The sequence below is a fragment of the Oncorhynchus mykiss genome, chromosome 5 (assembly GCF_013265735.2).
Source record: "Oncorhynchus mykiss isolate Arlee chromosome 5, USDA_OmykA_1.1, whole genome shotgun sequence".
Lineage (NCBI taxonomy): Eukaryota > Metazoa > Chordata > Actinopteri > Salmoniformes > Salmonidae > Oncorhynchus > Oncorhynchus mykiss.
In genome coordinates, this window is record NC_048569.1 from 43366188 (window position 1) to 43476410 (window position 110223).

Sequence of the window (110223 nt, forward strand, 5' to 3'; positions counted from 1 at the left end):
TAAGTTCACATAGAAATTAGTGCATTAGCAAAGTATTTCAAGAAAATGGAAAACATATCAAGCATGTATTTTTAAATTCCACAAGTATTACCAGATTGACTTTTGTACAGATAATTATTAGACTGAAGTTACAAATGCTGGTAAACACTCAAATACGTTTTAGTTTAAATGCATTAACAACAGTAGTGCAATGGGCCTTTACTAGCCCTGTATTAGAAGACAAATATAGACCTCTTCAGTGCAGGCATATTTTTTTCCCCTGCACCCCCAAACTACTGCATTATCCTGCATGTAAGAAGTCGTAGAGCTTCCCCTGATAGTGGATGTTTAAGGGAAACCAGATCCGTGTTATCTGCAGCCACCACCCATTGCATGCAGGTATCATATGTGCTGCAAACGAGATCGAGTTGCACCTACTGAGTGAGTTCGATTAAACTGAACCGCGGTGCACCGGTCTATGGCCTGTGGCATAACGGCCAAAAGCAGTGAGGGAGGAGCGACACCTGGAGTGCCCTTCTCAAATCGAAGAGTTTTCTGCGCCACTCGGTCATGTTGTCAACAAGGCAGCATGGTGCATTTTATTGTTCAGAAACATGCACCACTTTTCCATAAAATACACTGAACAAAAATATAAACCCAACATGTAAAGTGTTGGTCCCATGTTTCATGAGCTAAAATAAAATGATCCCAGAAAATGTCCATACACATAAAAATAATATTGTTATTGTGCACAAATTTGCATACATCCCTGTTAGTGAGCATTTCTCCTTTGCCAAGATAATCCATCCACCTAACAGGTGTGACATATCAAGAAGCTGATTAAACAGCATGATCATTACACAGGTAAACCTTTTGCTGGGGACAATACAAGGCCACTTTAAAATGTGCAGTTTTGTCACACAGGACAATGCCACAGATGTCTTAAGTTTTGAGGGAGCGTGCAATTGGCATGCTGACTGCAGAAATGTCCACCAGAGCTGTTGCCAGAGAATTGAATGTTCCTTTCTCTACCATAAGCCGCCTGCAACGTTGTTTTAGAGAGTTTGGCAGTACATCCACATGGCCTTACAACTACAGACCACGTGTAACTATGGCTTAAGCCCGGGAGGAAGCCCAGGTCCAAAACGAATGCAATCACTTTTCACCCAGCGCAAACTCCTCCCACCGGAGTAACACGGGCCAAATAATTGAATCCCCTCAATGTTTAGAGGTTGGCTCCGCTAGCCTTCACTCTGATTGGAGAAACTGGCTCCTAGACAGAGGGGGACCTTGAGTTACCGCGGACTGGCTGTAATGGGGGGCCTGGCCCCGGGCACTCAACCGTCAGAATTAGCTAATTGTTATACAATATAGCTAGGTAGCTAATTAAAGACGGTGGCAGTCTGGTTAAGGTAGGCTTGTAATGGGGTTCTCTCCCCGCAAGTTTGCATGTGATTTTATACCTACGCGAATGCAGCACGGTTGCAGTAAAATTGGAACTTCAGCAGCGCGAGCTAGCCCAGCCCCCGCTAGCTGGCTAGCGAACGAGAATTTGCTAGCGGATCGGGGCTTCAGTCCGTAAGTAGCGACATCGAATTATAATGGTATGTTGTATGTTAGTTAGCGACTCTAACGATGTGGGTTATCTAGCGAGTTGCCAAACTGGCATGGAATTTGTGCTGCACTGTCATACCGCGCGAGCCACCGCTATCAGCCGTAGACGGTGTGCTAAACTAGCAAGCTAACATTAGCTACACTATAGTAACCCCTGTGTTTTGAGAGGCTAGTAAGACCACTGCAATTTGCTTGACGCAAGCTCTATCCTTTAGACCAGGGTTATTCCTCTCTTGTCCTACGAGGTTCGGAGCCTGATGGTTTTCTGTTCTATCTGCTAATGAATTGCGCCCACCTGATGTGTGGGTGGGGGGAAATAAGCAATGAAACTGGCTTCGATGTCCAGAGTTTAATATGAGGTCTTTTAGATTATGCTTTCAACCCATAGAATCCAGCGTGTGTTACGTTTAGCAGCAGCATTGCTATTTTCATTTGGTATCTAGGCAGCTGCTAATTCGGGGATTGCGTGGATCTATATTTAGACACAAAGACCGATGGAGTCATGCTTTGTCTGCACAAATACATTTGATAAGCTCTGACTGCATGGCACATTACTGTGCATTGAGATGCGGCTTATTTTATGTACACTGTCATTGACTGCATGCATGAATTACACTTTTTTTTTAATGATGTGCCTTGAGTAGCAGACTGGGACAAGAATTCGGCCCTGACATTTTATCCACATCACTGTGCGCGCTGCCAACTCAAGCCCCATACACACCCTACTTAGACACAGACATTAGTGCTGACACAACATCGGCACTACAGTGCCGCGTTTCTCAACCATTTCGGTACCAGTGACTGGCGAGACGTGGTCCTCGTTTTCATTCAACCAGCTCATGTTTAAAAGAAATGTAAACACACCACTAGAGATACAGTTTAGCGCTGTGACTGTAACTCTGTTCTGGCCATTTTGTTTGTCACCCTGGTGTGTTGTCTGTCTCATCACACACTGCTTTTTCTTGTTCTCAGTCTCAGGGTATTGTTAACTGGTAATAGGCGGCGTTTGGCAGATAAAATAAATAGAAAAACCGCAAAATAAAATTGGCGCCGGCCAATTGTCCAGGAGAAGAAACAATTCCATAGCAAAATAATGCTTTTTAGCCTATTCATTGATGGAAATACATTTGACTGGTAATGCTTATCGGTCTATGGGTAATTTGCATAATTTAGTGGAATTATATTGTTGTGTGTGTGTGCATATACAGTATATTCATTATGTATCTTATTTATCACATGCGTACAGAGCCTTTAAGCGAAAAATCTGCATCAGCATCCCAAACAGCGAATGCATAAGCAACAAAAGGCAGGCTTCATCAGCGCGTCACACACCACTTTGCAATGAGCTGGAGGCAGTATGCATTTTGAAAACATATACTTAATTGTTTGAAACTTGAACATTTTACTACATATTATGAGGCATGTCTTACCTTGCTTCAAAGTAGCCTAGCCAAAATCAGACCATATCCATGGAGGCACTTATTTTATTAAAACTTTCTTTCATTGTCCAGTAGCCAAAGGCACAATCCTAGTCATATAGCAACCCATGCTAGTTTTTGTATATTAGACCTCCCCACTTTCTAAATGTCTTAACAGATATTTTCATCTCTGTCAACATAAAACCGCTCGCAAGTGCGGTGCGCTTTTAACAAATGTGTTTTCCTGCTGCGTTTATAATGTGAAGAAATGAGTTCCAACATTTTCAGCTTAAAGTTTTGATCTGTTGCATCAGACTCATTATTTTTATTTTTGTTGTATATTGTCTATGCCCACTGGTTGAATGAATTTGGGATCTATCGTCCCACAGCTGTCCCAACGTCTGTTTGGAATAGTCTAGTTCTTTCGCGATAAACTGACCAATATAATAGGTAAACTTGTCTAATATGGTGGAAAGTAGATTGACATAGGCTAGTGATTTTGCTGTTGGTTACTCTTGTTGGCTGGGGAAAAAGTAAATGTGGACAGTTATTCAAAAATCTTAAAAGTTGGCATCAGAATTTGGTAAGAAGTACCACACATCGTTGCATCCTCGACTTGCATGTTCATATGAATAACCATAATCTAAATGTGGTTTCTATCATTATGAGCACAGTGGGTGGATACCTTAATCAGTTTATGCACCCAATGCATTTCTCAAATGTCCAGTGAATTAAAATGCTGCAGGTCAAATGTCTGGCTCCATATTTAATTAACGGCCTGTCTGCTTAAGCCTTATCGACATGAAAGGAAATTAGCAAAAATGTTCACCTTCCTATTCATCATCTCCAGCACCTCCCCAACATAAAAAAAGGATAGAGGAAGAAGTGTTTCGGGTGACATCAGCCAAATACCAGACAATTAGTAGGCAATGCCTACTCATCATTGGTTAAAATCACATGATACACGCTGATGTCATTGGGAAACGTATCTTCCTCTCTCCTTTTTACTACAAAACATAGAGATGTTGGGGATGTGCTGGAGATGATGAATATGAAGTAGGAAAACGTTGACATTTCTCTCCCTAGATTTCTAACTCAAAATATAATACCCACTGCTATAGTAGCCATGTTTTCATCCTGCAGTACATTTAATGTCCTAAACTAAACGTTGCAGTTGTAGGCTACTACCAATTAGACCTATAGCCCTATGTAGGGCTGGGCGATATGGCCTTAAAATCTTATCTACATGTTTTTGGGGGCGATTAACTTTCTGTCTACATTGTTGCACAAGTAAAGGACAATACACTGCATTTCAAACAGTCGGGAATAATCCAATTATAAATCAGGGGTTGTCAAATTACAGCTAGGTTAAATATAAGCCTTCAAACGTAAAACCCACTAATTATTTATCTTATAAAAACATTGTTTAACCTGCTTTTTTTGCAATAATTACTGACTTGGCTTTCAAGTCTGTCTATGAAAATGCGCTTTTTGTTACAAATGTAACCAGAACCATGCACATCCACGACTAATAACCAACTTTTTGTAGCAAGGCATTATAGAAAATTTAGCACAAGTCTCATAAGCAGTTGGCTTGTGCTTGAAAAATTGTTTATCGATTAGCAAAACAGAGAAATTGCTCAAAAATCTAAACACGCCCAAGGATCACCGGCCATGCCGTCTTTTTCAATATTTATTTTTTTCTCAATTTTCACCAGCCCACCCAACTAAAGATACACAGCTATCAGGATATTGCTTTGATATATGTTGCAGGTTTAATCACACCTCATAACATTGAGAAAAGTATCTGTGTCAAGTCTAAAGGGGAGGAGTATTGGCCATACCTTAAATAATCCATGCCCAGTTTTATAACGGTCACATCATTTCCTAATCTAACCAATCGCGGAAGGAATTTATAACCAAATCACAGCATCACACTAAACCAGCACCAATTTAGATGCTGTAATGATACCAGTGATACCCTTATCCAATCAGTGCGCAGCAGCAGTATACCGGTAGCTGTATTCCAATCACAGCTTTAGCCGGTACAGTATCGTCACTGCTGCTCAGCATTGAACAGTGCTCTGGCTAATGTAAATCCAAGGCTCTGATGCATCACTGACCCTGCAAGGCTGCTCGCTAGGCTACCTCCCTCCCTCCCATGATGTAGTACAGGACTGGAGCTAGAGAGCTGTTCCTGTCTGTACTTCTAAGATCCTTCTAGGCTGCTCAGCTTGCTACAATATCTGGCTAGGCTAACCTCCCTTCTTCTCGGCTGTTGTGCTAGTGGAGCAGGACTGGGGTTATAGGTCAATGGGCTGGAGCTGTGTCTACAGACTCTGTAGGGCAGTGTCTCAAGCAGGACACTGTCTGTATCCTGTAAATCTCTGCTAGCTCAAGGCTGCCTGTAGGGGTCAAGTGGGTTTGAGTCAGGCTCAGTACGGTGGACCGACGCTGGGGGTAAATTTGACCTCGTTTGACTGGTGCGGCCTGGATGCGTTTCAAGCTGCAGTCAGGGAAGTGGAAAGGACAGTCTTTATGCTTTAAACAGGTGGCCTGGCCTACTTTCTGTACTGTAATACAGACTAACTCCTGTTATTCATCAAACAGTTGTATTTCATGCTTGTCTCTCTTGGTCTTAGGTATCAGCTTAACCCTCAAACTGAAATGAACACAGGCTATGATGAATCCTCTGAGGTAAGAACTTCTGCGTCATAATTATGTCAGACAGCCAAGTCCCTTAATGAATGACAGTGCAGGGCTACTGTAGTATTTATTGGTCTGTAAAGATGTCATAAGCTAATAATAGCTGCTGACATACAGTTGAAGTCGGAAGTTTACATACACTTAGGTTGGAGTCCATTAACTTGTTTTTCAACCACTCCACAAATGTCTTAACAAACTATATTTTTGCTTATCGGTTAGGACATCTACATTGTGCATGACACAAGCAATTTTTCCAACAATTGTTTACAGACAGATTATTTCACTTATATATCACTTATATCACACTGTATCACATTTCCAGCTGGTTAGGTGTTTACATACACTAAGTTGACTGTGCCTTTAAACTACTTGGAAAATTCCAGAAAATTAAGTGTTTGCTTTAGAAGCTTCTGGTTTGCTAATTGACATCATTCGAGTCAATTGGAGGTGTACCTGTGGATGTATTTCAAGGGCCTACCTTCAAACTCAGTGCATCATGGGAAAATCAAAATAAATCAGCCAAGACCTCAGGGTGAAAAAATGTAGACCTCCACAAGTCTGGTTCATCCTTGGGAGCAATTTCCAAACGCCTGAAGGTACCACGTTCATCTGTACAATAGTACGTAAGTATAAACACCATGGGACCATGCAGCCGTCAGACCACTCAGGAAGGAGATGCATTCTGTCTCCTAGAGATGAACGTACTTTGGTGCGAAATGTGCAAATCAATCCCAGAACAACAGCAAAGGACCTTGTGAAGATGCTGGAGGAAACGGGTACAAAAGTATCTATATCCTCAGTAAAAGGAGTCCCATATCGACATAACCTGAAAAGCCGCTCAGCAAGGAAGAAGCCACTGCTCCAAAACAGCCATAAAAAAAGCCGAACTACGGTTTGCAACTGCACATGGGGACAAAGATTGTACTTTTTGTAAAAATGTCCTCTGGTCTGATGAAACAAAAATTGAACGGGTCGGCCATAATGACCATTGTTATGTTTGGAGGAAAAAGGATGAGGCTTGTAAGTCGAAGAACACCATCCCAACCGTGAAGCACGGGGGTGGCAGCATCATCTTGTGGGGGTGCTTTGCAGCAGGAGGGACTGGTGCACTTCACAAAATAGATGGCATCATGGAGCAGGAAAATGATGTGAATATATTGTAGCAACATCTCAAGACATCAGTCAGGAAGTTCAAGTTTGGTCGCAAATGGGTCTTACAAATGGGCAATAACCCCAAGCATACTTCCAAAGTTGTGGCAAAATGTCTTAAGGACAACTAAGTCGAGGTATTTGAGTGGCCATCACAAAGCCCTGACCTTAATCCTAAAGATAATTTTTGGCTAGAACAGAAAAAGTGTGTGCGAGCAAGGAGGCCTACAAAGCTGACTCAGTTACAGCAGCTCTGTCAGGAGGAATGGGCCAAAATTCACCCAACTTATTGTGGAAGCTTGTGGAAGGTTAGACCAAAGGTTAGACCAAAGTTAAACAATTTAAAGGCAATGCTAACAATCAATTAGTATTTGGATGTGAACTTCTGACCCCCTGGGAATGTGATGAAAGAAATTAAAGCTGAAATAAATAATTCTCTCTACTTTTATTCTAACATTTCACATTCTTAAAATAAAGTGGTGAGCCTAACTAACTAGGATTAAATGTCAGGAATTGTGAAAAACTGAGTTTAAATGTATTTGGCTAAGGTGTATGTAAAATTCCAACTTCAACTGTACATGCTGAGAAACCTGCTCTAAATTATGGTTAAGGTTTCTTAGCATTGTGTTGTCCGACCCCAAATCTCTACTTACATTTTAGCTGCATTTACAGATGCTTCTTGAATATGTCTTTTGGCAAGTCTCAACATACAGTATTCACATGTGCAGTCAATATATCATGTCTAAAACATTGAATTAACATTTGCCTTTCTTAGAGAAGACTGCAAGTCACTGCCAGTCAGACAAAAGGGGATCAGCAACGAAACGGCTCACCATTCCTTCCCTTCCTTCCTGGAAGAAACACCACACTGTCACCCTAAAGAGCAAATGGAAAAATGAAATCTGTATATTTTAGTTTCATATTTTTTTGTTAACATGTCTAACTTTTTTTGGTGTGTAGGGGTATAGATGAGATCATGATGACTCTGAAGTTTCATACCTTCTCTCGCTTATCTGTGATTTATTAACATGTTTGATATACAGTAGCCTGTAAGGGACTCTAAGCCTTGACGATATGTTTTGTACTTCGGGAAGGAGAGGAAAAGACTCAGGAATGTAGTAATAACACCGATACCTGGCCCACTTGAGCAGAGTCTCCTACATCTGAGACCTAGCCTGGTCCCGAGATCTGTTTGTGCTGTCTTCCGTGACATCGGCAAGATGGCACAAACCGATTTGGAACCAGGCGAGCAGAGGCCCAACATCTGCGTTTTCAAACTCTACCGGTGGCCCCTTTTTTGGGGGGGCTGAGTACAGTAACTGACAGGCAGCAGCATGTCATCCACTCTTCCACAGAACACAGTTGAAACAGCTGCTGGATCCTCCATGCATGTTTTAACACTCATTCAGTTCTATCTGCTCTGTTCACCTCACACACTCATCAGCATTGATCTCTGCTTAACACCGTGTGTAGTTAGGCCTAGACTTATATCCTTGTCTGTACAAACACACTTAAAAAATCTAATCAAATGTTTATTTGTGACATGCTTCATGAACTACAGGTGTAGACTAACAGTGACATTCTTTAAGAGTCTTTTTCGAACAATTCAGAGTTTAAATCTTGAACGGGAGTGGTTCCACCTCGACGCATAACCATTCAAACATTGGGTTCGGTATTTTACCTCAGATAGTCCTAATCCTTCAGCTCTTTAGGTGATTCACACCCTTCAGCTCTCAAAAATCCTCTGCTCATTCTCAAAACTCAAATATTTACATACTCTAAAGTATTTACTGAGGCTAAGAGTCCCCCCTTTTCCATTTTAGATTACTAAATGCTTGGTAGTTCATTCTTTTTTGTTTTGAAATGTTTTATTTTTATGTAGTATTTTAAGTTTTGAATGTTTACGTTGCAAACTAGTATAAAACCACGTGTAGACACAGTCATGTACGCTGTGATGTATAGAAGTAGCTATAGTAGAAATGCATTGTTTCCTTGTGGTAAGTGAGTGAGATGCTGCCACGGAACTGAGACACTGATGATTGGTGCTATTTTGGACTTTAATCTGCTCCTTGGAAAGGTAGCTGAGATGGGTTTTATTTTTTACTTTCATGTTCTGATTAAGGAAGGGGTTGGTTCTTTGACGTCTGGTTGTTGTAACTCGGTCTGGATTGGCTTTGTTTTTTCCCTTGTCGTTTTCTGTGCGGCTTTCTCATTGGACTTAAGGAAAATATCAACTTCTTTCATGGTAATGTTTTACTAAAGGGGGGGGGGGGATTTAGGTGAGAATATTTATGAGGATACACCATGTTGATCGGAGCAATCACAAAACTGCAATCGTTAACACTAGTTACCCTTTAAAACTGAGATGTGCAATCAAAGGGATACGTTGTATCCAGTAGTACCCAGCACAAGTCACTTTTTTAGAAAATGTTTACGTTTTTTGTTTATGTTCTGATTGACAGACAATCTTGAAACCAAGAGTGCATTTTTTCCCCTAACGTGTTTGTTTAACAGATCTCCTAAGCGATTTTGCACACTTGTGAGTAATGAAATTGTCACATATAGAAGACGCCACAGAATGTTAATGTCAGATATCCTCTTCAAGTTGGTTAGCATAAGTAAACACTGAAACGTAAAGGTTATTTTTAGAAAATGGCACTTGAGAGAACTTGATAGTTAAATTATAAAACGAAAGAACACACTTTAATGTGTGTCAAGGCCCAGCCTGTTGGGGTTTGGGTTCAGGGTTTCAACTTTTCTTCACCAGCTTGATATGACTAAATGCTATAGTGAGTCATGTGTGATTATATAATGTTAGTTAACATGAGTCTGGAATCACATGATGCATATAATCTTGTTTTTGAAAACCATTTTCAGGGCACACATGTATCATAAAGTGATCTCCTTTTTAAAAATGTATATATTTTTCATTGTCTTTGAATTATTTAGTAAATGAATTGTTGACTGAACCTTTTTATTAAACAACTAAATCCCCAAAGTTTTTTAATTTTAGCAACAACAAAAATTGACAACTAGGGTTAAGGGCCTTGCTCAAGGGCACATTGACAGATTTTTATCCTAGTTGTCTCGGGGATTCAAACCAGCAACCTTTCAGTTACTGGCCCAATGCGCTTAACCACTAGGCTATCTGCCACCCTAGCTAGAGATTTAAAACATCAAAGTTATGTCAGTATTTGCAGTTTTGTTTTTGCTTCCCTTTTTTATATTGTTAAATATTCTAATTAATATAATAATAACCAACTTGAAAGCCCACTTTACTTGTCTTTTGTCTTCCATTCTCCCTCGATATTGGGACCTATTGAACCAGCATGTTCTGGTCTTGTTAATTGCGTGCTCTCTTTTCGTCATTGTGGTTTTTGTTTTGTGAGAAAAAATATATATATCCTCTTGCAATTCTTTCCTCATAGACTACTTAATATGAATGCTGTTTTGTACATAGCAAACTGAATAGCGTAGGCAGGATGTGTTGCGTGAGATATTCAGTATTTACCACTACGGTTGAAAAAAAAAAATATATATATATACAGTATGCCAAATTTGGGAAAATGATTATAACGATGCGCTTAACTTACAGTATCCCATGTACTTTACTTTGGCAATTTTAGAAGTAGTGCAATAAATATGCAAGCTTGTAATTTTGTGTTTTATCTGTTGATGTGTGTGTGGCGTCTTCTTTCCAGTGCTATAGGAAACTTGTGCAATTGTGCTTTGTTAGAGTCTTGGAATACAGTTTCAAAAAGTCATGTGATTTTTTTTTTTTCAAGTTGAGGTTTTTAACCATTAGTGGCAGAGAGCCAAGTATCCAGAGAGCAGATCCAAAGTGTGGTTGTACAGTTCCTATGGCTTCCAAGCGGATATTCCTTACAACGTAGTTACGCCACGGCAAAATCATTAGTCACGGCAAATAAATATGTAACTTGGAAAAATATTTCTGCCGAAGCACTCTTTGAAGATGCTAGAGCAGTCCACATTTTTTTCCCCCTCTGAAAACAAAACGAGTAACAAAGTACCACAGTTGTATTTTTTTTTTAATTCAGCGGGAACCCCATTTCCCCCATATTTTTTTCCCGCCAATTCTCACGAGCCCGTCCCAAATCTAATGACACAATCTTTAAACTCTGTAAATGTAGATTTTTTTTTTTTTTTTACATAAATAAACTAATGAATTGAATGTTAAGAAATATATTGGTTTATTTAAGAAAATAAAGCCATACATTTACTCAATAGAATAGTATTGTTTTAGATTAACTTTCTCAAATGTTTTGTCCCCTATAAATAACCTGTACTCTTTTTTTGGGTACAAAAATGTATTTGGCGACCCCACTGCAGACCCCAGTAGATGTCGCGACCCCAACTTTGATTACCACTGGAATAGTTCACCTATTTACATAGCTTGTTGTGTGTTCTGTGGGAGTGAACTATTCCTGTTGTGGAGCATTCAAGTGTGTCATGGGGAGGGAAACATGCATTATGACAAGCAGTTGTATTTGCCCTTTGTTAGAGGGGGAATCCCAACTTTCCACAACCTACTTTATTTATTTCTCAACTCCTAAAATATGTGCGAACAGCACCATTTTAAACCCAGAGTTTTTAGCAGCACAATAATACTTTTTTTTTACCTAGGCAAGTCAGTTAAGAACAAATTCTTATTTTCAATGACTGCCTAGGAACAGTGGGCCTGTTCAGGGGCAGAACGACCGCGGGGGTTTGAACTTGCAACCTTCCGTTTACTAGTCCAACGCTCTAACCACTAGGCTACCCTGCCCAAACTTCAGCAGTAACCGATCTAGGCTACTTGTTTCTGTCTGTCCATCAATGTCACGTTACTGCTCCACAATTCGCCATGAGGGGGGAGGGGCTAAATGTAACATGGGTCAGTTGTAGGTAACTTGGGGTAAAACGGCAATATTTGGGGAGAGACTTAAAAAATGATGGGGGGGGGGGGGGGATGTTGACATTAAGTGATTTCTGTGAGAAGTACAGGCAGTCTTACCCTGTTTGGTGAGTTACCCTAACGGGTAGGCCTACATTATATTCACTGTTTATATGCAATTTTTTGGGAATGTAAAATTCATCAATAGGATAATAAATAATTAAAATAACATTTGGGATCTGACTAATGATTAGCCCAATAGGCAACCCCATGCTTCAGACTATTAATTTGCACTTTCCTGCATCAGTTGGGCTACAAGTGATGTTTATTGCTAGTACCTGATAATCATTTTGGGGTATAATGTTCTTAAGTTGCCAGAACCGAGCTTCTCAGTCCTACATAAAAATGATCTGACCCCCAAAACAAGGGGGTGGGAACACCCTTTCAACCCCCCCCCCCCCCCCCCCCCCCCCCCGCTACAGTACACATTTTTCCAGAGGAGAAACTGCGTTGTTGGATGAACATCTACCCCCCAAAAATACTTTTTCACCAACACAGGCAAACACTAAGCTCTATGACATTTTAAAGTACAGTAGCTGTCCTTAAACGGCAAACACAGCCGGGGATGATTACTATCATGGATAAATCAAAGAATATTGCAGATTTGTGCATGATGGAAAGCAGTGTTTAATTTACCCACAGAAGAACACCACATCCCTCTTTAATTCAATACTGAGGTCAGTTTTACCCACTGAGATGCCGTAGAAATGCCTTATTAGCCGTTCTCAGAGATTCAGGTTCATCTCTATGGAGTTTCATTCTGGGAAAGTGGAAATGCAGTCAAGGGGAATCTGAATCAAACTAAGATTTGGTGAACGATGGCATTTTAACTGAAGAGGCATGTGATCTTAAGATTGAGAAACTTCCCTCTATGTTCTTGTGTGTATTGTTGTGTAACTGGTGTGTGAGTTTTGTGGGCGTAGAAACGGTCTTCCCACTGCAGGATTTGGGCTGTTGGGTTCATGCATGCAAAGCCCATTATTCCCTGACATCTGTGTGGCAGGAGGCTCTGGTCAGACAGAGCTGAGCCACTACTGAGTCCTGGCTCCCTGGTGCTGTCTGTCTTTGTTTCGGTGACCAGCTCATTCTAATCTCATCAGCAGCTCCACCTTCCAAACACCACTTTTCATTCATTTTAATTTTCATTCCCTCTTCCTCACTTTCCCTCCTCCTTATTCTCTCTCTCTCCATCTCTCCCCCTCTTGTCTTCGCCTCCTCTTTCTCGCCATGCCTCCCCCTCTATCTACCCCGCTCTCTTTTCCTCTCCGCCCCCCCCCCCCCCCCCCCCCCCCCACCCCGTCTCTTTTTTTTCTCTTTCTTTCGCAAAACAATACCAAGGATTCCAAGTTTGCATTACATTTTGTCTATCAGACGATTGTGTATTAATAACATTCAATTTATAGTTGTATGTATTTGACCTCTTTTCTTTGTAATTACTGTAGTCTCAGTCTGTGTGGCGCCTTCCAAGCCCGTCTTTAAATCATATTCTGGCATTGGAGCGGTGAACGGGTGAAGGCTAAAGCACTGTTGTGTACTGTACTCCTTAGCTAAACAGCAGCATGGGAAATTATGGTCCACTTGGAGTCTGGGACCAGCTCTTTCATAGAATCCTTTCATTAGCTAGCTACCCGAGACCCAGAACGTTTAAGCCTTCCTAAGGAAAAACATGCATTCCAGACACACACACACACACACACAGACTCAGGGGGAAAAGGACATGTCTATTTCCTAACCTACAGTATCACATCAATGATCCATGACCTTTCAGCTTTTTAATGGAATTATAGGCTTCTGTTTCCTTTAATGGGTTTCAGTGCTATGCATCACAGTGTATGAGTGTCTATGGCAACACACGATCTCAGTCACTTACTGTTATTCAATACAAAAAGGACAGGATCAGGAAATACCTCAGAAGCAGGCTGTAGAACTGCCATGAAACCAAATATGATTTATCTTGTTAAATCCCTCTATTTGAATTTGAAGTTGTACAAAGACATTGCTCAGGCGAGTATGCAGTATTTTTGGCTAAGATGGTTGACCGTATTACACTTCAGGAGTGACACAAGATGACTTCAGAAGATACCGATCTGTCCGGCTACTTGCTTCTGGCTGTCCATCAATGTCAATTACTGTATGTGTAGCGGACATGAATCGTTCATGGTCTCGTGATGGGTAGCCCCGCCTGCGACTTCGAAGTCGGTGTCGACCCTCAGCCCATTAGGGAAATTCCTCTTGGTCTAATGGTCAAGACATTGGTTTCGCCCATGGTAGACCCGGGTTCATATCCTGGCCCTTACGTATGCATTTCCATTGGCTTGGAGTGGACCTGTCTGTTAGTTGGACCTATAGTATCTGTTGCGATAGGTGACGATGATTACATGCTCCTGCAGCAACAAGATGTCTGTGCACTGACGACACAACAACCTCTAGTGCTAAAGGTTTATATGTGCCTGAAGATTTCGTCAAAGGGGACCCTGCCCTCTCATGATAAGCTCTGGATTTGTTTAGGCATCTGATATGGAAGAGACCTTGAGGGGTTTTGGTTGGCTGTCAGTTCAAATCCAATTTTATTTGTCAAATGCGGCGAAATACAAGAGGTGCAGACCTTACCGTGAAATGCTTACTTACAATGCAGTTCAAGAAATAGAGTTAAGAAAATATTTACTAAATAAACTAAAGTAACAAGAAAATTACACAACGATAAAGAGTATATACAGGTGGTACTGGTACAATGTGCAACAGCGAGTAGCAGCAGGGTTAAAAACAATGACCCCCCTCCCCCAGATGTAAATTGTCCGGGTGGCAATTTGATTAATTGTTCAGCAGTCTTATGGCTTAGGGGTAGAAGCAGTTAATGAGTGTTTTGGTCATAGATTTGGCGCTCTGGTACTGCTTGCTGTGCAGTAATAGAGAGAACAGTCTGTGACTTGGGTGGCTGGAGTCTTTGGCAATTTCTTGGACCGTCCTCTGACACTGCCTAGTATATAAGTCCTGGATGTCAGGAAGCTTGGCCCCAGTGATATACTGGGCTGTAAGCACTACCCTTTGTAGCGCCATGCGGTCAGATGCCGAGCTGTTGCCATACCAGGCGGTGAGGCAACCAGTCAGAATGATCTCGATGGTGGAGCTGTATAACTTTTTGAGGATCTGGGGACCCATGATAAATCTTTTCAGTCTCCTGAGGGTGAATAGGTGTCATGCCCGCAACTGTCTTGGTGTGTTTGGACCATGATGGTTTGTTGGTGATGTGGACACCAAGGAACTTGAAACTCTCAACCCACTCGACTTCAGCCCCGTTGATGTTCTTATAGTCCATGATCAGCTCCTTTGTCTTGCTCACATTGAGGGAGAGGCTGTTGTCCTGGCACCACACTGCCAGGTCTCTGACCTCCTCCCTATAGGCTGTCTCATCGTTGTCGGTGATCAGGCCTACCACTATTGTCCCATCAGCTAACTTAAGGGTGGTGTTGGAGGTGTGCTTGGCCACGCAGTCGCGGGTGAACAGGGAGTACAGGAGGGGACTAAGCACGCACCTCTGAGGGGCCCCAGTGTTGAGGATCAGCGTGACAGACAGTGGCGACCCGTTATTCAGGACAGGTGGGGCAGAGCCCACAGGGGCTTGCCTGTTTTGCATGTTATTTTGGCATTAATCCGTGTCACATTCGTTTGCAAACAATGTCAAAAAAATATATATATAGATCATTAAGTTAATAAAGCCGCATACAAACATGGTCTCTTTGTTTTCTTGAGTAAGGCAGCTCCAAAATGCAGATGTTTCAGCCTAGCTCAGTGCTTTCTGCGGTGGTGGTGCAAGCCAGCAGAAAATACGGAGCGTTGCGTCGTGATTGGCTCAGTGTTCTGTCACTCATGGGCAGGGTAAATTCTACCCCCTTGGGTGCTGCAAGAGTTACATTAGAAGTGCACATCCAAGAAGGCTCAAGGTCATTGGCCATAGATTAAATGACGTTGAAAACCACATATGTACAGTATATTTGATTTGGACTGATCATGTCAACATAATATTTTCAAAATCTTAGCTAGCAGTCATCATCATGAATCAAGTCGACAATCTACTGGCAAATCCTTTTTAATCCTTGTCATATGAAGAGGAAATATAGAAGAGAACTTATCGGTGCTCATCAGCCATTGGGCATAAACATTACACAAGTTGGAAATCGCAAATTCAACAATGAGGGGTTTGGAAGGAATCAGTGATCGTGGCTAACTGCAAGCATCGCAAAGCAATCACTAGCCTGCTATTGTGAGGTCCCAAATCTGGGGTTAAGGGGCCCTTTTCCAGGTTTAAAATAATCAACATTCAACGTTAGCCATGCTCTCAATAAAGCATGATTTGTGCCCCGCTCAAAACAACTTAACTCGGAACTGCGAAAACTTGACTTCCCAGTTGTCTTGAACTCACTCACTGAAGTCGGGAATAAACAAGCTGACTGGGGAAAATACATTTTGAACGGTCATCAAACCCGAAATTGTAAATCCGGTCTCTTTCTAGAGCTATGACCTGAAGATCAATGACGTCATCATGATTCAACCTTGTTTTTTCCGAGTTCCCAGTTGTTTTGAAAACACCATGAAATCCAGAGAATTCCAGACTTTGATGACACAATTTGCCCTCAAAGGACCACCTTCCTGTTCAAGTGAGTACAGCACAACAAGGTGAGTCCAAAAATGTATTGTATGCTGCTGCATAAATGATGTAATATGCCAGGGAGATATGTGTACTGTAGCTAAGAAAGTAATACTAAGTGTATGTTGTAAGATGTTAGTAGCCCATTTGCCTCACCCTAATAATTTGGTCTATTTACCCCTCTTAATTTTGCCTACTAATCTGACTTGGTGGTGTACTTGTAGCCTATAACCTGTTTTAGAGAAATGTAGTAATTGAAAATTGTGAGAGCTTTCATTGTCTGCTTATATGCCCCCTTTATTTATCCTATGGTTCTGACTTGGTGTATTGCCTCTTATCCGCTTGTCGTCCACTTATGCCATAGTTCGTACATTTCAATTGTCAGCAGAAACCACATTTGTTTAAGCAAGTCAGCCACATCAGCTATGTTTTTTTTAAAAGGCAGTAAATGAGGCTGAAAGAACTGTTTCGCTGCCAAACAAGACTCCGCTGATAACCAGGTGTAGCAGTGGTAATATGTTGGGACAGCTTTATGTAGTTCCTAACAGTTTGAGGGCAACGTTTGTCACCGGTATAGTGCAATTAATGTATTGTTTAGTGTTGTGTAGTGACTTTGCAGGCCTGCACCACCAAGATTTACATGCTAAAATCGCCACTGGTGACAGATGTGTTGTTGCCTACCCTTAACACCTGGAAGTCCAGGATCCAGTTGCAGAGGGAGGTGTTTAGCCCTAGTTGGTAGGGTGTCTACTGTAACACTTTGCGTACACTGCTGCTTTTATTTATGTAATGTAGTAATTACTGTTACTGTACTAGATCTCCCATCAAAATGTATCATTTAAAATATAAAGGTGAAGTTGTATGTCCATTGAAGTTACATAAATTAGGCCTGACTAGGCCTCCTGAGTGGCACAGCGGTCTAAGGCACTGCATTGCGGTGCTGAGGCATCACTACAGCCTCGGATTTGATCCCAGCCTGTGTCACAGCCGCCGGCCGTGACCGGGAGAACCATGAGGCAGCACACAATTGCTCCAGGGTCATCCGGGTTCGGTGAGGGTTTGGCCGACAGGAATGTCCTTGTCTCATTGTGTTCTAGCGACCTCTTGTGGCGGGCCGGGTGCCTGCAAGCTGACTATGGTCATCAGTTGGACAGTGTTTCCTCTGACATGTTGGTGCGGCTGGCTTCCGGGTTAAGTGAGCAGTGTGTCAAGAAGCAGTGCGGCTTGGCAGGGTTGTGTTTAGGAGGACACATGGCTCTCGACCTTCACCTCTCCCGAGTCCATAGGGGAGTTGCAGCGACTGTAACTAGACAAGACTGTAACTACCAATTGGATACCACAAAATTCCGGGGAAAAAGATCATCCTTGAGATTTCTACAACTTGATTGAAATCCACCTGTTGTAAATTCAATTGATTGGACATGATTTGGAAAGGCACACACCTGTCTATATAAGTTCCCACAGTTGACAGTGCATGTCAAAGTAAAAACCAAGCCATGAGGTCGAAGGAGTTGTCCGTAGAGACAGGATTGTGTTGATGCACAGATTTGGGGAAGGTTACCAATCAAATTCTGCAGCTTTGAAGGTCCCCAAGAGCACAGTGGCCTCCATTATTCTTAAATGGAAGAAGTTTGGAACCACCAAGGCTCTTCCTGGAGCTGGCTGCCCGGCCAAACTAAGCTATCGGGGGAGAAGGGCCTTGGGCAGGGAGGTGACCAAAAACCCAATGGTCACTCTAACAGAGCTTCAGACTTCCTCTGTGGAGATGGTTGTCCTTCCGGAAGGCTCTCCCATCTCTGCAGCACTCCACCAATCAGGCCTTTATGGTAGAGTGGCCAGACGGAAGACACTCCTCAGTAAAAGGCACATAACAGGCCACTTGGAGTTTGCCAAAAGACACCTAAAGGACTCTCAGAAACAAGATTCTCTGGTTTGATGAAACCAAGACTCTTTGGCCTGAATGCCAAGCCTCACATCTGGAGGAAACTTGGCACCATCCCTACGGTGAAGCATGGTGGTGGCAGCATCCTGCTGTAGGGATGTTTTTCAGCGGCAGGGACTGGGAGACTAGTCAAGATCAAGGGAAAGATTAACGGAGCAAAGTATATAGAGAAATCTTTGATAAAAATCTGCTCCAGAGCGCCCAGGACCTCAAACTGGGGCTAAGGTTCACCTTACAACAGGACAATGACCATAAGCACACAGCCAAAACAATGTAGGTGTGGCCTGGATAGATAGGTCTATCATAAATTAGAAAGAAGTCTCAAGTTATATTAATCGTATGTACGGGATACACATGGTATACACACCATCCAACGAAATGTTTACTTGCAGGTTCCTTCTCGACAATGCAACAACAATAAGAACAAGGTAAAGGGCCCAGAATGAAATAAACATTTTAGCATAAGTATAATACAGGAAGGGGGGCAAGTATTTTAAATTGTGCAGTATTTAGCAATCATAATAAGAGTCCGGTAGCAACAGTTGTGATGTGTGTGTAGCATGAATGTATATACTGTCTGTGTGGGGTGTGTGTGTGTGTGCGTGCGCACTAGCGAGTGAGTGCATGTGTGCTAAGATGCAGGTGGTCAGTTCAAGTGTTCAGCAGTCTAATGGCTTGTAGATAGAAACGGTCTCTGAGCCTGTTAGTATCAGACCTCATGCTCCGATACCATCTGCACGACGGTAAGGGAGTGAACAGCTCGTGGCTGTGGTGTGTGTGTGTGGGGGGGGGGGTTCTTGATGATGCTGTGGGCCTTCCTGGGGCACCGTTTTGAGTAGTGGGAGCACGGTCCCAGTGATGTACTGGTCCATCTTCACCACTCGCTGGAGGGCCTTGTGGTCGTGGAAGTAGCAATTCCCGTATCAGGCCGTAATGCAACCGATCAGGACTCTCTCAATGGTGCAGCAGTAGTGTTTGGAGTGTACCGGAGTGGCATGCCAAATTTCTTCAGACGCCTTTGGATGTAGAGACACTGTCGTGCCCTCTTGACAATAATGACGGTGTTGTTGGTCCATGTCAAGTCCTCGTGATGTGGACACAGGAACTTTAAAACTGCTCTGTCAATCAAATGTATTTACAAAGCCCTTTTTACATCAGCAGATGTCACAAAGTGCTTGTACAGAAACCCAGCCTAAAACCCCAAACAGCAAGCAATGCAGACATAGAAGAACGGTGGTGATTATAAGAGTACATGGCCATTTAAGGCTAGATCGTTCTTCAAGATGTTCATAGATGACCAGCCGGGTCAAATAATAATCACAGTGGTTGTAGAGGGTGCAACAGGTCAGGAGTAAATGTCAGAGGATAAACCATCCACAGAGACAAACTGTTATCTTTCCGACAGATGAGATCTAAATCAGGCAATAGCTGTGTAGACCAATTAGGGTTTCCAATCTCTCCAAAAGAATGTGGTGATTTGATGGTGTCAAAGCGGCACTAAGGTCTAGGAGGACGGCTGCAGAGCCTTGGTCTGACGCCACTAAAAGGTCATTTTACCATCTTCACGAGTACAGTCTCTGTACTATGATGGAGTCTAAAACCAGACAGGAGCGTTCCGTATACATTTATTTGTTTTCAGGAAGGCAGTGAGTTGCTGAGAAACGGCTTTTTTGATATATGCCGTTTTTTTTAAAGGTTTGTCTTTTTCAGTAGAGGCTTTATTACTGCCACTTTTAATGAGTTTGCTACACATGCGGAGTATAGGGAGCCTTTCATTATGTTCAACATAGGAGGGCCAAACACAGGAAGTAGCTCTTTCAGTAGTTTAGTTGGAATAGGGTCCAGTAGGCTGCTGACTCTCTACTGCAGTCCCATTGATGTGGATCGCGGCATGTTCCCTCCTCTGCTTCCTGAAGTCAACAATCCTTTGTTTAGCTGAATTTGAGGGAGAGGATGTTGTCCTGGCAATACAATGCCAGTTCACTTAACTCCTCACTATAGGCTGACTCACCGTTGTTGGTTATCAGGCCTGCAACCGTGGTTTCGTTCAGCAAACATGACGATGGTGTTGGTGTCGTGCAAAGCCACACAAACGTGGGTTAACGGGGAGTACAGCAGAGGGCTGAGGACACATCCCCGGGGGGCCCCTGTTTTTGTGTGTGAGTCAGTGTGGAGGAGGTGTTGTTGCCAATCTTCACAGCTTGTGGTCTGCCTGGTAAGGAAGTCCAGGATTTAGTTGTGGAGGGTGGTGTCCAGACCCAGGGCTCTGAGAGTGATGTCAAGCTTGGAGGGAACGATATTGTTGAATGCTGAGCTGTAGTCATTGAAAAGCGTTCTCATCTCTGTGAATAGCGATGGAAATGGCATCTTCTGTGGATCTGTTAGAGCTGTAGGCAAATTAGATGGGGTCCAGTGTGCCTGGCATGCTGGCCTTGATGAGGGCCATGACCAGCCTCTCGAAGCACTTTCTTGGGCTCACGGACGATGGTGGTCTCCTTGAATCAGATGGGGACTACAGACTGGGATGGGGACAGGTTGAAATTGTCTGAGAAGACGCCCGCCAGCTGGTCAACTTACACTTAGAGGACACGGCCAGGGATGTCATCTGGGCAGGCGGCTTTGAGCATTCAATCTTTTGAGAGTTTTCCTAATGGATGGATGATTCATGGGTGAATGAATCTTTGAACATCTTCCAATCAGTATTCTCAAAACAATCCTGCAGCATTGAATCTGCATTGAAGAGAAGCGGGACGTTACCACTTCCTGTTTATAGCAAGTCGAGTGCTATTGCTACAGGCTGTTGTCCTCTGGGAGCAAAGGATGTTTGCAGGGCATTAGACATGGATATAATTCAAATGTAATTGGTTGGTTGAAGAATTTTGGTATGCTATGATGATGATGGAGGAAGAAGAAATGAATACACACATGATCTGTATTCTCAAAAAGAATGTGTACATTAGTCAAAAGGCTAAACAAAAAAAAGGTGTCTCAAGTAAACATAAACCGCCTCGCCTAACTTATGACACCTTCACAAGTACAGTTACTCTCGTTTCATGCTCGGCGTAGTATAATCTTCTACTACCTGGTCCTGTTCATATCCTTTCCTTGAAAGAGGTGAATGAGTGCATTTGGTTCGGCTTGCCGGTATGGTGACGTAACACGTTTCAAATCGTTACTGGCTCCAGTGCAGATGTGAGGAGATAACACGAGTCAGAGGAATGGAGTGGCAGGGTATATCAGGTAAGTGGAAATTAATCTAATGGAAGCTGTGTGAGGCTACACATCAGACCATAGAAGGGAAGGCAGGGAGGCTATATCAGATCACTGAAGTCTATGAATGGAAGAATGCTGGCAGAATTATATCATGATTCCCAGGACAAAGTCTTGAGTCATTCAGTTGAGTTGAAGTCGGTATACAACCGGAGCTCAGACGCCTTGCCATTCATCACGCAGCCGTCAACACACTTGGTGACAAATCAAATCGCTGAGCAGTTGCTCGCTGTAACAATTAGTAGCTGTTGTTGCTGTTTGGCCTATTTCATATGGGTGTGTATAGAATTATTGGCCGTATTCGTTAATGACCTCTAAAAGTCTAAGCCTTTGGGGGGGTGCATACCAAACCGTTGGGACGCTACTGAGGTTTTCATGAGAAGACAAATTGTCTCATGGTCTGACAAACACCGCTGTAGCTCGGCCACCTTCCACCGCAGATGCGAATAGTTGATATACACTGTAGGCGGATGTGGTGGACTGAGACGCAGCCCATTCAAGATATCTAGCTTAAACTGATGGATTTTGATGGGGTGTTTGTTACTTGCGTGGGTGCATCTAGAGACTCTTAAGGATTAATTGACCATCATAATAACACGTTTTTAAGTAGCTATCCCTTTTCATTTCTCTTTTTCATAGACAAACCTGTTTTCAAACTATTGACGTAGATTAGATTAGGGACTGCTTCTCCATCCAACAGTAGTGTGGTAGAAGGCGTCCCCGTAGGAATATACTGTAGCACAGGGGTCGGCAATAGGCAGGTCAGATTCAACACAAGTTGAGTAATTAAAATAAATAAATAATGGGGGGGGGGGGTTGTAAAATCACCAGGAATGCACTGCTGAATCTAGCTGCCTACCCCTGCTGCAGCAGCTGCTAAACTACTGAATCTAGCTGCCTACCCCTGCTGTAGCAGCTGCTAAACTACTGAATCTAGCTGCCTACCCCTGATGTAGCAGCTGCTAAACTACTGAATCTAGCTGCCTACCCCTGCTGTAGCAGCTGCTAAACTACTGAATCTAGCTGCCTACCCCTGCTGTAGCAGCTGCTAAACTACTGAATCTAGCTGCCTAACCCTGCTGTAGCAGCTGCTAAACTACTGAATATAGCTGCCTAACCCTGCTGTAGCAGCTGCTAAACTACTGAATCCAGCTGCCTACCCCTGCTGTAGCAGCTGCTAAACAACTACTTCTTCACCTCTGCCTTTCTATCTTGTCATTCCAGCCAGGCAGAGTGAGTCATCCCAGACGCTATCACCACAGAGAACCAGGTTAGGAAGTAATGACTCAGCAATACTATGAGGAAGTTTGCAAGTATGCGCTTAAAAAATAATAAAGAACCAAACCGCACACTATTGGGATAGGTGAACAAAGACATGGCAGTCAGCCTTTTCTTGACCTATCAGGTCACACTAAGTGACCTTCTGAAAAGCGTAGAAGGAAAAAGCAAGAAACAGATGCAGTCCATTACCAACGCGTTATCATGTTACACAGGATCATCTTGCTCTCGAGTTTTAGTCTTCAAGTAGTCTTACAACAGTCAACCATTCCAGAGCAAATCCTGGTCATATAGCTCCCTCTGGCGGTGACAGGTTAACCATAGAAACGATCCAAAATCAAACCAAACCAGAGTCAGTAGCGGATGGCCCAAGTAGAAAAGGTAGATTGGAGCTCACGGACCACCCCTCCAGAGCATTTGACAATAGCAGGAAACACACAAAATGATATTTGAGACATATTGAATGTATTTATTGAAAAGGACTGAAATTCCAGTTTAACAACTGTACAGTGTAGCTACACAGTTCTAAGTGACACTTTTTTTTAAACCTTAAAACAGCAGAGATATGCAAAACAGTTATTCAGTACTCATGAGCAAAACAAAATGGGGTCCAGGATCAAAGGTTCCTACAGTCGAGAATAGTTACAGTCAACACACCTGACTTGACAATACAATAACCCAGTCTGCATCTGAAATGGCACCCTATCCCCTATAGTAAATCATTGTTTTACCAGGGCCCATAAGGGTCTGGTCAAAAGTAGTGCACTATATCTGGAATAGGGTGCCATTTCAGACGCACACTCAGTGTCCATATGGAGCTCAACATGTATGAGTGAAACACTGTTTTAATACTGTGTTGTATAATAATAACGCAAACCAAATCGAAGGCAAATGCATAGGAGACCATGATTGATCTGTCGGACCTCACTGTGCAGTGTTCGCTACGCAATTCATAGTCTCATCCTCAGCCTTCATGTGAGCATTGGACTGAAATCAATGTGCTTTAAGAAAAACATCTGAAATTCTGTTTTATTGTAGAACTCTTATCAGTGTTAAAATAACTGAAAAAATGTGTTTTTAATTCTAAACACTTATCCGAGTTTAAAATAACTGAAAAGGTTTTTGCCGCTTAATTATCAGCTGTTGTTGCTACGTGCATGAACAGGTGACCATGACTTGCTCTAGACACAGACCAACTGTGATACAGTATATTCCCCCCCCCCCCCACTCAGGAGTAGCCAGATCTGTTTGTGCTGTATGGCCTATGGTAGTTGTGGAGTTGGCTATACAGCACAAACAGATCTGAGACCAGGCTTACTCAACAGGGACTTAAGCTGGAAATGCGCTCGTATAAATGATGTGAAGATACTGTACAGGGTTCCCAGTGTGGTGTATTCCAAAAGACAGCAGCATACTGGCACATAGACCAGTGACATTTTTGCCCATGCATTATCTAACACATAACGTTACCGTACATAGACACACACAGGATTATTTCAAGGTGGGGCTTGTCACTGGTGCACTGTACTCCACACAGCTCCCTCCATTGTATTTCACAAGTAATTTTTTTCTTTCAAGAAATCAGGGTGGTCTTGACGTTTTGTGTCGGTGGGAGATTGTGGCATTGTTTCTGCGGTGGGGGTTGTGTTTTGGTCAGGTCACGTCTCCACCTTGGTCCTGGGAGAGTGGACAGTCTTCACCACCTTAGCGCTGCTCTTCACATCATGCTCTATGATCTCTGAGAGCAGGGTGTCTTTGGATCCGTGCTTCTTCTGGAAAACGCACAACAAACACACCGATTATCAGTGCTGGGAGATGAATCAACTGCCTGGGGGGATCTGGTAATAACATATAGTATTGTACTTTAGACATGTAGCGCTGTCATTCAAAGGAAAGAAAGCGATCCACTATGCGCTTGCAAAGTATAACTTTTATTCATTTCTAAAACAAAATCCTGCCTCACAGCCTTTGTCAGAGGTAGTACGTGTGGCACTGACCTGAGCGGGGGTGGAGCTGGAACCTGGGATGTCTGCTGTTCGTGTCACAGGTAATGGGGGCACAAGATCTGTCCGGGCGCTGTGGAGTGGGTAGAGGGATGTGTTAGATCTTTGGAAGACATAAACAGGATCAAACTTGAATCACACGATACAGTGCCTATTATTTATAATGCGTACCGTCACTCCCACTATTGTGTCTAAAGGTGCTGAACAATACAGGAAAGAACCAGCAGCACAATAAATAAACTAGGGTCGAGCCCGAGATTCAATTCGAGGCGCGTTGCGGCACCCTAGACATTTTTGAAAAGGTCACTTCCAATTGGACAGTCATTTGCAGCGTTTACCGCGAATGTGACCTCCACGAACGTCGGCAATTGCCTTTCAAAGGCGCATTATAGGCAGCCCTCAATAACGCGCTTCGGATTGAATCCCACCCGAGATGCATTTCTAAGTAAGACTCTGCACAGTGAAAAACCATACGATCTGGCCTGAGACCAGTTTAGACTCACTTGACCTCCGAGAGCACGGATCGCTCCCCTTCGGAGCACTGGGAGCGCCGGTACTGACGGAAGCTCCGGGGAGAATGAGAGTGCCGGATTTTTATTGGGTCTCCTTGGGTTCTGGAAGGAACGGGATGAACATAAAATCATTCCCTACATCTCATGTGTTGGACAGTAGGCCTACCTACCTCTTATTCAGCCTTAGGGATATAAGGCCTCTCTCTACTGAATCCATCAACTTCAGAGGCGGTGAGATAGGGGTCTGTCTGGAGCACAATGCATCTCTACAGGGTGGACGACGATGAAGCAACGATTCAATAATTCAGACATGAGCCGAGCTTTGGATCTCTTCTTTTCTTATCCAAGTGCAGATCAAGACACCCTACCCCCAACATATCGACTCCGCGTGATCAATTCTGTGATTTGTCCGTTAGGCCATTTTTTCTATCTAATGAGGAAGGGAAGCGCAGTTACTCACTCCACTTTCTTGTAGGGGATCTCCTTCAGCTGATCCTCTGTGAGGTCTGGCGCTGGGTCCACCAGCTCCTTCCTAGAGGGACGAGACCACCAAGGGCACGTTATATCTCTCTTCCCATAACCCTAGAGACAATGCTGTGTCCACAGCCTTTTTGAAGGCTGTGCAAGTACACCTTTTTTTTTCAATAGTATACACTTTATATAAATAGTTAATGAATGCTTAGTCAAGTTATTACAGTGTCACACGTTTCACTTTCCATAACGCACGATGAAAAGGCCCGTTGCTAAAAGACCACTGTTCAATCTCATAACTGGAGTCATGGGACTTACTGGATGTGTTTCCACAGTTGTTCCTTAGCCTGCACGTCTGGACTCCGCCTGGAGGACGTCACAGAATTACAGGGGTTAACAGTTGAAGGGTTATTTATAAAGAGGGACCATCTGACAGGGAGGTTGTATTGAAATGAATGGACATTATTCTCTGTGTCTTGGAATTGAGGAGGTACCCAATAATGTTGTATCTAAGCGCTTAAATAATTTCCCCAGGTCGGGTCTGAGGTGGGGGTCTCTGGAGCAGGGAGGACAGGGAAGGAGGGTTTGTGTGTGTGTGCTTTAAAAAAAAAATAAAAAAAAATATATATATATATATATATATATATATTTTAGGTTTATTTAACTAGGCAAGTCAGTTAAGAGCAAATTCTTATTTTCAATGACGGCCTAGGAATGGTGGGTTAAAAACAACAGATTTTTACCTTGTCAGCTCGGGGATTCGATCTTGCAACCTTTCGGTTACTAGTCCAGCGCTCTAACCACTAGGCTACCCTGCCGCCCCGTGTGTGTCTGTGTGTGCTTGCGTGTGTGGTGTAGTCTGCGGAACTTACGATCGAGAGCGGTGTCGTGAGCGGCGGTGGTTTGGGTCGTTCTGAGACCTCTCCTTCTGACGGCGGAGCACAGCTTCCCACTGAGGACCAGAGTCCACCATCTCATTCTCTTGACGAGACCTGGAAGATCAATTATAATACAATCATAATCAATACCAGTTATATGAGTTATTATACAGTAGAACCAATACAAAACAAGCATATCTACACGATAGACCTGAAGATGCACTAAAACCTCATTCCATCTGCACGGCAAACAGAGATGACAGTACGGCTGCAACTTGCAACTACTATGACACATGATCCATCTAACACTACCCTCGGGGACCTCGCCAACCGATACATGACATACATCCCCATTTTCACTGTCACAACAGGTTTCCATGAAATATACTCTTTCATTTTCTTCCTAGTTTGTTTTGCTGCGTCACGCGCTCAGATATTTAGACGGTCTGAGGTGTGTCATATGACCCGGCTAGGGGGCCCATTGTGGGCCTACAAAATGATATAGCTGTTCAATAAGATATGGTATCATTCAGACAACAATAGCAGCCTGATAATATGCTTTATCTCTTCCATTTACAACGTCCACGACAGACACGGGCTTAGGAAAATAGTTGTACATGGTGGAATTGCTCCCAAGACAACATACGAGGGTGAAGTAGTAGTAGTTTACTATAGAGCTTTGCATATGTCACTGCTTCCTACAAGTAGACATTACATCACTCACCGGTTCCTCTTTTTACGATGATCCCGGGTGGAGTTCTCAGACTCGCTGCCACTACTGGTGTTGCCGCGGGAACGTGACCTGCAGATGGGAGGGGTGAATAAAACGGGGTTCAAAGGTTGACGAGGAGAGAGAGAGAGAGAATGAGACGGAATGTTGTTTGTGCGTGACCTTTTCAGGGAGAGAGGACAAAAGTGCACGGGAGAGGGGGACGAGTGAGAGGGGTTGACGCTTACTTTTACAGGAATGACTCCCGGACTAATGTAACTACTGACAAACGGGAACCACACAATGAGTAAACCGTTGTCTGTGTACAACTGGGATGGTGGACATCAAAATACAGCACGTCAACGACCACATGGGCCGTTCACTGGGTTTCCACTCATCGAGTCAATGTGTACGTAAAGATGTGGCCCTTTTTTTTTAGTTGAAGACAGGACAGAGGTTGAGAATTTTAAGAATGTACTATTTAGATCTGTACGTTAACTCTACCTTCTCCTCTGCTGTTTGCTCTGCTGCTGGGAAGCTGTTGGATCACTGGCCTGGCCATTCCTGAGGGACCAGATCACAGAAGTGTCACGATCATGTTATATTATTGTCACGGTCATGTTTTTACTAAAGGACATCGGAGGAATGTCACTTGTCATGTTACAAAATACTATTAAAAGGGAGGTTTTATGAGTTTAAAATGTTTTAACAATCATAAACATTCAGAGAGCATCTATCCAACCATGCTTTATGCTAATCATCAGTATCCATTTTATTCAAAGAGACGACTCCATCGCAACCTCGGGGCAATCTGATTCACTGTTTCTACCCAGAAACTCTGCATCTCTGCCGCACAACAGACAGACCAGACTAACCTTTATGAATCATCATATTACATTTGATTTGATTACTACAATTGCCTAGTACAAACATACAACTATGCCCTTTCAGTAGCTTCCATACAGTATTGTCCCATTTACAAGGCCATTTAAGCAATGTCTTCACAATCTTTTTTTGTAATGAACTGCTCGTATAGGAACGATTTTAAGAGCTACAGCAAGGTTAAAATGTTACGTTATACACATACACACAATATTGTGCATAACGCAATCGGACAGTTCCACATGACACCACTAGAAGGCAACATTACCCCATAGTTGTAGCAAAGATTTTTATAACTAACCCAAGACGGACTACAGTCTGTCATTTCCAATGGGAACAAATGAGTCAGTGGGCAGAGCCAAGCACAAGCTAGCAAGATCCTATTGGCGCGTTCTAGCAAATATTTGCATGTTTCAGTTCGGGAACACCAACTCTGTGCACTGCACGTGTGCAACACCTAAATTCGCCGTTGCACTCCTTCTAAACAACACAATTTTTTTCAAACTTTACCCTATAGTTTTAAGAACAGAAAACTGTATTCAGATCAAATGCTTCATCAATGAGAATTTGCAGAATGTCGGCCAAAATCAATCTCGTTCCATCTTCTCCCACTGCTAGCCACTAGGCTTCCTCTCACTACCATATTTGGTAGTGAGTGGGAACGCCAAACGGATGCTTCACATTTATACAGCAGATTAAATATCTGTCTACATCTATGAATGTACTTGTCAACAGGGAAATGACTGAAGGAGCAACAGCAGTGGATGTATTCTCCCCTCCTGTCACTACCGGAGGTACACTTTCTACCTGCAACAGGCACACCTACCTGGACACACCTAGTAAGGCTTTTGGTAGCCCATATAACTGTCAGTTACTTTGGTTGACAGGTGAAATGTTCTTGGCTAGAAACAGACGCTTCACAAGTCCTCAACTGGCAGCTTCATTAAATAGTACCCGCAAAACACCAATCTCAACGTCAACAGTGAAGAAGCGACTCCGGGATGCTGGCCTTCTAGGCAGAGATGCAAAGAAAAAGCCATATCTCAGACTGGCCAATAAAAATAAAAGATTAAGATGGGCAAATAACATAGATACTGGACAGAGGAAGATTGAAAAAAAAAGTGTTATGGACAGACAAATCTAAGTTTGAGGTGTTCGGATCACAAAGAAGATTCGTGAGACGCAGAAAAAAATAAAAAGATGCTGGAGGAGTGCTTGACGGCATCTGTCAATCATAGTGGAGTTAATGTGATGGTCTGGGGGTGCTTTGGTGGTGGTAAAGTGGGAGATTTGTACAGGGTAAAGGGGATCTTAAAGAAGGAAGGCTATCACTCCATTTTGCAACGCCATGCCATACCCTGTGGACGATGCTTAATTGGAGCCAATTTCCTCCTACAACAGGACAATGACCCAAAGCACAGCTCCAAACTATGCAAGAACTATTTAGGGAAGAAGCAGTCAGCTGGTATTCTGTCTATAATGGAGTGGCCAGCACAGTCACCGGATCTCAACCCTATTGATCTGTTGTGGGAGCAGCTCGACCGTAAGACGTGCCCATCAAGCCAAAGCAATTTGTGGGAGGTGCTGCAGGAAGCATGGGGTGAAATCTCTTCAGATTACCTCAACAAATTGACAACTAGAATGCCAAAGGTCTGCAAGGCTATAATTGTTGCAAATGGAGGATTCTTTGACGAAAGCAAAGTTTAAATTTGACAATTATTATTTCAATTAAAAATCGTTATTTATAAACTTGTCAATGTCTTGACTGTATTTCCTATTCCTTTGCAACTCCATTTCATGTATGCTTTCATGGAAAACAAGGACATTTCTAAGTGACCCCAAACTTTTGAATGGTAGTGTATATTAAAAAAAAAAAAAAAAAAAGATAATATAATAATAATATTGAATTTGACCTTTACTATAGCCCATAGAAACACATTGAATAGGCGCAGTCGTCTAAAGCACTGCATCGCTGTGCCACTAGAGATTCGGGGTTCGAGTCCAGCCTCTGTCGCAGCCGGCCGTGACCGGGAGACTCGTGGGGCGGCGCACCATTGGCCCAGCGTCGTCCGAGTTAGGGGAGGGTTTGGCCGGCAGGGATATTCTTGTCCAATCACGCTCAAGCTACTCCTCTGGTAGGCCGGGCGCAATGCATGTTGACACGGTTGCCAGGTGTACGGTGTTTCCTCCAACGCATTGGTGCGGCTTGCTTCCGGGTTAAGTGGGCATTGTGGCAAGAAGCAGTGCGGCCTGGTTGGGTTATGTTTCGGAGGACGCACGGCTCTCAACCTTCGCCTCTCCCGAGTCTGTACGGGAGTTGCAGCAATGAGACAAGACTGTAAATACCAATTGCATACCACGAAATTGGGGGTAAAAAAAAAATTAAACACAAAATCTTATAATAAAAAACAAAATGAACAAAAATATTAAACATATACGCATTTAATAACATTCATAAATTATTTTTAAAAAGCCATTAAAAGACAAAAGGAATAAGGTTTTGAAGGAAAGGTTTTCGGGATTTTTCAAATGAATGACTTTTTTTGATGTCTCATGGTCTGACAAACACCGCTGTAGCTTCCAAAGGCAGATGCGGAAGGACGTCATAGGAGGATGCGGTGGATTGAGACGCAGCCCATGCAAAAAAAATATATCTCTAGTTTAAACTGAGATTTTTGAAGGGGATTTTTAAAATTAATGTTACTTAGATCTTAGTCTAATCGAGGTGTAGACAATAGACCGCCGCCTATTCGAGTGTTTGAACTTGTAACGCAGCTGCATGGGATTTGTCGGATTATAAATTTGCGTGGTTTCGTTGCATCCAATGGCTTACAGAAGGAGCCGCTTGTGGATTTGACAGCGCTAACGCAGTTTCACCTCCAACACTGCCAATACAGCATTGTGAACATTTTACTGATAGAATCTAGCCCTAGGTGAAAGGGACACCTGGACAATTTATGGACAGTTCATACCAGTGTCAGCTAAGGTATTGGGAGGAGAGTTGAGATAGGTTGACAGGTGAAAAGGACAAAGGTGAGGAGTACACACCTGCGTCTGTTCTGGGACGGTTCGTTCTCGCTGCCTCCTGACGGGGTGCGTCCACGTGCCGTGGGGAATTTAGGCGACTTTGTTCGCTCGTTGGCCGTGTTGTACAGTCCACTGGGGAGAAAAACGAGGCAGCTAGCTGTCGATCCTACTGAATATACATTGAGCCGTATGATGAAACTAACTTGTGGTGTGTTGCCAAACAAAACGACCTACACAGTACAGTCTTTAGTGTGAATGAAGACATCCTACCTATGCAAACAACAATAACATTCTTGTCCACCTAGCCACAGATGTGCCAGGATGATGACGACATAGCCTCCGAGGATAAAGCTAAATGCCGAGGGTAGCAGGTCGCAACACTGGCTGCTGCTAAGTGACCCCAGGCTACACACACACACACACACACACACACACACACACACACACACACACACACACACACACACACACACACACACACACACACACACACACACACACACACACACACACACACACACACACACACACACACACACACACACACACACACACATCTTGTCTGCATTCATTAGCTTCAGATAAGGCCCCTCCGACACACCGTTACGCAAGCATGCATGCCGGAACAAACGCACGCATACACACAGACACACAGCCCGTACCAAGGGAGCACAAATCAATATGTAGATTCAATCATGTGGAAACCAGCTTATTGAAATGCAAATGGCCCTAGATAATACTTCATTGTAATAGCCTGGTCCCAGATCTGCTTGTGCCGTCTTGCCAATTCCTATGGTCATTGTTTGGCCCATGACAATGACTATAGCGTTTGGCAAGACAGCAGGGAACCGATCTGGGACCAGGTCATACTGTGAACTGGAGGAGATATATACACTGCTCAAAAAAAATAAAGGGAACACTAAAATAACACATCAGCCCATGCAAAAATCTGAATGAATTAAATATTCTTATTAAATACTTTTTTCTTTACATAGTTGAATGTGCTGACAACAAAATCACACCAAAATTATCAATGGAAATCAAATTTATCAACCCATGGAGGTCTGGATTTGGAATCAGACTCAAAATTAAAGTGGAAAACCACACTACAGGCTGATCCAACTTTGATGTAATGTCCTTAAAACAAGTCAAAATGAGGCTCAGTAGTGTGTATGACCTCCCTACAACGCCTGGACATGCTCCTGATGAGGTGGCGGATGGTCTCCTGAGGGATCTTCTCCCAAACCTGGACTAAAGCATCCGCCAACTCCTGGACAGTCTGTGGTGCAACGTGGCGTTGGTGGATGGAGTGAGACATGATGTCCCAGATGTGCTCAATTGGATTCAGGTCTGGGGAACGGGTGGGCCAGTCCATAGCATCAATGCCTTCCTCTTGCAGGAACTGCTGACACACTCCAGCCACATGAGGTCTAGCATTGTCTTGCATTAGGAGGAACCCAGGGCCAACCGCACCAGCATATGGTCTCACAAGGGGTCTGAGGATCTCATCTCGGTACCTAATGGCAGTCAGGCTACCTCTGGCGAGCACATGGAGGGCTGTGCGGCCCCCCAAAGAAATGCCACCCCACACCATGACTGACCAACCGCCAAACCGGTCATGCTGGAGGATGTTGCAGGCAGCAGAACATTCTCCACTGCGTCTCCAGACTCTGTCACGTGCTCAGTGTGAACCTGCTTTCATCTGTGAAGAGCACAGGGCGCCAGTGGCGAATTTGCCAATCTCGGTGTTCTCTGGCAAATGCCAAACGTCCTGCACGGTTTTGGGCTGTAAGCACAACCCCCACCTGTGGAAGTCGGGGCCCTCATACCACCCTCATGGAGTCTGTTTCTGACCGTTTGAGCAGACACATGCACATTTGTGGCCGCTGGAGGTCATTTTGCAGGGCTCTGGCAGTGCTCCTCATGCTCCTCCTTGCACAAAGGCGGAGGTAGCGGTCCTGCTGCTGGGTTGTTGCCCTCCTACGGCCTCCTCCACGTCTCCTGATGTACTGGCCTGTCTCCTGGTAGCGCCTCCATGCTCTGGACACTACGTAGACAGACACAGCAAATCTTCTTGCCACAGCTCACATTGATGTGCCATCCTGGATGAGCTGCACTACCTGAGCCACTTGTGTGGGTTGTAGACTCCGTCTCATGCTACCACTAGAGTGAAAGCACCGCCAGCATTCAAAAGTGACCAAAACATCAGCCAGGAAGAATAGGAACTGAGAAGTGGTCTGTGGTCACCACCTGCAGAACCACTCCTTTATTGGGGGTGTCTTGCTAATTGTCTATAATTTCCACCTGTTGTCTATTCCATTTGCACAACAGCATGTGAAATTTATTGTCAATCAGTGTTGCTTCCTAAGTGGACAGTTTGATTTCACAGAAGTGTGATTCACTTGGAGTTACATTATGTTGTTTAAGTGTTCCCTTTATTTTTTTGAGCAGTGTACATACAGTGGGGCAAAAAAATATTTAGTCAGCCACCAAAAAGATGAGAGAGGCCTATAATTTTCATCATAGGTACACTTCAACTATGACAGACAAAATGAGAAAAAAAATCCAGAAAAACATATTGTAGGATTTTTAATGAATTTATTTGCAAATTATGATGGAAAATAAGTATTTGGTCAATAACAAAAGATTATCTCAATACTTTGTTATTTATCCTTTGTTGGCAATGACAGAGGTCAAACGTTTTCTGTAAGTCTTCACAAGGTTTTCGCACACTGTTGCTGGTATTTTGGCCAATTCCTCCATGCAGATCTCCTCTAGAGCAGTGATGTTTTGGGGCTGTTGCTGGGCAACACGGACTTTCATGTCCCCCCAAAGATTTTCTATGGGGTTGAGATCTGGAGACTGGCTAGGCCACTCCAGGACATTGAAATGCTTCTTACGAAGCCACTCCTTCGTTGCCCGGGCGTTGTGTTTGGGATCATTGTCATGCTGAAAGACCCAGCCACGTTTCATCATACCCTTGCTGATTGAAGGAGGTTTTCAATCAAAATCTCATGATACATGGCCCCATTCATTTTTTCCTTTACACGGATCAGTCGTCCTGGTCCCTTTGCAGAAAAACAGCCCCAAAGCATGATGTTTCCACCCCCATGCTTCACAGTAGGTATGGTGTTCTTTGGATGCAACTCAGCATTCTTTGTCCTCCAAACACGACGAGTTGAGTTTTTACCAAAAAGTTATATTTTGGTTTCATCTGACCATATGACACTCTCCCAATCTTCTTCTGGATCATCCAAATGCTCTCTAGCAAACTTCAGACGGGCCTGGACATGTACTGGCTTAAGCAGAGGGACACGTCTGTCACTGCAGGATTTGAGTCCCTGGCGGCGTAGTGTGTTACTGATGGTAGGCTTTGTTACTTTGGTCCCAGCTCTCTGCATTCACTTGGTCCCCCCGTGTGGTTCTGGGATTTTTGCTCACCGTTCTTGTGATCATTTTGACTCCACGGAGTGAGATCTTGCGTGGAGCCCCAGATCGAGGGAGATTATCAGTGGTCTTGTATGTCTTCCATTTCCTAATAATTGCTCCCACAGTTGATTTCTTCAAACCAAGCTGCTTACCTATTGCAGATTCTTCCCAGCCTGGTGCAGGTCTACAATTTTGTTTCTGGTGTCCTTTGACAGCTCTTTGGTCTTGGTCATAGTGGAGTTTCGAGTGTGACTGTTTGAGGTTGTGGACAGGTGTCTTTTATACTGATAACAAGTTCAAATAGGTGCCATTAATACAGGTAACGAGTGGAGGACAGAGGAGCCTCTTAAATAAGAAGTTACAGGTCTGTGAGAGCCAGAAATCGTGCTTGTTTGTAGGTGACCAAATACTTATTTTCCACCATAATTGGCAAATAAATTCATTAAAAATCCTACAATGTGATTTTCTGGATTTTTTTTTTTTTAAGATTTTTTTTTCCCCCTCATTTTGTCTGTCATAGTTGAAGTGTACCTATGATGAAAATTACAGGCCTCTCTCATCTTTTTAAGTGGGAGAACTTGCACAATTGGTGGCTGACTAAATACTTTTTTGCCCGACTGTGTGTGTGTGTGTGTGTGTGTGTGTGTGTGTGTGTGTGTATATATATATATATATATATATATATGAAAAATGAGTCTCGTCACTGGGCTCTCACACACTTCTTCCAGTAGTGCATTTCATGAATCAGTTGGTGTGTACTATGTTTAGCCTCCTTCACTACGGAAGGGCTTTGTTCTGTTCCGCCGTTGTTGTCAACGGAGGAGGTTTGTGTGTACATGCTTAATCCACTAAATAGAAATAATGTACGTAACACAGACCGTATTAGGGAGGATTAGTCTATAAGACAACAGTGTAATTGAAACATATTAGACCAGACCGATCCATCACAGAGCAGGAGCTCCAATCAGACAGTACTGTACCTTTGTGGGGCGTTCTCATCCCATGGTGCATTGGGCTTCCCTCGCTGTTCCTCTGGACCACCATTTTCCGCCTTGGTCACTTTGGCGCTAAAGATAAACAAACGGGTCAACAAAGTATTTTGTCTGGGCTAAGCATTTTTATGAAGAGCTGTCACTTTATACTGGAGAAGCATTCTCAATCCCCCCCTCAACTTCTCTTTACATCTCTGTTTTATATCCCTTTCTCCAGTTGGTCCAAACTTACTATCTCTCTCGTTCGTACACTATTTTCTACATGTCTTGCTCGTGTCTGATACCTCTTCACAGACGGCAGTGCTGTCATCTTAGCCGTTCCTTCTTTTTCCGAATTCTCCGTCTTTGTGTTTGACCGATTCCCATTGTTCAGTCCTTTAAGGAAAAGAGATGTTCAGTAAGATTGAATACTGAACCAATTTGCCTCTCTCTTTCCATTGTTTCAATACGAGAACAATCTCCGTCCGTAACTACGTGTGGCATGGTAGCCTTCCTACAAAGGGCTCAGATTCATTGAATTATACACAGCTTTGTCTATTTTTGAGCCCTGCAGTTGTAATTATAGAGAATTCAAACACTGAATGTGTCAGAGAGATTACTCTCTCACTGCACACAGTGAAAACAACAATGCTAAGTCAAGCACGCTATGCCAACATACTGTGCGTCTGTCTGTGTGAACTGCTGAAGTGAATATAATATAATTAGCTAATTGAAGCCCTGTGTTGTTCCTGGTGGGGGAACAGGAGGAGGAAGTGAATACTAAACTTACTGGGACTGAGACTCAACTAAGCTGCTTTCCACCCGACATAAGAGGAACTGTCATTAGGAACCTAAGATGGTTCTACTGTGTGTCAGAAGAGAGGAGGGGAAATGTTTTTGTGGCTATAAATGATGTGTGGCATTAGTTACCATTGATACGTCACCCTTGTCGTAGGGACATTGTGCTTGTTAGGTGTTGTGCAGTGTGTCTGTAGATGATGTGTATGCTCAAGGTATGCTGCATATCCAGCTGACCTGTGGTCGGTGGTGGTCTCTTGGGGTAGGTCTTGCTGCGGGTCCTGACCACCTGCAGGTCTGGCCGGGGCAGACTGATAGACGGATCCCTGCCCATCTGCATAGCTGTCTTACCACTGTAGGGAAAGAGAGAGAGAGAGAGAGAGAGAGAGAGAGACAGACAGACACACACACACACACACACACACAGTTGTTTAGTCCATCGTGTCTTTTCATGGTTTTAGGGGAAGATGTTCCTGGCCTGTCAAGTTATGTGAGACAGAGATGATCTGGTCTTGGCCTTTTCATATGTCAAACCCTTTTGTCAGGCACACTGTTACACAGTCTGATGCAGCAACGAGGTGTTGAAGAGCAACATGGGCATAGAAAACCCAGCCACGGTTGTGAGTGAAGTGACCTTAAACCTAGCAGAGGTCAGTAGTAGATCATGTAATAAATATTGCAACTGGTGTACAGAGTGGCAGTCGTCTCTGAGTAGATACAGGAAGTAGACAACCGAATGCAGACAAAGGAGAGATGGATGTTGTGTGATCTCTGAATTATTCAGGTCTTCAACTTGTCTGTGGTGTGTCACACACACAGTCTCTCTGTCTGTTGAACACTGTATCCCCCTTTAGCTCCGCTACTAAAACAGTCTCCATTATTCATGAGGTTGTGGATTCTAGAATGAATGCATGCTGGGAGAAGTTCTCTAGGATTTACCTACACCCCGCTTTGCCAAACAAAAATGTGTGGAGTTCCATTTTACAGATTATAGAAATGCATTGTATTCTATACAGTTTCTACAATACTTTTCAAACAGAGCTAACTACATTTGAAGGGAATAAAGAGTCGAGGTTCTCTCACCTGTACCGATGTTTAGATCCCAGGGAACCAAATTTGGATAGTTTTCTTGTAAGTGTGTTGGAATCATTTTCTGGCATTCTAGAAAAAGCATTCGACAGCAATGAGGGAGCAGGCCTAGATGTAGAATTTAAAAGTACTCTACTTCCACTAAAGTCTCATTATGGTGTGCACATTTCTACAGTACATTATTCCACAGGTAATACATGTGTATTTCTTTCTTTATGAATTTAGAATGTGACTAACCCATGTTTAAATAGGATCAAATGCTCAGGCTGAAAGGAAAATGAACAAAATTGCATCTTTCACAAAGGTGACCGGCGACACGTGTTTGAATTCTGAATCCACTTTGTACTTTTTATACATTTAAAGGAAGAGAAGCGATCTCAATTGCTGCTAAATATAAGAGAACACAAGAGAACTGCTTATTTTGTGTGTGTATATATATATACACACACAAAAGAAGCAGTTCTCTTGTTCTGATCATTGCATTAATGACATAATGGCTGCTCGAACGCCACTAAGAGCTTTCGGGCTTCATTAAAATTCAAAACTCTCGAGTCGGAGAGAGTGAGTGTATCTGGTACTAGTGGTACATTACTCCATTACCGTGTAGATGTAAAGCAAAAGGCCATTATAAAAGCCTCTTGTAGTCTCTCACCCAGCCATGTGTTTATTAACACAACCATCACCACTACAGCATTGCGCTAAGGCCTCTCTCAAAACCAACACCGTTTTAATACACCACTACCACTATGGCCTCGCTCACAGGGCTCCGTAACACTTCAGATAACTCAAGTCGCTGTTGAAAAACACTATGGATGGAAGGTTAGATGGAGAAAAAGGACTGAAGGGTAGGTGGATGTAGTCAGTACACCCAACCAGAAGCTAAAATTAACCTATGTTTTTACCTCTTCCCATTGTTTTTCTCACTCTTTCTTCAGGTGTCTATAAAGGGCTTGTATAATATATCCACTCACATGAAAACTGCAGCAGATACATGCCTATTCTCATCTGATGGTTTATGCCCACTTCGCCCACCTTCGTGTCATAGTCCCATCACAGCATAACACATTCCCTCCCAACCTCCCAACCCCTCCACCCTTCTCTCCCCCAGAGGACTATATACTGGTGTGGGGGGGGGTATAACCTGTCAAGCCCCCTCCCCCCTTGTCAACCTGTCAGCTCCAGGTCTGTCTGTGCCACAGGGACCCAGCAGACTGCAGGGTTCACACGCGGATTAAACAGCGCAAATCCAGAGCCTCACGCGCCTTGCTGCCTCTCCTGCTCTTTAGGGCACAGTCCGTGTAAGTCTGCTCTCATTAGGCCAACGCACACGCACAAGGGACGGCACTGAGCTGTGCTGCCAGACAGAGGCCTTGTTCACTTTGATTAAGGACTGAGAGACTCTGGGATCTTCATGTTAAGAGGTATGTGATAGTGTTTCTACCTGAAGGGATAACAGAGAAGGGCTTTTGTTGGAATTAGTGTGGGTGATCGTGTTGTAGATAAAAGGGACGATTTTTCCACTGAAGCATAAATAGTTTGGGGTTTTACCTGTGGAAGGTGGTCGAAGTTTCTAACTGAAAAGTTACAATAGTGTTGGTACAGTATACCGTGGTATTTGCCCTTGACTGTGTGTGCGTTTGTAGTTTTTTACCTAAAGAAAGTGTGGTGTTCTACGCAGCACTTCCACAGATGTTTACAGGCCGTCTTATTGGGTGCCTCGAAGAAGAACGACGTCTCTGTACACTGCAAATAAACAACAACATCATCTCGTATACAAACAAATAATACAAATCACATTCGTCAGCTAAACCAAGAAGATGTATATCATAACAAGAGCCATTTCATCTTTAATTCCGAAAACAACAATTGTGGTGGTGGTGGAAAGGACTCGTATCAAATGTACCATTAAATGTGTTCTATCTAAGTGTTTATGTAAATGAACAGGTAGTGTGTAATCTCTCAACCTAGATGGGAAGTCTGTTGGGTCATTAGGCAAATGGGTATCACTGTCGAGAGAGGACAACTTGCACTCTCTAGACTCCCTTACAGCTAGTCTCAGAGAGGAGGTAGCTACTGTAAGCCCATAGGTCTCCTATATTCAAATAAAGCTCCGTTCTGAGCTGCTCTGATATTATCAATAATGGGGTTATCATGGGTCTCTGCTCCAAGGCCTCTCTATTCATGGCTTAGTGAGACACTCAGGTTGAATAAAGGAAACCATATCATTCAGCAAGACTCAAAGGTCTCAATGAGTCTAACTATCTCAACAGAGAGAAGAGAAAAGTGGTTTGGCTTTAGTGATATCTGAAGGGGTAGGCCACACCACTTCAGTTTTTCCATCACTTTGAAAATTATCATTATCCTCCCCAAAAATGTACTTAGAAAATTCCCCAAAGACTCAAAAGTTCAGTATGAAGCTGGATTTGTTTGAGGAAGTTAGGCACTTCACACAAACTTATCTTTTCTCATTTGCACCCGTGAAGTGAACATCAGTGAAGATGGGAGAGTCGAGGCTGAACTGTCATGTTTCTTTAATTCCTCTCCTTACATCCTCCTAATGTTTATGTCAAAATGTCTCAAGATCAAACACACAGTGGATCTTTCAAGGTTTCACATGGGAGTACTGCAGATACTCCTGGGAACATTGTCAGTTTTATACCTCATAATAAGGTCTGATATGGGGGATATTTTTTACAACGAGGCTGTCCACACCTGTGATATCCAAACCAATTGGTTTTGATTCATTCAGTAATTAGCTCGTGTGAATGCTCTCACATTATTGAGTTTATGAAACATGCCAAAATGACTTGAAGAATCACAAAACAAAGCCATGGTAGAAATACAGTCCAATAACTCCACAAAACATTCCTCATGCGGATAATTACTGAAAGATAACTGGTGACTTACATCTTTTCCAACAACTCGAAGCTCAAATTGTGTTTCCTTGAAATGCACTTTAGTTATCCTTGGCCTGAAACGATAAATGTAATCAAACAAATGAGGTGCACTAAAAATTCAGGGTTGAACAAGGGTTCTTCTAAGATCCTCAAAGTTCTTTGAAGAACCTTATGTGTTCTTGGCACTGAAACTTGCCCCCAAGAGGAGGTGCGGTTCATCCGAGGAACCTCCTCAACTGAAACATTTTGATTTGAATTTGAAAGGACATCAGGTGCAGGCACTTTTTTAAAAAATAAAAAAAATGTAAAGGTCTCCTCAATTTAAGGTAAGGTTTGTCCCGAAGATGATCTAAATAGATGGTATCATCCGAAAACAATATCTATCTTTTTGATATTTGTGCACATCTTTCTAAAAACAGAAAATGGACACAATTCAATGGATATAAATCAACAGAGAGAAGAATATGTAGGCTATAAGAATATGTTGAAGGCTAGCTGGAATGGTTGCAGATGACGACTGAACTGCTCAATTGTTGTATCTGTAGGTATACAGACGAAGAGGCATACAAAGGTATGTCAATTGGTGTTTTGCAGATCACATGTACCATCCTCCTCCCTTCAATGAAAATCATCTGTATAATTACTATTTTGGGGATTCAGAGTTCACCCTCCCCACACCTCTGATGAATATAACAGGAAACCTGTTCAATCACCATGCACTGCAAAATCATTCCAGCTATTGATACGGTGAACATCAACACGCCAGAGGATATAGCCATTGGACTTGAGGCTCTGCTGGGAGTTTGTCATATCAGGATTTTTTTTATTCTGCTTTGTCACTAAAATCAAACACTGACAACTTAAAATATTGTGTTATTGTTACAGTGCCTTGCGAAAGTATTCGGCCCCCTTGAACTTTGTGACCTTTTGCCACATTTCAGGCTTCAAACATAAAGATATAAAACTGTATTTTTTTGTGAAGAATCAACAACAAGTGGGACACAATCATGAATTGGAACGACATTTATTGGATATTTCAAACTTTTTTAACAAATCAAAAACTGAAAAATTGGGCGTGCAAAATTAAGGGGGCCGAATACTTTCGCAAGGCACTGTATGCGTATTTTTTATAATAATATGGGGGAGTAGTTCAAACATTTACCCCAAAAGTTTTTTGAGGATCCATCAAAAAGGGTTTGTTGAAGAACTTAGGGGTATCCCCACAGTTTCAATTTGAAGAACCCTTAAAGGATACTCCAGGATCCTTGTTTTCTTTCTTTTTAGTGTGTATTCAAGGTTATGGTTGCAAATTAAAGTGGATGATTCTCATGAAATACTGCCACAACACAATACCTACCAGAAATACTTCCCAACTTGTGTTTTGTTTTTGTAAACAACGACTCCAATAGGGGTCAGCCCCAGGAAGTATTCAGACTGATTCTCTCCCTGCAAAACACCACAATAACAGGTATTATACCAAACACAATTTACATAATAAGTGCCAACCAGAAATAACACAGTAAGGATACTAAAGTATGTGTCAAAGGAGAAAAAAAAAGTCCTCTCAGTAAACAGAACCAAACGTTAGGCTGCCAGGAGAGAAATGGTAAGGAATATCAAGGTGATTTGTGATAAACCACAGAACACAACTCTAACAAGCATCTCAGTCTTCTCCACAGTCAGCGAGTCCAGCTCCGACTTACGAACACAGGGTGAAGGTCGACTCCATACATATCCAGTGTTTTAGCTGTTCCTAAATAATTGGCTTCAGCCTCGGAGGGAACCTGACCCCTGAAACACAGAGATGTTATCTTGTTAGCGAAGCATCAGGAAAGGCTTTTACAGTCCATAGAAAAGCCCATAGAATGTAGTGTTATCCAGTGTGTATCTACAAGTACACATAGTGTAATATTATCTAGTGTACAATGACAAGTAGTGTACAATAGAGACTACATCATTGGTCAAGTTGCTTTTATCTATTCCAAAGCTAAGGGTTTAGAAACAGCCATGTAACAAATGTAACATGAAAAATGAATGTAAAGTTGATATATATTGCATTGTAATTCACTCCCGGTGACACTTATTGGATTGATTGGGGAGTTGTTTAACTGTCAGGAATCCCCCAGTCTAATAAACAGTGAAGCTATCATGATGACCTGCCTGACCTTGGGCAACAACAGAGGTCATTATAGGGAGTGTATTAGAGTTACTGTGGTGTGATTGTCCTCGCGGACAGGTACAAGACAATGGGTTCACTCTGAAGACGTAAGATACACAAAGAGACGGTACAAAATACAATGGCCATGTTGCCCATGAGGTCGCCTAGGCAGAGAGCTCCTGTACATTTAGTAAATATAAATGTGAACTACTTTTTTTTCTCCTTCTCTTCCAAATCTCTGTTTTCATCACATAAACATGGTCTTCAATGTCCTGTTACGGGACTTTGATGTTAAATCTGTTTGTTTGCCTTGGCTAGCTAGCTAGTTGGATGGCTAATGTTGCCGTTTCAAAGAATGCAGCAGCAGCAGCGCCATCTTTGTTTTTGTTTCCCCCGCCAGTTGGAAGGTGGAGACTGCGATGCCAGAGAGGAAGAGGGAACTGTTCCTGACCACCGCTGAGGTGTGGTGGATTTTCTGGTGCTTTACTGCAGCCGAAGCATCACCCAGGTGGGTGCTACACACCGTCTGCGGCGGAGGATCAGCTACAAAGGAGCGGTTACTATGAAGGAACTGGGAACGTTGGACAAAGCGATGGGCCCTGATGAAGAGCTCCTGGCTTGTCTGACAGACTGACTTTCTCCCTGGCTGTACTGTCCCATCTGCGCCCTCCACTCAAGCCATACGGACTTTTCCCAAACTGCCTCAACTCCATTCGCTTTCCATCTTTACTTTGTTGTTCATTGATGATGTATTTTGTGAAGAGGACCAGAATGGAAATACGTTTCTAAACTTGTTTGTGTTATCCTATTTTTTATTTTATTTTTTTTGTCAAATAAATCATATCATAAACACTGAGTGTACAATACATTAGGAACACCTGATCTTTCCGTGACAGACTGACCAGGTGAAAGTTACTGTATGATCCTTTATTGAAATCACTTGTGAAATCCATCAGTCTAGATGAAGGGGAGGAGACGGGTTGTTTTTTAAGCCTTGAGACAATTGAGACATGGATTGTGTGTGTGTGTGTGCCATTCAGAGGGTGAATGGGCAAGACAAAATATTTAAGAGCCTTTGAATGGGGTGTGGTAGTAGGTGCCAGGCACACGGGTTTGAGTGTGTCAAGAACTGCAACGCTGCTGGGGTTTTTCACGCTCACAGTTTCCCATGTGTGTCGAGAATGGTCCACCAACCAAAGGACATCCAGTCAACTTGACACAACTATGGGAAGCATGGGCCAGCACACCTTGTAGAGTCCATGCCCCAATGAATCGAGGGGGTGCAACACAATAATATTAATGTTTTGTACACTCAGTGTATCTACAGTTGAAGTCAGAAGTTTACATACACCTTAGCCAAATACATTTAAACTCAGCTTTTCACAATTCCTGACATTTAATCCTAGTAAAAATTCCCTGTCTTAGGTCAGTTACAATCACCACTTTATTGTAAGAATGTGAAATCAGAATAATAGTAGAGAATTATTTATTTCAGCTTTCATTTCTTTAATCACATTCCCAGTGGGTCAGAAGTTTACATACACTCAATTAGTATTTGGTAGCATTGTCTTTAAAATTGTTTAATTTGGGTCAAATGATTTGGGTAGCCTTCCACAAGCTTCCCTTCCCAGAGTAGCATCACTACTCTCGGCGGCTATGACTTAGAATACGTGGACAACTACAAATACCTAGGTGTCTGGTTAGACTGTAAACTCTCCTTCCAGACTGACATTAAGCATCTCCAATACCAAATTAAATCTAGAATTGGCTTCCTATATCGCAACAAAGCATCCTTCACTCATGCTGCCAAACACCCTCGTAAAACTGACCATCCTACCGATCCTCGACTTCGGTGATGTCATCTATAAAATTGCCTCCAACACTCTACTCAACAAACTGGATGCAGTCTATCACAGTGCCATCCGTTTTGTCACCAAAGCCCCATACACTACTCACCATTGCGACCTGTATGCCCTCGTTGGTTGGCCCTCGCTTCATACTCGTCGCCAAACCCACTGGCTACAGGTTATCGACAAGTCTCTGCTAGGTAAAGCCCAACCTTAGCTCACTGGTCACCATAGTAGCACGCGCTCCAGCAGGTATATTTCACTGGTCACCCCCAAAGCCAATTCCTCCTTTGGTCGTCTTTCCTTCCAGTTCTCTGCTGCCAATGACTGGAACGAACTGCAACAATCTCTGAAGCTGGAGACTCATACCTCCCTCACTAGCTTTAAGCACCAGCTGTCAGAGCAGCTCACAGATCACTGCACCTGTACATAGCCCATCTGTAAACAGTCCATCTGTCTACCTCATCCCCATACTGTATTTATTTATTTATCTTGCTCCGGTGCACCCCAGTATCTCTACTTGCACATTCATCTTCTGCACATCTACCATTCCAGTGTTTAATTGCTATATTGTAATTACTTCGCCACCATGGCCTATTTATTGCCTTAACTCCCTTATCTTACCTCATTTGCACTCACTGTATATAGACTTTTTGTTTTCTTTTGTTCTACTGTATTTTTGTATGTTTTGTTTATTCCGTGTGTATCTCTATGCTGTTGTATGTGTCAAATTGCTATGCTTTATCTTGGCCAGGTCGCAGTTGCAAATGAGAACTTGTTCTCAACTAGCCTACCTGGTTAAATAAAGGTGGGAAAAAAATTCTAATAAAATAAAATAAATTCAAAGGAACTAAAAACGTAACATCACATACTTTCTCTCCTCCTCATCTAATCAGGAATGGTTTTCCATGTTCCTGAAACTCCATGTGAGATAATGTTCAACTAAGTTGTGGTCTGGGTTACGTATCTTCTATTACTGATTAACTACAGTCTCGTAGAGAAAGGGTCGTGTTTAAAAACCAAAAGCATGCAGTCAAGGAAACCACAGCTATGGAGCAACTCCCTGTGGTTTTACGGTATGTTTATCGAGGGTGAAACATGTCCCAACAGCCAACTAAGTCTACCAAATATCCATGAATGTGGATGAAGGGTGATGGAATTCCTAGGTCAATAAGGTGTTAGTGTATGTATCATGAAGCCCACAGTCTAAGCTCTGGACTATAAGCAGTGTGTCTGCAGTGTAAACTCTGGACTATAAGCAGGGTGTCTGCAGTGTAAACTCTAGACTATAAGCAGGGTGTCTGCAGTGTAAACTCTAGACTATAAGCAGTGTGTCTGCAGTGTAAACTCTGGACTATAAGCAGTGTGTCTGCAGTGTAAACTCTGGACTATAAGCAGTGTGTCTGCAGTGTAAACTCTGGACTATAAGCAGTGTGTCTGCAGTGTAAACTCTACACAGTATCCCGTGCTCTACATCTCCCCTCTTATGTTATGTTTGGAGTGGTGCAACCCCTCCCTTCCCTCCTCTCCTCTCTGCTCTCCCCTCTCTGCTCTCGAGCCGTATCATTGATCTTCTGATCACACACATTAGCAACACAAAGACTCAGGCTCATTCAACCTATTCAAGCATGACCCCTAGAGCTCCTCACACCCCTCCTTCTCCTCCCCCTCTACCTCTTCTCATTCCCTACCCTGAAGACACAAAGTCACCCGGGATTCCTTACGAGTCCATTATGGATTCTGTTCACATGTTCTTTATAGGTGGCCAGGGCCGGGGACTGTGTTGAGATGATTACTGGAATAAATACGGCGAGTGGCGGATGGCATTGGAACTGGGGGAGTTATTTACGGACGCTCTGGGGTGGGCGGGGGGAGACAGGTGGGGACGGGTCTGCCAGGCTGTGTGTGTGTGCCGTTGGTGTGTGTGGTTAGCCCTATGTCTCTCCACCTGGCCTGTCTGTTGCCTGTGGAACAAATGGGGCCGGGACCGCCTGGTATGACGAGGCAGGAATAGGAAGTGGAAGAGTGTCAGAGAGCAGCAGATATATGACAGGGGGTGTGCTGCTGGGTTCTTGGTGCTGACTATATAGCAGATCACAGCGAGGATGACATCCACAGGCTCTGGAGAGAACTAGGGCAGATTCTCAGCCCGCTACGTCTCTCTCTCTGCATCTTACCCTCTCTCCCACTCTTTATCTGAGTCCAGCTCCCTTTGTCTCTCTCTTCCGCCTTCTGCCTCCTCTCTATCCCCACTCAGATCTCATATCACTCTCTCTCTATTTCTGTCTCTCTGCATATAACTCTGCCCTTTCTCCTGCTCCTTCTGGCTACCTTTTCATCCCTCTGCTTCAGCTCTGTCCCTTCTTGTTTTCATATTTCAGTGTCTCTATGTCCCTCTCTCTCCCACTGTCTCTCTCTCTTCCTGAGTGCCACTCCCTCTGTCTATACATTTCTCTCTCTTCCTCCCCCCTGCAACTCCTCTGTTCTCACAACCGCTCTCTATGTCTATCTGCATCTTCTCCCACCTCTTCTCTCTCTCTCTTTCGCTCTCTTCCTCTCTCTGCCTACCCTCTACCTCTCTTTTGTCCCCCCTACCCCAGTCTTTCTCTGACCAGTCAGTCAGTCAGATAGCAGTGGGAGGAAAGGAGGATGCATAGATGAACCCTCTAGTGGCTGATCTCCAATTAGACCAGCCTGCTCCGCTTTCCTCTCTCCATGGGACACTTAGCTCACTGCGTAAATAACGACCGAGGCATGAGCCTCATCAGCAGGCCAGAGGGCTGAGACTCCCTCCAGTATTACAGTCAGTCACAGCAGCAGACAGACAGGCAGACAGAGAGCTGCTAGAGGAGCTAAGAGCCCAATGATGCTCAGAGTCTCTTAATCGTTGATAGTTGCCTGAACCCTTTTCACTTCTTACTGTGCGTACTGTTGTCTTTTCAGCAGCAGTAAGAGGATATATGATCATTGACTAACACCCTTCAGGACTTATGGGGTTGACACTGAAGAGGTACTGTAATACATATGATATTACGGTCTCAATTTTAGAAGACCAACCCGATAGGTTTCTGTTATAGAATAATAAACTCTGACTGCGAGGAGAATGTTGTTATCCACAGAGCGACAGAGGACCAGACTTGGTTGCAGAGGGTATGGTGGGTCTGGAACGTTAATATGTGTGTCTGAGTGTGTGCATGCACATGTATGTGTGCGTGTGTGTGGATGCGTGTCAGGCTGCCGGGGGCTGCGTGGGGAGATTGTGTTGGTGTAATGTAGTGGACATTAGTGAAGAGGAGCTGGCTGTTTCTCGTGTTTCACACTGAGATTAAACCACATAATCACTTCACTCAGTACACTGTCACAATACCATAGACCTAGCCACTGTTTGGAACACACAAACAACAACAGAGAATGGATGGATAACTTTGGTGTGCTGTGGTAAAATTCCTCTGGAAAAATGGGTTTATTCTCCATTCTATATTAATCCATAATCCTCCCAATAGGGTTGGGATCCTGGCAGCACTGTGCAATCTGACGTAACACTAATTGGGGGGGGGGGTCTCTCTAGCTCTTATCATCAGGCCAGTGGTTTTTTCTTCTCTGTCACAGCTCTGTCTGTCATCCCTTTACCCTTCAAATCAAATTGTATTTGTCACATACGCCGAATACAAAAGGTGTAGTAGACCTTACAGTGAAATGCTCACTTTACAGGACCTTAACCAACAATGCAGTTTTAAGATAAAATAAATAAATAAATAAAAGTAACAAATAATTAAAGAGCAGCATTAAAATAACAATAGCGAGGCTATATACAGGGGGTACCGGTACAGAGTCAATGTGCGGGGACACCGGTTAGTTGAGGTAATATGTACATGTAGGTAGAGTTATTAAAGTGACTATGTATAGATCATAACAGAGAGTAGCAGCATAGAGGGGGGTGGGGGCAATGCAAATCATCAAATAGCCATTTGATTAGATGTTCAGGAGTCTTATGGCTTGGGGGTACAAGCTGTTTAGAAGTCTCTTGGACCTATTCTTAGTGCTCCGGTACCTCTTGCTATGTGGTAGCAGAGAGAACAGTCTATGACTAGGGTGGCTGGAGTCTTTGACAATTTTTAGGGCCTTCCTCTGACACTGCCTGGTATAGAGGTCCTGGATGGCAGGAAGCTTGGCCCCGGTGATGAACTGGGTCGTAGGCACTATCCTCTGTAGTGCCTTGAGGTCGGAGGCCGAGCAGTTTCCATACCAGGCAGTGATGCAACCCGTCAGGATGCTCTCGATGATACAGGAGAGGTAGTGAAACACACCTCACGTTCTTACACACACACACACACACACACACACACACACACACACACACACACACACACACACACACACACACACTTTTCACCATCATTGTGAAGTTATTTTGTTGCTTTGACAAAGTCATTTCTGTAGATTATTATGTGATTTAATTTGATTAGTGATTCCTTTTAGTTAAAAAAACCTCCCTCATTTTAAGGTCAACCAGAGAATGGCTAAAAAAAGTATAACCTGCTTTTACACTATGATTTTACTGTTACGTGAACTGTTTCTTTAAAAAAATATATTTTCCCATAATGTCAAGCAAAGAGGCACTGAGATTGAAGGTAGGCCTTGAAATACATCCACAGGTACACCTCCAATGGACTCAAATGATGTCAATTAGCCTATCAGAAGCTTCTAAAGCCATTAAATAATTTTCTGGAATTTTCCAAGCTGTTTAAAGGCACAGTCAACTTCCTGTATGTAAACATCTGACCCACTGGAATTGTGATACAGTGTGAAATAGGTGAAATAATCTGCCTGTAAACAATTGTTCGAAAAATTACTTGTCATGCACAAAGTAGATGTCCTAACCAACTTGCCAAAACTATAGTTTGTTAATAATACATTTGTGGAGTGGTTGAAAAACAAGTTAATGACTCCAACCTAAGTTTATGTAAACTTCCAACTTCAACTGTAAATAAGGTATTTCTAAAAACCTGTTTTTAGCATTGTCATTATCAGGTATTGTGTATAGATTGATGAGGTTTTTTTTTTCTTCATTGAATCCATTTTAGAATAAAGCTATAACGAAACAAAATGTGGAAAAAGTCAAGGGGTCTGAATACTTTCCGAAGGCACTGTATATATAAACATAGATAACAGTATGTCAACAGTCTTGTTTTGACAGCCAACAGAACGCTTCAGAACAGATAAATGAAGGACTCAACTGGGGTTTAGTATTACAGTGCCAGTACTAGCAAACAGTTACAGATAAAGTAGTCTCTGATATATCTCAGCGAGTTCTAAATACTTTCTGAGAAATGATTAGATCAGATACTGTAGATAGTCCAATCCCATATGAGACAAAAAAATACACCAACAGAAACTGACTACATAACCCAGCCACCGTAACAGTACAGTCACAGTAACAAACATGATATCTGACGCAAAGAACAGTGGTGAGAGATGGGACCCTTTCACACACATAGTGTATAATCTGTTATGAGGGGATCAGACTGGGATTAGGCTGGCTGTCAGAGGAGTGAGGGGGAGAGAGGGGAGAAGAGGAGATAGGAGAGGAAGAGGGCTTCCTTACGTTACGGTTTTGTGAATCGTCTCGATGGCGTCTTCCAGTTCCTCTTTCTGGTCCGGGACAAAACGGTACTCTGACACGTAGCCTGACACATGTTTGTACGGGTCGTAGTCGCCAAGTTCAGCTGGAGAGAAAGCGTGAAAGACATATGACGTACCCAAACACGAACACACACATTTTGACTGTGTGAGAGATCATATAACACTATGAACAGTGACATCACATACAGTTGAAGTTGGAAGTTTACATACACCTTAGCCAAATACATTTCAACTAAGTTTTTCACAATTCCTGACATTTAATCCGAGTAAAAATAACCTGTTTTAGGTCATTTAGGATCACCACTTTATTTTAAGAATGTGAAATGTCAGAATAATAGTAGAGAGAATGATTTATTTCAGCTTTTATGTCTTGCCTCACATTCCCAATGGGTCAGAAGTTTACATACGCACAATTAATATTTGGTAGCATTGCCTTTAAATTGTTGAACTTGGGTCAAACGTTTCGGGTTGCCTTTCACAAGCTTCCCTCAAAACGTTGGATGAATTTTAGACCATTCCTCCTGACAGAGCTGGTGTAATTGAGTCAGGTTTGTAGGCCTCCTTGCTCGCACACGCTTTTTCAGCTCTGCCCACAAATTTTCTACAGGATTGTGGTCAGGGCTTTGTGATGACCACTCCAATACCTTGACTTTGTTGTCCTTAAGCCATTTTGCCACAACTTTGGAAGTATGCTTGGGGTCATTGTCCATTTGGAAGACCCATTTGCGACCAAGCTTTAACTTTGTGACTGATGTCTTGAGATGTTGCTTCAATATATCCACATAATTTTCCTGCCTCATGATGCCATCTATTTTGTGAGGTGCACCAGTCCCTCCTGCAGCAAAGCACCCCCACAAGATGCTGCCACCCCCATGCTTCACAATTGGGATGGTGTTCTTCAGCTTGCAAGCATCCCCATTTTCCTCCAAACATAACAATGGACATTATGGCCAAACAGTTTTATTTTTGCTTCATCAGACCAGAGGATATTTCTCCAAAAAGTATGATCTTTGTCCCCATGTGCAGTTGCAAACCGTAGTCTGGCTTTTTTTTGCTGAGCGGCCTTTCAGGTGATGTTGATATAGGACTAGTTTTACTGTGAATATAGATACTTTTGTACCTGTTTCCTCCAGCATCTTCACAATGTCCTTTGTTATTCTAGGATTGATTTGCACTTTTCGCACCAAAGTATGTTCATCTCTAGGAGACAGAATATGTCTCCTTCCTGAGTGGTATGACAGCTGCTTGGTCCCCTGGTGTTTATACTTGCGTACGATTGTTAGTACAGATGAACTTGGTACCTTCAGGCATTTGGAAATTGCTCTCAAGGATGAACCAGGGTTGTGGAGGTCTGCAATTTGTTTTCTGAGGTCTAGGCTGATTTCTTTAGATTTCCCCATGATGTCAAGCAAAGAAGCACTGAGTTTGAAGGTAGGCCTTGAAATGCATCCTCAGGTACACCTCCAATTGACTCAAATGTTGTCAATTAGCCGATCAGAAGCTTCTAAAGCCATGACATAATTTTCTGGAATTTTCTAAGCTGTTTAAGGGCACAGTCAACTTAGTGTATGTAAACTTCTGACCCACTTGAATTGTGATATAGTGAATTATACGTGAAATAATCTGTCTGTCAACATTTGTTCAAAAAATTACTTGTGTCATGCAGAAAGTAAATGTCCTAACCGACTTGCCAAACTATAGTTTGTTAACAAGAAATTTGTGGAGTGGTTGAAAAACAAGTTTTAATGACTCCAGCCTAAGTGTATGTAAACTTCCGACATCAACTGTAATACAATTATTGAATCTCTTTTCATTCACAATTTACTCTCTCTATTTCTCTCTCTCTCTCTCTCTTTGTGGGTACTCACACTGTATGGCCAGGGCTGCCAGCTGTGCGCTGATATCAAGGGGACAGGGAATTCTGCCTTGTAGTACATCTTGCTTTACCTGCAGGAAGAATTGGTACCTACAGTACCAAGGCACAGACTCTGGCCAAGTCAGACACACATCCTTAAATCCCACACACACAGCAAATTAAATACATGTAAATAACAACACAACCACCATGCATGGAGAGTACATGTGTACTGTGCAAGGTTATAGTTTTGTGTTTTTAGATTTGTTTTTATTTATATACAGTACCAGTCAAAAGTTTGGACACACCTACGCAATGCATGGTTATTCTTTATTTTTACTATTTTCTACATTGTAGAATAATAGTGAAGACATACAAACTATTAAATAACAAATATGGAATAATGTAGTAAGCAAAAAGTGTTAAACAAATCAAAATATATTTTATATTTGAGAATCTTCAAAGGAGCCACCCTTTGCCTTGATGACAGCTTTGCACACTTTTGGCATTCTCTCAACCAGCTTCACCTGGAATGCTTTTCCAACAGTCTTGAAGGAGTTCCCACATATGATGAGCAACTGTTGGCTGTTTTTCCTTCACTCTATGGTCCAACTCATCCCAAACCATCTCAATTGGGTTGAGGTCGGGTGATTGTGGAGGCCAGGTTATCTGATGCAGCACTCCATCACTCTCTTTGGTCAAATAGCCTTACACAGCCTGGAGGTGTGTTGGGTCATTGTTCTGTTGAAAAACAAATGATAGTCCCACTAAGAGCAAACTAGATGGGATGGCGTGTCACTGCAGAATGCTGTGGTAGCCATGCTGGTTAAGAGTTCCTTGAATTCTAAATAAATCCCTGACGGTGTCACAAGCAAAGCACCCCCACACCATCACACTTCTTCCTCCATGCTGCATGGTGGGAACCACACATGCGGAGATCATACGTTTACCTACTCTGCGTCTAACAAATACACGGCGGTTGGAACCAAAAATCTCAAATTTTGTCTCATCAGACCAAAGGACAGATTTCCACAGGTCTAATGTCCATTGATTGTGTTTCTTGACCCAAGCAAGTATCTTCTTCTTATTGGTGTCCTTTAGTAGTGGTTTCTTTGCAGCAATTCGACCATGAAGGCCAAATTCACAGTCTCCTCTGAACAGTTGATGTTCAAGTCTGTTACTTGAACTCTGTGAAGCATTTATTTGGGCTGCAATTTCTGAGGCTGGTAACTCTAATGAACTTATCCTCTGCAGCAGAGGTAACTCTGGGTCTTCCTTTCCTGTGGCGGTCCTCATGAGTCAGTTTCATCATAGCGCTTAAAGGTTTTTTACTAACCCTACCTTGATTGGCTCAAACTGATTGGCTCAAAATGCATTAAGAAGGAAAGACATTCCAAAAATGTACTTTTAACAAGGCACACCTGTTAATTGAAATGCATTCCAGGTTACTACCTCGTGAAGATGGTTGAGAGAATGCCAAGAGTGTGCAAAGCTGTAATCAAGGCAAAGCGTGGCTACTTTGAAGAATCTCAAATATAAAAAATATTTTGATTTGTTTAACACTTTTTTTGGTTACTAAATGATTCCATACGTGTTAATCGCTTAAACCAGGGGAGGCGTAGCATACGAATCTTAATTGCAGGGACTACTATTTGTAGATCAGTAATTCTACACCTCACTTTGCTCAATCTGATCCTCTCCAAAAGACTCAATCCCTGATCATCTGTGGTTATAAAAATGAGGCAATTCGGACAGTTAAAGGGGAGAGATTATGAATCCCACCAGAAAAATCACAATATCGCTTGGAAAAAACAGTGTGCAAATACCACGCTGGGACGCTCTTTGCAGACAACCATATTTTCAGCAAAAGCTGCAATTTAGCATTAGATTATAAACAGAAAGACAGGATAGACAGCCATCTAAAAAAAAATAAGAAAAACACATTACGCTGTTTCAGAAGAATGCTTCTACCTTAGGTTGTGGAGGATATAGCGAAACAGTCTCATCCTTACATAACAAGATAACATCAATCAACGAAATATTTCACATATTTTATATTTAACGTCTTCACCCAGCTCTCCTACAAAATATGAAGAAGCTTTTGGTCTTGTCGTTGTTATGAAGATGCTTTCTGCCTGAGCCTCCGTTCTTTACATGCGTCTTAATGAATGCGCTCATTTTGTGATTGTCAACTTTTTCGAGAGGTATGTTGGCACTTGCAAAAGCAAAATCTTCAGCGTTTACGTTTTTTTTAAATAGCGAATAAAAAATGGCTACTTTGTTCAGAAATAGGTTATATTTTCTTAAATAAAATTACTATAATTTTCATATGTTGAAAACAGACAATGAATAAGTTAAATATTTACGTTGATAATGTCCTTAAAATGGGCTAATAATTTGGTGCATTAGGCTAAAGCATAGGTTGCTGATAAGAATAACGGTCAGCAAAATGACTGGCCCTAGCTATATGGAAGTATCATGTTGCTTATACCATTCAAATCCTTTTAGATCTCCTTCTCACAAATTGATTGTACAACGTACACCAACATTATTACAACTTTTGAGTGTATGATATGGGGGTTGGAGACAGAAAGAGAAACAAAAACGTTTATTATAAACAATAGCAACACTGCCATGCTGTTCTGAACCTTGCTGCTGGAAACCCACATAGTGCCTGACTTTCGACTGCCGCACCTCCCCCGACCTCAACTTTAGTCTACAGTCGGTTGCTTTAGCCTTACCACTCAAACGCGTCCAATCTCAATGTGACCTGCCAAATTCAGAAGCTTGAAAACCCCATTCGATTTTTGACGAAAATGTAGATAAGAAAACTTAAACTGAACATAATTCACAATGGTTTTTATTTAATTTTAGTTTGTTTTGGAGTCAAAGATAGTTTCAGTATACTTGTAGTTTTTCAAACAGGTTTTTAAAATGATTTTATTTCAGTTTCTACCACAGTCTCTACCACATCTCCAGATTCCTACCGCAAGCTCTGAACCTTTACTCCGGTTCATCGCAGCAAGCTAGCTGCTATCCGAGTGGCTACTCCTGTCTAACGTCGCTGTCCCGAAGCAAGCACCAGTTAGCCTGGAGCTAGCCTCGAACTAGGCCCATCTCCCGGCTAGCCGAAGAGATTCCATCAAGCAGTCCCTGGGCTTCAATTACGTCTTTGCAAATTGGCCTGGACCCTTTGCTGCCGACACGGAGCCCCGCCGATCCATCACGACTGGTCTACCGACGTAACCGTCCGAGGGGGGTTCTGTCCCAAAGCAAGCACCAGTTAGCCTGGAGCTAGCCTCGAGTTAGGCCTTTCTCCCGGCTAGCCGAAGGATTCCATCAGATAATTCCTGGGCTTCAATACCTCTTCTGCCAATTGGCCTGTACCCTTTGCTGCCAACATGGAGCCCCTCCGATCCATCACGACTGGTCTGCCGACGAAACCATCCGAGGGGGTTTCAATAGACTCTCCCGTTGCGACGTCCCCTGAGGCCCATCTGCTAGCTTGCTGCTAGCCACGGCCTGCTAACTGTGTTAATCGCCGTGCCTCCAGCTCGCCTAGCTACTCACTGGACCCTATGATCCCTCAGCTACACATGCCTCTCCCTAATGTCAATATGCCTTGTCTATTGCTGTTTTGGTGAGTAATTTTTGTCTTATTTCACAGTAGAGCCTCCAGCCCTGCTCAATATGCCTTAGCTAGCCCTTATGTTCCACCCCCCACACATGCGGTGACCGCACCTGGCTTAAATGGTGCCTCTAGAGACAAAACCTCTCTCATCGTCACTCAATGCCTAGGCTTACCTCCACTGTACTCACATCCTACCATACCCTTGTCTGTACATTATGCCTTGAATCTATTCTTCTGCATGTTAACATTAGAAGCCTCCTCCCTAAGTTTGTTTTATTCACTGCTTTAGCACACTCCGCCAACCCGGAAGTCCTAGCCGTGTCTGAATCCTGACTTAGGAAGGCCACCAAAAATCCTGATATTTCCATCCCTAACTATAACATTTCCCGACAAGATAGAACTGCCAAATGGGGCAGAGTTGCAATCTACTGCAGAGATAGCCTGCAGAGTTCTGTCCTACTATCCAGGTCTGTGCCCAAACAAGTCAAGCTTCTACTTTTAAAATCCACCTTTCCAGAAACAAGTCTCTCACCGTAGCCCCTTGTTATAAACCCCCCTTGGCCCCCAGTTGTTCCCTGGACACCATATGTGAATTGATCGCCCCCCATCTTATCTTCCAAGTTTGTACTGTTGGATGACCTAAACTGGGATATGCTTAACACCCCGGCCGTCCTACAATCTAAGCTAGATGCCCTCAATCTCACACAAATCATCAAGGAACCTACCAGGTACAACCCTAAATCCGTAACCATGGGCACCCTCTTAGATATCATCCTGACCAACCTGCCCTCTAAATACACCTCTGCTGTCGTCAACCAGGATCTCAGCGATCACTGCTTCATTGCCTGCGTGCGTACTGGGTTCGCGGTCAAACGACCTCCCCTCATCCCTGTCAAACGCTCCCTAAAACACTTCAGTGAGCAGTCCTTTCTAATCGACCTGGCCCGTGTATCCTGGAAGGATATTGACCTCATCCAGTCAATAGAGGATGCCTGGTTGCTCTTCAAAAGTGCTTTCCTCTACATCTTAAATAAGCATGCCCCATTCAAAAAATGTAGAACTAAGAACAGATAAAGCCCTTGGTTCACCCCAGACTTGACTGCCCTTGACCAGCACAAAAACATCCTGTGGCGTTCTGCATTAACATAGCCCCCGTGATGTGCAACTTTTCAGGGAAGTCAGGAACCAATATACTCAGTCAGTTAGGAAAGCTAAGGCTAGCTTTAAAAAAAAAGCTTCCTGTAGCACTAATTCCAAAAAGTTTTGGGACACTATAAAGTCCATGGAGAATAAGAGCACCTCCTCCCAGCTGCCCACTGCACTGAGGATAGGAAACACTGTCACCACCGATAAATCTATGATAATTTCAACAAGCATTTTTCCACTGCTGGCCATGCTTTCCACCTGGCTACCGCTACCGTGGCCTACATCTCAGCACCCCCTGCAGCAACTTGCCCAACCCTCCCCTGCTTCTCCTTCACCCACATCCAGACAGCTGATGTTCTGAAAGAACTGCAAAATCTGGATCCCTACAAATCAGCTTGGCTAGACAACCTGGACCCTATCTTTCTAATATGATCCTCTGAAATTGATGCAACCCCTATTACTAGCCTATTCAACCTCTTTCGTATCGTCTGAGATCCCCAAAGATTGGAAAGCTGCCACGGTCATCCCCCTCTTCAAAGGGGGAGACACACTAGACCCAAACTGTTATAGACCTATATCCATCCTGCCCTGCCTTTCTAAAATCTTCGAAAGCCAAGTTAATAAACAGATCACCGACCATTTCGAATCCCACTGTACCTTCTCCACTATGCAATCTGGTTTCCGAGCATTCTTATCGGTAGACTCAATAGCCTTGGTTTCTCAAATGATTGCCTCGCCTGGTTCACCAACTACTTCTCAGATAGAGTTCAGTGTGTCAAATCGGAGGGCCTGTTGTCCAGACCTCTGGCAGTCTCTATAGGGGTGCCACAGGGTTCAATTCTCGGGCCGACTATTTTCTCTGTATATATCAATGATGTTGCTCTTGCTGCTGGTGATTCTCTGATCCACCTCTTCACAGACGACACCATTCTATATACATCTGGCAGTTCTTTGGACACTGTGCTAACAAACCTCCAAACGAGCTTCAATGCCATACAACACTCCTTCTGTGGCCTCCGACTGCTTTTAAATTCTAGTAAAACTACATGCATGCTCCTCAACCGATTGCTGCCTGCACACTCCCGACTAGCATCACTACTCTGAATGGTTCTGACCTAGAGTGTGTGGACAACTACAAATACCTAGGTGTCTGGTTAGAATGTAAACTCTCCTTCCAGACTCACATTAAGCATCTCTAATCCAAAATTAAATCTAGAATCAGCTTCCTATTTCACAACAAAGCCTCCTTCACTCATGCCGCCAAACATACCCTCGTAGAACTGACTATTTTACAGATTCTTGACTTCGGCGATGTCATTTACAAAATAGCCCCCAGCACTCTACTCAGCAAACTGGATGTAGTCTATCACAGTGTCATCCGTTTTGTCACCAAAGCCCCATATACTACCCACAACTGCGACCTGTATGATCTCGTTGGCTGGCCCTCACTATATATCCGTCGCAAAACCCACTGGCTCCAGGTCATCTATACGTCTTTGCTAGGTAAAGCCCCGCCTTATCTCTGCTCACTGGTCACCATAGCAACACCCACCCATAGCACGCACTCCAGCAGGTATATTGCACTGATCATCCCCAAAGCCAACACTTCCTAAGGCTGGCTTTCCTTCCAGTTGTCTGCTGCCAATGACTGAAACGAATTGCAAAAATCTCTGAAGCTGGAGTCTTATATCTCCCTCTCTAATTTTAAGCATCAGCTGTCTGAGCAGCTTACCGATCACTGTACCTGTACACAGCCAATCTGTAAATCGCACACCCGACTACCTCACCCCCCTATTATTACTTACCTTCTTCCTCTTTTTCACCCCAGTATCTCTACTTGCACATCATCATCTGCACATCTATCACTCCAGTGTTAATGCTAAAATGTAATTATTTTCACCTCTAGGGCCTATTTATTGCCTACCTCCCTACTCTTCTACATTTGCACACACTGTATATAGATTTTTCGATTTCTCTTTTCTTTTGTGTTATTGACTGTACGCTTGTATATGTGTAACTCTGTGTTGTTGTTTTTGTCGCACTGCTTTGCTTTATCTTGGCCACTTCGCAGTTGTAAATGAGAACTTGTTCTCAACTGGCCTACCTGGTTAAATAAAGGTGAAATAAAAATAAATTAAAGTTTACTGAATAGTTTTTCATGATTTGTTTCGTTACTTTGAATGTATGTAGGCCGTGCTACATGTAGGCTATTTTGCATTGTGGAGGTGCTAGCCAATTAAGTACACAATAGCGAGACATGAAAAGTCCTGACAATGCACACCTTGTTATTTCTTCTTTTAGCTTGCAGGGATCCTCAGCATAAAACTTGACCCCAAAATAGAGTGTGTATGGAGGCCCCGCTGAGAGAAAGGGAGAGAGAGAAAGTCAGAGAGAGGGAGAGAGAGCCTTCTATTTCACTAACTGCAGCAACCTTCTACTGTAAATCACTGTATCCAAACAGCTGAGAGACATTCAACTTAACGCAGAGAGAAGAGGAGATACTTACTCGCTATTAAATCTTTGTGCTCCGAAAGGGTTTTTGAGGGGTCAAGCCAATACTGCAAAAAAAACAACAACACAGAAGACATTTAATTACATACAAAAAGTACTGCCATAATGATTATTTGTTTACATAAGTAGTATATATATGCAATATGTAACTAGTAGCCTATGTGTACGGTAACAATTACAGTATGTTTTGTAACAAGCTACCTTGAGCATGAGTATTCAGTAATTGGCTGGAAGAAAGAGATGCACTTTGTCAAATCATGGCTGAGCGATATGTGTGCAGTGCGCAGTCAGTGTATTGGACAGAATGCAGGCATCTCCAGAGGGGGATGTTCAGTCATGCAAATTGTGGTGTAATACTGAAGCCACATTAAAACCAACTTTTATCCAAACTGTCTTGTTGAAAAGGAGCGTGACTCTGTGAGTCATTAAAATCTGCATCAATAAAACATGGAGTTAGAACAGGTCACAGCATGCTGGCTTTTGTGAACGATCTTATACCGACTGTACTGGCATTTTGGATTTGCAGACAGTCTTTGGTGGATATTTTTTCATCTTGTTGGGCCTCTAGCTCCCACATCAATGAACATCTGATTTGGGTAACTTCCTGCAAGACTGCCTGGATTTCTGTGCACGAAGTCCTTATGGGACGGTGGTGATGCATAATGCTGTGGGACAGGAATGTGATGTGATATGTATAGGACTTTTATTGTGATCCACCCATACCTGTGTTCTAATTGGCTACTGTATTAAAGCAAAGGCTTCTGGTTAGAAGACCAGTCAGAGCTGCCATGATCTAGTGTGTGGAGGTGTCACCATTCCCTCTCCCCATATTATTTATTTTATACCCCGTTATGTGTTATGCAGAGTCTCAGCATTAAAGTTTGCAGTCGAATGCACTGATGACGCATTGTCAGTGTTTGTCAACTACAAGACCTACAACCAACAGCCTTACAATGCTTTATAATGTGACATAAGTGCTTGAAATAAAATAAAAACACAGTACCTCCTGCAAGACTGCTTGGCCTGCACAATGTCCTTATGTCACACTGATTCGGCAAAATACAACTGAGATCATCAACTAGATTCTGCTGCAGGATTACTTTTTATTGAGCAGATGGCCGCGGGGCAGGAACATAATTACACAAATGTGTAGACTGAAAATTGACCAACCAGATACAATATTTGACTAAAACCTTGCTAACATTTGTATATGATCACGTGTCTCTCTATTATGAGTTATGAATACTTATGAATACTTGGCAACAGATTTCCTGGTGTTTTTACAGTCTTTTATGACCAACAATGAAAATTCTAAAAAGATTGCTTTGCTCAGAAAATTTGGGGTCCAAACAAAACCACCCCCGGGCCAAATTAGTCTCGCGGCCCACCAGTTGGGGAACCCTGTTGTATAATGTGACATAGCATAAGTGGTTCAAAGAAAAAGCAGAGTACACTGCTAAAATAAGGGTGCTTTTTGGTTCTATATAGAAACATTTCTTCTAGCAGAGTACAGGGACATCTCTCCCAACAGCAGTGGGTTTACAATAGAACATCCTGCTTTAAACAGCCTTTTCAGTGGCTAATCATTGAGCATGTTCAATGCCGCTCTGAACACAATGTACAATTACCCTACGTGACAATGTGTAATATAAACACTGTGGAGGTCTCAAACAAGAATAACCTACAGTACATGAAGCTAACTAGATATGTTCCAACACCCACATTAATATATGACTTTGAAGGAAAGGTATGCATTCAAAGTAGTATGCTAGTGTGGATATTGGAACATGTCTTCACCTCAAACATAACAATCCACATCGACATGTTCACTGGTTATATAGTATATTCACTGGGTGGCAGGTAGCCTAGTGGTTAGAGTGTTGGGCCAGTAACCGAAAGGTTGCTGGTTCAAATACCTGACAAGGTGAAAAATCTGTTAATAGGCACTTAACTCTAATTTGGGTGCCATACTAGTAAGTCTGACCCTGTAAAAGAACACATTTCACTGCATCTATCCGGTGTATGTCACAACATTATATATATTTTCTTCTCATAAATATATTCATGTGTTTATCATTGGTTATAGCAGCTAAGGCGCAGTGGTGTCTATCTGATGGGATGTTGTCGAGCTTCTTCTTATGATCATGACTGCAAACTTCTATTGCAAAATGATTATTTGCATTCTGGTCAAAGTGAGCCCATGCTTTGCTACGATTTTGTGTCAGAGCTCATGTCACTGCAGCTTAGGCTTCTGTTGGGAACCATGTTAAGGAGGAAAACAGATTGACCACACTGTTTCTCTTCCTCTGTTCTTTTAATAACTTAAAGTCCCAGTGCAGTCAAAATGTGCTTTTCCTGTATTTGATCTATATTTCCACACTATGAGGTTGGAATAATACTGGGAAATTGGGGAAATTATGATAATGTCCAATTAGTGTAAGATCTGTTTGAAAAGACTGCCCTAAATTTCAGCATATTTTGGTGGGAGGGGGTTCTGGCCCGCCTGGCGACATCACTACATGGTATAAATGAATAGACCAATAACAATGAGTTTCAAACCTCTCAATAACAGCTAGTTCTCAGGTTACATATCCCTCCCATGGGTTCATCCATTTAGGCACCTCACTCAGACCACTCCCAGACAGTCCTAGCAAAAGTCTTGCTTGAGACTTATTGACCATTTTAATTGAAGACCATCACAATAAGGTACTTAATTGTTACCCAGAAATGATTTGATAGAGATAAAAATGGCTGCATTGGACCTTAAACCCCTTACAGCTACCCCCCTACTTTTTTACATTTCCGCCTGAAGAAATACCCAAATCTAACTGCCTGTAGCTCAGGCCCAGGACCAAGGATATGCATATTCTTGGTTTCATTCGAAAGAAAACACTCTGAAGTTTGTGTAAATGTGAATTGAATGTAGGAGAATATAACACAATAGATCTGGTTTAGATAATACAATTTAAAAAACATATGTTTTTTCATTTTTATTGTTGTATCATCATCATCATCTTTAAAATGAACAAGACAAAACAAACATTCAGATAGGATGATGGGGACAATTTCAGTGAAAAACATAAGAGGGCAACAGTACTTGTGCAAAGTTTCAGAATGATAACTTCCAAAATGAGTGTGCAACATGACATTTATCATGAAGTCACCCAGGTGTCCCACACAAGTAGCCCAAATGTACCCAAGTGGCCAAATTGGTGAAGTTATACATTTTGAATGGAATAACTATATACAAAATACCAAAATGGTATTCTAACACATCCCCCCCCCCCCCAAAAAAAAAATAATTGAGAAAAAACATATATATACATTTACAAAATAACACTATTTGGATGACCCTCAGTCCTCTACACAATATTGTGCTGCTGATGCCAGGTGCCATAGCAGTCTCTTTCTGCTGTAAAGCAGAGGGTCACCAAGCATGTGGTACAGGTGATGGGGGACTTCATTTTGCAAAGAACACAGCGACGCCTCCATGCTGTGCCCTTTTGGCCCTGAGGCACATCCATGCCTGCAGAAATACATTTGGGCAGATGAACATCACTTGTGGCAGGAGCTGGATGAACCAGCATCAGTGGGGGATGAACACCTTGGCACTCGGGGCTCCCATTCGGAGTCAGTGTCACTGTGGAAGAAAATGTTCAGTTAGAATAGTTTCACATATGAGCCCTGTATCAACAGGTATAATAAACATATATATATAGAGTACAGGGAACGTAAGATTTAATATATTATTATAGACCTGCTAGATCTACTGTCTTTATTATATTACAACAGACCAGCTGTATCTACTGTCTCCATTTCACTTTGGCCATTGTTGTGGGCCTGCCCTCCCCTCAACAGCCTCAAATAGGCTATTTCATGTGGGGGTGGGGTGGGGTGGGGTGGAGCGGCAGACACACGCATCTCTGCCATGCTCCCTCTAATCCACAATATGTATATATACACACACAAACATAGACTATGGGTCATAAACATACCCCCACGCACAATGTATAGCCAACGTGTACTTTACACATCTCATTACATTTTTATATATTGCTACTAAGGAATGTTTAAAAATCACAACTAATATTTTATATTATTCATTTCAAACAGCAGCATTAGCATGAGAAGAACTTACCAGTCCAAAACGATGTCCTCTCCGTTCAAAAGATATTCCTCCATTTGGGAATCGCTAAATTAATCGTCCTCCAACAATCTCTGTCTCACTTTCCCGATCAATTTCTTCTAAAATTGTGTCTACATCTGTATATCTAGACTTAGATTTAGCTTTCCCTGACTTAGTCGCCATACTGATTGATATATAAACAGCTGAATATGCGCTTTACCAAAGCAATGCTGTGCGTAACATGCGTTGCTCCTTCCGGTATGAATCTTCAATGGCGAATGACCCTCTTTACACCGGAGTTTACTACATGGGTTGGTCTTCCAACACATAAACATTACATATTGCCGTTTACCTCAGCTCCTTGGCTATCTACCCAGCTATATTTCAAGACGATCAGTGGTCATTGGGTTAAAATACAGTCAATCAACGAAACAGCGTTCATATCATTGGTGCACAATGATGTCATTACTTGTTGTCTTCAAATCGGTTTATTTCAGTCAATACGTCCCGCGAAATGACCCATCAGGTTTGGTTGTGTTACAAACAAACCAGTTGATTGCAATGAAACCAAACATGACTGGAAAAGTCAAGTTTAGTGTGTGTATTTACATCGAATGTCGTCGAAAATGGAATGAGACGGAATTCACGACAAGCGGTTCACAAAATGTTTCGTGTTAGGCTATAAAAATTGATTTTATCAAACAAAAGACCATTCATTGTGTAACAATGAGCATTGGGATTGCAAACAGAGGAAGATCGTCAAAGGTAAACGGTTTAGTTTATTGCAATTTGTGATGTTACGCCTGTGCTGGTTGAAATTGTTTTTTTTGAATGGGGCTTTGTTCTCAGATAATCGCATCGTATTCTTTCGCAGTAGATCATTTTTAAAAATCTGACAACGCAGTTGGATTAGCAAGATTCTAGGCTTTCGACCCATGTGAGACACTTGTATTTTCATTAATGTTTAATATGACTATTTATGTAGCGATCATCGTATGTTGTTGAATTTAATCCCGCTAACGGGTTCGTGCGCAGAGAGGTTAAACAAGTCTCATCGGCAGCAAACTTTCAAAACAAACGTGATAACTTAGCAACAGGATTCAACTGTTTTAAAATGAGACTGCAATAAATAGCATTATACACTCACTGTTTTATGCATTAAGATGACTGTAGATCATGGAGCTGATAACATTATTGAAACTGCTTACATGTCTGATATAAATGAATTGCACCGCACCCCTTGCATGAAGAAACAGCTTCAGGTCCTGTTTTATATGCATTCCATATATTTAATGTGAATTTCTGGAGATGTAGCTACTAGCCAAGATGAAGATGGAAATTCAGGGGATGTTAGAGGAAGGGAGGCGTCTGTGAGCTCAATCTTTTGATTCTGGGGCATTTTTGGGGCATGGAGATGAATAAATGTTAGTGTAATGAGGTAGGTTAGCCTTGAATAACCTATTTCAGACTTAAATATGCCACTGACAGATGCTGTGCACCATCCCCATTTCCTTCTACCTAAACCCTCACCACACCACAGATGGGCCCCAGGGTCATATTCACTAGGGCACATCATAGCAAAACATTTTGCTATATTTGTCTATTAAAAATGAAAATGTCTTATTGGACATGTTCAGGAAAGGTAGTCCCTCTCGGTTTCACTACATTTTCTTCCGCTTGGTGCCTAATGAACGACCCAGAACACACCGGAACAGATGTTGGTGACCAGGGGAACGTGATTAGAGCTGTGTCTGTGACTGAATTAGAATAAGTTAATTGAATTGGTTAATCTTATCTAATTTACAATAATCACATCACTGCAGCTGGTGTGTTCCAGTGCATGCTAATTAATGCAAATGAGATGTTGGGGATAGAGCAGTGGCTGACAGTGACAGGGCGGTATCGCTATGGACAACCAGACAAAGACAGAGGAGTTCCACTTAGAAAGATAGCCTGAGCAACAACCTACTACTTATTAACCTTTTGTAATACTTTATAGCCTGCAGTTATAATGCAGTATAATGCAGTTATGATAAAGAAAATGTACTGAAGAATATTATTTTGTTATACAGAAAAATCTAATCATGGTGTACACATGAAGGAATATGCTAGCCTTAGTTATACAGTAACCTTATCTATTAAAGCAGGTAGTGTATGTGTGTAGTACGGCCAGTTAATGGGTTATGTCTATCAGCTTTCATGGCACCTGCACAAAGCCCCTCTAGATCTATTTATATCTGTTCAAATGCACCTCAAGGATTTTAAAAACATGGGATCAGAGCTTGTTCTGTATGAGAATTATGAGAGAGTTTATGTCTCTCTTCCCTTCAGCACTGCTCAGTCCCCCAGTGAATGGAACTAATTAATAATAGATAGATAATAAATAAATTAAAATGTTCTGTCATCATGGGGCGAGGCTGCCCCGACCATGCACCACTTCAATAGGAAGTTAAGTTAGGACAGTTTGATTGATAGGTCTGACTGAGAGGCTCATACTCTGTTCCAATAGGCCAATACTGAGAGGCCCAGGCTCTGAATCTCACTGTTATTTACCCCCATCCCAAGGTTATAACTGGAGGGGAAAAAAACTGTATGCCTAAATTGTTTAACCTGTTACAAAGGCGAAGCCTATATGGTAAATCATGGCTGGCATTGTTTATAATCTGCCACAATAGAAATGTGCCGCTATAGGAGGGGATAGTAGGACAAGGCTATCTTAATGTGAACATGATGGAAGTTAAATAGATAACATGATGGAAGTTAAATATTAATTATTTAATAAAAAACGAAAAATTGTGACTGTGTGACTAAGATGACTGACTAAAATTAGCCTAAAATTGTCCAGGGTTTTAGTTAACTGATATTAACTCAAACTAAAAAGGATGAAATTATAAAAATGTAAATGTGACTAAGACTAAAAAATGTATTTTAGTCAAAAGACCAAATCTAAAATAGTTACCAAAATTAACACTGTTATGGCCCCAGGCAGTCCCATATAAATTACAGAGATGTCTATTTTAATTGATAGGTTTTGATTATAGGTGTGCTGAGGTTGGGATTTATTGTCATAAATCTTTCCCAGGAGGCAGCGCTACAGAGTGGTCACTAGCTGGCACAGCCATAAAGTCATAAAATACGATTTTAAACCTAACCCTGAATTAAAACAACGAACCCCTTTGAAAATGGCCTATATGGCATCAATACGAGTCAGAAACATTTACTCTAGTGTCAAAATGTACTACAAAGTGTAAATAGGATAATTTTGGTCTAAAATGGAATTTGGAATCTCAGTGTCACAAGTAAATAACGGTTGTGTTTGGATTACAGTTATGTCAAAAAAAATCATGCCTCCTTTTGCCAAGCTCTACGTTCAAATTCCCTTTCCGCTTCCCTTCATTGAATGGGGCTCATTCTTTTCATTGCACAAAACCAACACGTTCAAAAGATCACGGCCAGTTGAGACTGAAAAGCCCTATACGGATCAACCATGCAATGCATGCTTCCAGCAAGATGCACAGCCAAAATCTATGGTTTGCATTCCCTGCCGCATGACCGTATCATGCGGAATAGGTGGTTGGAGTTCGTTGGTCCCCAGTGGTGGTGAGTATACCGGTAGCTAGACCAAATATGCATATGTTTATGTATATTTTGATAATTATTATCACTATCATCTAGATTAGAATGTATGTTTTAGCACGATGTTCCAAATGCCTGCATCTCAAGAATCAAGTTTTATTTATTTTTTCTGTTTTTATGAGTGTTTGTGTTTTTGGTTTCGTCTCCTTTGCTCCTTCTGTGCTGTGTACACTGCACACCTTCCCATTCCCACAGACACCAAGCGCCTCCCGTGCCACTCACAACAAAGACGAAATATAATATTCTTGAGACATTATTTGACTGTAATAGAGGAGAACGTAACCTTTGCAATGATTCCCTTTTTATGTCTCAACTCCCAAAAGTTTGCCCTACTAAAACGGGAGTATGAATTCATTTTCAGTTTCTATCGTGCGCAGCATTGCAGTACCACTAGCAGAATTTTAGCCAAACTGTCTAGTCTGTGTTTTATAAATGTGCAATGAGCATAAAAAATATGCATTTACATTTATATAAGGAATTGGCAACTCGTTCTCATAAGTAAACATCCGGCCGTGATTGGGAGTCCCATAGGGCGGCGCACAACGGGCCCAGTGTCGTCCGGGGTAGGCCGTCAATGTAAATAAGAATATGTCCTTAATTAACTGACTTGCCTAGTTAAATAAAGAAAATACAATAATCATCTTATCCAGGTAGGCCACTTGATTTCAACATCTCAACAAAGTGAACAGGCTATTGTAGCGACATTGTTCAAACAGTTGGAGACAGACAGAATGGTGTATTCATAGCAGTTCAACTGTTCTGTTCTGCAAGAAAATAGATCCAAGTTGACTAGGCTTAAAATATAAAGACTAGCTGGCTACTCACTAGCAGTTATGCTTGAGAGATTGCTTATGAAACCTTTGTTAATTTTCTATATTGCCTGCGACCAGCAGTTGGTCAGTTAGTGAATGTGCATGGTTATTGTTCAATTTGTAACAAAATTAGCATTTTCATAGACTTGAAAGACAGATCATTAATTATTGCAAAAAAGCAGGTTAAACTATTTTGATTATTAGTGGGTCTTATGCTTGACGGCTTATATTTAGTTTAGGTATAATTTTATAAACTCTGAATTAATTAGATTATTCCCGACTGTTTGAAATGCAGTGTATTGACTTTTAATTGTGCAACAACGCTCATTTAGAGAGAAAAAAAAAAAATCAAGCTACAATATATATTGTGATTCGCCCATTAGTTTGAAAAAAAATTGAGATATGATTTCTAGTCCACATCGCCCGGCCCTACTATCATTGCTAGCATAGCTGACATTAGCTAGCTAGCTACCAACTACCTAGCTATATACTTAACTAGCTAGCTACCTAGCTAGCTGGCTAATGTTAGCGTACATCAATACAACTCAGATTTGGCTTGGAAACACGATAACATTGAAAAAGGAGACAAATAATTAGTAGGAAAACCATTTATCACGATGTCGCCAGATTGAATGTAGATGCAGTATAACTTTAGCCAGCTAACTAAGTCTGAGGGGACCACCGTATTTTAGCTAGCTAAGATTAGCATTGTTAGCTTTTATGATTATCTTTGATAGTAACAGTAATGGCAACAATGCCATCTCTCTAAAGTAAATTCGACGACATCTTAATATGGCAGTTGTTTCCTACTAATTATTTTCCTACTTTAGCAATGTCATATTTTTATGCCACTAAATTAGTGTAATTTAGACAAAACAGTCACATTAGCCTCTGAGGTGCAACCCATGTCTAGGGCACAAATATATATTGGATGCAGCTATAGTGGTACTAGCTAACTCGTGTCTGACCACAATAGTGTACTAACTAGCAGCAACAAACTCAAACCAACCCAGTACTAAAGCAAAACATATCACAGTTGGTTGCGTAGTGTAACGGCACCACCGGCCTGAATACAATCCAATCTGGAGCCAGTCAGACTACGTCTGTAAAGCATATAATTAGCTTCCAAACAAGATTACGTTATTTCTCGAGCTATGTTTATAATTAAAGGATAATGACAACCGTTTACCCTGTTTTTCTGTTAGACAAGTACACCGTTGGGTGCCTGATTGATCCCCTGGCCATGAATGGAAGCTGGGACCTACCAGAAGGAGCAAAGATGAGTATCCTAACATGTCCAGTAATGTGATTTCAATGGTTTAGCAACCTCCAAAAATAATTTCATTCACTGTTATCTTGCTATTTTCACAGCTTGTCAGGCAAGACCTCAGACTAAAAGTGTGCCAGAGTCTCCCACAACTCTTATGAAAAGGACACGCCATCATGAGGCCTCTGATAGTGACCTGAGTTAATTCCCTGATGACACAGACACTTTCATCAACAGCGACAGGTAATGTGTGTTATATGGAATGTTAAAATTTACCACTTGGCTGTCTAATATATCAACATGTCAGAGGCCCTCTCATTCAACACCACCTCATAAGATTGCCTGCTGCAGTTGTTCAAGAGATTTATAGTTTGCAGCTGAACATGCAGCATAGAGAATACCAGCAAGGGGGCCCTGATCAGCATCATGCAGACTTCGCTGTGAGCATTCCTACGAATGGAACAGTCAGCCACATGTTGGCAAGTATCCGGACATTAACCTTCACAAATACAGAAGGTAACCCACTTCATTACATTTGATAACCCAATTGTGAAACGTATTTTATGTAAACTGATATTATTTTCTGCTTCTTTTCTACTTCTTAGATGAAAATAATGTCCAGGCCTGGTGGAACAAGCTTAATGCTTGTTCACCATTATGTTTCACTTCCCATTTTATGATATTTATTTAATTTACTTTACCTTTATTTAACTAGGCAAGTCAGTTAAGAACAAATTCTTATTTTCAATGACTGCCTAGGAACTGCCTTGTTCAGGGGCAGAACAACAGATTTTTACCTTGTCAGCTCGGGGATTCGATCTTGCAATCTTTCGGTTACTAGTCCAAAGCTCTAACCACTAGGCTACCTGCCGCCGATATCTGAAGTGAAACAGAAAGGTGAACACAACGATCAGGTTGGTTCCACCAGGCTCATCATAACCACCATTGATAATGGTGTGTGTGTGTGTGTGTGTGTGTGTGTGTGTGTGTGTGTGTGTGTGTGTGTGTGTGTGTGTGTGTGTGTGTGTGTGTGTGTGTGAGAGAGACCGACCAGTATCTATGATGAGGAGCCAAGCGCTGATCTATGCTGCTATGGGGGCTCTGGCAAAGTGCTCACCAAAGTATTCATACCCCTTGACTTATTCCACATTTGTTGTGTTACAGCCTGAATTCTAAATTGATTAAAGAGATGTTTTTCTCACCTGTCTACACGCATAATGACAAAGTGAAAACATGTTTAGAATTTTTTTGGAAATGTATTGGAAATAAAATACAAAAATATATAATTTTACATAAGTATTCACATCCCTGAGTCAATACTTTGTAGAAGCACCTTTGGCAGCAATTACACCTGTGAGGCTTTATGGGTAAGTCTCTAAGAGCTTTCCACACCTGGATTGTGCAACATTTGCCTATTACTATTTTAAAATGTTTTCAAGCTCTGTCAAATTGGAGTAGTACACAGTGTTGTATGAGATCTTCAGTTTCTTGGTAATTTCTCACATGGGATAGCCTTCATTTCTCAGAACATGAATAGACTGACGAGTTTCAGAAGAAAGTTATTTGTTTCTGGCCATTTTGAGCCTGTAATCGAACCCATAAATGCTGAAAAGTACAGTCAATAACACAATAGAAAAATCTATGTACAGTGTGTGCAAATGTAGAAGAGTAGGGAAGGCAATAAATAGGCCATAGAGGCCGAAATAATAACAATTTTGCATTAACATTGGAGTGATACATGTGAAGATGATGATGTGCAAGTAGAGATACTGGGGTGCAAAAGAGCAAGAAGATAAATAGCAATATGGGGAGGAGGTAGTTGGGTGTGCTATTTACAGATTGGCTGTGTACAGGTACAGTCATCGATGAGCTGCTCTGACAGCTGATGCTTAAAATTAGAGAGGGAGATAAGACTCCAGCTTCAGTGATTTTTGCAATTTGTTTGTCATTGGCAGCAGACAACTGGAAGGAAAGGCGGCCAAAGGAAGTGGCTTTGGGGATGACCAGTGCAATTATACCTGCTGGAGCGCGTGCTATGGGTGGGTGTTGCTATGGTGAACAGTGAGCTGGGATAAGGTGGGGCTTTACCTAGCAAAGATTTATAGATGACCTGGAGCCAGTGGGTTTGGCGATGAATATGTAGCGAGAGCCAGCCAGCGAGAGCATACAGGTCGCAGTGGTGGGTAGTATATGGGGCTTTGGTGACAAAACGGATGGCACTGTGATAGAATACATCCAGTTTGCTGAGTAGTGTTGGAGGCTATTTTGTAAATTACATTGCCGAAGTCAAGGAACGGTAGGATAGTCAGTTTTACAAGGGTATGTTTGGCAGCATGAGTGAAGGAGTGAAAATATATACAGTGGGGAGAACAAGTATTTGATAACCTGCTAAATTGGCAGTGTTTCCTACTTACAAAGCATGTAGAGGTCTGTAATTTTTATCATAGGTATACTTCAACTGTGAGAGACGGAATCTAAAACAAAAATCCAGAAAATCACATTGTATGATTTTTAAGTAATTAATTTGCATTTTATTGCATGACATAAGTATTTGATACATCAGAAAAGCAGAACTTAATATTTGGTACAGAAACCTTTGTTTGCAATTACAGAGATCATACGTTTCCTGTAGTGGCCTAGCCAGTCTCCAGACCTGAAACCAATAGAAAATCTTTGGAGGGAGCTGAAAGTCCGTATTGCCCAGCGATAGCCCCGAAACCTGAAGGATCTGGAGAAGGTCTGTATGGAGGAGTGGGCCAAAATCCCTGCTGCAGTGTGTGCAAACCTGGTCAAGAACTACAGGAAACTTATTAGACAACTTTTACTTGTATTGTCTTGATAAAGTATTGAATTGAAAGGTATCAGTCAATATGGGGAGGGAACTCGTGTTGTATACGGGACATCATACAGGAAGGTATGACCACTCTGACATGTTTGCCAAGGTAGCCCCATTACCACCAGACAAAATGCCGATAGGCACAGTGTCTGTATCGTCTGGGAATGAAAGGTGCACGTTGTTATATTAGCAGAACACTACTTCTATGGCATTATGTAAAAGGTTGTTTAAACTACATGGACCTGTTACTACATTTGAAAGTTATCAGAACACTTAGTTTAGAACAGGGATCATCAACTAGATTCAGCAGCAGGCAAAACATTTTATTGAGTGGATGGTTGGGGGGGTTGGAAGATAATTACAAAAAAATGTTTAGATTGCAAATTGACCGAAAGAAGCCCAAACAGATATAACATTTGACTAAAACATAGTAATTTCTCTATACGAAATACTTGGGAATATATTTCCAAAATTAAAATCATTTGGTGATGATTTCCTGGTGTTTTTACAGTCTTTCATATTTGGGGAACCCTGGTTTTGAAATATCTACATAAATGATATATTACTCTGTAGGCTACTGACCCATTCAAACCACACTCAAGCCAACTCACGTTTGGCTTCTGTCATGGCCGCCAGAATGTTTTGAGGAGCAAGCCAAAAAAATTGGCCAAATCAGCAGGGGCAGTTCCTCATTAACCCTAACCTTAATGTCACGTTCTGACCTCTATTTCCGTTGTTTTTGTATTTATTTAGTATGGTCAGGGCGTGAGTTGGGTGGGTAGTCTATGTTTGTTTTTCTATGTTTTGGGGCAGTTCTATGTTTTCGGCCTAGTATGGTTCTCAATCAGAGGCAGGTGTCATTAGTTGTCTCTGATTGAGAATCATACTTAGGTAGCCTGGGTTTCACTGTGTGTTTGTGGGTGATTGTTCCTGTCTTTGTGTAGTGTTCACCAGATAGGCTGTATTAGGTTTTGAGTTCTCACGTTTCTTGTTTTTCCGTTAGTTTGTTCATGTATAGTGTCGTAAATAAAATACAATGAACAACCACCACGCTGCGTTTTGGTCCGCCTCAACTTCACAACAAGAGAATCGTTACAGAATCACCCACCACAACAGGACCAAGCGGTGTGGTAATGGGCAAAGGAGAAAGCAGCAGCAGGAGCAGCGCGAGGAGGTATGGACATGGGAGGACGAATTAGACGGTAAAGGACCTTGGGCTCAGCCAGGAGAATATCGCCGCCCCAAGGAAGAACGGGAGGCGGCGAAAGCGGAGAGGCGCTGGTACGAGGAGGCAGCGCGGCGTCGTGGATGGAAGCCCGGGAGTCAGCCCCAAATTTCTTGGGGGGGGGCTAACAGGGAGTATGGCTACGCCAGGTAGGAGACCTGAGCCAACTTCCTGTGGTTACCGGAGAGCTAGAGAGACCGGGCAGGCACCGTGTTATGCTGTGGAGCGCACGGTGTCCCCAGTGCGGGTGCACAGCCCGGTGCGGTACATTCCAGCTCCGCGTATCGGCCGGGCTAGAGTGGGCATCGAGCCAAGTGCCATGAAGCCGGCTCTACGCATCTGGTCTCCAGTGCGTCTCCTTGGGCCGGCTTACATGGCACCAGCCTTGCGCACGGTGTCCCCGGTTCGCCTGCATAGCCCAGTGCGGGCTATTCCACCTCGCCGCACTGGCAGGGCGACCGGGACCATTCAACCGGGTAAGGTTGGGCAGGCTCGGTGCTCAAGAGCTCCAGTGCGCCTGCACGGCCCGGTCTATCCGTCACCACCTCCACACCCCAGCCCTCCGGTGGCAGCTCCCCGTACCAGGCTGTCTCTCCGGCCCATCCGTCCAGAGCCTTCCTCCTCTCCAGCTCTGCCGGAGCCTCCCGCCTGTCCGGCGCCTCTGCCGGAGCCTCCCGCCTGTCCGGCGCCTCTGCCGGAGCCTCCCGCCTGTCCGGCGCCTCTGCCGGAGCCTCCCGCCTGTCCGGCGCCTCTGCCGGAGCCTCCCGCCTGTCCGGCGCCTCTGCCGGAGCCTCCCGCCTGTCCGGCGCCTCTGCCGGAGCCTCCCGCCTATCCGGCGCCTCTGCCGGAGCCTCCCGCCTGTCCGGCGCCTCTGCCGGAGCCTCTCGCCTGCCCGGCGCCGCTGCCGGAGCCTCCCGCCTGCCCGGCGCCTCTGCCGGAGCCTCCCGCCTGTCCGGCGCCTCTGCCGGAGCCTCCCGCCTGTCCGGCGCCGCTGCCGGAGCCTCCCGCCTGTCCGGCGCCGCTGCCGGAGCCTCCCGCCTGTCCGGCGCCGCTGCCGGAGCCTCCCGCCTGTCCGGCGCCTCTGCCGGAGCCTCCCGCCTGTCCGGCGCCTCTGCCGGAGCCTCCCGCCTGTCCGGCGCCTCTGCCGGATCCTCCCGCCTGTCCGGCGCCTCTGCCGGAGCCTCCCGCCTGTCCGGCGCCGCTGCCGGAGCCTCCCGCCTGTCCGGCGCCGCTGCCGGAGCCTCCCGCCTGTCCGGCGCCGCTGCCGGAGCCTCCCGCCTGTCCGGCGCCGCTGCCGGAGCCTCCCGCCTGCCCGGCGCCTCTGCCGGAGCCCCTCTGTCCCGAGCAGCTGCCCCTCTGTCCCGAGCAGCTGCCCCTCTGTCCCGAGCAGCTGCCCCTCTGTCCCGAGCAGCTGCCCCTCTGTCCCGAGCAGCTGCCCCTCTGTCCCGAGCAGCTGCCCCTCTGTCCCAAGCAGCCCCTCTGTCCAGTGGGGTCATTGAGAGGGGTGGGCAGGGTGAGTAAGCCACGGAGGCGGACAATAAGGCGGACTAGGACAATGGCGAAGTGGGGTCCGCGTCCCGCGCCAGAGCCGCCACCGCGGACAGACGCCCACCCAGACCCTCCCCTATAGGTCAAGGTTTTGCGGCCGGAGTCCGCACCTTTGGGGGGGGGTACTGTCACGTTCTGACCTCTATTTCCGTTGTTTTTGTATTTATTTAGTATGGTCAGGGCGTGAGTTGGGTGGGTAGTCTGTTTGTTTTTCTATGTTTTGGGGCAGTTCTATGTTTTCGGCCTAGTATGGTTCTCAATCAGAGGCAGGTGTCATTAGTTGTCTCTGATTGAGAATCATACTTAGGTAGCCTGGGTTTCACTGTGTTTGTGGGTGATTGTTCCTGTCTTTGTGTAGTGTTCACCAGATAGGCTGTATTAGGTTTTGAGTTCTCACGTTTCTTGTTTTTCCGTTAGTTTGTTCATGTATAGTGTCGTAAATAAAATACAATGAACAACCACCACGCTGCGTTTTGGTCCGCCTCAACTTCACAACAAGAGAATCGTTACACTTAAGCACACTGCTAACCCAAAATCCTAACCATAACCTTAAATATGTTTTTCATTTAATTTTTATGATCTAGACAATTTTGACTTTGCAGCTGGCCCATCTAGCGGAAATCTGCCTCTAGGGCAAGATTCATGACAATAAACGTCAACCTGCTACAGTATCTATGTTGGTATGTCCTTTACGACTCCAGAGGGTAGGAATGATGTGAATGTGCATGCTGATGCAAACGCCCTTGGGCCAAATATTACCCAAGCACAGGGAGGATAACCTGCCATAAACAAAAGCTGTGTATACATTGATAAAATACATTTTCTATAAAACAGACCGTAAAAGTTCTGTATCTATCCAATAAGATTATTTTCTACAGAATTATTAATTAACTTATCTCCAAAAAAAGAACAAGGTAGGCAAAAATTCTAAATCAGATCCCCCGGTCAAACATAGTTGAACATCAACTCAGCGTTACAGAGATTTATCATCTCTAATTATCTCAACAGGATACTGGTTGTCAGACAAACTCAATCTGTTGTAGATAAACTGGAAAAACACAACCCTGAGGAAAAACAAGGGTGAAGGTGGAAAACGAGAGAGAGAAAGAGAGCGACGGGGTAGATAGAGGGGTGAGGCATAGAGAGAAAGAGAGGAGGGGAAAGAGAGGGGTAGTGATGGAGAGAAATAAGAGGAAAACAAACTGAGCTATGTGGGTTAAAGGTAGACTCAGCGATATGACTTAGATGCAGAAATTAAACAGCATAGTGGGTCAATTTCAACAACAACTAAGAGTGTTGAAGTGCGAGGCTCAACTTATCTGCTGTTTATGTGCCCTGGCTGCCACGCTGTGAACAGCGTGAAGTGCACTTGTGCAGATACTGTGTGTGACTATGTGAGAGCGTCTTGTATCTTTCATATCTGCGATTCTGCTCGTGGCAATGTAATTTGTCTATCTTTTAAGCGGGGACATTAGCAGTAAAACTATGTATCTCTCTTTTTCAAACAAGAATCCTCTCTTGTACTGGGTGTGTGCTTATAGTGCATAGTGCATGCATGTCAGGTCATACATTAGATAAGTCAAACAGAGACAGTGATGCTGGTGTTCCAACATTTTCAGTCTCCTTTTACTGTTTTTCTTTCACTTAAACATAGCTTTTGAGTCTTGACACATGTACAGAGACATGCTTTCATCCTGCGCAGGTCTGACGATAAATCAGGGCTTGGCCGACAGCCCCCAGAAGGCATTGCACAGGATACCGCCCATCCATGTGAGCGAGAGAGCGGGGGGACGTTGGGAGATTATGTCTGTGTCTGAAACGGCACACTATAGTGCACTACTTTTGACCAGAGCCCTATGGGCCCTGGTCAAAAGCAGCGCACTACATAGGGAATAGGGTGCCTTTTGGGGACGCACACAGCCTATCATTGTGTTATTTTATGGCTCTGTACTCTTGAGTGTGTGGAGCCCTGGGGCCCTGAATGAGTATTTACTACTCCTTTCCACCCCTACTCTACCCTGTCATGGCCTGGCCTGGACATGCGTGCGACGCACTGTGATGGCACCTTCTGCCAATATTCACAGAACTGTTGTTGTCTTGTCTTTTAAAGCATACTAACGCATACTATTTTCACTTTGACTGGGGCAAGCTGAAGCTTCCCTTTTTAGATATCAATCCCAGACATCTGCCTCAGAGGAAAATACCCTTTCTAATCTCACCAGCCACTTCGATTAGTGTATATGAAGGAAGGAAATCTCCTCTCCGGTGCACTATTCATAATGTAATGTCAAAAGCATGCCAAATGCATAAAGCCTTCCCTGGTCTACAGTGAGAGTATACTGTACATCTGTATATGCATAAATGTTTATCTAAATCATTGGTGACTGACCGTCTGGTGGCTGCGGTCACAGTAGCGCAGCCCGAAGTAGTCTGTCTCTGCCAGGTTCACATGGTTGAACACAAAGTCCAGCACCACCGACCCCTTAGTGGACTTCTGTGTAACACAAGAGGTTAGGAATTAGTGTCTCAGTCACATTCAAATGTGTTGCCAAGCAAAGCCATTCTCAAGTAGATGTCAGTGTTTTTAATTGACAGAATATAAGATGGGTGACAGTCATATTATACTGTAGCTATTAATGCATTCTGAAGCAACATGTGAAGTATTCTGAAATACCATGGTGGACTTCTGTATGGACAGTCATTTTTTGAAGAATAAATAGTTTCAACGATATATGGCATACAGCAGTGGTCACCAACCGGTCGACCACGTTCCATCCGGTCGACTGGTCCATCTCCAAGGCATTCCTAGTCGGTCACCAAACATTTCTGTAAAAACCCCAACCATAAAGCCATGCGTTCCTATTTTTTTTGTTTTTTGTTTCGTGCTGTTAGGGGTAGGTGCACTTGATTCCGCAGCCCTAGCGCCGGGAAGGCAAAATGTTCCCATACATAACCATTTAATGTGTCTGAAGGTCGAACTCCCAGAGAGAAAATCAAGTGCACCTAGAGGCCTACCTTTGGCCAATCGGATAGCTCAGAACACCGTGTCTGCACAGTTTCCTCACACTATAGACTGTAAAAATACTTTTAAAACCATGACTATAGAGAGACTCAACGAATACAGCAAAAGTCTGCTGTTTTTACGTGTATGTTTTAAGTTGTTATTCAGCACTGTCACCACTTTGTTCAACACCATCATAAGCCACAAAATGCGGGTTCTCCCAGCTTCCACAAGCGACAACCAGCGCTGCAGCTGCAATGAAGGAGTTTAAGCAAAGTGTTCAGGTCAGCTTGAGTTGTAATTATTAGCGGCTTCTGTCTTTTTTAATATCAAGGGATATTTCACTTTCTCTGGTCATAGGAGAAACATGAATTGGTGCATGAGGTTACTAGCTGGAAGACTGTCCCCTTTTCTCAGCGGAGGGAAGGAGGGTGGAGTAACGACGAGTCGGGTGAGAGGCAACCATCAGTCCAGTAAAAAACATATTTAAAAATGTTTTAAATAAGCAAATTATCATGCTTACTTAGCTGTGCCTCACAAGTAATACAACACATTATTACCAGTGTGATCATATACCTACATTTAAAAAATATAATTTCAAAATGGTCTGAGAAGAACAACATTGGCAGGGCAATTCAAGCAGAATTGCAGTGATACTGTATTGGGCCAATAGCCTGCTCCACAAACCTCATTGCTACAGAACTGTTTTTAATTGGTTAATGTTGCATAGGCTTCCGTTTTTTTAAGTCCTGTTTAAAAAAGATCTGAGCGGTAGATCTCAGCTTGCATTTTTGACTCAAAGTGATCTTGACTCAGACCACTGGCATACAGCATAGCACATATTTTATTCACTTCAGGATGAGGACATATAGTCTCTCTTTTAGCTTGCCGTGTCTGGATTTAGAAATAACATGAAGAGACTCTATAAGAGAGCAGACATATGTCTCTAGGGAAATATGAAGAGATAAATTATTACTTTGCTATGCAGTGAAAACAGCCTTACACTGCAATTTACGCACCTCACCTCTTATTACCATTTCTCAGAGGCTTGCAAAAGTAATCTGCTTAAAGAAACAAATTTAGGACTCTGATTTTAGTATGAACCAGACAAACCCTTGTTACAGTAGCATTTCCATAACACCTATCCCACTGTTACAAGATAATTGCCATATCTCTATATCTCCTTCGTAGGATGAAGAAAAATCCTTGACCGCATCTTTAGCTCAGTCAGCACTTTTGCTTTCCCTTGTAGATACAGCATCAATCCAAATGTATCCACTGAGGATATAGTGTAAGTATATATTGTGATAGATAACCAATCATTTAATCAAACAAATCAATCCCAACTGGCCAAGCCTCAGCGAGGAGCAAAACCCAACCAAGCCCTCCTCTCTCACCTGCATTCAGTTACATTTACATTCGGGGCTCCCGAGTGGCACAGCGGTCTAAAGGCACTGCATCTCAGTGCAAGAGGCGTCACGACAGTACCTGGTTTGAATCCAGGCTGCATCACATCCGGCCGTGATTGGGAGTTCCATAGGGCGGCACACAATTGGCCCAGCGTCATCCAGGTTTGGCCGGGGTAGGCTGTCATTGTAAATAATAATTTGTTCTTAACTGACTTGCCTAGTTAAATAAAAAATACAACTTTTTTTACCTTGAGGGCAATTTGACTACATCCCAAGAGAGGAAATGGATTTCTACTATGGAGGCATCGATGCATAGCCTATGCCAGTAATGAAAGATGGAGGTTTACTCACAGTAAACATCATCTCAAGGTGAGTCAGTGGCTGAAACACATGACAAACACACTAACATTCCAACCCAACCAAGGGTTTCCTACCATCCTCTTTTTCTGTTTTCCTTTTCAAAGTCAACACACACATGCATGTATGTACACACACACACTCAGTTCCCTGGGGTATGATTGAGAGAGCATTTCGGGTGGATCATTCACAGACCAGCAGTGTGTTTGCTTTGGGTTTGTGTGCGATTTGTTCTTTAGCAGGACACCAACATCCATCTTGGCTGGAGGACATCACTCTCTTTACCTAATTCTCTCTGTTTGCTCTTGACACAGAGAGGAGGAAATGGTGTGTGTGTGTGAGTTAGTGTGCATCAGAGTGTGTGTGTTTCTCTCTGAGATACAGTGGAGAGGACTGCTCTTCTTAACCACAAAGCACATTTTTGATGAATCACGTGGTGTACACTGACAAACAGTCAGTATGATTTACGCCCCCAAAGGCACCAGCACACAGACCATGCTCGGCTGGTTAGAGACCAAACGTGACTGCCTAGAGCAGACTATGCCATTTTCAGCAGTAGGTTTACAATCAGCAGTGTGGGAAAACCTAGTGAATCTATATGGGTTTTTAGAAGTCACGGCTTACACTCCTATTAAAGAATTCAAGAAGTTAAGAGCAGGTTGAGAGCTTCAAGTTCCTTGGTGCCCACATCACCAACAAACTAACATGGTTAGTTTCATGACAGTCATGAAACGGTCACGACAAAACCTATTCCCCCTCAGGAGACTGAAAAGATTTGGCATGGGTCCTCAGATCCTCAAAAAGGTTCTACAGCTGCACCATCGAGAGCATTCTGACTGGTTGCATCACTGCCCGGTATGGCAACTATTCGGCCTCTGACCGTAAGGCACTACAGAGGGTAGTGCGAACGGCCCACTACATCACTATGGCCAAGCTTCCTGCCATCCAGGACCTCTATACCAGGCGGTGTCAGAGGAAGGCCCTAAAAATTGTCAGACTCCAGCTACCCTAGTCATAGACTGTTCTCCCTGCTACCACACGGCAAGCTGTACCAGAGCGCCAAGTCTAGGTCCAAGAGGCTTCTAAACAGCTTTTACCCCCAAGCCTTAAGACTCCTGAACATCTAGTCAAATGGCTACCCAGACGATTCGCATTGCCCCCCCCACACCATTGCCACTCTCTGTTGTCATCTATGCATAGTCACTTTAATTAACTCTACCTACATACTACCTCAACTAACCGGCACCCCCGTGTATATATTGTTATTTTTTACTGCTGCTCTTTAATTACTTGTTACTTTTATCTCTTATTCTTATCCGTATTTTTTGAAACTGCACTGTCGGTTAGGGGCTCATAAGTAAGCATTTCACTGTACTGAATACTGTTGTATTCGGCGCATGTGACTAATAAAATTTGATTTGAAGTCCAAGAAGACCACATAGTATGTGATGAGTAGGTCCAAGTTCATTCCTAAGGCATCTAAAGTAGAGCACTTCCTCATGTTAACAGTTAATGACTTCCTCTGTGATTCAAGACTCATCTGCATGTTTTCATTATCTACTCAATCTGCAGGTGCACTCCCAGTGAATCACAAGTGGGCTGCCTGTGTCTGACACAGGAGACAGGCTCTCTCCCTCTCCTTCTCTCTCCCCCTTTCTCTCTCTGATACCCTACTATATCTATTGCTCTGCTTCCCTCGCCCCACCTCTCCCTCTTTCAGAGATGTAAACTGGTGAGGGCCCAAAAAGGTGCAATATGTTTTTGCTGAGAAACTACATTTTATTTTTTACACATCTACCAATAGATGCCCTTCTTTGTGAGGCATTGAAAAACCTCCATGGTCTTTGTGGTTGAATCTGTGTTTGAAATGCACTTCTTGATTGAGGGAACTTACAGATCATTATGTGTGGGGTACAGAGATGAGGTAGTTACTCAAAAATCATGTTAACCACTACTATTGAACATATAATGAGTCCATGCAACTTATTGCTAATCACATTTCTACTCCTGAAATTATTTAGTCTTACCATAACATTCAGTACTCAGTACTTTCATTTGTTTGATTCATTTAAAAAAATGTCTACAAACAAAATTCCACTTTGCCATTATGGGGTATTGTGTGTAGATCAGTGACACAAAATCCCAATTGAATCAATTTAAAATTCAGGCTCTAACACAACAAATGTGGGAAAAGTAAAGGAGTGTGAATAATTTCTGAAGGCACTGTAACTAGGCTCTCAAAGAAAGGCCTTATGATAACAATTACATACAGTGTTTCATAAATAATTACATTTTAGAGGCTAATAAGGCTGGTGGAACCGTTCCTAGATATTTATAGGAAGAACCCTCCAAAGATAAAATGTTTCTTGGTGTCTGCACACCCCAGCTCGCCATCATGGGTCCAGGGGCCAACTGGGACAAAAATTCATCCCTGGCATTTAAGCCACATAAGCCCACATCACCGTGCACTCACTGCACGCACCCCCCCCATAGTGCTCCTCTTTTTTCAATCTGGTCTTTTTTAACTAGCTCATGTTTAAGACAAATACAACACATAAAAGCACCACCGGAGATACAACTTACCACTATAACTGTGCCTCTCTTGCCTCCCTGTTGTGCAGTCTGTCGCTGCATTTTCTCTGCCTGTCTGTCTGTCTCTGATTCACCTTGTTCTCCTCTGCTGTCACTGTCTGTCATTCCTAAGTGCTATTACATACAGTATAGAGCCAACAAATTAAGGAACTGGCAGTACATCTGTGTCTTTGTTTCCTTCCTAGCTCAAATGCACTCACCTATGAGCTATCTGGTACCAGAAGACCATGGGTCCACACTACCTGTGCTGGGCCCAGCAACATCCTAGAGTAACACTTAATTTTAAGGGTCCATAATAAACCATTTATAAGGCATTTACAAACTGTTTGCTCACCATATATTATATCATTACTCCCATATTTTGCAAATGTTAGTAAGCTAGCTATTCACACATCACTGGTCAGCCAAATGCACAATGTAGACAATTATGACAACAAAAATTGCGCAAAAGTCATAAAGAAAAGACTGACTCATGGGCAGCCAGCCATATCCATAAAAAATACAGTACCAGTCAAAAGTTTGGACACCTACTCAAGTGTTTTTCTTTAATAATAGTGAAGACATAAAAACTATGAAATAACACATGAAATCATGTAGTAACCAAAAGTGTTGAACAAATCAAAAAATATTTTCTATTTGAGATTCTTCAAAGTAGCCACCCTTTGCCTTGATGACAGCTTTGCACTCGCTTGGCATTCTCTCAAATAGCTTCATGAGGTAGTCACCTGGAATGCAGGTGTGCCTTGTTAAAAGTTAATTTGTGTTATTTATTTCCTTAATGCGTTTGAGCCAATCAGTTGTGTTGTGACAAGGTAGGGTTAGTATATAGAAGATAGCCCTATTTTGTAAAATACCAAGTCCATATTATGGCAAGAACAGCTCAAATAAACAAAGAAATGACAGTCCATCATTACTTTAAGACATGAAGGTGTCACGGCCATTAAAAGAAGAGGACCAAGGTGCAGCGTGGTGAGTGTACATTTTCTCTTTATTTGGAAAATGACGCCGAACAAAACAATAAACACTACAAAAACAAACAGTGAAGCTAAAGGCTATGTGCCCTAAACAAAGTCAACTTCCCACAACCACAGGTGGGAAAAAGGGCAGCCTAAGTATTGTTCTCAATCAGAGACAACGATAGACAGCTGTCCCTGATTGAGAACCCTACCCGGCCAAAACATAGAACTACACAACATAGAACACCCACCCCAACTCACGCCCTGACCAAACCAAAATAGAGACATAAAAAGGTCAGGGCGTGAGTTGGGGTGGGTGTTCTATGTTGTGTAGTTTTATGTTTTGGCCGGGTAGGGTTCTCAATCAGGGACAGCTGCCAGAAGGTCAGTCAATCCAGAAAATTTCAAGAACTCTGAAAGTTTCTCAAAGTACAGTCGCAAAAACCATTAAGTGCTATCATGAGACTGGCTTTCATGAGGACCGCCACAGGAAAGGAAGACCCAGAGTTACCTCTGCTACAGAGGATTAGTTCATTAGAGTTACCAGCCTCAGAAATTGCAGCCCAAATAAATGCTTCACAGAGTTCAAGTAAAAGACATCTCAACATCAACTGTTCAGAGGAGATTACGTGAATCAGGCCTTCTTGGTCAAATTGCTGTAAAGAAACTAGAGGTTGACCGATTAGGATTTTTCAACGCCGATACCGATTATTGGAGGACCAAAAAAAGCTGATACTGATTAATCGGATGATACATACACACATATATATATATATATATATATATATATATATATATATATATATATATATATATATATATATATACACATACATATAATAATGACAATTACAACAATACTGAATGAACAATATATAATACAAATAAAATCTATTTAGTCTCAAATAAATAATGAAACATGCTCAATTTGGTTTAGATAATGCAACATCACAGTGTTGGAGAAGAAAGTACGAGTGCAATATGTGCCATGTAAAAAAGCTAACGTTCAAGTTCCTTGCACAGAACATATGAAAGCTGGTGGCTCAATATTCCCAGTTTTAGGTTATAGATATTATAAGAATTATGACGCATCAACTATTTCTCTCTATACCATTTGTATTTCATATACCTTTGACTATTGGATGTTTTTATAGGCACTTTAGTACTTTAATAGCCTAATCTCAGGAGTTGATAGGCTTGAAGTCATAAACAGCGCTGTGTTTCAAGCATTGCTAAGAGCTGCTGGCAAACGCAGTAAAGTTTGAATGCTTACGAGCCTGCTGCTGCCTACCACTGCTTAGTCAGACTGCTCTATCAAATATCAAATCATAGACTTAATTATAATATAATAAACACAGAAATACGAGCCTTTGGTCATTAATATGGTCAAATCCGGAAACTATAATTTTGAAAAGAAAAACGGTTTATTCTTTCAGTGAAATACGGAACCGTTCCGTATTTTATCGAACAGATGGCAACCCTAAGTCTAAATATTGCTGTTATATTGCACAACCTTCAATGTTATCTCATAATTATTTACAATTCTGCCAAATTAGTTCGCAACGAGCCAGGCGGCCAAAACTGTTGCATATACCCTAACTCTGCGTGCAATGAATGCAAGAGAAGTGACACAATTTCCCTAGTTAAAATTGCCTGCTAACATGAATTTCTTTTAACTAAATATGCAGGTTTAAAAATATATACTTCTGTGTATTGATTTTAAGAAAGGCATTGATGTTTATGGTTAGGTACATTCGTGAACGATTGTGCTTTTTTCGTGAATGCACTTTTGTTAAATCATCACCCGTTTGGCGAAGTAGGCTGTGATTCGCTGATAAATTAACAGGCACCGTATTGATTATATGCAACGCAGGACAAGCAAGTTAACCTAGTAATAACATCAACCATGTAAAGTTAACTAGTGATTATGTGAAGATTGATTGTTTTTTATGAGGTAAGCTTAATGCTAGCTAGCAACTTACCTTGGCTCCTTGCTGCACTCGCGTAACAGGTGGTCAGCCTGCCACGCAGTTTCCTGGTGGAATGCAATGTAATCGGCGTCCAAAAATGCAGATTACTGATTGTTATAACTTGAAATCGGCCCTAATTAATCCGCCATGCCGATTAATCGGTCGACCTCTAAAAGAAACCACTACTAAAGGACACCAATAAGAAGACGGCACTTGCTTGGGCCAAGAAACACGAGCAATGGACATGGTGGAAATATGTTTGTTGGTCTGATGAGTCAAAATTTGAGAGATTTTTGGTTCCAACCGCTGTGTCTTTGTGAGATGCAGAGTAGGTGAACGGATGATCTCTGCATGTGTGGTTCCCACCGTGAAGCATGGAGGAGGAGGTGTGATGGTTTGGGGGTGCTTTGCTGGTTACACTGTCTGGGATTTATTTAGAATTCAAGGCAAACTTAACCAGCATGGCTACCACAGCATTCTGCAGCTACACGCCATCCCATCTGGTTTGCGCTTAGTGGGACTATTATTTCCCTGCATCCAGGTGGAGACCTACTACCAGCAGGAACATGGAACACTCCATGTCTGTAAGTCATGCATATTTAAAGAAAAAAAAAGATATTTATAGCTAATACTCCACTCACATGAGGAGTGGAGAAGCCCTATGCCCCATAAACCTGTCTACTCCTGGAGTAACTCCCTGTCAGAGATACTGTGATTAGAGGGTTTTGCAGGAGGCCCTGGGAGGTCAGGGGTGAGGTCTTAGGTGTCAGGGGGAGTGAGAGCGAAGTTACAGAGTAAGGCTACTTTCAAACCAAAATGCATGAAACGCATGTCCAACGAGGCTGTTTGGTGGGGAAGAATGCTGTTTTTACGTTTTTAATTGGTTGATGGATCGTCTCGATGGATCCCCCCACACCCAATTTGTCTGATTTGACCCTTATAGTCCTCAATCAACAATGTAAATGTTAACTCTTGCTTTTTCTTTCAAGAGCATTCGGTATCTTTATATATCTCTCTACAGGTGCAACAGAGAGAATTTCCAAGGACCTCCAGAGCCTTCATATCAACTACATGTAATCTCTCCAGAGCGCAGAGAAGTAAGCTCTGCTGGTGGTAATATACTTTATGCAAACCTCCTACACTACGGCGGTGTGATCATAAACCGGGTGATTCGAGCCCTGAATGCTAGTTGGCTGACAGATGTGGTATATCAGACCGTATACCACGGGTATGACAAAACATGTATTTTTACTGCTCTAATTATGTTGGTAACCAGTTTATAATAGCATTAAGGCACCTCGGAGTTGTGGTATATGGCTAATATACCACGGTTAAGGGCTGTATACAGGCTCTCTGTGTTGAGTCATGCATAAGAACAGCCCTTAGTCTCCCAGACTTTTATTAAAACTAATGTGTCGTCCCCCTATTCCCAGGTGAGTCGACTGGGCCATGGAACTCGAGAGCAGCACATCAAAAACCTGCCACCCTGTTGTCAGCAAACAGTTCCCTGAGGAAGGATGCCACTGTCAAGGCTTCAAATTGTCAAATTTGAAATAAAGTTAGGTATAAACAACTTATTTTCATTTTTTGGAAGGTTACAAAAAATGTACTTATCCTGTTATTTTTACTAACTACTCTTGTGACTTGTAGATTTTCTCTATCAAGACAACACTTAGAGCATATGATTCAAAAGGGTTAATATCAATGAAAGTCTCCTATCAAGGGTGAATACATTTTCATTCATGTATATGCGGCAGGGTAGCGGTTAGAGCTTTGGACTAGTAACCGGAAGGTTGCAAGTTCAAATCCCCGAGCTGACAAGGTAATCTGTCGTTCTGCCCCTGAACAGGCAGTTAACCCACTGTTCCTAGGCCGTCATTGAAAATAAGAATTTGTTCTTAACTGACTTGCCTAGTTAAATAAAAAAGGTAAAAATAAAATATAAAGACATCACACAGGTGTGCGAACTAAATATACATCCCAGGCAAGACTGAAAAATAGGATAAATGGGGTGCGTTTAGACAGGCATCCCAAGTCTGATCTTTTTTCACTAATTGGTCTTTTGACCAATCAGATCATCTCTGAAAAAAATCTGATGTAAAAAAAAATATATGTATATGTGATTGGTCAAAAGACCAATTAGTGAAAAAAAGATCAGAACAGGGCTACCAGTCTAAACACAGGCAGTGCCAAGTTAATATAAGTCTGTTATTGTGTTCGTAGCAGTTTGTATGAATTTAAGTAGGTACATAAATCTAATTATATTGGTCACATACACATGGTTAGCGAGTGTAGCAAAATGCTTGTGCTTCTAGTTCCGACAGTGCAGCAATATCTAACAAGTAATCAAAAAATTCCACAACAACTACCTAATACACACAAATGTAAGTAAAGGAATGGATTAAGAATATATACATATAAATATATGGATGAGCAATGACCGAGCGGCATAGGCAAGATGCAATAGATGGTATAAAATACAGTATATACATATACATATGAGATGAGTTTTGCAAGATATGTAAACATTATAGTGGCATTATTAAAGTGTCTAGTGATCCATTTATTAAAATGGCCCACAATTTCAAGTCTATATGTAGGCAGAAGCCTCACTGTGTTAGTGACGGCTGTTTAACAGTTGGATGGCCTTGAGATAAAGCTATTTTTTCAGTCTCTCGGTCCCAGCTTTGATGCACCTGTACTGACCTCGCCTTCTGGATGGTAGAGGGGTGAACAGGCAGTGGCTCGGGTGGTTGTTGTCCTTGATGATCTTTTTGGCCTTCCTTTGACATAGGGTGCTGTAGGTGTCCTGGAGGGCAGGTAGTTTGCCCCCAGTGATGTATTATGCATACCACACCACCCTCTGGAGAGCCCTGTGGTTATGGGCGGTACAGTTGCCGTACCAGGCGGTGATGCAGCCCGACAGGAAGGTTTCAATTGTGCAACTGTAGAAGTTTGTGAGGGTTTTAGGTGACAAGCCAAATTTCTTCAGCCTCCTGAGGTTTAAGAGGCACTATTGCGCCTTCTTCACCACACTGTCTGTGTGGTTGGACCATTTCAGTTTGTCTGTGATGTGTACCCTGAGGAACTTAAAAATGTCCACCTTCTCCACTGCTGTCCTGTCGATGTGGATAGACGGGTGCTCTCTCGGCTGTTTCCTTAAGTCCACGATCATCTCCTTCATTTTGTTGACGTTGAGTGAGAGGTTGTTTTCCTGACACCACACTCCGAGCACCCTCACCTCCTCCCTATAGGCTGTTTCATCGTTGTTGGTAATCAAGCCTACTACTGTTGTGTCGTCTGCAAACTCGATGATTGAGTTGGAGGCGTGCATGGCCACACAGTCATGGGTGAACAGGGAGTATAGGGGGAGGCTGAGCACACACCCTTGTGGGGTGTTGAGGATCAGCAAAGTGGAGATGTTGTTTCCTACCTTCACCACCTGGGAGCGGCCTGTCAGGAAGTCCAGGACCCAATTGCACAGGGCGGGGTCGAGACCCAGGGCCTCTAGCTTAATGATGAGCTTGGAGGGTACTATGGTGTGGAATGCTCGGGAATCCCCGAGCTGACAAGGTAATCTGTCGTTCTGCCCCTGAACAAGGCAGTTAATCCACTGTTCCTAGGCTGTCATTGTAAATAAGAATTTGTTCTTACCTGACTTGCCTAGTTAAATTTGAAAAAGCTAGGATGAATGCCAGATAGCTAACCCAACAGCAACTGTCAATGCAATGGCTGGTCTGTAGTTTGTCTGTCATGCCTTTTCAACCAAAAATCTATGTACACAGATAAGAGTCAATTACCTTCAAGGTGATTGTTTTGCTTTTCTTTATCACATCCTCTCTTGTGCATGTGGTTAGCTACTTCCTGATATTTGATTGATGGAACAATCCAGCCAATGGTTAGGCGGCTGTGGTTTTGGCAGAGGGAACTGATTGGTCAGGTGTAAAAGGTCTGCACCCAGAGAGCAAATCAAGATGTTACTTGCAAATTTCTTCCGACAAATGTACAAATCTTTCTACAATGTGACAGAACTCAGAGCGATTGCAGATTCATCTGCAATTGTATTTTTGAATAACAGCAGTCGTAAATTGACCTGCAATAATTCTGAAAATAAATTATGTTTGCAAATCTTATTGATTGTAATAAAATGTAAAGTTACAAGTTTGCGACCAATGTTAATTCTTTCAAACATAAATAGATACTAGTTTGCGAAATTAATTTACACATTTGCGAATCGTACTTGCAACCAAAAAACTACATTTGCAACCACGAAATGTAAAATGCAAACTCACATAGTTCTGTCATCATTATAATCCCATATTGAACGAGGAGAGAGCGAGAGAGACATTTCAGCAGAAGGTAGCCTATAAAATAATGAGACTAACTAAATAGCTAATTCAAAATATAACTAGCAATGCTGCAAGCTATTAGCTAGTTAATTTGTATCTATAAGCATTAATGTCGTTGACTCATTGTTGCCTTTGCACCAGCAGTGTTGAGAAATAAATCTGACACCATTATTTGAAAGCTGTGATTCCCCTCTATTAAACAGTAGGCTAGCCATGTAATTCTGACAATGCTAAAAAGTCTAAAAATAGCCTAATTGACAAATAGCTTCCATGCTGTGCGTAGAGCTCCATTGAAACCATATTTTAGCCTTATAAGGTTATAGATAAACATTTTTAATCCCTGCTTTAACACACCACATTGTAGCCTAAACAGCAGCTGCTCAGCAGGACCTTGATAGGCAGACTTGGGTGTGTTTTAAGTGCTGGATCAAAAACCTGCATACTCAGAAGCTCTTCAGATGGAGGGTAGACCACATGTACAGTAGCCTAACAGTGCAGTTATTATACTTTGTGGGGGGGTTAAGTGCCTTGATCAAGGGCACAATGGCAAGAGATAGTACCCTTCATGGGATCAGAGACCAGTTGCCTTCTAGTGTCACTACCACATTTATGCTGTCTTTTTCAGGTAGGCTACATAGAGACGCCACCAATTATTGGTCATGGAAATTGTGTTCACATTATGGAGAATTCATGGAAAAGTCATGAAATTCCATCTGCCAAAATGTGTATGAACTCTTAAACAGTGAAAAATCTGAGGTCTCTATAGCATAATGTCATTTGGGAATTTCTGTGAAAAAAAGACAGCTCTTGCACCTCTTTCATCCCAAGTCAAGCATTGGGCACCGTAGGGATGCATTCTGTGCTCTGTAAACGGATTTGACCATTCACGATTCACGTGGATGGCCTATTTTGAAATCAAAACGGTGAATATCGCCGAAAAGCGCCAAGTTTGCTTCCCTGCACTTTAACCGCCGCTCCCCCTACCTTCCCCCTCTTCACCAGCCTTTCTCCCCTCTCTTTCCTTTTCTCTCTCTCTCACTCCCTCTCTCTCTCTGATTAAAGCACATGATGCATACCAGCTAGACGGCTGTCTCACGCGTCACACCAGCTCTGTACTTCATTCTCTTTATGACTCTGTGTGATGGATGTGTGTGTTAAAGACATGCTCCGTAACTTTGGCAACTAGTAAGTCTTTTTTAAGCTTTTGGGCTGGATGTGTCAATGTGTAGCTCATACATGCACAATCTATGACAAGAATTACTGTCTTACCTCAATAAGCCACGTAATCCCTAGTTTGAAAGCGACTGTTTACTGGATGCGGTGTGGCGCCATTTTTTGATGTCACATAATTGCCGTGCTCAACTTGTTTTCATTTCAAAGACTCCACATGTCGACTTCACTTGTCTCTCTGCACCTCATTTATCATAAGACATTATGAATACGACTGCTGTGATTCGACGTGCCATGAGTTCTGTGATTATGACCGCTTTTGACAACCGCATATCGTTTGTCTATGCTTCGCTGAATAAAACCTACGCTTTATCAAGTCTACTCTAATAATACAGTATATTGAGTCTGATTGCTTTGGATGAGAGAACTCCTCAATGTCTATGTGAGCACAGAATCTATTCTACCCCATGTTGCTTACAGAGTTAGCAAGATCATGGCATGATCACAGCCACATATTTGTAGTGCTTATGTTCATTCATGACTCACAGGTATACCACAACCCACGTTAACATAATTTTTGCACTCAGTTACCATTGCGTGGTTAGCTGTGGAGAAGAAAGCATCTAACTCATTTTCAGACTGGCCTGGCAAATGAAATAATTGTGATCACTGCTGCTTTCTCTGGCCCTAAGTACCCAAAGGGGGAAAACCCACTGAGTGCGCTACAAATTGATCATCCATTTGAGTTCATTCTTATTGCAAAGTTTTATCCTTGTTTGACATTCTACTTCTTGCTTGTTGACTTGACCTCTCTCTGACTGGTTTTGGAATCGCAGTGAAACACGCAACTATGCTTTCTGTGTTAGGATAGGCAGCCCCCAGCCGTCAGATATGGTAGAAGCGCTCAATCAGTAACGATTCCTACTAACTCCAGAATCACAATTTTTGTTTTAAGACCAATGGCTATAACAAGGAAGTTAGTGTATGGCTGTTACAACCTACAACTCAGTAGTACAGTACATATGGCCTCAGTGAATGTATGTAGAGTACATACTATGGAGGCCTACATACTTAAGTACATGGCTTCAGTACAGTATGCATGGTTGGTCTCGGTTTGTCTCACTTTTAGGGATGAAGACCCCAAAACTGGTCAAAGACTAGCCACCCAAGTCATAGATTGTTCTCTCTGGTACCGCACGGCAAGCGATATCGATGCACCAAGTCTGGAACAAACAGGAATGCTAAATGGTTAGTTAAATAGTTAACCAAATAGCTACCTGGACTATCTGCATTGACCCTTTTTGCAAGTCTTTTGGCTCATCACATAGGCTGCTGTTACTGTTTATTATCTATCCTGTTGCCTAGTCACTTTATTCCTAGTTATATGTACATATCTACCTCAATTACCTCGTACCCCTGCACATCGACTCGGTACTGGTACCCCGTGTATTTAGCAAAGTTACCGTTACTCATTTTGTATTTATTATTACATGTTTTTACGTTTTTTATACTATTTTTTTTTTTCACTCTGCATTGTTGGGAAGGGCCCGTAAGTAAGCATTGCACTGTTTGTCTAAACTTGTTGTTTACGAAGCATGTGACGAATACAATTTGATTATGATTTCATTTGTCACAGTGTCTCCCAGGGCAGAGCAACAGCCATTGTTATAGGGCTCTTCCTCATTACAGTAACTGAAAACCCTGACCCCCGGCAGGAAAGAACTGTGGTGTGACTGACTGTACTGTATGACATCATCCAGATGCCGACCAGACCAACACCCTCAGGTTCTGCAGTGGATCCAGGGCCAAGCAGCAGCTAGCACTGTCACGGAACAGATGCTGACATGTTTTCCCATAGGGTCCCCTACCGACCAACCCTCTCTCCCTCCCAACTCTCCCATACACACTCCCCTCCTTCCCCGCCCTACTAACCTTCCCATGTACTGTACACTCCATACCCTTCTTCCCAACACTTCCATAATTGCTCACTAGCCTCCCTCCCTTCCTCCCTGCATTACTCATCTATCTCCCCCACTGATAAGGTAGCTCTGGTGGTCAGGGTGGGATTGTTAAAATAACACTGACTAGGAAAAAGAGGAATGGAGAGAAAATATACAGGTAACTGCCAAAATAAAGGAAACACTTGATGAAATGAGGAATACAAAGTGTTTCTCTCCACTTTCTGGAGGACTGAGTTTTGAAATCAGTGGAATTAGAGTATGATAGCTAAGGAGATGGACAAAATTCCAGAGCTTGGTTGCAAATATGCAGACGGGTTCAAAAAGAGTGTTGTAGAAGACTGTTGTATGAATCACCTTTCTCCGGATTACATCTTCAAACTAAGGGCAACCATGGCGTCTGTGACAGAGAGGGAGAAGCGTCCGTCCATGTATACGGGTAAGATTGTCTAGCATTTTCAGATATTAAGCGTTTCTAATTTTGTCAGAAGGTAGTTTTAATTTCAAGTTAAAGTGTACTGTTAGCTAGCTAGCTAACTAACATTAGCTGGCTGGCTTACTCGCTAGCTAACGTTATGTGTATGATCTGTGTAGTTATACTATTCATATCTCAGAGCCATTTGCATTGCTAGTTACAGGCTAATGTTAGCTAGTTAACATTAAACCTGGTTGGTTAGCTACATGCAGATTCATGCAGGATAGTAACGTCATGAGTTGGGATTATGGTACATTATTTAGCTAGCTAGCTACATGTCTAAACAAAAGGCTCCACTAATGCAAGTAACCATTTCAATAGAATGATGTCATGGCAACAATTCTCGATAAACGTAGCTGGTAAATTCACTCTGGCTATCTACTCCGATTTCAGAGCACACTCGTCCGAGTGTGGCAGAGCGCAGAATAACTGCCGAATTTATGAACGCTCAACACCTGTTGAATATGGCCGCTGTCAGTAAACGTTGGCAAAAAATCATAATGACATTTTTTCTAGCAGCACAGTCACAAACGCTCTGGATAACATAAAAACAGCCTAACCAGCTCTGCTAGGGTAAGTAAAATGGTCAGTGAGCTGTTCTCTCATTTGTGTCTGGGAGTAGCTAGCAAGCTAGCCAACGCTAGTCAGTTAGCTTGGGTGCTTGACTACTCCTTGGCCAGAGCGTCCAGTGTGCGCTCTGAACAACAATTTGACAATGCTCAGAGTTTACAAACGCCCAGAGCGTACTCTGAGCACACTCTGACACTCCAGATGAAATTTATGAACAGACCCGTAGTATAAACCAGCCTTTCGTCTTGAAATCTTTCGTTGTTTAGTACATGGCCTCACATGTGAATCCTTAAAGAGATGGGTGGGGCTAAGGCTTAAGAGGGTGTGAACAATGCTGAATGGGTGTAGACAAAAAAGAGCTCTCCAGTAGGTGTACCAAAACATTCAAGAAGGGACATTTTCTCAAAAGTGAGGTTACAAGTTTATCAACTTTCAAAGCAGAATAACTTTCCCATTGTTTCTCAACTGTAGTGTATGATATACCATGTTGTAGCTCTGAGTCTCTACTTTTATCCAATGTAAAAAACACAATTTCTAATTTTGCTATATATGACCGAATCGAGCCGGTCGGTCACATTTCTCTTCCTCATCTGACAACACTATTTATAACTGTATCACATAAGACGCACACTGTAGAGAGATCACTTCCAGGTCAGAGAGATCATGTATTAGAGGTCAGAGTTTACAGAGTTCACAGCCAATTAAAGTGTGTGAAATGAGCCCAGCGTGAGTCATTATGCAGATGTGATGCAAATGTCCTCTAGAGGTGAGACTAAGAAATAAAGAGGTGTCAGACTCTTTGTGACCTGACCTGTCTCTACTCTCTAATGCCAGACCACTGGGTTAATAATGAGAGAAACTATATCACTGATCAACCTTATGAACACAAGAACATCCTCGTGCACAATAACGAGAGAAACAGCACTGTAAAAGGATCATATTCTGTGATTAATGTATTGCCCTAAAAACAATGATTCAGCACCCAACTGTTTTTGAAGTGTGACCTGTGAGGGGAGCACATTGGCTATTATTTCATAATGAGAGAAATGCCATCACCGGCCAGCCAATACACCCTTATGAAAACACATCATAGACCTATCAATCAACGCTGTAATTCCAGGTATGTACAGGGAGGACACAAGCAATTACCAGTGTAATTTAAAGATCCAGATCTCATTAGCTTGACAGACGCACACACACAGTGTGTCTAAATAAAGGTTACATCCTAGGGAGAGAGAGAGAAAGAGAGATTGAGAGAGGTGAAGGCTAAATGTTGTTGATGCTGGAGGCAGTGTATGGATCAGGGCCATCAACTGAACCCAGAATGATGGATTAGTCTCATTATGTCCTTATATGGCAGTAGCTAGACAGACCATACGAATCAATACACCTGTCATACTGGCATCTATTTAGACAGTAGACAGGGGTATGATATGACAAGTGACAGCTATGTTGATTGCCTTCAGAGGAGGACGTATTATATTAACAGGGTGAGAATTGTGGGAGTGTGTGTGCGAACATACAGTATATGCAGTATGTGTCTAGTAAGGGTGTTACTCTCCTCTGGCTTGTGCCACCTATCCCCATGGTAACAGGGTCATCACATGATCATGGTCGGTCGGTCTGGCCATCTGCTGCTCTGCTCTGGGTATTTCTGGCTGTTGGGACGTGGTGGTGCTGAGTGCTTGCTTGTTAAGGCAGTGTGTATGTGGGTGTATGTGTGTGTGGTGGGGGGGGGGGCGTGTTGGTGCTAAGCGCTACTGGTTAGGGCAGTGGAGATGGGGGGGGGGGGGGGGGGGGGGGGGGGGGGCGTAAGGGGACAGTTTTGGGCTGTAGTGCGGAGGTTTGGATGAGGGCCACTGACTCATCTCCGACCAGGCACATCAACTCCGTGGGGGGATAAGAGGTATGGGGGAGGAGAGAGGTCGTGAGCAGATGTTCCCTTTTCCCACTGGGACCTCCACAGAGCCTTTGTAGAACCACTTTCCCTCAATTCTCTGTAAATGAGTGCTGCTCCGTGACGAGTGAGTGAGTGAGTGAGTGAGAGAGAGAGGCAGGAAAAAGGAGAGAGGGAGGACATATGGAGCTGTTACAGCACAACATGCTGCCTAGCTGGCAGGGTGTCTCTGTGTCTACACCAGGGGCTTGGATCTGAGTTGGTTACTCCTCCTTCTTCCTTTTTACAACAGCTCCATGTAAACATGTTTCATTGGAAGGGTGTCTCCTCTCCATAGCTCTGGGACTGGAACAGTGACCTACTGCCAGTAACTGCCTCCTTAGTTACTCGTCCTCCTCCTTCTTAGTTCCTATTTTTACCTGTCTTGTTGCCACTGAAAACCGTCTATATGCCTGTGCCATCCCATCCATCCAGGGCCGGCCCGCCCATTAGGCGGGGGCGGCATTTTCCGAGCTAAACTTACCAAGAAGCACCTCCAAACAACACATAAAACCTCACGTTAATTATACAAAAGAAATAATGACAATTTCTCTCACCCAGTTGCATACGGGCTATCTAGGTGAGCACTGATGCAATATATTTTGCGTGTCCATGCCGAGCGCACCTCTCCAGGGTGCTGTTGGAGAGATGCAGCGCTGCAGCGCTCCACCAACGGTCCGTCACAAAAAATCTTCTAACATAAATCATGTGGCCTACAGCCTATGGTACAACGAGTGTGGCCTTTTCTATACCCTACAATACCCTATACCCTTGACATGGCAACAAACACCATATCCTCAAAACAGAACAGGTCAAAGTAAAAATGGACAATATGGAATTAAAAATCAGGCTACTCAGAACTGCTGTCCAGGAGTTTCACCCCGTGGGCTAAATTGTCATGATTATCAGTGGTTTCAAGTTTGTATCTGTCAACTTTTGAAGAGATGATTACAGCGACAAATTCAATACTTCTGCATTTTCCCACAGTGTAAACGCATTGATTCTCATTGCAAATAGGCTCAGGATAACTCCTGATAAAGTCGGGTAGCTGATATGCAGTGCTTACATAGCCAAAATGATTGGTCACAGTAACAAAAAAAACAAAAAACAAGACGAAAAAAGTCAATGCAACTACTTGTTTTACAAAACGGTAGGCCTACCACACAGATGAACATTCGTAAAATTCCAATGCAGACCAACGCTGCCGGCTACACCCCAGTAAGCACAGACCGTCACCACTCTTTTGGGTGTATTATTTTGGCCCTGTCCTGACAAGACTTATGTCCGGGGTCTTTTTTTTTGCTGCGGTCCGGACCTGCCTTGATTTCAACATCTAAACACCGGACCCAATCTGAATCAATCATAGTTTTATTTGTCACATGCACAAGTACAGTGAAATGCTTAACTTTTTATTCTCAGTAATAAAAAAAATATTATAATAATAAAACACAAGAAATAGGAAATAAATGAGGAAATTATATACAGGGTCAGTGCCAAATTTACAATGTGCAGGGATACTGGATTATTGAGGTGTAGATATGTACATGTAGGCAGGGATTAGGAGGAAGTGACTGGTAGCAGGATAAATAATGAATAATAATAATAAACAGTATGGCAGCAGCATAAGTGGTGGGTAGGTGGGTATGTAAGTGTAAGTGTGTGGGTGTTAATATGAGTGTGTGAGTCTGTGTGTGTGCAAGAGTGTCAGTGTAGGTGTGACAGGGCTGTAAACAGGACTGAAAAGTGACTGGTAGCAGGAATATATAAATACTTATGGTAACATACTAATGGTAATTGATACAACGGGTGGGTCTAATCCTTAATACTGATTGGTTAAAATCGCATTCCAGGCAGTGTCTATTCCACAAGTTACCACCGGCTAAATCTATGATGTTAAAATGCCTATTTACTTTGTTCCATCTGACTGCGCAATCCACTGTCTCATCAGCCCAGCCAGGTAATTTATAAACGTGATCTCCACTATAAAATACATCTAGACATTATGTCACATTTCTTTTAGACTAACATTTAGTTTTCAACAGTGGAGATTTGTATAAAAGTTGCTGTCTGTCTCTCCAACATTTTCAACCTTGTTTCAATATTCAAATTCGATCTCCAGCTGTCCCATAGTAATGAACGTGTTGGAAGTCAGGATGAGACAGGCAGGCAGCGTTTCTCAGTCAGTCAAAATCATGAATCAGCTGGCATAATTTTTATGGATATATACAAAGAAATGTCAAATGAAAAAAGGTAAAAATGAAACAAAGTGCAGCTAATATGCCGTCTTTCCAGCTTCAGTTAGAAGTGATTGTGTTCGCTGTCTGGCCTAACAACACCCGTGCCAATATATCCTCCAAATACTGGCTTCTCGGGCATTATCCCTTAAATATACACGTAAACAGGAGTAATTGTGACCAGTAGCAGAATAAATAGATAAGATACTAATGGTAATGACAATCAATAATCACTGAACTGCAGAGTAGAGGTAGTAATAAATACAATCAATAACATTTTTAGCTGCAGGGTAGGGGAGCAGCCCAAACATAGATGTATAAGTTTGGTTCAGATTTCAACCAAATCTGAGCCCATCATAGACATCTAGTTTGAACAGCACAGTACATTACAGTACAGTAGAGTACAGTAAAGTATAGTTCAGTACAGTAGAGTACAACTGTACAGCACAGAAGAGTATAGTCCAGTATAATTGACCCTACTCAAGATGTCTTTTCAACTCATTCACAACTGAAAATTAACCTGATTTCATTGACTGGAAAATACGTATTTTCAAAGTAAGTCCCATAAAATATGTATTTTCACAATTTCATTCAGAACCTAAAATGAACCTAACTTTATACATCTTTTCAAAGTCATTTTTACTTACTGGGACTATTCTAGTTTCGGAGGACAAATAAACATCTTGCCTAGGGCAGCAGAACAACAGCAAAGGACGGCAAATCAGCTTCCAAAATGTTTGTTTGTGACACAAATGGGCGCGACAGTCAGTCAGATTCGCTAGGCAGTCAGATCTGGCGCTGACACCGGGCCTGCATTCATCAGGTGCCAGAGCAGACCCCTCTCCGTTGCCATGGTTACCCTGCTGTTTATAACAGTGGGCCTCTGCCACAGATTATACCCGTTTCTAGGTTAGGTATGTTCTGTGAGGCCCAGACGGTTAAAGATGTTACCAAATTTGCTTAAACACGCAATTTAAAACACCATTTAAACCATCTTGATTTATGGGTCTAGAGAAAGATGGGACCCACTGGTGTAGGGTATTCATCTACCAGACCAAGAACACGGACGCGTCTGAGAAATGGGAGCCCATGCCCGAGGGTTCTAATTCAAACTGAATAATACAAAGGGTGAAATAAGGGCAGGATAAACTGAGAGATCAGAGAATAGGCATTCAAGAGGGCCGGAGGATAGCATAGTCATGTATATACAAACAAACCCACTAGACCAAGGAGGTCAAACTTATTTTGCCCCGGGGGCCACATTTGGTCTTCAGGTCTGGAGGTCCGCATAGAAAACGGATTATATTTCCTTGCCGTCAAAATATTCAGAAAATAGTCCACTATCCATAGTTAAAAAAAATGTTTGATGCTCCCTGACTGTCCAGTGATTATTAGCGAGCTGGACAGTCAAGAAACTGCATGAATATGGGTCCATTATCATTTCTACACTGTTTTATTTTTTTTACTCATTAGACCCCCCCGCCGTATGTTTGACATCCCTGCACTAGACATTATTTTGTATTTATTTCACCTTTATTTAACCAGGTAGGCCAGTTGAGAACACGCTCTCATTTACAACTGCGACTTGGCCAAGATAAAGCAAAGCAGTGAGACAAAAACAACAACACAGAGTTACACATAACTGAGTTACACAGACTGTTACGCAAAGAGACACTGTCTAGCCTAAATAATAACGGATCACCCACTGGCCATAAGAGCCTTGGACTCAAACACACAGAATGCACAAAGCTATACACATTCGCTAAAAACACAAAAACAAGCTCTGCAGAGGTTTGTAAAGCACAAGCCAAATACATACACCAAAGCGAGAGTACTAAAATAGCTGCATGCAGGGTAAAAAGCCATGCACATATTCTGTTTAATAACGAGTAACCTCGGCTTGCAGAGATTTCAGCTGCTCATGTATGTGATTTATGTATGTGATCACACATATATACACACAGAAACAGACACAAATCCATGAGTGAATTGTCCTCACAGCACTGAATAGATCGCAACAGAACAGAAGGAAACTGTCTCGAAGAGAACGAATGGAAAGTGACAAGTGTACTGTGGTCACATTGTGTAGTGTTCTGAATGCTGAGTCCTGCCTAGTGGTCACCAAGTAGATTAAGGGTCAAAGACAAAATTAGCATTAATGGACTTTTCATGATGATTATGATGATAACATCATAATACAGGGTATTTTATCATCTCTGACAAAGGAGAAAGAAACCACTTGCAGCATGTGGCCAGTGTTGATGACATCAGCAAAGATGGGTTAGAGCATCATTTTTTCATGTTAGTTATGAAATACCTATTAGATCATGCTCCATGGGGGGAAAGATAAAGTCTTTCTAAGGCCAGGAATAGCATACAGATTGGATCCTTTTGTGTGTGTGGTTGTCTGTGTTTGTGAGGAGGAGTGTTTTGAATGGTATTTGCTGATCCATGACTAATATGAGGACAGGTGGTGCAGAAAACAACAACTTTAACAAGCATCAACAACGTCCTCCTCTTGTCATATTTGACCCGTTCACGAACAACACATTAAACACTCCAAGGTTATGGCTAAATCAGCATGGAATTCCATTGTAAACCTTGGTGAAAACCCTGCAATGTGTAGGTGTTTAAATAAAGTATGTGTATAACAACAATATCATCGGAGTTAATCCTGCACGGTCAGAGAAGATATTACGCCACTCAGGGTGACTAAAGACAGGCAGCCATGAAGAGATTATTAAACTGTTCTTCTCCCATCCCCCTGAAATCCCACTATATCTCCCCTCTCTATCTCTCTTCCTTTCTGTCCATAGCTCACACCCTCCTGCCTGGCTGCTTGGCTGACTGAGCAAGGACGTGCTCACTCACACCTAGGGTTGCAAACCAGCATTTTGGTATCTTTCAAGGATTTTATGTTATCTATCACAAGACATCTCGTGGCCCTTCTGGGTACTTCAGATTATCACAGGTGTCTGTAATTATCTCTGGCCCTCTGTGTGGCCTTCACATGTCAAATATATGAAATAATTCAATAAGATGATTTTAAAATAGAATGACAAAGTTTAAAACATGATCCTAAATATAGACCATCAACTTAGTGTTCAATATGAGGGTTTCAGCATTAAATATTTGTGTATACTTTTATTATGTCAATATGTATTTGTTAATGTTTTGGTGTCAAACTGGTGGCAGTCAATAGTCGGATGAGTTGCAGAGGTAATTGAAAATAATGCCATTGTTAATTGGATGCTTTTTTTCGTTAATTAGGCCATTTTCTCTTGAACCATATGGTCTACCTACTAGAAACTCAGGGACAATACAGACACATATATAACAAATTAATACTATATACCAACACATTTGTTTCAAGTTATTCAAGTATAAATTACTAAAATTACGATAGATTGCCATAGATTTTCCGTTAATTACCGAAATTGCTGAAGTTGATGGTAGCTTTAGTAAATGATCAGTAGCTTTGCAACCCTACTCACACCTCAGTGCCACTGGTTCTCCGTACTACAGCTCCCCTCCCCCTGCCCTGTCGATATCTTTTGTTTAACAAATCTCTGATAGGCTCAAAACGTATCAGGGTAAGCGATCAGATCAGACTATCTGCAGGCATCTGCTAATATTAAAAGTGATAATTAACGATTCGATTTTTATTAGGATCCCCATTAGCGTCAGCTATTCTTTCTGGGGTACGACACATAACAGCAATTGGAATCACAAAAATAAATTGTGTGTGATTGTTACAAGCAAGTCTAGCAATGGGCAATTAGTTTAATTTTGTATAGCTCCTTTCAAAAAAGATATGTCAGAGGGCTTGTGATAATTAAACTGAAGACGCAAGCGAAGGTGTGTGTGTTTGTGTGTGAGTGAGTGCAAGCACGCTCTTTTCCTCCAGGGCCGAGAGTCTACTATCGTTCATTATCACTTTCAACCAGCAGAAGTAAGTAGACACTGCTAGTATCTAATAAGTTATCATATCTATTTGATGAGTGATGTGCTGCTGACTCACAGTATCACAGCCGCACACTGTGAACCTCAAAGTAGTTTTTTTTTTCAATGTTGGTTTACACTCCAAACCACTTATCATTAGTAAACAGATTTTTGGATAGACTGATCATGTAAGCATGGTTTTTCATCATGTAACAGGATTCGTCCTCCTCTGACGAGGTGTATGAGAGATCGGACCAATATGCAGCATGGTACGTGTCCGTCATGTTTTAATGAACAAAATCACTGAACACGAAAATACAAAATATCAAATTGAAAGACAGAAACGAAAACCGAAACAGTTCCGTGTGGAACACACAGACACAGAAAACAATCACCCACCAAACACTGGTGGGAAAAGGCTACCTAAGTATGATTCTCAATCAGAGACAACTAACGACACCTGCCTCTGATTGAGAACCATACCAGGCCAAACGCAAAATACAACATAGAAAAACAAACAGACTGCCCACCCCAACTCACGCCCTGACCATACTAAAACAAAGACAAAACAAAGGAACTAAGGTCAGAACGTGACACATCAGGCCTATTGCCTACAAAGGGTTGACTTAAATCTGAGAGGGCAACAGTGAGAGTATCCTACTAAATCAATAAACAGACCGATTCCATTTACTGGATCCACACTTACATGCCAGTCCCAGAGTTGAAAATCGGAGCATTCCAAATGAGACCATCACTGTTCCCTGCCCCATTAGCAGTACTGTGTTAGTAAATAATTCACAGCTGAGCCTGTGTGTGTGTGTGTTTTACCAGCCTTAGGTGGTAATAGGTGGATCCCTACTCAGTCCTAATTACACAATGAGCTGCTACCTGGCCCTGGCTGCTCTGTCCAACAGGTAGGTCCTGTATGTGGCAAGACAGGCTCCTTAAGAGCATTCAGGCTAATATACTGTCTACTAATATACAATACTGTTGTGAATGTGGACGATGTTCTCTCCTAAGAATGATTTTGCCTCGTAACAAACATTACACTACACCCACCTCAAAAATACTTCCATCGTGTAATGGAAATGTGTGTGTGTGTGTTTTCATAGGCCACAGATGTGGGGTGTTTTGTCTGTTACTCCCCCTTTGATCCAGATGGTGTAAGTGTTTGTTTCCCTAGTGCTCTACCCTACTTTGAGGGCAAGCCCGGGGGACGTCTGTGCTTGTCTCCAAAGGGAGAGAGAGAGAAAGGGGGGATATAGAGTTTGTGTGAGAGAGAGAGAGAGAGAGAGAGAGAGAGAGAGAGAGAGAGAGAGAGAGAGGGATGAGGTGATTAAAAGCAAAGGTACCAACACAAAACATTTTAGCAGTTTTCCCATACACTAGTGCCTCCCAGAGTCAAATATTTCTTCCAGTTTGAATCCTTAATTGAAACAATAACAAAGTGGACACCCCAGCTCTGTTTTGGTAAAAAGCTAAGAGATGGGCCTGGAGAAATTTAACCACTCTCAAATTCATAGACCGAGCTATGGATGCAAGGATTGATCATCCATGATATCAAAATGACGTATTGAGGCAATACAGAGTTTGTTTACATTTACGTTGTTTACAAACAAGCTTATATTTTAGGTTCTGATGGGGGTATGACAGTTGATCTAAGTTCATGAGGCGTTTATAAGTTATATTCTTTAAGAATCAATGTAGCAATGAACAATTCTGGATGTAATATATATGGCTCTGGTGCCTCCTAGCATTTCATGTTTATTGCTGTGGGATGTCAGCTAACAGAGGAACAAGCTTTTGACAGTTTCCGCCCACCTGCTAGAGTAAATTACTGTATGGTGATAGAACTGAGCTAAGTGTTTTAACAAATCACTTAGAATTCACCTAGCTAAAGACATACTGATTGTCTCAAGGGAAAAAACAAATACCAATTTCACACAGTCCCAGTCTGAGGTAGAATTCTTCACAGTTTCAAAAGAGGGACATGTGAATGTTGCATCCCCACACAAAACAGCCTGAGCTGAGTTAAAGTGGAGAGATAAGAAAGAAAGCCAATACTGATTGAATAGGCAGGCGTTAGTTTGATTTTTTTCTCTCTCTCTCTATTGACTCTTCGGTAGCAGATCCCAGAGGATCCATTAGTAGCCACCAGGTTCATTAGAAAGTAATATGTTTCCATGGCAACCAGCTTTTGACTTTCACTTTCAGGAATTTACTGATTTTACATATCAATGTAATTTCCGAGGATATAAAGCTGAGGCATTTGTTATCGGTCGACACTGTCAACAAAATAGTTGACGTCTAAAATAGGCTAATGTGATCTAATGTGCACCGAGCTCTAAAAACACAATGGAATTGACACATTCCGCACATGCAGGAATTTTGATGTATTTCTAATTTCACAATGGAAAAACTTTGCCTTGAGCCAAGCACATCACGCAAATCAACATGTCACACCGCTGCAGTGTTACCCTGATGTACCCTAACCCTCTCTCCTGGCATGAATCAGGAAGAACTTTATAGGTACACTGACATGAAATGCTGCCTATTCTTTGTGACAACCTTAGGGGGGATGACCTGTTGTACAACAACAAAAAACACCATGTTCATTGTATTTATTGGAAGTTGGAGAACAAAGACATTCTGAATGACGACAAGGAAGGAAGCAGCTGCGGCTAACCGTTCCCAAAAAGCTGCCCTGTTTTCGTGAATTATTATCCAGAAAGCTACAGAGGTCAGAGCATCTCTCTCAAGCCATGGCCAGAGAAAACAGACGTGGCCTTCAGGGTCAGCGGCCGCTGTCTTTGGGACTGCTCTGCTTTGTTGTGGTAGCAGTTCTGTACCTCACGATAAATCTAACACAGCCCCCGGGCCAAACTCAATGAAGCCTTTGTGTAAGAGGCTCAGTGCTGTTTAATACAGCATATAGCAAAGACTGGATCAGGCTTACAGGAGCCAAATGCATCTCTGCCCACCTAGGCCCCGCTTTTCAGACACAAATGTGCTCCCAGCAGCCAAGCATAAAAACTTTGACAAACGTGAGAAACAATACATAATATCAAAATATAATTGCAGGTGCAGCAGGAAGGCCCATGAATGTAGGCTAGGGAACTTCTGTTCACATTGTGAACCCTTTCAAGTCTCTTTTTTTTGTTATTTATTTACAGCTGAAAGCAGCATAAAGTAAACAGCCTAGATTGGAGATCTTGAGACGGGTGACAACACGCCAGAGTGACAGCTGGAGTGGTGTTGCACAACACCTTGGGGACACGGGTGTGGAGGTCAACTAAACAGCATTTCCCTCGCAGCTGGAGTGGCATCTTTTTCTGAAGGGAATTTTTATTTTTTTATTTTTTTTAACCTGACTGACTGACAGACAAAGTGCCTCCCTCCATGAGCGTCCCTCTGGAAAAATTTGTCACCCCAAACGCACACTTTATTCTGTCCCACATTCCATCTCTTTCTTTCGGGACCAAAGCCTTTGAACTCAAACCCTTTCATTGTCTTTGGTCTCTCACTCATGTGGTTTTCAGTCACAGTAGTGTCAGGGGCCAGGGAAATACAGGTGTATGTCATGCCACACTGCTGAATGTAAAGCTACACTTCAACAGTAACAGAGAGCAACATGAATAGGATTAGTGCCAGCTTCACTTCCAGAGTCCCTCTGTACTATGTTTAGTACACGTGTTTTTGTGTAATACGAAAAAAAGTTTGTGAGAACCAACTACAAAACTCGAATTTTGTTACAAATTCTTATGCTGGGATCAGATGAATCCTAGAGCCCAATAAATTATATAATAATATTCATAGAACCAAACCAGAGTTAAGCTCCACTGCGGTTGAGCTGGTGTTTTTAATCTAACCACTGACAATACCAGGATTATAATTCTACTCTGCTGGATCAGTACAGTCAGAAACCATTTTTTCAAAATCTCACCACAGCAGCTTTACTAACTTACCCTAGAGCCATAAAGGAGAAAGTACATATTACATGCATACTGTACAACAACAATAATGCATAATACACAGCTGATACTGCACTATTGACCATGCATGGCTTCCAGAGAGCCCACCTGGACAGCCTCTCACATTAACAATTAAAAGAGGATGAGCAACCTGATCTCTCCAATGGACTAGTCACTAGTGGAGCACAGACAGGGAGAATAAAGCCAAGCCAAGAGGGATAGGGCACCAGGGTATCATGTGGGGCCATCTTGAGGAGAGAGAAGGAGGGGGGGGGGGGGGGGGGGGGGGGGTTGCAGAGAGTGGGTCTGAGTGGTGGGTGGTGGCATGGCAACTAAAAATCAGTTAGAGGGTCTCTCTATTTCCAAATGCACAATTTGAGGAGTCGCTTTCCACAAATAACCAGCAAAACACACCTACTACTGTAACAGGTGCCCAACGGTTAGGCCTTCTCTCCCATTTAAATAAAGGGCTCATCAAGATAGACCAACAGCTATGGACTATGAAGGGTTTATATGCTGAAGGGTTTATATTTGGAACATTATAATAGGGAAATAAAGGTATGAGCGCCAAAGGGCAAGGTGAGGCCAAGCAACCAGATGCAGTTCAGCCCCAGCAGTCATCAGGACATAATTCTCTGCCTCTGGCCCTTTGACACACAGACAGACCTGAGTTTCGTCTTCAGAGATTCTATCCAGCCCATAAACTAAACCCATATTCACTCCCAGTCTGACCTGCTCTGAGTTGGAATTATTTTTATGAAGCTAGTCAAGAGAAAATGGTACATAATACCAATAGCATCATAAGTCATTGAATAGCAGTCATGGAGTGGTCACCCCCCCGTAGAATGACAGACAGTGAGCTCTCCTAACAGACTTTCCTGAAACTGAAGTTGCATCGCAGTATTGTATCTATCATCATGAAGTCTTGGTTTACACTGTGCCCCAAGGTGAAGAAAGCCGAGAAGATACTTACAAATGATATTGATACATTCAAGTCTTTGTTTTCCACTTAGACAGAAAAAATGTAAGGCATGCTCTGGGTGTTTTCTTGATGCATTTTGACTGTGTGTTGTGGTGGATTTGTAGATTTAACATACTATGTGTAATAAAAACATTATGAAGATATCCAAATGAGCATCACTGAGAGAATCTGACCTAGTAGGCTGATAAGTCCAATACTGTACAGACATGTAACAAAGTTAAACTAGAAAACTGGCACTGGTTGGTTGTCATCAAGTTTCAGGATTTCAACTGTGTCATTCTCATGCTTTTGTTTGGATGGAAATCCCCTAAAGCATAATTTCAGATTTAATTCACGACCAGAAATAAAGTCATTGAGACTATCAAAGGCACTTACATAGCTAAGATACTCACCATATTTCTTTACAGCCCTTGGGGCCTGTATTTTGTTTCACAGAGAGTTCACAGCAAATTACAGTAGAAGCCTGGGCTACTTTTTGGGCTCCTGGTCAGCTACCAATAGCCAAATGTATCCTCAAGAGACACCTTCATGGTCGGGTAACCTGTAGCTTTGGGCTTTCTGTTAATAAACGACACATTGTACTTGTTGATACATTTAGAAATGAGTCAAAAACACAGATACCAGAATCCAACAACTGCATACTTCAGTCAAAGTAGAAGCACAGAGTCTTGACAAGCCTCACGCAGCGCAATGACAGACCGCTTATTAAAGGATGGCTACCTGTCAACCGCATAACCTGACAGACAGAGGAGCGCGTGGAAAGGGATCTTCTCTTACCTTTATTCCTTGTTGTTGAGTGGTTAACGTCAATTTGGTTTCATCCAACAGTAAAACTTCACAATAAAACTCCTCCTGGGGAGCACAGAAGCAACTCATGTCTTTCTTTTTACGGGAGGGGGGGATAAAGCAACACTGCACTGACTTAGCGGACTTCTGTCAATTCAATGATAAAATAATGGACTAATGCTGGTACTAAATAAAAGTAAAATTCATCATGTGGTTTTCTTCAATAAAACACTCCTTAGCCAGTCCTTGTATTGTCTATGATCTGCAAAAAAAGACAGAACCATTAAAATTATAGAATTATCAGAATACATTTCATTGAAACGAACCTTTCAAAATAAGGATTAAAGCAGCCTTTAGGGCAATATACTTGTCACAATACTGTAAAAATGCTTAGAATAAAAATACATTGTAGTTTTATAAGGTTCCCAATAGGCTACACACCTTTGTGCTCTATCCAAAATAATTGCGAAACCTTGGCTTGCAGCTTATTCTTTCAACAAATCAGCCTCCATTAAATGTTGAGCTTTGGGTACAGTATGTGAAGCCTACTTCTTTATAAACCGTAGTTTATAGTTATTTCATTTTCATGAAAAACTGGATAACTCCCGGACCGCAAGGTTCCTTCCTTTTATTGTGTTCAATAAACACGAGTTATGCGCTCTTCACTGCCCTCCAGCTCCAATATTCATAGATATGCAAGAAAAATAGGAATTCCTTTCAGTGTGATCCGCTTTTTGATCTCCAAGTCTTTAATTTTTATTTGTCTTATATCTGGCAATCCTACTAAAAGTGAAGACAGAGGCTTAGCCTGCACCTGTCCCGTCGGCTTAGAAAAATGAGGCAAAATCTCGCCACTCTTCAGCAATGCAGACAGCCCGTTGCTAAGGAGCGGTGCCCATCTCTCACGACAAAGCTTCCCGACACAAAATGACTCCGCCCTTCTGGACTTTCCACCAATTGAAGCCATACCGACAATATACATTCATAGATGATACAATCATGCCACCTGTTGGAGATTTGCAAACTGGTCTCTCTGTCTCTGTATATCAAATCAAATGTTATTTGTCACATGCGCCAAATACAACAGGTTTAGACCTTACCGTGAAATGTTTATTTACAATGCTTATCCTTAACCAACAATGCAGCTGTAAGAACATAGAGTTAAGAAAATAAATACGAAAGAAACTAAAGTAAAATAAATAAATGAAGCAACACAATAAAATAACAATAATGAGGTTATTTTCAGGGGTTACCCGTACAGAGTCAATGTGCAGGGCCTTTCTCTGACACCGCCTAGTATATAGGTCCTGGATGGCAGGAACTTTGAGGATCTGGGGACCCATGGCAAATCTTTTCAGTCTCCCGAGGGGGAAAAGGTGTTGTTATGCCCTCTTCACAACTTTCTTGGTGTGTTTGGACCATGATAGTTTGTTGGTGATCTGGACACCAAGGAACTTGAAACTCTCAACCCGCTCCACTACAGCCCCGTTGATGTGAATGGGGGTGTGTTCGGCCCTCCTTTTCCTGTAGTCCACGATCATCTCTTTTGTCTCACTCACGTTGAGGGAGGTTGTTTTCCTGACACCACTCTGCCAGGTCTCTGGCCAAGCTTATGTGGGGTGGGGTGGTGGTGGTGGTGGGGGGGGGGGGGGGGGGTTGTCTTATTTCTTGTTTGTTTCACAATAAAACATATTTTGCATCTTCAAAGTGGTAGGCATGTTGTGTAAATCAAATGATACCATACCATCCCCCCCAAAATATATTTTAATTCCAGGTTGTAAGGCAACAAAATAGGAAGAATTCCAAGAGGGGTGAATACTTTCGCAAGCCACTGTACTTGAGGGAAACCTGTGTCATTCTTCCAAAGATTTGAGACTGGAACGAAGGTTCCCCTTCCAGCAGGACAATGACCTTTCATCTTACCGGACATAGCTGTTCTGTCCTGCTGATGCACAGAAAACCCAGCCAACTGTATATGATCCGCGGCGTCGTTCAGACACAACTTGGTGAAACATAAGATATTACAGTTTTTAATGTTCGATTGGCAGGATAGTCTCAAACAGAACTCATTCAGTTTATTCTCCAGTGATTGCACATTGGCCAATAGAACGGATGGTAGAGGCAGGTTACCCAGTCGCCGACAAAATCTCACAAGCACCCTGATCTTCGCCCCCTGTATTTACTTATTTTCTTCATGCAAACATTATATCCTTCGCGGAAGACTTCTTCTTTGAGGTGAGTAATCGCTGTTCTGATATCCAGAAGCTCTTTTCGTTCATAAGAGACAGTAGCATCAACATTATGTACAAAATAAGTTACAAACAATGTGAAAAACACAAAAAATATCACAATTGGTTAGGAGCCCGTAAAACAGCAGCCATCCCCTCCGGTGTGTCTCTCTCTCTCTCTCTCTCTCTCTGTGTGTGTTTGGCCATTGGCAGGCTATATATAATTTAAAATGCCAAGCCACCACTGTAGGCTACAGTAAATTGCAGTGAGATAATATTGCAACTTCATTTTGAGTTTTTTAGTAGCCTTGCCATAGGCCTAAACTACACATTTTTTTAGAGCAAGTGCTACCTTGATTTATCCTGACCTCTGGTGGTTGGTCTTTGCCAATGCCTGCGTAATAAAGAGTTAGCAAGCAAAAGTTGTTGATTGCAGTTTTGCACAATGTCAAGAAATATGTAAGAGTAGGCTATT

At 42.6% G+C, this 110223-nt stretch overlaps 1 protein-coding gene and 2 long non-coding RNA genes across 7 annotated transcripts; 2 read left to right on the forward strand and 1 right to left on the reverse strand.

Annotated features, from left to right (window-relative positions):
* Positions 1-1232: 1232 nt before the first annotated feature.
* LOC110523901 lies at positions 1233-10910 on the forward strand. Its single transcript, XR_002473505.2, has 3 exons — positions 1233-1557; positions 5654-5708; positions 7642-10910. It is a non-coding gene; the product is annotated as an uncharacterized LOC110523901 (long non-coding RNA).
* A 12494-nt stretch (positions 10911-23404) lies between these two features.
* On the reverse strand, positions 23405-108405 carry LOC110523902 (band 4.1-like protein 4). 5 transcript variants are annotated; one of them, XM_021603034.2, is made up of 24 exons: positions 107962-108405; positions 107512-107782; positions 77252-77356; positions 59408-59459; positions 59183-59261; positions 52138-52235; positions 50232-50352; positions 42325-42412; positions 41979-42067; positions 40632-40695; positions 39376-39467; positions 37719-37796; positions 36873-36988; positions 36143-36233; positions 35847-35933; positions 31459-31569; positions 28033-28092; positions 27544-27621; positions 26814-26933; positions 26260-26307; positions 25931-26002; positions 25462-25572; positions 24953-25031; positions 23405-24727 (listed from the first exon to the last, which is right to left on the reverse strand). In XM_021603034.2, the coding sequence occupies exons 2-24, from the start codon at positions 107608-107610 to the stop codon at positions 24614-24616; spliced, it is 2052 nt and encodes a 683-aa protein (XP_021458709.1). In that variant the 5' UTR covers positions 107611-107782; positions 107962-108405; the 3' UTR covers positions 23405-24613. The 5 variants fall into 5 exon arrangements, with proteins under 5 accessions (XP_021458709.1, XP_021458710.1, XP_021458711.1 ...); XM_036977626.1 differs by having other exon boundaries at positions 24655-24793; XM_021603035.2 differs by lacking the exon at positions 31459-31569.
* Positions 79459-86941, forward strand: LOC110523904. The gene is made up of 3 exons (XR_002473506.2): positions 79459-79641; positions 86169-86244; positions 86581-86941. It is a non-coding gene; the product is annotated as an uncharacterized LOC110523904 (long non-coding RNA).
* Positions 108406-110223: the final 1818 nt, after the last annotated feature.

Bases quoted from the DNA above. Each gene is read 5' to 3' on its own strand.
- LOC110523902 (XM_021603034.2), bottom strand. From the start codon at position 107,610: ATGAGTTGCTTCTGTGCTCCCCAGGAGGAGTTTTATTGTGAAGTTTTA. The intron at 59,262-59,407 runs GTAAGTATCTCC...CCTTTCTCTCAG, and splicing joins GCACAAAGATTTAATAGCGA to CGGGGCCTCCATACACACTC. The intron at 42,413-50,231 runs GTAAGGAAGCCC...TCTGTGTTTCAG, and splicing joins ACGATTCACAAAACCGTAAC to GGGTCAGGTTCCCTCCGAGG.